This window comes from Phasianus colchicus, chromosome 32 (genome assembly GCF_987193195.1).
Source record: "Phasianus colchicus chromosome 32, bPhaCol1.hap1.1, whole genome shotgun sequence".
Lineage (NCBI taxonomy): Eukaryota > Metazoa > Chordata > Aves > Galliformes > Phasianidae > Phasianus > Phasianus colchicus.
In genome coordinates this window covers 809,395-912,740 of record NC_143467.1, presented here as the reverse complement: position 1 = coordinate 912,740, position 103,346 = coordinate 809,395, and the positions used below count along the sequence as shown (strand labels likewise).

The following is a 103,346-nucleotide window of genomic DNA, read 5'->3' as shown; positions in this document are numbered from 1 at the left end:
CCAATACCCATCCAAGCCCCAGCTTACCTTTCCTGCTCTTCACTGACTTCTTGACTCTCTTGGCTTTTGCTGCTACTCTCGCCTTGCTTTCCTTTGCAGTGCCATGCATTGCTCTCTCTCTATTTGTTGCCACCCATTCTTTTCTTCGGTGGTGTTCTTTACTTCTTACTTGACTTCTTTTTTCTTTTCGCTTTACCTTTTGTCTCTTTGCTTTATTTGGTTTTCCTTTTTGTCTTTTTTCATATATTATTTTTCTTTTTCTTCTTTTCTCTTTTTTCTCTTTTTCTTTTTTTTTTCTCATTTTTTTCCATTTTTTTTCTCATTTTTTTCCTGTTTTTTTTTTTTTTTTTTTAATCATAGGTTTTCCTTTAAGCCCCCCTTCATTTCCTCTTCTCCCATCCCCTCCCCTCTTTTCTCCCTTACCCTCACCTCCCTTGCTCCTCCCCTTCCCCCTGCCTTAGCCTACCATTACCTTCCCTGCCTTTCACTTACCTTCTCCTCACTTCCTCCTCCTTGATGCTCTTGGCTTTTGCTGCTACCTTGATGCCCAATCTCAACACTTGCCTGCTCTGCTCGCTGCTCTGCCAAATGGATTAAAGTTTACAATAGCAGTTTGAGAGCTGAGAGACTGTGAGAAAATAAATAGAAGCATTCATCTTCTATACGTCAAATAAGTACAAAAGTGATGAAGCTAAATGTAACACACATTATATTAATTGACTGATATTAATAAAGGGACATTCACTTTTGAAATACTCAACTACATTTCCATTAGTTGGTACTAGAGATCACGTCTGGACCACAGCTGCCCTAGGGATCTGAAAGGCACCTAAGATTTGTGCACTGTAGTTCTGAACTCTATTCAAGAGCCCAGCGAAGCTGAGATGATGGACAGCCGGGCTTAAAATGCTGCAGTATCGTACTGATACAAGAATTTCCTGCCTCTGTTTAATCAGGAGCAGGATTATTTCACAGTAGCATTTCAATTAGTTTACTTCTAGAGCTTTCTGACAGACGTGGGTTTTAGAGAGGGATTTGAAGGAGAGTACAGTACCTGGCAAACAGACACGGTACCTAACGACCATGGAATCTAACATGCAGGAGTTTGCCATCAGACACAAGTTCCTGAATCACGCAGCAAAATCCAGAAGCAGTGCGAAGCTCTTCATTCACACTTAAGGTATGTAACTTCTGAAGAGTTGTTACGTGCCCTTAACACCTGGGCACAGAATTGTACTTCTGTGCCTACTCACCATGAAATGCCTCCACTGCTGCTTCTGGTCAGCTTAAGGCCTCTTTGGTTAGAGACTGAATCCAACGTGCTGGCTCTGTTTTACTTATGCACAGCAGGTTCTGAAGGGCAACCAGAAACGTGAACAGAGGTTATGTTGGAAGCAAAAAAGCAGCAACAGAGCTTCCAGCGCACAGGCAAACCAAATGCACGCTTGGATTCCCTTTTTGCACAAATAGAAGCTAAGAAAATAAACTGAAATTATTCCCAGTATTTATTTCCTTCTCAATGAAAATTTGAGCTAGGTAACTTGACAGATTCCTTTACCTGTGTCTTCCACAGGTGTTTTTCTTTTCTTTCTTCTTTCTTTTTTTGTTTCTTTGTTGCATTTTTCTTCCTTCCCTTCCTCTCCCTGCAGACTCCCCAGGATATTTCAGCAGTCCGGAAAGAAAAGGGCTTCAGGTGCTTATCTTTGAAAGCTCGAGGATGAGTGAATTTGAAATTGTACAACTGGTTTCTAAAGAGCTGACCACATAGAGACACAAAGCTTTAAACACGGCTGTGAAAACCAACTCTGCCAACAAACATATGGGTTTTGGAGTACTCAATAAAAATAACTAAATCACAGAATGGTTGAGGTTGGAGACACCTCTGGATCCTTGTGCTCAGCAGACTCAGGGCAGGGTTCCTGGGACCACGTCTAGACTGCTTTTGGAGATCCCCACGGATCCACCCCACAACCTCTCCAGGCAGCCTTTGCCACTGCTCTGACATCTGCACAGCACAGAAGTGCTTCCTGCTGGTCAGACAGAACCTGTGTTCCAGGTTGTGCCTACTGCCTCTTGTCCTGGCACTGGGCACCACCCAAATGAGCCTGTCTCTGACCTCTCTGCACGCTCTCTTCAGGCCTCTATAGACATTCCACACGGAGACATCCCAACTCTCTCAGCCTTGCCTCCTACAAGGGGCGCTCCAGGGCTTTCATCACCTTGGTAGCCCTGTTTTGGAGTCTTTCTTCTTCGTTCACGTGTCTTTTATACTGGGGAGTCAGAATTGGACCCAGTGCTTCAGGTGCAGACTCACCAACACTGAGCATAGGGGAAGAATCACCTCCCAGCACTCACAGGCAATATTCTGCCTAATGCAGCCAGGAAGCCATCAGCCTTCTTAGCGGCAAGGACACAGTGCTAGCTCACGTTCCACTTGGTGTCCACCAGGAGCCCCAGGCTCTTTCCTGCAGAGCTGCTCTCCAGCCGAGTGCCACCAGCATACACTGGTGCCTGGGCTGGTTTCGCCCCAGATGCAGGACTCTGCACTTCTCAAGGAACTCCATGAGACTCTCTATAATGAAGTTACCCCTGGAGGGATCCTGTTTTAGCAGGGGGGTTGGACTAGGCGATCTCCAGAGGTTCTTTCCAGCCCCTACAGTTCTACGATTCCGTGATCCTGTGTCAGCCACCTCACAGCCTGCTGAGTGCACTCTGGATGGCTGCATGGCCTCTGCTCAGTCAGTCACTGCCCCCACTTTTGGGACAGCTGGCACCTCCGGAGGGTTCACTCTGCCCTGCTATCCAGATCCTGAGGGAAGATATTAGAACAGGACCCACTACTGACCTCTCAGGAACTCCTGTCATTCATGGCCTCCAGCATGACTTACATCACTGAAATCCTCTTAAATAACCTTTTCTTTTTAAACATTCCCCGCTTATACTTTCTTAGAGGTATATGACTTCGTTTACTTCAAAGTCAGACTCCCTCATTGGTTCACAGCAGCTCCAAGCAAGAGGGATCATGACAGTGCAGGGCCCAGCAGTACACAGTCCTTTCTACTTGGCTCCTTGTGTGAATTCGCTCTCCAACAACAGCCAGCAAGCTAAACACAACAACAAACTATTCCACCCAGAGGTTCCCAGACTCTTCAGGTTATTACCAACTCCAACAACATAAAATTAAGAACAATAATAAAACATACCCTCTTCATTTATGGCATCTTTAGGCAGAATCAGCAATGCATTTATTTACTCACATAGTCATTAAACAGCACGGAGCTGCCTGCTGCACTTCCAGCCCCAGTTTGCTTTAACTATTTTAGCCTACACAACAACACAGGCAGTCATCAGCACAACGATCTTCAGGTAAGAGTAGAAGAGGGAAAGAGACAAAAGTCCCACGAAAGAACAAACAGAAAGCCTAGGCAGACAGACAGTGCTACAGCACTGCAGCTCACAACACCTCCTTACCCACAGAGGCTCTCCCCTCCCCCCTTCCTCAACACGATTCAATCAAATCCCAGGCTCCTCCCCTAAAATGAGCTACAATTAATCCATGTCACAGAAAACAGTTGCCAATACAAGGCTTGTGCTGTCAGCTCATGGCACCAACAGTCCCTCCAACACAGCATTTCCACTGCCAAACCTAACTGATTTCTCAACTGCAGTGCCCTTTCAGAAGGTATTACCCCCAAAAGGAAAAGAACTCAATCCAGAACACAAAGACAACACTGCTGAACCCATTCTGAAGACCAGGCACACACAACACAACAAAGAACACACCTCCATGCAGAGAGCCCTTACAGGGGGCAGCCAGCCCTGAAATGAGGTTAGGGAGGGGTGGCACCAGGCTCCACCCCTTTGCCAGACAGGTGAATTGCTTCCACCTGTCCTCCCCAGCAGAACAAGGGCTCATGAAGATGAAAGAGCAGTTGGCTGGGGAGGGGGACCTACATTGGCAGCTTGGGCTGGGCTGATGTGATCTTTTCTTCTTAGTCCTCTGCCTGAGGAGTTTGAGTGATCCACAAGGCAGATGTGGCAGCCCTGGCTGGTCTGCCTTGGGGCTGCGTGGAGCGGCTGCACTCAGCCCTTGAGGGAGATCCGGAATCTTTGGTAAAGCTGGCTGACTGGCTGGGGAACCCTTCCGAGGCCTGAAGCCTCCTGGCCGGCCAGTTGGGCCAGGCCGAAAGCCAGAAGTGGGAGCCTGGATGGTCGGCCTTGAGGCTCCGTAGACAGGCAGGACTCAGCCCTTGAGGAAGATCTTCTTGACTCATTTATGAAAGCTGTTGTCTGCCTCAAGGTGATGTGATGGTGTGAGGCCTTGGCTTTCTGCAATTTGGGCACAGCACCCTCACAGTGGGATTTTTCTGCTCCCTGGTCTTCACCAGGGAAGCTCACACGTTTTGCAGCCCTGGGAGCCCCGGCCAGGCCAATAGCTGGCCAACCGTGGAGACACTACCAGGAAAAAAGACGGCTGGCCAGCCAGACACCCTGCCAGGCCAATAGCTGGCTGGCCAGCCGGCCGAGGAAGCCGTGCCAGGCCAAAAGCTGGCAAGCCAACTGACCCAGGTAGCCCTGCTAGGCCCTGAGCATGCCAGCCAACCTGGGGGTACCTGCCAGGTTAAACGCCTGCTGGCCGGGCGGGGGGGGCCAGCAGGGTTAAAAGACAGTTGATCGGCTGGCCTGGGTAATCCTGCCTGGCCAGAAGCATCCTGGCAGCCCGGGTGTGCCCTACCAGGCCAATAGCTGGTTGGCCAGCCAAAATGGGGTAAGACCCACCTGGCCAAAAGCCGTCCTGCCAACTGACCCAGGTAGCATTGCCAGGCCAGAAGACTTCCAGCTGACCAGGATGCCCTGCCAGGCCAGAACCCACCAGGCTGGCCTGTGGGGCCCTGCCAGGCCGAATCCCCTTAGCCCTCTGCCTGAAAAGCTTCAGTGATTCGGAAGCCGGAAGATTCAGCCTGCATGGTCTGCCCTGGGATTCCGTGTACAGGGTGGACTCGGCCCTGGGGAAGATCCGGAATCCTTGTTATAAACTGGCTAGGTGGTCGGAAGGGCCCGACCAGACCAAAGGCCAGCTGGCTGGCCCAGATGGCCCTGCCAGGTTAAAAGCTGGCAGGCCAGTCGGGGGGCCAGAAGACTCCCAGCCGGCCTGGGGGGCCCTGCCGGGTCAAAAGCCGATAAGCTTGTGGCCCAGATAGGACAAAAGAGACGCTGGATTTCCTTTGGCATCAAGTAAAGCACCGTGAGACGCTCTGATGCCCTCTCACAATTCCTTCTCCCTCCACCAGCACAAGAGCTGGCGTCAAAAGACGCAATGACACTGTCACAGGCGTTCTGGAGATTTTTAAGGGATAGGCCATGGTAAGGCTTTATTGACAGTTTTGCCCCTCTACATTTCACCCTAGATCTCCTTGTTTGGCCTGGGGAAGGGAAGGCAGCGGGGTGACCTCATTGCAGCCTTCCGTTACGTAAAGGGAGCCTACAAACAGGAGGGGAGTCAACTCTGTGATAGTGTAGCTACTGTCAGGCCAAGGGGAAGCGGTTTTGAGTTGAGGATGTCAGATTGGCTTGTTCTTTCCAGAGAGAGTGGAGAGATGCTGGAAGCGGATGCCCAGAGATGTCAGTTGTGGATGCCCCGTCCCTGGAGGTGTTCAAGGCCAGGTTGGATGGGGCCCTGGGCAGCCTGGTTTAGGAGTAGATATGATGCAGATGGGATTGATGCATCTGTGTTGCAGCCTCCATTGTTGCTCTGTCTGTCCTGGGCACCCCATGCTCGCATCAGCGTGGGTAGGGTGTGTGTGCCCTTCCTGCGGAGTGGGGCTTTGGTCTTTGGAGGCTGACACGTGGGAGACCCCGTTTCTTCTCTTATCGGTGGCAGCAATCCAGAGCGGTTGATGCAAGACTCCTCAGGCAGGCTGGTTTCCCCACGAAGTGGTGATGCTGCCATCTGCTTCAGTGCGTCCAGCACTGGCCTGATCTTTCTTGCCCTCTGCCTGAGAAGTTTCGCTGAGTCACATGCCAGAAGTGGGAGCCGGGATGGTCTGCCTTGAGGCTCCATAGACTCAGCCCTCGAGGAAGATCTTCTCGACTCACTTCTGAAAGGTGTTGTTGGCCTGAAGGTGATGTGATGGGGTGAGGCCTTGGCTGTCTGCAGTTTTCGCACCGCACGCTCACGATGGGCTTTTCCTGCTTCCTGCACTTCATCAAGGAAGCGCACGTGTTTGGTTCCCGGTGCTCGGCGCAGGTCTTGTTGGCTTGATGTGCCTGCTTCCCCCTGCAGGTCAGAACGCTGAGGGGAGGCAGCCATTTCTCTGCCTCTCTTTATCCCTTCCCTACAAGTCGCCCAGCTGCAGTGTTTTGCTCCTAAGCTATGCCAGCACCTCCCCAAAAGCCCTTGTCTTCCCACCAGGGATCTAAAGGAGCAGCGAGCTGGAAGGAAAGAGTCTCCTCTCTGGCCTCACACTTAGCTACACCTTTGAGCTGCTGCAAAACCGTGGGCTTTGCTATGCTCTGCGTGTCACCGGAAGAGAGCACCGCATTGGAAAATGAGGAACTCGGGGTCCCAGGGCTCCAAGGAACGTAGCCACCCCATCTGTCAGAGCCAAGGGGTCTTGGAAGAGTCCCCATCGTCCCTCTGCTTCTCTTCAAGGAGATGGCACTGTCTCGCTGCTATTATCAGAGCGAGAGGAGCTGCTAATCTACGTATACCTGACGGTGAGATTAATACACAAAGGGTAGATGTTAGCCCGTCCAGTTTATTGCAAATGCTGGTCATCTGGGGAGATGGGGAAGGGAAGACGGGCGATAGAAAAGATGGTTCAGATGTTGATCTCCAGATGTTGATCTTCAGTGGTGGGTCTTGAAGGGTTGCTGTTTGGTTGACGACTGCACAAACTTATTTCTAAGTCCAAAAGTGGTTGAGTCAGCCTTCCTTGGAGTGGCAGCTTCTGGCCTTAGGATCTCAGCAGAAACTCCTTTGTTCCCACCTCCCGGGCCTTGCCAGCAGATCAGATGGAGCAGGGAGGTGCCCACCTGCATCCTGTTTTTCATGAGATACGATGGTGTCCTTCCCCACTTCTCCCATACCAAGCTGGAGTTTCTGGTCACAGGCCAGATACTCTGCCAGTAAACACTCCTGAGCCCTCTTCTGAAGGCAAACAGCTCCCAAGAAATGCTTTGAAATGTAAAATTGTCCACAAATGGATGTTGGTTGCTGCCACATGGACACTTCTCACCTGCTGCAGAAGTCAGCGTCTTACTGCAAGAAGTGCCTGAGAAAGCAAACTTTCAGCCACCAACAAAGAAGGGTTCAGGCAGGCACCCAGGAATGGCACAGACAGGAATTGCAAACCTGTCTGTCAGCCTCAGGTGGGGCTCTGCTCCTCCTGGGCACCCCACGCCCTGCTCAGCGTGGGCAGGACTGGACAGGACATCCCCCGCCTGGGGAGCTCCACTTTGATTGGTGGCAGAGTCTGCAGAGATCCAGTCCTCTTGTGCATCTTTGCTCCTCTTCTTACGGTGGAGCACGTTCCCTTCTCTTCCTGGGGCTCCTCTTGGGCAGAAGATGCCCCCGGGATCGCTGGCAGCTGACTGAAAGGACAGAGTGGGAGAGGTCTGCCTGAGTGGGGGACGGCTTTGGGGCCGTATCCTGCAACCCCGAGGCAGGACCCCTGGCTGCAACGCAGCCTTGCCTACACATAGCTCTCGGGTTGCACTGGTGCTTTCCTGAGGGCTGGAGAGGGGCCAGCCCTGTGAGCTGGGGGCTCCCAGCAGCCCCATCCCACCCCTCCACTGCTGCATTCACGTGCCCTGAACAGTGCCTGCCTGGCATTGGGGAATGGGCTCTTGTTGGGGTGGGGAAACACAGCGTGCAGATCTGTACCCTGAGCCTGCAGTCTCACCTTGCCTTCCTCTTGTCCTCGCTTGTTCCCTCCTCAGACTCCACTACAGAGGTGACGTGGATCCAGCTGGGGAGGGGATGCAGTTCAGGAAATTTCCCTGCAATTGAGAAGGACAGATCTCGTCAGAGGAGACTGACTGTGGACCTGCTGGCCCGGTGACACGCAGGGGTGCTCAGGTCTCCCAGAGCACCCAAGAGGGCTGCTCTGCCCCCCTTGCAGATGCAGTCTCCCTCTGTGCCCTCCGTGCCTCATGCCCAGCTCCTCCTCCCCAGGCTGCAGCTCTGCATTAATGGCTTTGCTTTGGGAAAGAGGAGCTGGGTGGCGCCTGTGCGGTGACAGTGTCTTTTGGGGGCTCATTTCCTGGGGGAAAGGACAGGGACGAGGACCCCCCCTGCTCTTGCCATCCCCTGGGATGGGAGCACTTGTGGGAACGTGGCAGCCAGCATCTCAGATTTGATGAGGAAGACGTGTGGTTGGGAGGAGAGGCAGTGCTGAGCTGGTGCGAATGGTTTCACAAGTCAGAGCCATTGGGTGATGGTGGGATGGGGATTTTGCCATCACGTGTTGGTTGCGTGTGGTATGGAGAGGGACTGGCAGCTGCTTTACCTTTCTTCCCCCGGCCAAGACGTAGCAAAGGGACTTTTGAGGCCTTGCAGGGTTTCCCGGGCGGTGGTTTGGGCGCAAACTCCCGTTTAAACCTGTACAAAAGGAGAAGACGCGGTGTGAGCCAGGGCTCCGGCTGCCCTTTCTGCTGGCTGGGATCACCCTGCTCACAGGCAGATTCTCACATCGCCTGAAGGCCATCCTTCCCCAGGATCGACTGAGCCCCAGTACCAAGGACTGTCCTGGGAAACGGAGTCACCCGGCCACGATGGGATGAAAATGTCACCTACATCCCTTCATCTCTTCCCCCAGATCTACCTCTCGAGAGAAGGTCAGCCTTCCCTGAGTTCCCTAAGCACCGTGACCTGTGACCTGAGGTGTTAGCGAGCACCAGGGGAGCCTGGCACGCTGCCTCTAAGAAAGCATGGAGTGTGGAGCAGGGTGGATTTGCGTGGCCACATTCCATGACCGCCCTGCAAGGATGGGGACTTGATGACACTATTGGAGCAGATAAGCTACCCTGTTTTCCTGGCCCACCCTGAGCCAAGGCTTTCCACCTTACATGTTTTCAAGTACACTCTGCAGGACAAAGGTATATTTGACTTGGGAGACTCAAGCTCTACCCGAAAGTAAGAAGTGGTATAAAACGGCATGAGAGAGAAGGAACAAGGGGGGGTGGAAGGATGCCGTAGGCAAGTGGGGAAGCAGGGGCTGCAGCCACAAACATCCTCACCTGGGAAAGACGATGACTCGGCCTGAGGAGGTCAGCGAGGCTACAGCTGCCATCCGAGACTCCAGCATGTTCAGCAGCCAGGGGACCTGCAGGGGAGGAGCAGGGAGGATGCGGGACGTCCTCGTCACGGCTGAGGCACTGGGGACACGAGGAGCTGACGGCAGCACAGCTCTCGCACGGCCCAAGCAGCCGGCCAGCGCCTGGTGAGCCATGTGCAGGCAGCTCTGGGCTCGTGGGACTGCCCAGGCCACGGAGAAACCTACAGCTCACCTTGAAAACAACTTTCTCTAGGTTCTCCTTCCCGCTGATCCTCTCCAGGAAGTCGTAGTAGAACTTGACGTGGACTCTCGTTCCCTCGATGAGGAGCACTCCGATGTCCTTCAGGACAAAGGCGATGTTCTCCCCCTTCTTCAGGCAGTGGGAGACGAGGGACGTGGTGCCGAATATGCAGGCCTTCGCAGTCTGCCGGCTCACAGATGCGGCCGCGGCCACCTGAGAGTATTTGAGGGCCTCCACCTCCTTATGGCCTGGAAAATCACACGGCAGAGTTTGTCATGCGGCGGCTCTTCCACGGCTGCTTCCCAAGTGCTGCTTCTTGCAGTCACCACCCAGGACAGCCCCATATTTGCACGGACTCCATGCAGGGAGGGTGAGGTTTGCTTTTGCAATGGATGGCTCCATTCGTCCTGTCTGTGCAGCAAGAAGGGGTTTAAGCCTCCTCGTACCTGGCAGGTAATCCTTGTTATCCGCGAGGTTACGGATGCCCGCAAGGTTCCTGGCCAGGTGAAACGCAGGCCACTGAAGAGTCATGGTTCCATCCTCAGCCTCGATCCGCTCGGAGGCAATGCTGAAGGAACCGAGGGTGGGAATTCGGACTCCCTGCACGTGGAAGAGAAGGGAAGGGCTGAAGTGTGAAGGCTGGAGGAAGAGCTGAAGGTTGCCCCGTCCACGGACGGTGCTTTGGGTCCTGCTGTGCCCTCTCCCACTGTTCGGAAGCTCAGGCAGGGCGGTGGGAGAGCTTTGGGAAGGAGCTGCCCGCTCCTCCCCCTCCCTTCGCCCTCCAAAAACGCGGCACAGCAGTCAGGGCAGAAGCAGCCTTGTGGAATCCAGAAGCTTGCAGAGCTTGTGATCAGCCCCAGCACACTTGGTGCAGTCATACCACGCATGCGGGAGGCCCACTGGTACCCGAGAGGCATTTTGGGGGTGAATAGCCTGCTTTCCGTGGAGGGGAAGAGTCATTGCGTTCTGTGGCCCAAGGCGAGGGGACTCCCCACCCCTGCAAGCAGACAAGTGGGAAGAAGGCGCCGACCCACCTTGCGCAGCAGGAGCTGCTCTTGGACATAGACGGCCACCGCATCCCAGACAGCAACTTGCTCTGCAGGGCAAAGGAAAAGCAGGTCACGCTCTGCTTCTGCCGCTTCTCCTGCTGGCTCAGGGCAGGAGGGAGGTGGCAGATGGAAAATGTCGTCCCTGTCCCCAGCCCCACACGGAGGCAGCCCTGAGACGGTCCCCGTGCCGGCTGTGGGCCCGCGTACCTTTGGCGGTGACCTCTGGCATTCTGTAGCCCCGCTGTGTGGCGGGGCCATCCTCCCAGAATTTCATCTCGGTCTGCTTCACACCAGCGCGATGCTCCCTGTTGGCAACAGCCATGCCGGAGCCCAGCCAGTTCATGAGCCCCGTTCTACTGTTCAGCCTGGTGCCATGTGGTGTGGAATATTGCTTTGGCCCTTCTGGGTCGGCAGTCCTGGTTCTGTCCCCTCCCAGCTCCTCGTGCCTCCCCAGCTCCTCACTGGCAAGGCAGTCTGAAGAGCTGAAGACGCCTTGGCTGAGTGGAAGAACTGCCCAGCAACAGCCAAAGCATCGACATTATTCTCATACAGAATCCAAAGGACAGGAAGCACACACAAAGAAACAGGGTTGGTTGGGTTTATGCCAAGGTTTTGGTAGCAGGAGGCTGAAGGTATGGCTTCTGGGAGAAGAGACCAGGACCAACCGTTCCTGCAGACTCCTCCAAAACCCCTTGGCCATTGGCACGTGTGATGGATGTATTTCACAGAATCATCACAGAACCATAGAATGGCCTGGGTTGAAAAGGACCTCAAAGATCATCTCGTTTCCACCCTTGCAGGGTCGCCAACCACCAGACCAGGCTGCCCAGAGCCACATCCACAATTTGCTGGCAGTTCTTTGTGTGCACAATGGCCACAAATCCAATCAGGTCCCTTTAGTGCTACTGATCAAAGGGTCCATCCCATTCATCAGCCAGTTTATGAGCTTGAAAGTATGTGGTGGTGAGAGGTCCGAAAGGACGTCCTGCCACATTGCAGTTCCAGCCATGACCAGTATCACTCTCATTCCTGCTCCACTTTCACCTCCAAGCTCCCTGGAGGCGTCAGGCCTCCAGGAGCATCTCATACCTCCAGCTTCAGTCAACAGGGTGTTGTTGGCGGAGGACTAGGAGTGAGAGAACCCTTGTCCCAGTCCCAACTGATTGTATGTACCACCCCCATTGATGCACAGTGGGGCTTCCTGCTCGAGGTCCCTTTTCAACACCCATTTTACGATAAACCCAAGTGCAATTGCTTGTCCCAACGTAGATACCACCTGGCTGAGTACGATTCAGACAAAAAAACCCCACAGTGGGATTTTGCATTGGCCATGGAGATGGATTCTTCCCAGCGGGTAGCGCGGTTGATTCTGCTGTAGCTGCTTGCCAGCCATTTAGGGGCGATAGGAGTTGAAACCCAGGGTCAGGTTTCAAGTCCCATGGGTCCTCCGCAGACCCAACAGTTACTCAGCCTATAGACATTTGCTATTTGCTCAGCCAGTTGCAAGAAAAAGGGTTTTTTATATCCCACCCCTTCCCATCCCTGAAGTTTTGGGGAAGATGACCAACTGTGACAGGAGTTGCAACACATACTATCCAGCAAAATAACAAAAATGACATTTTGGTCAAACGTTGCAAGACTAATCACCAAAGCACCAATGATTAAAGTCAGCTGTCGGCCTCCCTGTGTTCAGTCACGGTCCCTCAGGAGTCTTCTGTAAAATAAAACAGACATCGGCTTGCCCTTTTGAGCTTTGTTAATACGGTTAAAATGAGGGAATAATCCAGCGAGTGTTAATTTTATATTCCTGTTCCTGGACATCGTTAGCCTTGCAAGCATATTTATTATTCCGTTAGGGTCAGGGGGACTGGCCCCACACTAGGCAAGTCAACCAACACAGGCTGGCCAGGGAGATAAGAGGGCTTCCCTGGCTTATCTGCATCTGGATCGAGAGTGACGGGCAAGAGTGGTGGGGCCTTGGGACAGAAGGCATTAAATCGAGGACAGCCATTAATTCCCCAGCAATCGTTAATTCTTCTGACTGCCTCAGAGGTGCTGGTGGTCCAATGGGGTTCTTCCAGTCTCAGGAATTTCTGAAGGAGGACGTTGGATCATTCCACAATGCCACTAGCTTGGCTGTAGCAGGGGATGTGAAAGATCCAACGAATGCCTTCCTCTCTGGCCCATTCTCCTACACCTCTGCGGTGAAATGGGAGCCATTGTCTGATTGGAAGGCAGCCGCTGCCTTCTGACGCTCCTCCTCTCGGTCCTTCAGCTGCAGCTTCTGCATCATCTCCACAAGGCTTTTCGTTGCACAGGACTGGAAAGAAACAAGGCGAGTGTAGGAAGAGGACACCACTTCCCTCGGGAAATCTCTTCCGTGTCCGACAGACGGAGGCCCTGGGAACAACAGGAGCCGTGTCTGTGCTCACCAAGGACTCACCTCTGCTCGTGCAGCAGCAGCTCTCTGAGAAGCCTTCTTCAGTTCCACGCTCCTCTCTTTTCGTCGCTGTCTTCTTGCTGTAAGGCAAGAGAAAAGATGAATTTGTTTTGTCGACAGCAAAACTGCAGAAACATGGGTACCGTAAAAGCAGATGGCAGAAAAAAGACAAAGGGAGTTGGACTAGGAAGCCTCTCAGTGAATGACATTTCCATGGGACGTGCAGACCACCACCATGGAGCTAACGGAAAGAGGCGGGCTTGCGCATTCTGGCACCTCACTGCCCTTGGACTTTGTAGCCTTCAACCCATTGCCCCTGTACAGAGAAGGAAAAAGCAAAGCAAACCCTAAGCAAACTCGGGGTGCTTGAAAAGGGAAGCAGCTCAGCACGGCGGTACCACAGCACCTGCTCACCTCTTCGCCTGGAGCTCCGCGCTGCGGCAGGCCCAGGCTGTGCTGCTGGAGCCGGCACGCTGTCTCCGCTCTGACCCCTCGCTCTCTTTTTGGCAGGCAGCTGCGCTGCTGTTGGTCTCCCTTCTTCCAAGCCCTTGCGTTTACATCCAGCCTGGGCCTTGGAGACGGAGCGGGGGCACACAGCAGGGGAAGGTCTTCCCCCTGTGCTGGACCTGCTCTTCTAGGAAGCCCTCCAGCCCGGAGAGGAGCTTCAGCTGCTGTTTGGTGACAAGCTCTCTCAGAACGCACCTGCTGCACCACTTTCACAGAGATATTGCCATTTGGCTCAGCACCAATCTCTGTTAAGAAAGGAGAAGCAACAAGATTTAGCAAGAGCCCAACGCTACTTTCAGTCTGCAAAATGGGCCACAATGCTAGGACATCTCATCTGGAGTGTTCACGGTCATGGATCTTAGGATCTCGGGTGAACCGTGGTTCACATTTCTAATCAGTACAGGAATGCTAATGTGATTATGACCACAGCCAACACACGACAAAAACAGTCCCAGCAAGGGACAGACAGAAAGCCTAATTAGAAAGACGGTGCACCAAACCCCGATGCCTGTTGTGTGCCTGGACCTCTCTTGGGTGCCATGTCACACTCGGTGCTCCCCCTCTGCCTTTCCGCATGGCTGCGCTTCAGAGGAAGGCCACTGGCATCAGCTTCTGACAGAAAGAAAACAAGGAAGACATGAAGAGCATCTCCTTGGAGGAAGAGTTCAGCACAGTCAGCCACAAACTTCTGGTCCTCAAGCGTAGTTTCTTCAATTGGCCTTTCCGCTGCTACAGCGTTGTGCCACTTCTGCAGTCAGCACAGAACTGCACAGAACTGCCCTTTCTTCTCTCCTCCATCACACACTGCCCTTCATGCTGCCCTATTTAGAGGCAGGTACCCACACCACAGCTCACAAGAGCTTCTTACCTGCGGAGGCTTTCCGTTTCCCCCCATGCCCAGCACCATTCCACGGACACGCAGGCTCCGTCCCTACAACAACAGATCGTGTGTCGATTTCACAGACACCAGGAGCAGCATTGTCCTGTGAGCCCACGTCCACCCCGCAAAAACCAAAGGACACTGTTCTACAGCCAAAACAGAAACTGATGTTTAAACTGCAGTGCGCTCACACAAAGCATTACTGCTCTCATTCCTGCTCAGAGGGCAGCAGAGGAACCCCGGTCTGCCTGGCAGCTCTGCATTCTGCAGAGCAAAGGGGCACCAGCAAACAGAAGGTGCAGAAGCTGAGGAAGGTATTTTTTGGCCCTAAAAGGAATTCACCCAGCTCTGAGCACCACGGTTTATGCACAAACATCTGTCTCACTACTGCCATCCACTGCCACTGTTGGCGTCTCTAATGTAAAGTAACAATGGTCACTTGACATCCCCTACAGCACTGCACCTGCCCAGAAGTAATACTCAACATTCATTCCTACATACTCCATGACACAGGACTGAAGAAACTCACTTTTGCATGGCAGTAAGGACGGCCCGTCCCCATCGCGTCCCTCTGTGCCCAGCAGTGGATTTCCAAGGCAGTAATGACATTTCATCGCCCTCATCGCATGGTGGGATGGAATCTCAGCAAGAACCCATTTCCCCTGGAAACAGCCGTGCTGAGGGGCACCGCTGGAGCTGGGAACTCCTCCCCAGCCCAGCTTTTCTGCTGAGACACCTCCCGGCAACCAGCCAGCAGCAAACCCAGCTCACCTGCTCACTGCTCAGCCCGAGCTGTGCCCAGCTCACACACACGCCGCAGCGCTGCTTCCGACGGGCTCTCGCAGGGTGATCTCTCTCAAGGAAGGCTCAATAACAGCTCAGTCTCTGCGTGCAGCACGCTCACCAGAGCACCAGCTCTGCTCACCAGCTGTGGCACAAACGCTCCCAGCCCAGCAGCCACTGTGACCTCAGCGAGTGCCCGCATCGCTTCTGTGCCTTCATCGTAAGTGAAGGAGATGGACGCCTCCCAGATCCAAATTCTAGGAAACCAACACCCTGGTCACCCAGTGGGGCTATGGGACGTAAAATAACGGAGAAGTGAGGATGACTTCTGCGCAGCCCAATAAAAACCGGGAAAGGCCAGTACGGCCTCCCGTGGTCGATGGAGTCCCAGGGGAACTAGCAGGAAGCAACAGGAACGCACATCTGGATGCCCCAGGGCCGGTGCTGGCCTCTGACTGTGGCTTTAGGCCCAGGGCTGGTGCTGTCTGGCTGGCTGTGGTTGGAGCTTTAAGCCCAGGGCTGGTGCCGGCCTCTCTGTGGCTTTAGGCCCCGGGACCCTTCCAGCCTCTCAGGCTGTGGCTGTGTCTCTTCACCCCAGGGCCTGTGCCGGCCTCACTGGCTGTGGCTGTGCCTTCAGGTCCTGGGGCCAGTGCCAGTCTCTCAGGCCCCACGACTGGTGTTGGCCTCTCAAGCTCTGGCTTTAGGCACTAAAGCTTGTGCCAGCCTATAACAACGTGCATTTCAAAATAGTTCATGTCAGTAAATGAAAGCAGGAGAGCACTGAGCTCTTCTGGGTATTTCTAGAACTGGGACAGAGACAGGAGAGCGTGCTTGGTTGAATACAGCAATCTCTACAAAAAGAAAAAGTACAAGGTAATAGTCGTGTTTTTTTCTTCTAGTCAGCATGCCATAACTAAACCTTCCATACTAAGGCTTATACCTTGATAGGGATGTTCCCTTCACCTCACACCTTTAGCACAACACCTTCTGTTGAGATTCCCACCAGTGAAGAAGTATTAGTGCCACTCCTTGCTCCTTGCTGCTAGGATGGGCTGTTTGAAGACTGATGCACGTGCTGTGATCAAATCTCTCTTGCGGGAATAAAGTGCTGAGCAAAAAGAATGTCTGGGCCAGGTGACCTCAGAAGTCTGGCTTTTCTGGATGATGGCAGCTGATGGCAACAGGTATTCTTGTGACTGTTCAGCTTTTAACACGAGTCAGGTGTGCTGCAGCAAGAACCATCAGGCTCTGAAATGCCTTTAAACACGCACACTACCTGTTTCTGTCCTGCCGTGCCATCTTTGTTTCTTATTGTGCAGGTATCTTTACCAGCATGTATTGGGCTTGTTTGCTTGTGGAAGGAACAACGTTATGTGTAGTTTTCACAGTGAACTTCTGTTATGATTTCTGTGTACATTTAATCCTAAGTATCACGAGTGCTGCAAGAAAGGGCCCTGCCAGTGCCAGTGAGGTCCTCTGCGTGACGGACCCCATGTGGAGGGAAGCGTAAAGGATGGCAGCTCAGAGTCCTCTCTTGCCAGCTTGACGTGTTGGATTTTGAGCTTTTGAAGCGTGCTCTGTCTTTCTGAGGTGTTCCCTTCTGTTTCAGAGGAGAAGGGCTGCAGGGTGATATTTCTCTTGTGGCTTGCAGATGCGCTCCTTGGCACAGACCCCTCTCGGCCTGCAGCATTGTTTCCTTGGGCAAACCATTTTGCAGACTGTGGCTGTCCCAGATTCAGCCTTCTATTTCTCTGGTCTGACAAATACTTTACTCGGAGGAGGAAAGAGAGAATGTAGTTTAATGAGAACAACATTTGAGTGCTAACGCAGCGAGGTGAATGAGGTGTTGCCACAGGGGCAACTTGGTGCTGTTGAAGCACTGCCCAGTGACAAGGTCGGAGGTAACACCTGCTGGCAGAGGAGGAAAATGCTTTGGGACCGAGGTGAGGAGAGAATAAAACACGATGACTGAGCTGCCTGCAAAGGGCTGCTGGGAGAAGCTTGGTGCCAACGCTGAATTCATCTGATAACCTCCTGTGCACGTTCTACGTTTATTCCACCCTCCATCTTTCCCACAGCCATCCACGGGGCTCTGGGCAGCGGGCGTTTCTGTTGCTGGGGGTCCTGCTGCCACCTCGAGGTGCTGAGCCAAACTGCCACCTTCCGTGTGAAACTTGAGTTAAAAACGCAATTCTGAACCCGCAGCACCTCCAAGTCCCTTCAGGAGCCCCCAGCTACTGCCCTGAGCCCTCCGGTGTTCCCTGCTGCCCCTTAAAAACCTCGGGAGTGCCAGCAGCACCTCGTGCCTTAGGATGCCCGCTGGATTTCACGAGGATGCACTCATCTCCTGCGCCGTGATCATCGGCAGAAATATCCAACGGCGCTGACCCGAGCTGGGGGCTCAGCGGTGACATACAGGGAAACCTGAGCTGGACGAGCTGCAGCTCTCGGCTTGTAGGAAATATCCAAATAATTTTCTAGGACGGTATCTCTGATAAAGCAGGTTTTATTCGCAATTGCAATGGCGGGCCTCCTGCAAGCAGGAGAGCCCCGAGAAAACAGGGTTACATCTTTTTATCCCCTACTGCCCGACACTTACCTCCTTCTGCCCTGGTTCCTCATTGGCTGAGTACTGTAGGTTCACGCTCTTCGCGACGCTCCACTAGTTATACAAATACCGAGTAAATACAAATCTCCTGACGCCTAAACATATATCTTAATTGTTTAATTACCTTCTAACAGTTGTTTTCTCAACAGACATTTGGTCACGGTTTTTGGATATCTGTTTTATAACATAAACATAGCCCCTTGATTGTTTTATGACCCCCCCTTTAACATTTGTACCCCTTTACACTAAGTCATTGTTCTGGTCATTCATCTGTCCTTCCATAGAGATAAGCTCGGAAGGAGGATAGAAGGGAGTATCCTGGAGCCTGCTTATGGCATCCTGACATTCCCACAGAGTGTGACAGTTTTGCTTTGTGTAAAGGCCCTGACTCTTTGTAAGTTTGTTAAATGTATTTCACTTCTGCCGGTCTAATGAACAACGTTACAATATATTCTCTAGTTCCAAACACTATACACACATTGTTTAGAACATTCAAAATCTGCTGTGAGAACGAATTTGTTAGGTAATTCAGTAATTAAGTTTCTAAAAATGTTACCAATATGTGTATATTATTCTTACTTTTCGTACTAATTATTTCTAAGAATATGCTACAACTTAATTCTTTAGATCAATTGCCCTTCTCCATTGTTCACTGCAGAAACAACACTTTCACTTTCCACAGGCTCGCAGCAACCACCCCAACGTCCCCCAGCTGCCGGACGTGCTGCACGGGACGGGCGCCTCTGGGTGCGCACCGTCTGCACGGGCTGCGCAGCCTGCCTAGCGCAAGCAGGGGGAAGCGGCGCGGCGGTGGCAGCACTGCGGGGAAACCCGCTGTGCCGCAGCGCGAGCCTCCGGTCCTCTGCTGGGCACCGCCGGGCGCAGCCCGGCTCCGTCCTCGCCGCACCTCCGTGCGGGGACCGATGGCCGCGCCCGGGATCCCCCCGAGCCTCTTCTGCAGGCCGAGCCGCCCCAGCTCTCCCGGAATCCCACCCAACATTTCCCACGCGGTGCTGAGGAGGGCAGGGGACGCGGGGGGAGGAACGGCGCCGGCGGTCGCAGTCCTACGACACGGCCGTTTGTGCTGCCCGTCCTTCCCCAGCGGTGGGCACGGGGACGGGGCGGGCTGCTGGAGCTGCGGAAACGACCGCGGGCAGAAGCGCCGAGAAACGAACGCTAAGCGTGTCATCAACGAGCGCGCGGAGCAACGAACGGGGAAACGAGCGCGTTCCCAACCGGCTCCCGGCCGAACGGCGACTCCGGAGGACGGCTCGGCGCCGACGGGGGACGGACGGGCCGCCGCGCCGCCTTCCCCTGACCGCCCGGCGTCCCCGAGGCACGGGGCGGGCGGCGGCGGGGACGCGGGGCGGCGGAGCGCCGCTCGCCCCGCACGGAGCCCCGCGGCCGCGGCCGCCATCGGCGGAGAGCCCGCGCTCGGCCCCGCCTCCGCCGCGCTGCCATTGGTCGGCCGGCGGAACGGGGCGGGCGCTGCGGGGCGGGGGGTCCTTTCCGCCCGCGGTCGCGCCGTCGTTGCGTCATCGCCGCGCGCGGCCCTCGTGGCCCCGGCCCGGCTGCCCGCGCCGATGCCTGTCGCCGTGCGCCCGCTCCGCCATCCGGCAGCACGGGAGCTGCGGTTCTGGCTGCAGCAGCAGGAGCTCAGCGCAGCCCTGCACGGAGCGGTCCGGCAGCACTGTGTCCGGGTCTGCAGCCCCCAGAAGAAGAAAGACAGAGAGCTGCTGGAGAGGGTCCAGAGGAGAGCCACGAAGATGATCGGCGGACTGCAGCGCCTCCCCTACGAAGACAGGCTGAGGGAGCTGGGCTCGTTCCGCCTGGAGAAAAGAAGGCTGCGGGGTGAGCTCATTGCAGCCTTCAGTACCTGAAGGGAGCCTGCAAGCAGCAGGGGAATCAACTCTTTGAAAGGGGAGATAACAGCAGGACGAGGGGAAATGGTTTGACGTTGAGGGCGGGGAGATTTAGGTTGGATGTCAGGGGAAATTCTTTACAGAGAGAGCGGTGAGGTGCTGGAACAGCTGCCCAGAGAGGCTGTGGATCCCCGTCCATCCCTGGAGGTGCTCGAGGCCAGGCTGGATGGGGCCCTGGGCTGCTGGTCTGGTATGAAATGGGGAGGTTGGTGGCCCTGCGTGTGGCAGGGGGTTGGAGATCCGTGATCCTTGAGGGCCCTTCCAACCCTGGCCATTCTGTGATTCGGTTGTTAGAGTTAGGGTATGCTTAGGTCGTGGGTGGACTCGATGATCTTGAAGGTCTTTTCCTACCTGAGTGACTCTGTGGTTCTGCGGGGACGCTGTGTGTTGGATTGCTGTTCTTTGCAGAGCACCAGCACAGGGCAGGACTGGGGACTGGGATGATGGGGGTGGTGAGGGCAGTGTGCGGCCGTGGGCTCCTCAGGTGGTACCAGGAAACATCTCCACGTGTTTGTAGCTGCGTGGAGGTGTGCGTGTCTCCTGCTGTAGCAGAGATGGAGGGGATGGCGCTGACTGAGGGGCAGTGACTGGAGGCAGCACGAAGGCGCCGTGAGGCGGCCGCAGTCAGTCCGGCCGCAGCACAGACAGATGGCCCTGCGTTTGGTTTTCTTTCTGCCGGCTCCTTTGCACTCAGAACACTTCTGCCTCCCTCTCCCTTTTGCACTGACCTTTCTTTTGTGCTGCGATCTGCTTGTTTAATAGCCCTGCTTCCTGCTTCTCGTCGTGCTTTACAGTCCCAATCTCTTCACCAGCACCGTGAAATGGCAGGGGTGGTACGTTCTCAGAACTGTTTGCTAGAAAACCAATGCTCTCTCTGTTTTTTATTGCAGTTGCCAGCTGCTGGTGGACCTGAACGATAAGAGAGTGACTAGAAAGATGGATTGCAGGAGGCAGTGTGATCCCACAGAGATGCGCCGAGCAGGAGGCAGGAGAAACCCGTTTGTGAATGGCCGTTTTGAGCCAAACACAGCACGTCGCGGTGCGCTGTGGAAGCACAGGATGGCTGATGATGGAAGGGACCTCTGGGTCCATCTGGTCCAGCCCTGCTCCAACAGGACCACCAGAGCTGGTGCCGGGACACATCCAGATGGGTTTGGAGATCTCCAGGAGGAGACACCGCAACCTCTCTGGTCCCTGTGGCAGTGCTGCGGCGCTTACAGTGCAGGAGTGCTCCTGATGTTTGGTGGCAACCTCTGGTCCTGGCACTGGGCTCCACTGGATGCAGCCTGGCCCCGTCCTCTCTGCCCCTCCCTGCAGGGCTTGATGGCCGTGGGTGGGATCCCCCTGAGCTGCCCTTCTCCAGGCTGAGCAGCTCCCTCTCTCTCAGCCTCCTGTCATGGCAGAGGTGTTCAGTCCCTTCACCACCTTGGTAGCCCTCCATTGGACTCTTTCCAGTACGTCCAGCTGTCTCTTGTACTGGGAGCCCAGACCTGGACGCTGTTCTCCAGGTGCAGCCTCACCAGTGCCAAGCAGAGCAAAAGTAATGGTGCAGAATAATGGTCCTTACCTGCTACAAGTCAGGACTGGGGCTATGATGGGAGCACACTGCTTTATGATTGACATGGAGAACTGCTAGGAAGAGGGCCTGGTGGGACTGAACACAGATGGCAGGTGGTCCAGCTTTTGTTTCACTGGAAACCAGATACTCCATGGGCAGCAATGTGGAGATATGTTCTCCTTGCAGTTGTTCCCCTGTGGCTTCTTTCTGATCTGCGTGGAAACTCCCACTAGAATAGGCTGCTGCATGAGACAGAGGCCTGATACAACATCACTTGTGTGGGTGGAGTTTTACTATCTCCTTGTTCATCTTTTATGTTTGTTTGTTTAATTTCAACTCTATCTGTGCATCTGTGTGAGTCTGCCTTTGCTCAATCCTTTTCTTGTGGCCTTAGGCAACAATCAAGGGGGTCTCAAGTTTTAGTGCTGAACAAGAAGCGCAGGCACTCAGGAAAGCCATGAAGGGCTTTGCTAAGTTGATCTCCCTCCCTCCTCAGGTCAACTTTTATTTTTTCCCCAGCACTGGGAAGGGCTGCTCTGGTGGTTTGTTAGAGGGAAGCGTAGCTGCTTGCATTGCTCTGCTGCACAACTGCCCTAAAAATCGTTGGAAAGTGGAAACAGAACTGCCCTTCATGTCCCGAAATGCAGCTGCTCTGGTGGTGTGGGTCGTGGCACTTTGTGTGCATAGCTGTAGTCCTGGGGCTGTTGAGAGCTGGCTGTGTAGGGGACTGGAGGTGGCCCAAGAGCAGAGGGCACTTGTGATTCTTGTGCAAGCAGCCTGACTAGCTTCCATTTGTTTCTTGCAGGCACGGATGAAGATGTTCCTTCTGTCCTCGAAGGCCGTACCTTCTGCCAACTCCTTTCTCCTCTCTTGGCCTTCTAGGATTTGATTGATGACTTGAAGTCGGAGCTGAGTGGGAGTTTTGAGAGGGTGATCATTGGGGTGATGACTCCCACCACCACGTATGATGTGCACGAACTAAGGAGGGCTGTGAAGGTTTGGAAGTCTTCCTTTCGTGTTGCTTAAGTTCCGGCCAGGGACTTACTGCTTTGTTATGTATGTCTTCTTATTTTATATGAACTCTTAAAGAAACCTGGTTGCACGTCACGAGCAGTTGTTGGTATCTTAAGTCTAGCCTTGGCGATTCCCTAGGGAGCAGGAACAGATGAAGGCTGCCTGATTGAAATTGTGGCTTCTCACACCAAGGAAGAGATTCGTCGCATTGATGAGAACTACAAGCTTTGTAAGTAGAGCAAAAGGCCAGGCCTTGTCCTGCTGTCTGACAGTCAGTCTGTGTGTGTGCAGGCAGACGTGAAGAGGAAGGAGTCTGGGGAGCTTTTAGGTGTGATGCACTGGCCAGCCTGGGTGTTGCTGTTTGTCCAGAGAGAAGCTAGACTAGAATTTCACCAGCATCTGAGCTGGTGTAAATAAAATGGGGAAGAGCATTCTGTCTGTCAGCAGGACGTGTGGCTCTCTTGCCAGTTTCTTACTGTCTACGCTTCTTAATTGGAGGCTGTAGCACTACTGATGACGGCTGCAGTGCTGCAGTGATGCTGAGAGCCCTGGGCTCAGTTCTGTACTTAGCAGGTTATGGCTGGCAAATGCTGTGGGCAGCACCCAGGTGGTGGCCCTGCTCCTAGCAGATGTTGTGTGTGTGTTCTTGCTAGAATGTGGCTGCTCCCTTGAGGATAACATTGTATCTGACACATTGTCCATGTTTCGAAGGGTCCTCGTGTCCCTCGCAGCAGTGAGCCACGCTGAGGGGAGAAGGGGGTGAATCTTCAGAGCTGTGGGCACAGCTCTGCACTCAGTGGTGAGGATCTCCAGGCTGGCTTTTTCACATGGGACCCTGTGTGTCCCATGGCCTGCTCCTCACATGCAGATTCTGCAGGGAGGAGACTCTGACTCTGGGTGTGCATGAGTGGTGTGGGCCCTTCTTTAAACATCCCAGTAAAGTGGGTTGCTGCTTGTTTCAGAAGGAAGCCCGAAGCACACCTGAGCTGTGTTTCGCTGTGTTTGTAAGCTGGTATTCCCTTTGACAGACTCCATTATCCATCTCCAGCAGCTGGTCCTGAATGGGGAGTTCTCAGGAGTTGTTTCCAGTAGATGCTCTGGTGAACTGAGTCTTCTATCCTTGTGTCTTTGCAGGGAAGCTGAGTTGAGGGAATGTATGTGGATGATGGCCTTGCTCAGCAGGATGCTCAGGTGTGTAGTAACATGCTTACTTCCAACCTGTTTGTGTCTGCGTGATGCGTGGTGAAGAGAAGACAACGTGTGAAATGGGAATAATGGTTCTAGTCTTGTTTCCAAGTCTCTAATGAGAGGTCTCTAGCCAGGCTGGTTACTTGGCAGGGGCAATGACTTTTGGTTGTGGGTTGCTGTGCCTGGTTGGTGCTTGTTGGAAAATACCCATGATCTAGACAAGTACGGGCCAGCAGTGCTCTAGCTCCGAGGAATTAAAGATCTCCTGTACGCCCAGTCTTCTCCACGAGCCTTACTTTGCCATCCATGATGTCTGTAAGTGCCTGTACGAAGCGGGGGAGAAGAAGTGGGGAACAGATGAGGTGCCGTTAGGTCCATCCTCTGTACACGGAACAGGGATCACCTACTGAGAGGTAGGACCCCTCTGCCGTGTCCTGGGTTTTTCTTTCCTTCCTCGTGTATGCGTGGTGCTTTTGTAGGAGCTCCGTAGGTGTTCAGTAGATGGGAACTCCTCTGAGGCAGCAGGTGTCCTGGAGAGAGCCCCATTGCACCCATTCCATTCGGGCTGTTTTATTCCCTCCTGAGACTGAAAGGGACTTCAGAAACCTAAGTACACCTGGCTGCAGCTCCAGCATGGAAAGCAGAGATCACCAAGTGATCTCCACGTCCTTGCAAAGCTCCAGCTTGTCATAATTTTCCAGGACGGTATCTCTGATAAAGCAGATTTTATTTACAATGGCAGTGTTGGGCCTCCTGCAAGCAGGAGCGCGCAGAAAACAGTGTTCCACCTTTTATCCCCTACTGCCCAACGCTGATCTCTTTCTGCCCTGGTTCCTCATTGGCTGAGTACTGCAGGTTCACACTGTTTCGTGATGCTTCACTAATCACACATATGCCAAATGAACACAAATCTTTGCCATCCAAACACAGATACCTTAATTGGTTAATTGCCTTCTAACCATTGCTTTCTGAACAAACATCTGGTCAGGTCAAGAGGCAGATGTGTCACCTCTCAGAAACGACTTGATTTCAGTGGCCTTAAACGGTCCCTGTGTGATGGTTATCTTCTTACTGACTCGCTGTCAAACACAGCCAGTGGATCTCTGTACGTGCAGTTTGGAGCTCCTAGCTAAAACAGACTGCACAAATGCAGATTACGGATATTCTTATCTCAGCACTCTTCTGAGATGGAGCATTCCAATTACAAGACCTTCAGTCTACTGTTTAATCTGACCAGCAGGAAGACTTCACTACAGTTATTTTCCTTGATTCCTGTGCAATTTTATTTTAGAATTCAAGCTCGACCTAATTTAAACCATTTTTTGCAAAGTCTGTAAGGAAAGTTGCATTTTTGCTTATATCTTGCTGCTTTGATCCACGGTGAGTGGAAGTCATAAAACAGAGTATAAAGGGAGTTTCTAAACTGCCTGTTGTTGAGTGCATTGAAGGCAACAGGAGAGCCCAGAATGTGACCTGTGAGAGTAGATGTGCCTCTGCTTCTTACTGAGTTTTGTATTGCACTTTTCTGGGTGTGCATTTCTTCTGACTCAGAAATACGAGTTACAATGAAGGTGAGGTACTTCCCAGTACATTAGAGATCTTCAACAAAAATGCATTTGGAAAACACATCATAAGCCTAAACACTGCAGAAGGACACTGACTAGGAGTCTATTTAAGAGCAATAGATTCTATCTTTGCACACAGCTGGAAAATGCTCTTTCTGCATTTCATTGATCACCACGTCAGCACCTCTAGGGATCAGACCATCGGTTCACTGGAATAGCAGTACACTGCCAAAGTGCTGCTGTAATCCTGGAAACCACGGAATGCTCATGGATTTTGTCAGCCAATTTACAGCCTGGTTTCAACACTGCTGAATAGGCATTTGTTCTCCAGCAAAACATCTCAGAATCTGCAGAACGTTGCTAGTAACAGCAGTGGAACAGGGAGGAATGGTGAGAACAGATTTCTGCTTAGAATGCTTTCCAGTTTAATACTTAATGCATCTTATTGTCACTTTCATAGGATTATCATGAACTCTAGATATGCAGTTGAAAAAGCTAAATGAGACAGCAGAACTGAATCACAAGCACAGGAAACAGATTCTGCGTTCATTTTCTTGCATGTCTGTCCTGCTGGCATGTTTGTTGTACTTTCTACCATTTCAGAACCACAGGAGCTCAAACAGCCTGAAAAACAAGAGTGCAAACCCTTGTCTTTGGAAGGCCCACCCAGTTACCCAACTCCCAAGCAAAGAAAAAGAAGAACCAAGGCCTCACTCACCACACACACTCAAGTCAGTCAGCCCTGAACTAAAAGCTACCTTTTTCATGCACCTCCACAGATGTGTGGGAGAAAAGCACTCTGGGCATTCAGCAGATTGCTTCCTTCCTTTTGATCACTCGGGCTGTCTGGTGAGAAGCCTGATAATCGTTTACACCAAGAATTGTAGGAAATTCACAGTCCATGCACACAGTCCTCTTCTGTTGCTGTGGCATCCACAAACTGCAGTAAGGTTCCACCCTGGGATGGAGGCACCCAAGTCTCAGGCTCACGAGTTGACCAGTTCTCACAGATCACTGGGCTGTTCTCACAGCCCTGGCTAACACTGTCCAGGTTAACTGGCTCTTTTCTCCCCGTATTGGGGTTCTCCTCTTCCAAGGCAAATGGTTTTAGGTTGCATTTGGTCAAAGCAGGCAAAAATAAAATAATAAAAAGGCATCCTTCAAATCCAGAAGGGAAACTCCACCTCCTCATTCATAAGTTGGTTAATGAAGTGTATGGATTTGCTACCGCTGGGTGCATACATTCAGCAGTCCTATCACTTGCCCTCAAGTCTTGTACCAAACTGCAGCTCTTGCCGTCCAGTTTTTCATCAGAAGATTGGGGTGCTGTGTTTGGACTCACATTCACTTAGCAATCGAAACTCCAAAAGTTATTTATGATTTCTGTCCTTCTACAGTCTCGTATCCTCAGAGGGCACTGCTTTACGCTGACTGGGCTGGCTCCTGCTTTTAACTTTACTTCCTTTGGGGCTGCATTTTGGCTCTGCCAGGCATCCCTGATAGCCACACTCCTAAGTAATTTAGGATTTAAGATCTCGGTAAGTTCTGGGGGTACAACCTTGTTTTTCCCAGTTTGTGTTAAAGCCAGAGGAGGAGGAGATGGCGGGGAGGGAATGGGGGGCAATGGGCGATGGGGAGATGGAAGGGTTGGAGTGGGGCATGTAGGGGTTGGAGGTGGGAGGATGGGGGGGAGGAGAGTGGGATGGAGAAGAGGGGTGAAAGGATGGACGGAGAAGAGGATGGACGGAGAACGTGGAAGGAGGGGTGGACAGAAGTGAAGGGATGGATAAGGGGAGGGATGGAGAGCAAGGAAGGAGGGAGGGACACGCACCAGGCCACGTGCTTGGCTCACGTGCTTGGACAGAGAAGGACCACGGCATCCCTGCTGCAAAGGGCACTTTTCCTCTCTCCTGCTTTGGTTCTCACCTGGCTCTGCAGGGTTTTTTCCACTCCATACCCACTCATCCGAAGTGGAAAACCTGCTTGCAAAACAAGTCTTGGCACCAACAAGATGAACTGCCAAGCTCAGCTCTCACTACAGAACCAGTTACTTGTGACTACAGCTACAACTATCAGCCCCCATCAAACTGGCTAAACTGCTTCTTCCATCCCAGGATCACTCATCAGTCAGGGGCCTCAGGTAACTGCTACACAGTAAGCTTTCATATTTGCCTGCCCTGAATTTGTTGCAATCCACTGTTTTTAATTGTTATTATTCAGCTCATTTCTTTCTTCACTTAACTCATTTTCATTATTATGTATTTATTTATTTTTAACAACCCTTCCCACCCAATACCCATCCAAGCCCCAGCTTACCTTTCCTGCTCTTCACTGACTTCTTGACTCTCTTGGCTTTTGCTGCTACTCGCCATGAAATGCCTCCACTGCTGCTTCTGGTCAGCTTAAGGCCTCTTTGGTTAGAGACTGAATCCAACGTGCTGGCTCTGTTTTACTTATGCACAGCAGGTTCTGAAGGGCAACCAGAAACGTGAACAGAGGTTATGTTGGAAGCAAAAAAGCAGCAACAGAGCTTCCAGCGCACAGGCAAACCAAATGCACGCTTGGATTCCCTTTTTGCACAAATAGAAGCTAAGAAAATAAACTGAAATTATTCCCAGTATTTATTTCCTTCTCAATGAAAATTTGAGCTAGGTAACTTGACAGATTCCTTTACCTGTGTCTTCCATAGGCGTTTTTCTTTTCTTTCTTCTTTCTTTTTTTGTTTCTTTGTTGTATTTTTCTTCCTTCCCTTCCTCTCCCTGCAGACTCCCCAGGATATTTCAGCAGTCCGGAAAGAAAAGGGCTTCAGGTGCTTATCTTTGAAAGCTCGAGGATGAGTGAATTTGAAATTGTACAACTGGTTTCTAAAGAGCTGACCACATAGAGACACAAAGCTTTAAACACGGCTGTGAAAACCAACACTGCCAACAAACATATGGGTTTTTGAGTACTCAATAAAAATAAGTGAATCACAGAATGGTTGAGGTTGGAGACACCTCTGGATCCATGTGCTCAGCAGACTCAGGGCAGGGTTCCTGGGACCACGTCCAGACTGCTTTTGGAGATCCCCACGGATCCACCCCACAACCTCTCCAGGCAGCCTTTGCCACTGCTCTGACATCTGCACAGCACAGAAGTGCTTCCTGCTGGTCAGACAGAACCTGTGTTCCAGGTTGTGCCTACTGCCTCTTGTCCTGGCACTGGGCACCACCCAAATGAGCCTGTCTCTGACCTCTCTGCACGCTCTCTTCAGGCCTCTATAGACATTCCACACGGAGACATCCCAGCTCTCTCAGCCTTGCCTCCTACAAGGGGTGCTCCAGGGCTTTCATCACCTTGGTAGCCCTGTTTTGGAGTCTTTCTTCTTCGTTCACTTGTCTGTTATATGGGGGAGTCAGAATTGGACCCAGTGCTTCAGGTGCAGACTCACCAACACTGAGCATAGGGGAAGAATCACTTCCCAGCACTCACAGGCAATATTCTGCCTAATGCAGCCAGGAAGCCATCAGCCTTCTTAGCGGCAAGGACACAGTGCTAGCTCACGTTCCACTTGGTGTCCACCAGGAGCCCCAGGCTCTTTCCTGCAGAGCTGCTCTCCAGCCGAGTGCCACCAGCATACACTGTTGCCTGGGCTGGTTTCGCCCCAGATGCAGGACTCTGCACTTCTCAAGGAACTCCATGAGACTCTCTATAATGAAGTTACCCCTGGAGGGATCCTGTTTTAGCAGGGGGGTTGGACTAGGCGGTCTCCAGAGGTTCTTTCCAGCCCCTACAGTTCTATGATTCCGTGATCAGCCACCTCACAGCCTGCTGAGTGCACTCTGGATGGCTGCATGGCCCTCTGCTCAGTCAGTCACTGCCCCCACTTTTGGGACAGCTGGCACCTCCTGAGGGTTCACTCTGCCCCGCTATCCAGATCCTGAGGGAAGGTATTAGAACAGGACCCACTACTGACCTCTCAGGAACTCCTGTCATTCATGGCCTCCAGCATGACTTACATCACTGAAATCCTCTTAAATAACCTTTTCTTTTTAAACATTCCCCGCTTATACTTTCTTAGAGGTATATGACTTCGTTTACTTCAAAGTCAGACTCCCTCATTGGTTCACAGCAGCTCCAAGCAAGAGAGATCATGACAGTGCAGGGCCCAGCAGTACACAGTCCTTTCTACTTGGCTCCTTGTGTGAATTCGCTCTCCAACAACAGCCAGCAAGCTAAACACAACAACAAACTATTCCACCCAGAGGTTCCCAGACTCTTCAGGTTATTACCAACTCCAACAACATAAAATTAAGAACAATAATAAAACATACCCTCTTCATTTATGGCATCTTTAGGCAGAATCAGCAATGCATTTATTTACTCACATAGTCATTAAACAGCACGGAGCTGCCTGCTGCACTTCCAGCCCCAGTTTGCTTTAACTATTTTAGCCTACACAACAACACAGGCAGTCATCAGCACAACGATCTTCAGGTAAGAGTAGAAGAGGGAAAGAGACAAAAGTCCCACGAAAGAACAAACAGAAAGCCTAGGCAGACAGACAGTGCTACAGCACTGCAGCTCACAACACGTCCTTACCCACAGAGGCTCTCCCCTCCCCCCCTTCCTCAACACGATTCAATCAAATCCCAGGCTCCTCCCCTAAAATGAGCTACAATTAATCCATGTCACAGAAAACAGTTGCCAATACAAGGCTTGTGCTGTCAGCTCATGGCACCAACAGTCCCTCCAACACAGCATTTCCACTGCCAAACCTAACTGATTTCTCAACTGCAGTGCCCTTTCAGAAGGTATTACCCCCAAAAGGAAAAGAACTCAATCCAGAACACAAAGACAACACTGCTGAACCCATTCTGAAGACCAGGCACACACAACACAACAAAGAACACACCTCCATGCAGAGAGCCCTTACAGGGGGCAGCCAGCCCTGAAATGAGGTTAGGGAGGGGTGGCACCAGGCTCCACCCCTTTGCCAGACAGGTGAATTGCTTCCACCTGTCCTCCCCAGCAGAACAAGGGCTCATGAAGATGAAAGAGCAGTTGGCTGGGGAGGGGGACCTACATTGGCAGCTTGGGCTGGGCTGATGTGATCTTTTCTTCTTAGTCCTCTGCCTGAGGAGTTTGAGTGATCCACAAGGCAGATGTGGCAGCCCTGGCTGGTCTGCCTTGGGGCTGCGTGGAGCGGCTGCACTCAGCCCTTGAGGGAGATCCGGAATCTTTGGTAAAGCTGGCTGACTGGCTGGGGAACCCTTCCGAGGCCTGAAGCCTCCTGGCCGGCCAGTTGGGCCAGGCCGAAAGCCGGCTGGCCGGTCAGAAAGGCACTGACAGGCCAAAAGCTGGCAGACCAGCTGGCCTGGGAGGCCTGGCCAGGCCAATAGCCAACCGACCAGGGGGACCCTGCCAGGAAAAGAGCCGGCTGGTCGGCCTGAGACCCTGCCAGGCCAATAGCTCGCTGGCCCGCCAAAATGGGGAACCCTGCCAGGCCAAAACCTGGCAAGCTGACTGACTCGGGTTGCCCTGCCAGGCCATAAGACTCCCGGCCGGCCGGGGGGCCCTGCCAAGCCGAAAGCCGGCTGGCCTGTCAGGCCCTGCTTGCAAAAAGCTGGCAGGTCGGCCAGGGGGGCTCAGCCAGGCCAAAAGATGTCAGGCCGACTGACCCAGGTAGTCCTGCCACGCTATCCCGGCCGGCTGGGGGAACGTACCAGGCCAAAAGCTGGCCAGCCAGGGTCCCAGCCAGGCCAAAAGCAGGCCAGCGGCTTGAGAGGGCCGTGCCGGGCCAAAGGCTGGCCAGCCAGCCCAGCAGATGCTGCCAGGCCCAAAGCCGGCCAACCGGCTGGCCGGGGGGGCCCTGTGAGGTTTAAAACGGGCTGGCCCTTGAGGCCCTGCCAGGCCAAAAGCTGGCCGGCCAGGTCAAAAGCTGGACCAAGGCGTGGGTAGGATGTGTCCTTCCTGTGGTCAGGGGCTTTGGTCTTCAGAGGCTGACACTTGGCAGACCCCGTTTCTTCTCTTATCGGTGGCAGCAATCCAGAGCGGGTGATGCAAGTCTCCTCAGGCAGGCTGGTTTCCCCACGAAGTGGTGATGCTGCCATCTGCTTCAGTGCATCCAGCACTGGCCTGATCTTCCTTACCCTCTGCCTGAGAAGTTTCACTGAGTCGCAAGCCAGTGGGAGCCTGGATGGTCGGCCTTGAGGCTCCATAGACTCAGCCCTCGAGGAAGATCTTCTCGACTCGCTTCTGAAAGGTGTTGTTGGCCTGAAGGTGAACCAAACACGTGCGCTTCCTTGATGAAGTGCAGGAAGCAGGAAAAGCCCATCGTGAGCGTGCAGTGCGAAAACTGCAGACAGCCAAGGCCTCACCCCATCACATCACACCCTACCCACGCTGATGCGGGCATGGGGTGCCCAGGACAGACAGAGCAACAATGGAGGCTGCAACACAGATGCATCAATCCCATCTGCATCATATCTACTCCTAAACCAGGCTGCCCAGGGCCCCATCCAACCTGGCCTTGAACACCTCCAGGGACGGGGCATCCACAACTGACATCTCTGGGCATCCGCTTCCAGCATCTCTCCACTCTCTCTGGAAAGAACAAGCCAATCTGACATCCTCAACTCAAAACCGCTTCCCCTTGGCCTGACAGTAGCTACACTATCACAGAGTTGACTCCCCTCCTGTTTGTAGGCTCCCTTTACGTAACGGAAGGCTGCAATGAGGTCACCCCGCTGCCTTCCCTTCCCCAGGCCAAACAAGGAGATCTAGGGTGAAATGTAGAGGGGCAAAACTGTCAATAAAGCCTTACCATGGCCTATCCCTTAAAAATCTCCAGAACGCCTGTGACAGTGTCATTGCGTCTTTTGACGCCAGCTCTTGTGCTGGTGGAGGGAGAAGGAATTGTGAGAGGGCATCAGAGCGTCTCACGGTGCTTTACTTGATGCCAAAGGAAATCCAGCGTCTCTTTTGTCCTATCTGGGCCACAAGCTTATCGGCTTTTGACCCGGCAGGGCCCCCCAGGCCGGCTGGGAGTCTTCTGGCCCCCCGACTGGCCTGCCAGCTTTTAACCTGGCAGGGCCATCTGGGCCAGCCAGCTGGCCTTTGGTCTGGTCGGGCCCTTCCGACCACCTAGCCAGTTTATAACAAGGATTCCGGATCTTCCCCAGGGCCGAGTCCACCCTGTACACGGAATCCCAGGGCAGACCATGCAGGCTGAATCTTCCGGCTTCCGAATCACTGAAGCTTTTCAGGCAGAGGGCTAAGGGGATTCGGCCTGGCAGGGCCCACCCAGCCAGCTGGCTTTAGGCCTGGCAGGGCCCCACAGGCCAGCCTGGTGGGTTCTGGCCTGGCAGGGCATCCTGGTCAGCTGGAAGTCTTCTGGCCTGGCAATGCTACCTGGGTCAGTTGGCAGGACGGCTTTTGGCCAGGTGGGTCTTACCCCATTTTGGCTGGCCAACCAGCTATTGGCCTGGTAGGGCACACCCGGGCTGCCAGGATGCTTCTGGCCAGGCAGGATTACCCAGGCCAGCCGATCAACTGTCTTTTAACCCTGCTGGCCCCCCCCGCCCGGCCAGCAGGCGTTTAACCTGGCAGGTACCCCCAGGTTGGCTGGCATGCTCAGGGCCTAGCAGGGCTACCTGGGTCAGTTGGCTTGCCAGCTTTTGGCCTGGCACGGCTTCCTCGGCCAGCTGGCCAGCCAGCTATTGGCCTGGCAGGGTGTCTGGCTGGCCAGCCGTCTTTTCTCCTGGTAGTGTCTCCACGGTTGGCCACCTATCGGCCTGGCCGGGGCTCCCAGGGCTGCAAAACGTGTGAGCTTCCCTGGTGAAGACCAGGGAGCAGAAAAATCCCACTGTGAGGGTGCTGTGCCCAAATTGCAGAAAGCCAAGGCCTCACACCATCACATCACCTTGAGGCAGACAACAGCTTTCATAAATGAGTCAAGAAGATCTTCCTCAAGGGCTGAGTCCTGCCTGTCTACGGAGCCTCAAGGCAGACCATCCCGGCTCCCACTTCTGGCATGCGACTCAGTGAAACTTCTCAGGCAAAGGGTAAGGAAGATCAGGCCAGTGCTGGATGCACTGAAGCAGATGGCAGCATCACCACTTCGTGGGGAAACCAGCCTGCCTGAGGAGACTTGCATCACCCGCTCTGGATTGCTGCCACCGATAAGAGAAGAAACGGGGTCTGCCAAGTGTCAGCCTCTGAAGACCAAAGCCCCAGACCACAGGAAGGACACATCCTACCCACGCCTTGGTCCAGCTTTTGACCTGGCCGGCCAGCTTTTGGCCTGGCAGGGCCTCAAGGGCCAGCCCGTTTTAAACCTCACAGGGCCCCCCCGGCCAGCCGGTTGGCCGGCTTTGGGCCTGGCAGCATCCGCTGGGCTGGCTGGCCAGCCTTTGGCTCAGCACGGCCCTCTCAAGCCGCTGGCCTGCTTTTGGCCTGGCTGGGACCCTGGCTGGCCAGCTTTTGGCCTGGTACGTTCCCCCAGCCGGCCGGGATACCACGGCCAACCTGCCAGCTTTCTGCAAGCAGGGCCTGACAGGCCAGCTGGCTTTTGGCTTGGCAGGGCCCCCTGGCCGGCCAGGAGTCTTATGGCCTGGCAGGGCAACCCGAGTCAGTCAGCTTGCCAGGTTTTGGCCTGGCAGGGTTCCCCATTTTGGCTGGCCAGCCAGCTTTTGGCCTGGCAGTGCCCCTTTGGCTGGCTTGGAGAGGTCTGGAAGTGCAGAGCTCCATGGGCCAGCCGGCCGGCCACCTTTCGCCTGGCAGTGCTCCCCTGAACGGCCAGCCGGCTTTCGGCCTGGCCCAACTGGCCGGCCAGGAGGCTTCAGGCCTCGGAAGGGTTCCCCAGCCAGTCAGCCAGCTTTACCAAAGATTCCGGATCTCCCTCAAGGGCTGAGTGCAGCCGCTCCACGCAGCCCCAAGGCAGACCAGCCAGGGCTGCCACATCTGCCTTGTGGATCACTCAAACTCCTCAGGCAGAGGACTAAGAAGAAAAGATCACATCAGCCCAGCCCAAGCTGCCAATGTAGGTCCCCCTCCCCAGCCAACTGCTCTTTCATCTTCATGAGCCCTTGTTCTGCTGGGGAGGACAGGTGGAAGCAATTCACCTGTCTGGCAAAGGGGTGGAGCCTGGTGCCACCCCTCCCTAACCTCATTTCAGGGCTGGCTGCCCCCTGTAAGGGCTCTCTGCATGGAGGTGTGTTCTTTGTTGTGTTGTGTGTGCCTGGTCTTCAGAATGGGTTCAGCAGTGTTGTCTTTGTGTTCTGGATTGAGTTCTTTTCCTTTTGGGGGTAATACCTTCTGAAAGGGCACTGCAGTTGAGAAATCAGTTAGGTTTGGCAGTGGAAATGCTGTGTTGGAGGGACTGTTGGTGCCATGAGCTGACAGCACAAGCCTTGTATTGGCAACTGTTTTCTGTGACATGGATTAATTGTAGCTCATTTTAGGGGAGGAGCCTGGGATTTGATTGAATCGTGTTGAGGAAGGGGGGGAAGGGAGAGCCTCTGTGGGTAAGGACGTGTTGTGAGCTGCAGTGCTGTAGCACTGTCTGTCTGCCTAGGCTTTCTGTTTGTTCTTTCGTGGGACTTTTGTCTCTTTCCCTCTTCTACTCTTACCTGAAGATCGTTGTGCTGATGACTGCCTGTGTTGTTGTGTAGGCTAAAATAGTTAAAGCAAACTGGGGCTGGAAGTGCAGCAGGCAGCTCCGTGCTGTTTAATGACTATGTGAGTAAATAAATGCATTGCTGATTCTGCCTAAAGATGCCATAAATGAAGAGGGTATGTTTTATTATTGTTCTTAATTTTATGTTGTTGGAGTTGGTAATAACCTGAAGAGTCTGGGAACCTCTGGGTGGAATAGTTTGTTGTTGTGTTTAGCTTGCTGGCTGTTGTTGGAGAGCGAATTCACACAAGGAGCCAAGTAGAAAGGACTGTGTACTGCTGGGCCCTGCACTGTCATGATCTCTCTTGCTTGGAGCTGCTGTGAACCAATGAGGGAGTCTGACTTTGAAGTAAACGAAGTCATATACCTCTAAGAAAGTATAAGCGGGGAATGTTTAAAAAGAAAAGGTTATTTAAGAGGATTTCAGTGATGTAAGTCATGCTGGAGGCCATGAATGACAGGAGTTCCTGAGAGGTCAGTAGTGGGTCCTGTTCTAATACCTTCCCTCAGGATCTGGATAGCGGGGCAGAGTGAACCCTCAGGAGGTGCCAGCTGTCCCAAAAGTGGGGGCAGTGACTGACTGAGCAGAGGGCCATGCAGCCATCCAGAGTGCACTCAGCAGGCTGTGAGGTGGCTGATCACGGAATCATAGAACTGTAGGGGCTGGAAAGAACCTCTGGAGACCGCCTAGTCCAACCCCCCTGCTAAAACAGGATCCCTCCAGGGGTAACTTCATTATAGAGAGTCTCATGGAGTTCCTTGAGAAGTGCAGAGTCCTGCATCTGGGGCGAAACCAGCCCAGGCAACAGTGTATGCTGGTGGCACTCGGCTGGAGAGCAGCTCTGCAGGAAAGAGCCTGGGGCTCCTGGTGGACACCAAGTGGAACGTGAGCTAGCACTGTGTCCTTGCCGCTAAGAAGGCTGATGGCTTCCTGGCTGCATTAGGCAGAATATTGCCTGTGAGTGCTGGGAGGTGATTCTTCCCCTATGCTCAGTGTTGGTGAGTCTGCACCTGAAGCACTGGGTCCAATTCTGACTCCCCCATATAACAGACAAGTGAACGAAGAAGAAAGACTCCAGAACAGGGCTACCAAGGTGATGAAAGCCCTGGAGCACCCCTTGTAGGAGGCAAGGCTGAGAGAGCTGGGATGTCTCCGTGTGGAATGTCTATAGAGGCCTGAAGAGAGCGTGCAGAGAGGTCAGAGACAGGCTCATTTGGGTGGTGCCCAGTGCCAGGACAAGAGGCAGTAGGCACAACCTGGAACACAGGTTCTGTCTGACCAGCAGGAAGCACTTCTGTGCTGTGCAGATGTCAGAGCAGTGGCAAAGGCTGCCTGGAGAGGTTGTGGGGTGGATCCGTGGGGATCTCCAAAAGCAGTCTGGACGTGGTCCCAGGAACCCTGCCCTGAGTCTGCTGAGCACATGGATCCAGAGGTGTCTCCAACCTCAACCATTCTGTGATTCACTTATTTTTATTGAGTACTCAAAAACCCATATGTTTGTTGGCAGTGTTGGTTTTCACAGCCGTGTTTAAAGCTTTGTGTCTCTATGTGGTCAGCTCTTTAGAAACCAGTTGTACAATTTCAAATTCACTCATCCTCGAGCTTTCAAAGATAAGCACCTGAAGCCCTTTTCTTTCCGGACTGCTGAAATATCCTGGGGAGTCTGCAGGGAGAGGAAGGGAAGGAAGAAAAATACAACAAAGAAACAAAAAAAGAAAGAAGAAAGAAAAGAAAAACGCCTATGGAAGACACAGGTAAAGGAATCTGTCAAGTTACCTAGCTCAAATTTTCATTGAGAAGGAAATAAATACTGGGAATAATTTCAGTTTATTTTCTTAGCTTCTATTTGTGCAAAAAGGGAATCCAAGCGTGCATTTGGTTTGCCTGTGCGCTGGAAGCTCTGTTGCTGCTTTTTTGCTTCCAACATAACCTCTGTTCACGTTTCTGGTTGCCCTTCAGAACCTGCTGTGCATAAGTAAAACAGAGCCAGCACGTTGGATTCAGTCTCTAACCAAAGAGGCCTTAAGCTGACCAGAAGCAGCAGTGGAGGCATTTCATGGCGAGTAGCAGCAAAAGCCAAGAGAGTCAAGAAGTCAGTGAAGAGCAGGAAAGGTAAGCTGGGGCTTGGATGGGTATTGGGTGGGAAGGGTTGTTAAAAATAAATAAATACATAATAATGAAAATGAGTTAAGTGAAGAAAGAAATGAGCTGAATAATAACAATTAAAAACAGTGGATTGCAACAAATTCAGGGCAGGCAAATATGAAAGCTTACTGTGTAGCAGTTACCTGAGGCCCCTGACTGATGAGTGATCCTGGGATGGAAGAAGCAGTTTAGCCAGTTTGATGGGGGCTGATAGTTGTAGCTGTAGTCACAAGTAACTGGTTCTGTAGTGAGAGCTGAGCTTGGCAGTTCATCTTGTTGGTGCCAAGACTTGTTTTGCAAGCAGGTTTTCCACTTCGGATGAGTGGGTATGGAGTGGAAAAAACCCTTCAGAGCCAGGTGAGAACCAAAGCAGGAGAGAGGAAAAGTGCCCTTTGCAGCAGGGATGCCGTGGTCCTTCTCTGTCCAAGCACGTGAGCCAAGCACGTGGCCTGGTGCGTGTCCCTCCCTCCTTCCTTGCTCTCCATCCCTCCCCTTATCCATCCCTTCACTTCTGTCCACCCCTCCTTCCACGTTCTCCGTCCATCCTCTTCTCCGTCCATCCTTTCACCCCTCTTCTCCATCCCACTCTCCTCCCCCCCATCCTCCCACCTCCAACCCCTACATGCCCCACTCCAACCCTTCCATCTCCCCATCGCCCATTGCCCCCCATTCCCTCCCCGCCATCTCCTCCTCCTCTGGCTTTAACACAAACTGGGAAAAACAAGGTTGTACCCCCAGAACTTACCGAGATCTTAAATCCTAAATTACTTAGGAGTGTGGCTATCAGGGATGCCTGGCAGAGCCAAAATGCAGCCCCAAAGGAAGTAAAGTTAAAAGCAGGAGCCAGCCCAGTCAGCGTAAAGCAGTGCCCTCTGAGGATACGAGACTGTAGAAGGACAGAAATCATAAATAACTTTTGGAGTTTCGATTGCTAAGTGAATGTGAGTCCAAACACAGCACCCCAATCTTCTGATGAAAAACTGGACGGCAAGAGCTGCAGTTTGGTACAAGACTTGAGGGCAAGTGATAGGACTGCTGAATGTATGCACCCAGCGGTAGCAAATCCATACACTTCATTAACCAACTTATGAATGAGGAGGTGGAGTTTCCCTTCTGGATTTGAAGGATGCCTTTTTATTATTTTATTTTTGCCTGCTTTGACCAAATGCAACCTAAAACCATTTGCCTTGGAAGAGGAGAACCCCAATACGGGGAGAAAAGAGCCAGTTAACCTGGACAGTGTTAGCCAGGGCTGTGAGAACAGCCCAGTGATCTGTGAGAACTGGTCAACTCGTGAGCCTGAGACTTGGGTGCCTCCATCCCAGGGTGGAACCTTACTGCAGTTTGTGGATGCCACAGCAACAGAAGAGGACTGTGTGCATGGACTGTGAATTTCCTCCAATTCTTGGTGTAAACGATTATCAGGCTTCTCACCAGACAGCCCGAGTGATCAAAAGGAAGGAAGCAATCTGCTGAATGCCCAGAGTGCTTTTCTCCCACACATCTGTGGAGGTGCATGAAAAAGGTAGCTTTTAGTTCAGGGCTGACTGACTTGAGTGTGTGTGGTGAGTGAGGCCTTGGTTCTTCTTTTTCTTTGCTTGGGAGTTGGGTAACTGGGTGGGCCTTCCAAAGACAAGGGTTTGCACTCTTGTTTTTCAGGCTGTTTGAGCTCCTGTGGTTCTGAAATGGTAGAAAGTACAACAAACATGCCAGCAGGACAGACATGCAAGAAAATGAACGCAGAATCTGTTTCCTGTGCTTGTGATTCAGTTCTGCTGTCTCATTTAGCTTTTTCAACTGCATATCTAGAGTTCATGATAATCCTATGAAAGTGACAATAAGATGCATTAAGTATTAAACTGGAAAGCATTCTAAGCAGAAATCTGTTCTCACCATTCCTCCCTGTTCCACTGCTGTTACTAGCAACGTTCTGCAGATTCTGAGATGTTTTGCTGGAGAACAAATGCCTATTCAGCAGTGTTGAAACCAGGCTGTAAATTGGCTGACAAAATCCATGAGCATTCCGTGGTTTCCAGGATTACAGCAGCACTTTGGCAGTGTACTGCTATTCCAGTGAACCGATGGTCTGATCCCTAGAGGTGCTGACGTGGTGATCAATGAAATGCAGAAAGAGCATTTTCCAGCTGTGTGCAAAGATAGAATCTATTGCTCTTAAATAGACTCCTAGTCAGTGTCCTTCTGCAGTGTTTAGGCTTATGATGTGTTTTCCAAATGCATTTTTGTTGAAGATCTCTAATGTACTGGGAAGTACCTCACCTTCATTGTAACTCGTATTTCTGAGTCAGAAGAAATGCACACCCAGAAAAGTGCAATACAAAACTCAGTAAGAAGCAGAGGCACATCTACTCTCACAGGTCACATTCTGGGCTCTCCTGTTGCCTTCAATGCACTCAACAACAGGCAGTTTAGAAACTCCCTTTATACTCTGTTTTATGACTTCCACTCACCGTGGATCAAAGCAGCAAGATATAAGCAAAAATGCAACTTTCCTTACAGACTTTGCAAAAAATGGTTTAAATTAGGTCGAGCTTGAATTCTAAAATAAAATTGCACAGGAATCAAGGAAAATAACTGTAGTGAAGTCTTCCTGCTGGTCAGATTAAACAGTAGACTGAAGGTCTTGTAATTGGAATGCTCCATCTCAGAAGAGTGCTGAGATAAGAATATCCGTAATCTGCATTTGTGCAGTCTGTTTTAGCTAGGAGCTCCAAACTGCACGTACAGAGATCCACTGGCTGTGTTTGACAGCGAGTCAGTAAGAAGATAACCATCACACAGGGACCGTTTAAGGCCACTGAAATCAAGTCGTTTCTGAGAGGTGACACATCTGCCTCTTGACCTGACCAGATGTTTGTTCAGAAAGCAATGGTTAGAAGGCAATTAACCAATTAAGGTATCTGTGTTTGGATGGCAAAGATTTGTGTTCATTTGGCATATGTGTGATTAGTGAAGCATCACGAAACAGTGTGAACCTGCAGTACTCAGCCAATGAGGAACCAGGGCAGAAAGAGATCAGCGTTGGGCAGTAGGGGATAAAAGGTGGAACACTGTTTTCTGCGCGCTCCTGCTTGCAGGAGGCCCAACACTGCCATTGTAAATAAAATCTGCTTTATCAGAGATACCGTCCTGGAAAATTATGACAAGCTGGAGCTTTGCAAGGACGTGGAGATCACTTGGTGATCTCTGCTTTCCATGCTGGAGCTGCAGCCAGGTGTACTTAGGTTTCTGAAGTCCCTTTCAGTCTCAGGAGGGAATAAAACAGCCCGAATGGAATGGGTGCAATGGGGCTCTCTCCAGGACACCTGCTGCCTCAGAGGAGTTCCCATCTACTGAACACCTACGGAGCTCCTACAAAAGCACCACGCACAAACGAGGAAGGAAAGAAAAACCCAGGACACGGCAGAGGGGTCCTACCTCTCAGTAGGTGATCCCTGTTCCGTGTACAGAGGATGGACCTAACGGCACCTCATCTGTTCCCCACTTCTTCTCCCCCGCTTCGTACAGGCACTTACAGACATCATGGATGGCAAAGTAAGGCTCGTGGAGAAGACTGGGCGTACAGGAGATCTTTAATTCCTCGGAGCTAGAGCACTGCTGGCCCGTACTTGTCTAGATCATGGGTATTTTCCAACAAGCACCAACCAGGCACAGCAACCCACAACCAAAAGTCATTGCCCCTGCCAAGTAACCAGCCTGGCTAGAGACCTCTCATTAGAGACTTGGAAACAAGACTAGAACCATTATTCCCATTTCACACGTTGTCTTCTCTTCACTATGCATCACGCAGACACAAACAGGTTGGAAGTAAGCATGTTACTACACACCTGAGCATCCTGCTGAGCAAGGCCATCATCCACATACATTCCCTCAACTCAGCTTCCCTGCAAAGACACAAGGATAGAAGACTCAGTTCACCAGAGCATCTACTGGAAACAACTCCTGAGAACTCCCCATTCAGGACCAGCTGCTGGAGATGGATAATGGAGTCTGTCAAAGGGAATACCAGCTTACAAACACAGCGAAACACAGCTCAGGTGTGCTTCGGGCTTCCTTCTGAAACAAGCAGCAACCCACTTTACTGGGATGTTTAAAGAAGGGCCCACACCACTCATGCACACCCAGAGTCAGAGTCTCCTCCCTGCAGAATCTGCATGTGAGGAGCAGGCCATGGGACACACAGGGTCCCATGTGAAAAAGCCAGCCTGGAGATCCTCACCACTGAGTGCAGAGCTGTGCCCACAGCTCTGAAGATTCACCCCCTTCTCCCCTCAGCGTGGCTCACTGCTGCGAGGGACACGAGGACCCTTCGAAACATGGACAATGTGTCAGATACAATGTTATCCTCAAGGGAGCAGCCACATTCTAGCAAGAACACACACACAGCATCTACTAGGAACAGGGCCACCACCTGGGTGCTGCCCACAGCATTTGCCAGCCATAACCTGCTAAGTACAGAACTGGGCCCAGGGCTCTCAGCATCACTGCAGCACTGCAGCCGTCATCAGTAGTGCTACAGCCTCCAATTAAGAAGCGCAGACAGTAAGAAACTGGCAAGAGAGCCACACGTCCTGCTGACAGACAGAATGCTCCTCCCCATTTTATTTACACCAGCTCAGATGCTGGTGAAATGCTAGTCTAGCTTCTCTCTGGACAAACAGCAACACCGAGGCTGGCCAGTGCATCACACCTAAAAGCTCCCCAGACTCCTTCCTCTTCACGTCTGCCTGCACACACACAGACTGACTGTCAGACAGCAGGACAAGGCCTGGCCTTTTGCTCTACTTACAAAGCTTGTAGTTCTCATCAATGCGACGAATCTCTTCCTTGGTGTGAGAAGCCACAATTTCAATCAGGCAACCTTCATCTGTTCCTGCTCCCTAGGGAATCGCCAAGGCAAGATTTAAGGTACCAACAACTGCTTGTGACGTGCAACCAGGTTTCTTTAAGAGTTCATATAAAATAAGAAGACATACATAACAAAGCAGTAAGTCCTTGGCCAGAACTTAAGCAACACAAAAGGAAGACTTCCAAACCTTCACAGCCCTCCTTAGTTCGTGCACATCATACGTGGTGGTGGGAGTCATCACCCCAATGATCACCCTCTCAAAACTCCCGCTCAGCTCCGACTTCAAGTCATCAATCAAATCCTAGAAGGCCAAGAGAGGAGAAAGGAGTTGGCAGAAGGTACGGCCTTCGAGGACAGAAGGAACTGAGCTGTTCACCACTTCCCTTCAGGCTCCAACCCTCCTTGCATCAACAACTGCTCTGAACTGAACAAGAACCAAACAGCCTTGGTCAGGCAAAGTCTCTGCTGACCTTTCTCTTATGGAGATGGCGTCGTTTTTCGCTTTTCACCCAAGTGACACAACCACGTTCACACATCTCTGCAGACCACCTACCCTGCCACTGGTGCTCTTATAGGTGATCAGAACTTGCTGACCTTGGGAAACAGTTAGTTTGGTCAAGACATCAATGCTGGCATCTTCATCCGTGCCTGCAAGAAACAAATGGAATCTAGTCAGGCTGCTTGCACAAGAATCACAAGTGCCCTCTGCTCTTGGGCCACCTCCAGTCCCCTACACAGCCAGCTCTCAACAGCCCCAGGACTACAGCTATGCACACAAAGTGCCACGACCCACACCACCAGAGCAGCTGCATTTCGGGACATGAAGGGCAGTTCTGTTTCCACTTTCCAACGATTTTTAGGGCAGTTGTGCAGCAGAGCAATGCAAGCAGCTACGCTTCCCTCTAACAAACCACCAGAGCAGCCCTTCCCAGTGCTGGGGAAAAAATAAAAGTTGAACTGAGGAGGGAGGGAGATCAACTTGGCAAAGCCCTTCATGGCTTTCCTGAGTGCCTGCGCTTCTTGTTCAGCACTAAAACTTGAGACCCCCTTGATTGTTGCCTAAGGCCACGAGAAAAGGATTTAGCAAAGGCAGACTTGCACCAGTGCACACATACATAGAGTTGAAATAAAACAAACAAACAAAAGATGAACAAGGAGATAGTAAAACTCCACCCACACAAGTGATGTTATATCAGGCCTCTGTCTCATGCAGCAGCCTATTCCAGTGGGAGTTTCCACACACATCAGAAAGAAGCCACAGGGGAACAACTGCAAGGAGAACATATCTCCACATTGCTGCCCATGGAGTATCTGGTTTCCAGTGAAACAAAAGCTGGACCACCTGCCATCTGTGTTCAGTCCCACCAGGCCCTCTTCCTAGCAGTTCTCCATGTCAATCATAAAGCAGTGTGCTCCCATCATAGCCCCAGTCCTGACTTGTAGCAGGTAAGGACCATTATTCTGCACCATTACTTTTGCTCTGCTTGGCACTGGTGAGGCTGCACCTGGAGAACAGCGTCCAGGTCTGGGCTCCCAGTACAAGAGACAGCTGGACGTACTGGAAAGAGTCCAATGGAGGGCTACCAAGGTGGTGAAGGGACTGAACACCTCTGCCATGACAAGAGGCTGAGAGAGAGGGGGCTGCTCAGCCTGGAGAAGGGCAGCTCAGGGGGATCCCACCCACGGCCATCAAGCCCTGCAGGGAGGGGCAGAGAGGACGGGGCCAGGCTGCATCCAGTGGAGCCCAGTGCCAGAACCAGAGGTTGCCACCAAACATCAGGAGCACTCCTGCACTGTAAGCGCCGCAGCACTGCCACAGGGACCAGAGAGGTTGCGGTGTCTCCTCCTGGAGATCTCCAAACCCATCTGGATGTGTCCCGGCACCAGCTCTGGTGGTCCTGTTGGAGCAGGGCTGGACCAGATGGACCCAGAGGTCCCTTCCATCATCAGCCATCCTGTGCTTCCACAGCGCACCGCGACGCGCTGTGTTTGGCTCAAAACGGCCATTCACAAACGGGTTTCTCCTGCCTCCTGCTCGGCGCATCTCTGTGGGATCGCACTGCCTCCTACGATCCACAGCTGTTCCAACAAAGATAACAGCGAAACAGTGCTGCCTTCACGGCGCCGGGGCTTTGGAAAACAGGCACAGGAATAACCACTGCATGGGCGGAACCCTGTGGGCTGAACCAGGAGGGAGCAGTTCGCCCAGAGAGCTTACCTGGAAAAATCCTTTTTCCAGAGAAGCTGCGCCGAGTTCCTGCAACACGACGACCGCAGGCATCGCCGCGGGCAGCCGCGCCGGGGCCGTCCGGGGCGCGCGGTGATGACGCAATGACGGCGCGGCCGCGGACGGAAAGGACCCCGCGCGCAGCACACGCCCCGCTCGGCACGCCGACCAATGGCAGAGCGGAGGAGGCGGGGCCGAGCGCGGGCTCTCCGCCAATGGCGGCCGCGGCCGCGGGCACCGCCACCGCCCCCGTCCGTCCCCAGCTGTTCTCGGAGGGGGAACCGCGCCGCCCTCCGTCGTGGCGGCGAGGCGCTGCCGGGCTGCGAGAAGCGGCGGCTGACCGCGAGCGGCGGGACCCGCCCGGTGCCCGGGAGCGGCTCCCGGCTGAGCCGGGCGGCCCCGAAAGAGAGGGAGCGATCCCACGGATCGACTCGCGTTCGAGCCCGGCACGGAGTCCGGCGGGCGCCTTCGCTTCTCGCTCGGCTCCGATCGTCGGCAGCGCCGTGCTGAGCTGCTGCCCCGCAGCTGCCGTCTCCAAGCGCCGCTTTCCGTCTGTCCGTCTGTCCCCGCGCGGAGCTCCCGGAGCTGCGTGAAGCCGACGTGGAGCCGCTTCGTGTTGGCCCCGAGGAGGGAAGCTGTGAGGGGGCAACGATCGTTCGGATGGGAGCCGGTTGGGAATGCGGTCATTTCTCTGTTGGTTGCTCTGTGTGTTAAGCGATTCAATGTTTACCGTTCGTTTTGCTACGTTTCTGCCCGCGGTCGTTCCTGCAGCTCCAATTAACCCCCCCGTCCCCGTGCCCACCGCTGGGGAAGGACGGGCAGCACAAACGGCCGTGTCGTAGGACTGCGACCGCCGGCGCCGTTCCTCCCCCCGCGTCCCCTGCCCTCCTCAGCACCGCGTGGGAAATGTTGGGTGGGATTCCGGGAGAGCTGGGGCGGCTCGGCCTGCAGAAGAGGCTCGGGGGGATCCCGGGCGCGGCCATCGGTCCCCGCACGGAGGTGCGGCGAGGACGGAGCCGGGCTGCGCCCGGCGGTGCCCAGCAGAGGACCGGAGGCTCGCGCTGCGGCACAGCGGGTTTCCCCGCAGTGCTGCCACCGCCGCGCCGCTTCCCCCTGCTTGCGCTACGCATGCTGCAGAGCCCGTGCAGACGGTGCATGCCACAATCCCGCAGTTTCCCTGTTCCACCCTTTCTCCAACTCCAGACCCTCTTTCCACCTGATAGAAGCCCCACTCACACCTTTCCCCCCGTAGATTCCCCACAACCCCCCTGTCCAGCCACAGACTTTCTTTCCACCCATAGAAGCCTCACTAACTCATTTCTCCCTCCCACAACCTCCCCTGTCCAACCCTGGAGTCATGCAGAAGAATCTGGAGATGTCCTAGAATGATCTGGAGCATGCGGCGGGCCCCCAGGTGGGTCCAGGGAGTGCTTGGATTCATCCAGAAGGGTCTGGAGATGTCCAGGTAGGGTCTTGAGGGCGTCCAGAGGGTCTCCAGGACAGTCCCGGGGATCCCTTGAAGGATCTGGAAGCACCGAGGATGGGCCAGGAGTTCCAAGGAGCCACTGGGATGATCTGGAGATGTCCCACCAGTAGAGTCTGGTAGGGTCCAGAGAATCGTCGTGTGGGGCTGAGTGGTCCTGGAGTCATCCAGAAGGGTCTGGGGATGTCCCAGAGGGGTCTCGGGGTGTCTAGGGGGGTCCTGAACTCATCCAGAAGGGTCTGGAGATGGCCCAGAGTGGTGTCAGGGTGACCAGAGTGTCCCTAGTGGTTCCTGGTGTGCTCCAGAGTTCTCGAGTGGGGATTTTCAGGACAACCTCACATAGTGACACGTTCTCGGGCTGCTCTGTCCCCATGAGATCGCCCCCAAAAACGTCTGTTTCCATTAAAATAAATACTATGTCAATTTTGTTGTATTTTATTGTATTTTGATGTGGAACAGCGTCACGGCTGTTCCACATCGAGGTCACCCTGTGTCACGGTGTCACCTGAAGACAGTGATAGTGACACCCAGTGCCATCCAGTGAATGTGACGCCACCAACCCCATGTCACACCCCACGTGTCCCCCAACTGCCCCCAGCTCCCCTCCCTGAACCCCTCCTCGTCACCTCTTCAATGAGGATGTCACCGCGCTGCAGTTGTGCCACCATGGCAGGGGAGACAGCTGGGGACAGTCATGGACAGCCAGGGTGACAGTGTCACCCAGCTCCAGGAGCTGCAGGATGCTGATGGGGCTCTCGAGGTACGTTGGTACGCCCCGGGTTCCACGGTTACAGTGACAGGGAGAACTTTGGGGACAGGCGGTTGTCCCACTGCTGGCACTGCCAGTGGTTGTGCTGGTGTCACCCGATGGCCTGGGGAGAGTTGTTTCCGCGGTGCCTAGCACGGGGGATTGGCAAGAAACATCCATTTCTGAAAGGAAGTGGGGAAAAAAATACAACAAAATTAGCACAGAATTTATTTTAATGGAAACAGACATTTTTGGGGGCGATCTCATGGGGACAAAGCAGCCCGAGAACGTGTCACTACATGAGGCTATCCTAAAATTCCCCACTCGAGAACTCTGGAGCACATCAGGAACCACTAGGGACACTCTGGTCACCCCGACACCCCTCTGGGACATGGCCAGACCCTTCTGGATGAATCCAAGCACTCCCTGGACCCTCCTGGGGACACCCCGCATGCCCCAAACCCCTCTAGGACATCTCCAGATTCTTCTGCATGACTCCAGGGCTGGATAGGGGAGGTTGTGTGGGGGTGAAAGGGGTTAGTGAGGCTTCTATGGGTGGAAAGAAAGTCTGTGGGTGGACGGGGGGGTGTAGGGAATCTACGGGGGAAAAGGTGTGAGTGAGGCTTCTACCAGGTGAAAAGAGGGTCTGGAGTTGGAGAAAGGGTGGAACAGGGAAACTGGGGGATTGTAGTGAGCCAGAAGCCCTGTGATGTGGAAAGGGGGCCTGAGGGGTAGAGAGAGGGGATTTTGAGGGGGAAAAGGGGAGAAAGAGGCTTCTGTGAGTGGAAAGGGGGCCTGGGGGTGGAAAGGTACATTGTGGTGGGGAATACTATGGAGGGGAACTTGAGGGGTTGAAAGGGGAAAAGGGGGCTTTTGTAGGGCAGAAAGGGGGGTCTGGGAGCGGATGGGGGATTGTGAGGGGGAAAAAAAGGTGAGTGGGGTCTCTACTGGGAGGAAAGGGGGTCTAGGAGTGGAGAGGGGGTGGCAGGAGAAATCTGGGGGGTTGTGGGGGGCTTCTACGGGTTGGAAGGCGAGTCTGGGGTAGACCTCAGGGGAGTATTTGGGGGAAGAAGAGGGGAGTGGGCTGCCTTATGGGGTTGAAAAAGAGTTGGAGGGGGACTTAGTGGGCTGTGGAAGGGAAAGGGGTGAACAGAGCCTCTACAAGGCAGAAAGCGCATCTGAGGCTGGAGGGAGGGGTGGGAGGAGAGAGACAGGGGTTGTGGGGGGCTTCTATTGGGCAGAAAAGGAGTCCGGCTGGGGGGGACTGGAGGTCAAAGTGGGGGAAACAGACTCCAGGGGTCAGGGAGGAGTACACGGGGGGGTACAGGGGACTCTAGGGGTCAGAAAAAGGGGTCAGGAGGTGGGGCGACAACGGAGGACGCGGGACCCTGGGGGTCAAAGAGAGGGGAATAGGGGGTGGTAGGAGACTCTGCGGATCAGAATGGGGGAATTGGAGTGGGAGCACCTGGGGGGAGGAGAGGGGATTCTGGGGGTCAGATAGAGGGGACTGGGAAAGTGGGGGGACTCTAGGGGACAGAATGGGGAGACTCGTGAGGGGCTGGGGGGACACTAGGGACCAGAACGGGGGGCTGGGGAGGGAAGGGGGGGGGGGGAGTGCAGACAGGTGGACCCTGGGGGTCAGAATGGGGGGGGCTCGGAGGGGAGGGGTGGAAGAGGACTACAGTGATCAGAATGGGGAACTGGAAGGGGGGCAAACGGGGGGGGGAGAGGCGCAACCCCGGGGGTCACACAGAGGGACGGGGGGGTTGTGGGCGACCAGCGGCTGGGGGAGGGGAGGAGGGCAGTGAAACACGCGGGGTGGGGGAGGCGGGGAGGCACAGGGCAGCCGCCCCCGCCGAGCGGAAGCCCCGAGCACCACGGAGACCCCACGGGGCCAACGCGGAGCGGCACGCGGCCCCCAACCCCCTTCACCCCGGCCCCGGTGCCCCCCCCGAACACCCACCCGTCGAAGCCGAGGCGGCGCTCGGAGCCCCGCGGTGCCCCGCCCCGCTTCCGCACGGCCGCCTCCGGCTCGGGTCGCGGCGCTGATGACGTCACTCGGCGCGGCGCCACGGCAACGGAGTGGCGCAGGCGCGCTGAGGCGCCGTCGCTATGGCGACGCCGCCGCGCATGCGCTGTCGCTTCGCGCGCTGCAACGAGGGAGGGCGCGCCGTCGCCACTGCAACGCGGCGTGAAGCCTGAGTGGGGCTCGAGGGACGGCGGGGGGCGGAGATGAGTGGGGGGGAACGGAGAGCCCTCAGGGATCTCCTGCGGAGCTGGGGGAGGGGAAGGGAGAGGGCGGAGCTCCGCGGATGGCGGCCCGGAGGGAGTGGGGCTGTGGGGTGGGAGATCCGCAGGGAGACGCAGTGGAACGCCGGGATCCGGGCAGAACGTGGAGATATGGGAAAAGGAGCACCGGGATCTGGACAACACGGTGAGAGCTAGGCTGAAAGGGAGCAGGGAAAGGAAGGAAAGAAAGTAAAAAGAGAAGCAAGAAGGGCAAAGAAAGACAAGAAAGGGAGGAAAGAAGGGAATGGGGGGGGGAGGGGAGGGGAAGGGGAGGGAAGGGGAGGGGAGGGGAAGGGGAGGGAAGGGGAGGGGAGGGGAAGGGAGGGGAAGGGAAGGGAAGGGAAGGGAAGGGAAGGGAAGGGAAGGGAAGGGAAGGGAAGGGAAGGGAAGGGAAGGGAAGGGAAGGGAAGGGAAGGGAAGGGAAGGGAAGGGAAGGGAAGGGAGGGGAGGGGAAGGGAGGGGATGGGAAGGGGAAGGGGAAGGGGAAGGGGAGGGGAAGGGGAGGGGAGGGGAGGGGAAGGGGAGGGGAAGGGGAAGGGGAAGGGGAAGGGGAAGGGGAAGGGAAGGAAGTCGAAGAAAGAAAGGAAGAAAGAAAGAGAGAAAGAAGGAGAAGACAGAAGGAAAGGAAGAAAGGAGAATCTCCATCCCCTGTTGGACGCAGGGGGAACGCAGTGAGCAAGGATCAGGATCAGGCTGAGGTACTCAGTGCCTTCTTTGCCTCAGTCTTTCCTAGTAAGGCGGGTTGTTCCCTGGGCACACAGCCCTTTGTGCTGGTAGATGGGGATGCGGAACAGAACAGGCATAACCCACGGTGAGATGGCTTAGGACCTGCTCCGAAAGCTGCACACCCACAAGTCCATGGGGCCGGATGGATTGCACCCTGGGGTGCTGAGGGCGTTGGCAGATGTGGCTGCAAAGCCGCTCTCCATCGTCCTTCAGCAGCCCTGGCTAAGCGGGGATGTGTCCCTGACCGTCCCTGAATGCGTCCAAAAGACGTCTGGCTGTGGTGCTCAGGGACATGATTTAGTGGTGGGTTGTTAGAGGGGGGGAGTATGGTCAGCTTGCGGTTGGACTCGGTGATCTTTAATGTCTTTTCCAACCTGAGCAATTCTATGATTCTGTGCGATTTAACACCACCGCTCTTGTGGGAGCTGCGTTGAGACTTGCAGTGTCTCTGGCTTCCCCAGAATTACTTTCTCCAGGCTGATTCCTGGGTCCTGGCACTTCTCTAAAGCCAAGTACACATCTGCGTCCAGTTTTCTCACCAGCTCCTGCAGTGACATCTCTGACAGCTTTCTCCTCCAGGGAAGAACCAAGCAGTAGCCCGGCTGGGCTTGGTGGATGGGAAGTGAGAAGAGCACAGTCTGAACCAGGACTTGAATAACGAGCTCAACCAAAGGCTGGCACTTGTTCTGTAGTCCCCCAGGTCCTGCAGAGCGGCGCTGGATGCACTGAGCAGCACGGCGTGGTGCAGGGGATGTACCGCCTGTCCGGCGTCGCGTCCAGCATCCACAACCTGCAGTAAGAGGGCTGCGACTGGCACAGCTGTCAGCAGGGCTGGAATGGGGCACGTGCCATGTGCTGTGCGTTCAGAGGCCTGCGCTGTGGGGCAGCTCTGTGCAGGCAGTGTGCACTCAGCGGTGCTGTGCCCGGCTTGCCGCTGTTCCATAGAACACAGGGTGCTCAGTAGACTTGCTGGTGCAGGAAGTCCTCCTTCGGGATGGAGCATTGGAAGGCTGTGGGACTGCGGCGTCACCTCTGTCAGCTCTCGTTCCAGTTCCCTCCTGTTTGCAGAGTCCTTCTGAGCAGCCCCTGATTCTCCTTGCTGCTTTGGGATCCGGGGGTGCGATTGTAGACGAGGCGGCCAGTTGTCAGGGTAACTGGAAATGCCTTAGCAAAAAGAAAAGGTCTCCTTTTGGAAACACCTCATCTGGCACGGCTCATGTGGTGTTGGTGCCTAAGTGTTTGTTTTTTCCTGTAAGTCAGGAACCCCTTCCTTTTCTTGACTGTATTTTGTATTTGCTTTTCACTTGTAGTTTTCCTATTTTTCACCCCCTCTGCCCATTGCTGTGTCCTTCTCTCCAGCCCTGGATTCGACTCCGAGCAGATTCCTGACCTAACCCAGCACAGCTCTGTCTTTGACATTTGCAGCGTGAGCTCCCTCTGCAAAATGTACTTCAGGGAGCTCCCAAACCCCCTGCTGACCGTAAGAGAAGTTCTCAGTAAGCACAAGGCAATGAAAGCACTTACGTCTTCCCTGGGCCTCTTGGCACAGCCTGTCACGTACACATACATCTGCACAGCTTTTCTGGTCTTCTTTCTGTTTAAATTGGGTTTTTTAGAGAGTTCCAAAGGGTGAATCTGTAAAACAGAATGGTTATTTTGACATCATCTTCCAGTGGCTAGGGTAGCCAAGACTTGGAAAAATACAGCACCTCCCCCACATCTGCCATGGCTGTGCTGCTGCTTGCTGATCCTCCCTCTTATCTGTGGTTTTCCTTTACAGGACACAGTTCTTTATTACGGCCAAGTCCCTGTCTTCTCCTTCCACAAAGCTGCTCACACCGGAGGAGGCACAGGCATGGACACGAGGCCACAGCAGCTCTCCCGTTGTGTCAGACAGCAGAGACATTGAAGTGGAAGAAGGCCCCAACGGTTTTACAGGAGAAATTGCACGCAGTTGTTGACTTTCTATCTGAAAGGTGAAGAGGAGTTTCTGTTGCAGCACCTATCATAATTGTTTGGGTGTTGTTTTTTTTTTCCATTATTGGAAACACAAAACTTGCTGGAACTAAGTTACCCTAATTGTGCCTGGAGTGTTGTAGTGAATTTCCACTCGCTTTGGACTCCGAGGACTCAACTAACAGACATTTGCCCGATGGGCTCAGTTTAGCCACACAGTGGTGCTGTTCCTTCCTGGTTAGGCAGGCAGCCATCTGACTCTATCCTTGCCTGCACTGCCTGCACTGGAACCATCGGGGTTTTCCAGCATTTCAGGACACGTGCCTGAAACAAATTTTGGTTCTCCTCTGAGCAGAGCTGTTGGACAGACCTGTTGGCTCTAGAAGTTAAACATGGCAGTGAGATGAGGCCAATGATGTAAGAGTAAGAGATGCTTTGGAATGCCTTTTATGGCTTTACAGCTCCTCAGGAAGCAGTTACACCTGCCAGCTAAATAAAAGCTGTCCCTTAGATGCTGTGCTGTACCGCTGTGGAGCCACAGTGCTCCACACCAGGTATAATGTGTCCTGATTAAAACATAATGATAATAAAATAAAAATTTGGAAATTGGTACAAAACACAGCAGCGTCACTTTAAAATGCAATTTGTGTTTTCATTGTCAGGGGTATTGCAGCCCAAAGGTTATAATAAAGTTCATATAAAGGAGGGAAAACACGGATGTTCCATACACAAAAGCAAAGAGGAAAGGTTGTGAGGGGTTTCCCAATGAGAAGTAAGATTCCAGAAAGGGACACGTACAGTGAACCCAGAGGGATACTGAGGCAAAGGTAACAGTGACTGCTACAGAACCAGTGGTACAGAGAGAGAATTCCCTGCCAGGAGTAGCTCACAGTCCAGTGATAAAGATTCACAGCACTGGCTGCAAGGTTGTGTTTTAATTAAAAACGCCTATTAAAAACAACCTGGATTTCTGAGCTATCTGTACTTTTAGTAGGGGGGGATGGCTAAACTGTGCTGCAAAAGAGGGGTGCAACAAGGGGCACAGCGATGGCAGGTTGTGCACAAAGGAAGCGATGCAAAGCCTCGCGCAAACCGGAGGGCTGCGGGGGGTGGCAGGCTATTGGGGCCACAGCAACGAAGCGGGGGGGCACGGGAAGGGAAGCAGGAATGGGAACTGGTGGGGGGAGGAGGAGGAAGGCAACATGGCTGAAGCGTGCAAGATGGGACGGTGTGTTTGCACAGCGGGTGGAAGGGTGGTGGGCTGCACACGTGTGTGTGGCACAGGGGGTGGAGCAGAGCGCAGTGGCCGAGTCCTCCCTGGGCAACATCAGGTGTCAGCAACAGCAGGAGAACTTGGAGCACTGCCTCCAACAAGAGCAGTGCCAGGATGGCAGCTTGGTGGTCCAAAGCTGCGTAGTTTCTACTCCGGACCAGCAGTAGTGCAGCAGCTCACGGAATGCCACTGGACAAATCAGGCCGTGCGCTCTCTGTCAATCTCTAATTGTGGCTGTTTTTTATTGACTACAGCCAAAGTTGGAGTGCCAAGCTGGGCAGCACTCAGAACGCTGCCCTGTAACGCCGCGCACTGCGGCCGCTGCCTTCTGACGCTCTTCCTCTCAGTCCTTCAGCTGCAGCTTCTGCTTCATCTCCACAAGGCTGTTCACTGCGGAGGACTGGAAAGAAACAAGGCGAGTGTAGAGAAATGACAGAAACAACCTAGGCAGATCTCATTAAGAAAGGCTGATCAGTAAACCTTCCAGAACGGCCCCGTGCGGAACAGCCCGTTCTGCCATTCAGGTCACGGACATTCCTTCCCACAACACGCTGCCTATGGTAAGATCCATGCTCTGCTGGGGGGGCGAGGTTCCAAAGGTCGCAGTGCCCGACACGGCAAGGCTCTTTCTCACAGCAAAACCCTCCAGCCGTTGCCAGCAGTGTCCTTCTCAAGCCGGAGGAAGGCATCCAAGCTCCCCTAGGCAGCTCTCACTGACAGCGTGATTTCCTCAACCACACAGCTGGGTGTTTTTCTGTTACACTGCTTCCCTCAGGACATTACAGTATCTTCCATGTCTGACAGACGGAGGCCCTGGGAACAACAGGAGCCGTGTCTGTGCTCACCAAGGACTCACCTCTGCACGTGCAGCAGCAGCTCTCTGAGAAGCCTTCTTCAGTTCCACGCTCCTGGGATGGGCTCTGGATGCGCTCTGGACATGGGACGGATTTGGAATGGATATGGGATCATAGAACCGTACAATCACTCAGGTTGGAAAAGAGCTTCAAGATCATCGAATCCAACCCTACAATCGATCGGGTCTATCCAGGTCCCTCTGCAGTGCCTTTCCCTCCGGCAGATCAGCGCTCCCTCCCAGCCTGGTGCTGTCTGTGAACGCACTGAGGGTGCCCTCAATCCCCTCATCAAGATCATTGGTAAAGGTGCTCAATAGGAGCAGCCCCAGTGCTGAGCCCTGGGGGGCAGCACTCGTGAGCGGCAGCCAGATGGCAAATCCTGCTGTGTGTGTACGGAGTTGGTTGGGTCCCTGTCTGAAGACAAAACTGGCAGGACCCAAACAAGGTGGGGGCAGAAGAGCCATGGCATGGGAGCTATCTTTGTGCCTATCTGCACATCAGGCCCAGCTGCCCCTGCTTCACCCCTCCATGGGAAATGCCCCTGCCGGAGTCTCTTCTGGCACAGTGAGCCAGGGCAATTCCCCTCCATCCGCCCGTGCCTGCTGCCCATCCCCACAGCAATGCATGGTACTGGGCAGCACAGGCGAGCTGTGTGAAACACCCTCTGCATCCTGCTGCACAAAGGAGTGCAGGGAGAGAGGAACGCTGGGGCTGGTGGTGGCAGCTGAGGGACACGGCCATCTGTGGTGCCCCATCCTGCCCCAGAGGCGGGTATGGGGAGCAGGGGGGCTGTGACACAGCACAAATGACTGCAGGCAGAGGGACACAGCAAAGGGAGCACAAAGCTTTTAATAACGTAACATAGAAAACAAGGAGTAACAGTAAGGACGATAACCCTAAAATTCCCATCCCACAAGAGTTCATTGCCAGATGACGTCCCATCCCACTGCCACGATGACTCCGGAGGACAGCTTGGTTCTGGAAAGGAGGGATGGGGCCGCTGGCGGTGCCTCTGGAATGCTGCCACTGCTGCCTGGTGCTGTGGGGCCAGCGAGGAGCGCAGGGTTACGGGTAGCCATACTGGTCAGCTATGGCCATGTCTATCTCCCGCTGCACCAGGAACTGCACGGGGCCGATCTTCATCTGCTGGGCCGCCCGCTGCCGCTCCTCCTGGGCCAGCTTCTTCATGCGCTCCCGCTCGGGCCGCTGCTCGGCTGTGATGGGCAGCGACTCCTCCATCACTATGGGTACCGCACCGCCGCCCGCCCGTGGCCCCACGCAGGGCACAAAGTCCCCGGGGCGCTGCGGCCGAGGCTGCTGCTGGTGCAGCACTGCTGGTGGTGGTGGTGGTGGTGGTGGTGATGGTGGGTCCCTCCGCAGCGGTGAGCTCCTCTGCGGGGACGGGCGCAGGCAGCTCGGCGCCGTCTTCTCGGCAGTGCCCCCCTCTTGCCCCGTGCTGCCTGGAGATGCCGGCGCTGCCTGGTCTGTGCCGCTGTGCTGGGGCCGGAGGGCAGCAGGGCCGGTGCTGGCTGAGGGTTGGGGCTGCACGGAGGGTGGCTGGCGCGCCGGGCCCACCACAGTCACCCTCTGCCCCAGCGGGTGCACGACCTGGATGGATTTACACAAGTGCACGCGCAGCTCGCTGGCAGTGCCCGCTTGCCCGCTGCTGCTGGCTCCTGCGCTGGCTCCAGACAGCTCCGCTTGGCACGGGCCTTTGCGGCCTTTTCTCTCTGTTCTTTCCCTGCGCGGCGGCAGCTTCCTTTTCTTGGCTGGAGCGCTGGTGGTGGGCTGCTCCTGCTGGGAGCTCTCCCGTTTCTGGGGGGTGCCGGCAGGCGCAGGGCGCTTGGCCCGCTTGGTGCTGCCCCTCTTCTTCTTTTCTGCCACCCGGCTGGGGACAGAGCCCGGTGACGGGGGCGAGTGAGCCTCACCCACCTGCGGCTCCCTTTGCTGCACCTCCTCGGTGGGCTGTGCGCTTTGGGCTGAGGGAGGCGTGGTGACAGCCAAGGCGGTCGGCTGTGGACTGAGCCGGGCACTCGCAGGTGCCGTGATGGGGCGCAGCTGCGACAACCCACAGTGCAGCTCAGGCAGGAACCCGGGGGATGGTGGGAGCCCCCAGAAGGGGTCGGCGGGCGTCCCGGAGGCAGCCTGTGTGCTGAGCTCTCTGCTGTCCCTGGGGTTGTCAGGGAGCTCAGCCATGAAGCATCCTGGGGCAGGGCTGCTGGGGTTCTCATGGGGAACCTCAACAGCTCTTGCCACGTCTGAAAATGCAAGAACATCCCCAACAATGGCGATGATAGCCTTCCCACACCCGCTCTGCGCAAACACGCACCTGCAGCTCTGCAGCCCCCAAACTCACCATCGATCCAAGACAGCAAACCCTGGATGTCCGTGATGTCCTCCGGCACATCTGAGCTGGTCGCCACTGCAGGGAAAAGCAAAAAAATCCCAAAGAGTGAATGCCAGCTCTCCCGGACCATGTTCACAGAACGGGATCTAGGACGAACATCGGCTTCCCATTATAAATCAGGACAGGAAAGGTAACTGTAAATCCCAGGGATTAAGACCCCAAGCAACACGCAATGAGAACAGTCCCAGGAAAGAACAGGCAGAAAGCCTAACGAGAAAGACAGTGCACCAAACCCCGATGCCTGCTGTGTGTCCGCACCTCTCTTGGGTGCTGTGCCACACTCCGTGCTCCTGCCCTGGCTTTCCACCTGGCTGCGCTTCAGAGGAAGGCCACTTGCATCAGCTTCTGACAGCAAAGAGACAAGACAGACATGAAGAGCATCTCTTTGGAGGAAGATTGGAGCACTGCCAACCACAAACTTCTGGTCTTCAAGAGCAGTTTTGTCAGTTGGCCATTCTGCTGCTGCAGCCTTGTGCCACTTCTGCAGTCAGCACAGAACTGCAGTGTCCTTTCCTCTCTCCTCCATCACACACAGCCCTGCACGCAGCCCTGTTTAGAGGCAGGTACCCACACCGCAGCTCACAAGAGCTTCTTCCCTGCGGAGGCTTTCCGTTTCCCCCCTTGCCCCGCACCATTCCACAGATGCACTGGTTTTGTCCCTACAACAACAGACCGTATGTTGATTTCACAGACACCAGCAGGCAGAGAAGTATTGTCCAGTAAGCCCACGTCTCCCCCAAAAACAGAAAGATGCTACTTTGATAGCCCAAACACAAACTGACACAAACTCTTCTCACTGCCCCTTCCTGCACTCCAAACGGATGCTTACTTGACATCGCCTACAGCACTGCAACTGCAGTCTTCAGCTGCCTTGATTCCTGAGTTCTCCTTTTGGACAGGAACCCTACACAAAGTATGAACAAGTGAAAAATCATGAGGAAGAAGCGTTTTCCCAGCTTTCTTCTGCCATGCAATGTAGCCTCTGGAGGAGGGCAATGCTTGGACATCAGCTGGCTGCAACAGCTGCCCATCACTAGCTCCAGCTTGTGTCTGACTGCCATGGCTTCTGTCAGCAAGTGCCCCCAGGTCCCCTTTTCCCCCACAGCTGTGCTGATCGTCCACGGCCACAGCTGAGCAGCTGGCTCTCTGCCGTGACTGCAGCGCGGTTTGGGGAAACACCTGCTGGGTATGGCACACCAAGCAATCCATGGAGCAGTGAGCCACAAGTTGCACTCTATGGAGCCTGCGCTCTGCTTCCTTGGAAAGGTCTGACACGAAGGTGGGGGCTCGGCAGCAGTTTTCCAGGGGAGGAATGACGTTTCATCATCCTCACCGAATCGTGGGATGGAATCTCAACAAGAGCCCATTTCCTGTGGGTACAGCCAGAAGGGCACTGTGTGAGCTGGGAAATCCTCCCCAGCCCAGCTTTTCTGCTGAGACACCTCCCGGCAACCAGCCAGCACCCAACCCAGCTCACCTGGTCAGCCTGCTCAGCCTGAGCTGTGCCCAGCTCACACACACGCCGCAGCGGTGCTTCCAGTGGGCTCTCACAGGGTGATCTCTCTCAAGAAAAGCACAGAGCTCAGTCTCCGCGTGCAGCACGCTCACGAGAGCACCAGCTCTGCTCACCAGCTGTGGCACAAACGCTCCCAGCCTGGCAACGACTGTGACCTCAGCGAGTGCCCGCATCACTTCTGTGCTTTCATCACAGGCAAAGGGAGTGGTCACCTCCTAGACCCACATTTTAGGAAACCAACACCAGGGCCGCCCAGTGGGCTGAATGGGGGTAATTGAAGGGGGGTTAATTGAAGTAAAGCAACAGAGAAGTGAAGATGACTCTTGTGCCGCCCAGTAAAAACTCAGTATGGCCTCGTAGTGGTCAGTGGAGTCCCAGAGGAACTAGTGGGAACTGGGAGGAGTGCACAGCAGTATGGACCAGAAAAGTCCAGTATGGCTAAGTAAAAACCAGCGAGGACCAGTATGGCCTCAGAGTGGTCAGTGGAGTCCTATAGCAATCAGTAGAAACCAACAGGAAGGCACATCTGTGTGCCCCAGGGCCGGTGCCGGCCTCTGCCTCTGGCTTTGGGCCCCAGGGCTGGTGCTGGGCTCTCTGGCTGGAGCTTCAGACTTCAGGGCCGGCACCAGCCTCTCAGGCTGTGGCTTCAGGCCTGAAGCTGGTGCTGGCTTCTTGTGTTGTGGCTTCAGGTTTAGGCCCAGGACTCGTGCCAGCCTCTCAGGCTGGGGCTGGGCTTTAAGGGAGGGAATGGCCTCAAGTTGCACCAGGGCAGATTCAGGCTGGACGTTAGGAAATATTACTGCTGCAACAGAGTGGTCGGGTGCTGGAATGGGCTGCACTGGGAGTGGTGGAGTCACCAACCCTGGAGGTGTTCAAGGAACATTGAGACGTTGTGTTGAGGGACGCGGATTAGTGAGAGCTATTGGTGATTTCAACCTGGTGATTGTGTGATTGTGTGATTCTGGATGGGGGATTCAGGGAGTACGCTGGGGGGGAGAGGGAGGAAGGAGGGGAGGAGGAGCATCAGAATGGGAGAATAGGAGGGGTGGGTCGGGGGAAGGGGAGGAGGAAAGGCACCCTGGGGGTCAGAATGGGGAATGGGGAGGGAACTGAGAAGGGGGCAGTGAGGTGGGGGGTGGAGGAGGACTGCAGGGATGAGAATGGGGGAACTGGAGTTGGGAGGGTGCTCCAGTAGTCAGATGGGAAGGGGACCACAGAGGAGGGTGTGACCCTGGAGGTCAGAAAGAGGGACTGCGGGGGTTGCGGGCGAACCATTGGGGGGGACACAGAGCACCTCCTGCCACCGAGCTGAGGCCCTGAGGGACACAGAAGCCCCACGGGGCCAAAGCAGAGCAGCACGTGGCCCCTGGCTCCCTTAGCCCCGGTCCCCATCTCGGTGCATCCTCCCCCAGACACCCACATGTAGAAGCTGAGGCAGCATGTACTCCCCCTCTGGAGTACTGTGTCCAGGTCTAGGGCCCTCAATACAAGGAAGGCAGAGAGATGTTGAGAAGGTGCAGAGGAGTGCCACAAAGATGATCAGAATGCTGCAGCACCTCCCCTACAAAGACAGGCTAAGGGAGCTGGGCTTGTTCCACTTGGAGAAAAGAAGGCTGTGGGGTGAGCGAATGGCAGCCTTTCGGGACCTAAAGGGAGCCTACAAACAGGAGGGAAGTCAACTCTTTGAAAGGGTAAAGAACAGCAGGACAAGGGGAAATGGTTTGAAGCTGAGGCAGGGAAGATTTAGCTTGGATGTCAGGGAGAAATTCTTTACTATGAGAGTGGTGAGGTGCTGGAACAGCTGCCCAGAGAGGCTGTGGATGCCCCATCCATCCCTGGAGGTGTTCAAGGCCAGGTTGGATGGGGCCCTGGGCAGCCTGGTCTGGTATGAAATGGGGAGGTTGGTGGCCCTGCCTGTGGTGGGAGGGTGTTAAAGATGATGCTTAGAGTCCATTCCAACCTGGGCCATTCTGTGTGATTCTGTGATTCTATCCTGCTCCTATCAGCGCTCCAGGCCATCCTGCAGGCTGTTGTGCAGAGCGCAGAGCTGCAGAGCTCTGCTTCCTGGCCCTGTGCTCTCCAGCACTCTCCTGTGAGTTCCGCCTCTTCCAGGAACCTCCACTGCTCCCCTGCACACACATCTGTGTGCACATTCGTGTGCAGAACCACACACCCATGTGCAAAGACTTCCCCGCACACATACTTGTGCATTCACACGCACGTGTAAGCACATCCTTGCACAGCCCTGTGTGCACACTCCATCCACGTGCATGCAAATGTGTGCAAAACCACACGGTCTTGTGCAAAGACCTGGATGCACACAACTGTGTTCATGCACACGTGTGCAAATTCACCCCTTTGCACATCAACATGCATGAAGACACGAGCGCAGCGGCAGCCTTGCACACAGCCATGCACGCACACACACATGGAAAAGTAAAAACCCTGGCCATTCTAGGATTCTACAATCTCTGCACACCCTGTATGCACACATACCTGCACTCACTGCTCTGTAACCAAACGCCACTCACATGGCACAGCCAACGTGCAGAGGATGGGAAATGTCAGGAGGAAAGATGCCCCGTTACGCTCCTTCATTCTCCTCTCTTTAATGAAGGCACTGGGGCACAGCTGCAGCCCATCCTGAGATGCGGGTTGCTGCGGGATTCCTCGTTTGGACGCTGCAGGGTTAACCCGGAGACGCAGCCTGAGGGACGCTCCTCATGTGCTCTGCAGATGGAAGTTGTGCCAGGAGCCAAGACAAGACTTTCACAGACAGCGCAGGGATGGCGCTCCTGGGCCGGGCGGTGACTGCAGAGCAGTGCCCACTGCCCTGGGATCTGCAGCACTGCACAAGGGCTCAGGGTGCAGCACTGCAGCACCGCTCACTGAGGACGCTGGGCTCAGCACCAGAGCCCTGGGTGAGCTATGGGGGTCCTGGGACGGTGATGGGGGTCCTGTCAGGGACTGTGGGAGTCTGTGAGATCCCAAGGGTGAGCTGAGGGGGTAAGGGAGGACAGCAGGAAAAAATAGCTGGGTTCTGGGGGAGCCCAGAGCAGGGACAGGGGGTGTTGATGGAGACTGTGGGTCTCTGTGAGGTCCTCGGCTGGCTGTGGGGGAGATGCACCAGGTCTGAGGAGGTCCTTGAGGAGCTATGGGGCTCTGTGGGGGGGGGGTGGGGGGGATACAGGCACCTGGGATGGATATGGCAACACAACCTGCAGGAGCAGGATGCTGCTCTGGTGAAAACAAGATGACGGCTGCAGGTGGGACACTGGGATATGGGGAGGTCTGGGGACAGTGGGGGTGCAGGAGAATGCGGGGAGTGGTTGGAGTTAGAAGGGGGTTGGGGGGGGTGTGGGGTGCTGTTGGAGTGGTTTTATTTCTTCCTGAGAGGGAACCGGGGGTCCCTGTGGCCCAAAGGTGAGGCCCTGAGCCATGACCCCACAGGAGCCATAACCCAAGATGACCACATAACCCTGTATGTGCGCGATCCCATGGCTGCACGTGAGCCACAGCCCTGTGTGAACCATACCCCCACACGACCCTGGGACTCCCTGACCCTGCCTGCCCCCATCATGCTGTGACCTGACACTGAATGACCTCATCTGGAGAAACAGCAAAGCGGATGCGTGGCATAGACTGTGAGCCTGCAGTCCCCAGCCAAGAGGGAACAGGAGAGCAGGGACTGCCACGGGAGGAGAGCAACAGGAGCAGAAGGAGCTCAGTGAGCAGCTGCGCCTTTTGTCCCTCACCACGAGGAGGGAGAGTGCAGTCATGCCATAGCAACAACAGATGAGCTTTGCTGCTGCACCGAGCTGTGCCAGGTGGAACAGCAGTGATGAGAGCGTTCCTCGCACTCCCCATGGGCACTGGGGGGATCTGCTGGGATGGGGAGAAGCCCTACAAACTTGTGGGACGGCTAAAGGACACCTATGGGAGGACCCCAAAGGAGCACTTTGGAGCAGCTATGGAGCAGAGCCACACCTGGGAGCTGCCTTTAGCCAACACACCGCTGGGGGTGGAACTGCTGCTGGCCACAGGCCGTGGGCAGCGATGGGGCTGTTCTGGGCTGCTCTAGGATGGCTCTGGGGCTGCTATGGGGCAGCTATGAAACACAGCCACAGCTCAGTGGGGTTGATGTTCCCCCACACGGAGCTGGCGGTGAATCCGCTCTGATCATGGAACCTCTCCCATAGCCCCCCATCGCCCCCTGGACGCCCATCTTGCCCAGCAAGATGGGGGAGAGCTGGGGGTCAGCAGATGTTATAGGCAGCTGATCTACAGCGACCCCAGAGCCACCCTAGAGTGTCCCCTGAACGACACAAGAACAGACCCATCACTGTCCACAGCCCCATCTGGGATTATGATGCCCATAGGGTTATGGGTCATGTGGAGCCTTGGGGTCACGCCAAGTTATGTGGGGTTATGGGGTCATATGGGGTTTTGGATCAGGACCCCACCTTTGGGCCACAGGGAACCCCAATCCCCTCTCAGGAAGGAATCAATAAATACATTCCAACACCTCCCCACATCCCCCATTCTCACCCAAACCCCTCCCCACGTGCCCCCAGACCCCCTACATCCCCATGCCAACCCACGTCCCCACAGCCACAAGTCCCACCTTTACCTCACATGTTGCCTTCTCCTGCACAGCACTCTGCTCCCACTGCCTGTGGCCCACATCCCCAGTGCCCCCACATCACTTTCACCCACATCTGTGTTGTGTAGGTGCTGCTCCAGCTCCACATTCCTCTCCTGCTGCAGCCACCCCTGCCCCAGTACTATTCGGTTGTTTGGGTGCTGGAGGGAGAAGGGGGTGAGGAGGGGCCCCAAGTGGGCTACTGGGGTCCTGGAATAGTGACGGGGCTCCTGTCAGGGACCTGTGGGTTCTCTGAGGTTGCTAAGGAGCCCTGGAGGTGGTAAGGGAGATCTGAGGGAGGAAATAGTGGTGTTCAGTTGGGGTCTAGTGGGGGATATGGGGTGCTGCTGGGGACTACGGAGGTCTGTGAGGTTTTGGGCCAGCTATGGTAGAGAAGTACCAGGTCTGAGGAGGTCATTAAGGGGCAATGGGGTTCTGTGGTGGGCTGTAGGGTGGCTACTGGGGTCTTGCAGGGAAGGTATTGAGGGAGGTATCGGTGCTCTGAGGGAATTATGGGTGGGCTGTAATGGAAAGGTAATGGGTTACCTTGGGGAAAGCAAGGGGCAGCCAGGGGGATGGAAGGGACACGCACTGGATTGCAAGGGAATCCAGCTGAGGCAAGGGGACAGCTAGGGGAAGAACTGGGGAACGTCCCAGGAACTGAGTTCTTTCCAATCCACATCTTCTGCTTCCTGACGTAGCTGCAAAACTGCCAGAGGAGCTGCAGTACCGCTGCCCGTCTCCTGCCTGTGTCAGAAAGAGCTGCACGTTAGCGGGCTGCAATTGCCATTAAAAAGCCAACTCCATAATATATATATATATATATATATATTAAGCATGATGTAGTGATGTGGAATATTGAAAATCAAATAAGCAAAAACCAAAACCATGACATTCCACCCCTTATTCTACATCACTACATCACGCTTTATATATATATATATATATATATATATATATATATATATATATACACACACACATATATATATATACACATATACAAACAAACAAAATGATTACAAATGCATCACACGCACACGTCTATATACATATACATGGAATTACTGTCTGCACTCCCCCAGCATCAAATTTCCTTGTGGTACACATTGAACATCCCCATTTTCCTGCATTACCCACCAAGTGGATCCAGGTCCCTGGGCAAAAACAGTACCGCGGAGAGGTTTGCCCTTTCCAGAAGCTGGAAGAACCCAAACTGCTTTTCCCAACATGCTCTTTACATGTACAACAGGGACCTTATCTCCCTCTACGGTATGTAGAGAGCTGGATTGGGTAGGACCATCACGATTGATAGATCCTCTGGTATTGACTAACCAGGTGGCTTCTGCCAAATGCTTCTCCCAGTGCTTAAATGTTCCGCCACCCATTGCTTTCAGCATTGTTTTTAACAACCCATTGTATCGTTCGATTTTACCAGAGGCTGGTGCATGGTAGGGAATATGGTAAATCCACTCAATGCCATGATCTTTGGCCCAAGTATTTACAAGAGAATTTTTGAAATGAGTCCCATTATCTGACTCAATTCTTTCTGGGGTGCCATGTCGCCAAAGGACTTGTTTCTCAAGACCTAATATGGTATTTCGGGCGGTAGCATGGGGTATGAAACCTATGTTTCAAGCCACCCAGTAGTCGCCTCTACCATGGTAAGCACATAACACTTACCACTGCGGGATCGTGGCAAGGTGATAGAATCAACCTGCCATGCCTCCCCATATTTATTCATTTGCCATCGCCCTTCCTCCCAGAGTGGTTTCATCTTCTTGGCTTGTTTGATTATAGCACATGTTTCACAGTCATGAATAACCTGTGCAATAGCATCCACAGTTAAGTCCACCCCTCGGTCTCTAGCCCACTTATATGTTGCATCTCTCCCCTGATGGCCCGAGGTCTCATGAGCCCACTGAGCTAGAAAAAATTCACCCTTGTTCTGCCAGTCCAGGTCTATCTGAGCCACCTCAATTTTGGCAGCTCGGTCCACCTGGTGGTTATTTTGCTGTTCTTCAGTAGCCCGTCTCTTGGGCACATGAGCATCTACATGGCGCACCTTCACGGCCATATTCTTTATTTGGGCAGCAATATCTTTCCACAGTTCAGCAGCCCAAATAGGTTTACCCCTTCTTTGCCAGTTATTTTGCTCCCACTGCTGTAACCACCCCCACAAAGCATTTGCCACCATCCACGAGTCAGTGTAAAGATAAAGCATTGGCCACCTCTCCCCTTCAGCCACATCCAAGGCCAGTTGGACAGCCTTTACCTCTGCAAATTGGCTTGATTCTCCTTTCCCTTCAGTGGCCTCTGCAACTTGTCGTGTGGGGCTCCACACAGCAGATTTCCATCTGCGATGCTTTCCCACAATACGACACGATCCATCAGTGAACAGGGCATACTTTCTTTCATTTTCTGGTAATTCGTTGTATGGTGGGGCCTCTTTAGCTCGTGATACTTCTTCTGCTGGTGTTCCAAACTTTTTACCTTCAGGCCAGTCCATGATGACCTCTAGGATTCCTGGACAGCTGAGGTTCCCCATCCGCGCTTGTTGCGTAATCAACGCAATCCACTTACTCCAAGTGGCATCAGTTGCGTGATGGGTAGGGGGAACCTTTCCTTTAAACATTCAGTTCAGCACTGGTAGTCGAGGTGCCAGAAGGAGCTGTGTTTCAGTACCGACCACTTCAGAAGCAGCCCGAACCCCCTCATACGCGGCTAAGATCTCCTTTTCAGTTGGCGTGTAGCCCTCTTCCGACCCCCTGTAGGCCCGACTCCAGAATCCCAGGGGTCGGCCTCGGGTCTCTCCTGAGGCTCTCTGCCACAAACTCCAAGTGGGACCTTTCTCTCCAGCAGCAGTGTAGAGGATGTTCTTTGTATCCTGCCCTGTCCGTACTGGCCCTAAGGCCACGGCACGGGCTATCTCCTGTTTAATCTGTTCAAAAGCCTGCTGCTGCTCAGGGCCCCATGTAAACTCATTCTTCATTCGCGTCACATGATAAAGGGGGCTTACAATGAAGCTATAGTTTGGAACATGCATTCTCCAAAAGCCCACTACACCCAAAAAAGATTGTGTCTCTTTCTTACTAGTGGGTGGAGACATAGTGGTGATTTTGTTGATCACATCTGTTGGGATGTGACGACGGCCATCTTGCCACTTTATACCTAGGAACTGAATCTCCTGAGCAGGTCCTTTCACTCTGCTCCGCTTAACAGCAAAACCAGCACGCAGAAGAATCTGGATTATTCGCTCTCCTTTTGTGAAGACTTCTTCTGCTGTATCGCCCCACACAACGACATCATCAATGTACTGCAAGTGCTCAGGGGCACTGCCCTGTTCTAATGCAGTTTGGATCAACCCGTGGCAAATGGTTGGGCTGTGTTTCCACCCCTGGGGCAAACCCCTGGAGGGGGAACCAAGACGCATGGAGGTCTGACATCTTTGTACAGAACCACGGCCACAAACTCTGAGAACTACAAACACAGGGAAATTCTGCATGCACGCAGATCAAACGGCATTACAGATCAACACCGCTTTACCTCCTCCGCACCAACAGGCTCTGCAGTGCCCCAAACGTCTGTCAGTGGCAGTCTGTGAGGAACGGCCCTGCAGAACACGCAGAGTCACACAGGCTCTCCTCCTCCTGCCCAGCTGCTGCTGCTGCAGGCAGTGCTTTCCTTGCCTCCCCAGCCTAAAGCCAGCAGACAACGTCAGCGGATGCCTGGTGCTCACATACAAGCACATGTGCTGGTGGAAAACCACCGCAAAGCACAGACCGAGTCGCTGGTACCTTGCAGTGAGGAAAGGCTGAGATGCACAACGTCCTCACCTGCTTGCTTGGTGCAAGTGGAGGTTCAGCAGCAGCTCCACTCGTGATTAAGGCCTCCAGAAACCTTCTTCTTTCTTCTTGATCAGGAGACTAAATAGCGAAACCTTCTCCAAAGTCATTATTAAACAATATCTCTACCTGAAGCCCAAGGAGAAAACACGTTTCATATTTAAGACCACAGAACATATTCTATTCCAATACAACTTCAATTGGAATTTAAATTTCATGACTAGCATTTCACCCACCCTGCTACGGAAGGGGGAAAGGGAGGGAGCAAAGGAAGGGAGCAAAGGAAGGGAGAGCCTTTTAGCCCCACATCTGCTTATAGCCCACCCTATAGCCCCGTATCACCCTATGACCCCCACAGTCCCTTATAGATCCAGATTTCCCATACACACTCTATAGCCCCATTTCTCCCTATATCCACCAATAGCTTCCCACAGCCACCCTATATCTGCCCACAGCCCCCCTCACAACACAACCCTTATAGCACAACATCCCTCTCTGTAGCCCCCCCACCCCCTATTGTCCCAGACCCTCCCACAGCCCACCACAACCCCTCATAACTCTATAACCCCCTATAACACCCCCCGATTGCCCCATATCTCCCTATATCCCTCCACAACCCCCTATAGCTCCCCAATAGAATTGTATAGCTCCCTACAGCCCCCATATCCCCCCAGATCCCAAAAGCCCCACAGCCTCCGATTGCCCCCTACAGCCCTAAAACCTTCCCTACAGCCCCCCCAGCCCCACATCGGCCCTATACCTCCACAGCCCCCCACAATCCCCTGTATTACCCCCACAGCCCCCTCTTCTTCCATATCCTCTTATTCCCCTTCTATAGTCCCCCACAGCTTTCTATAGCCCCATATCCCCCCAGAGCCCCCGACAGCCCCCATCATCCCCTCTATTCCCCTCACAACTACCTGTTTCCTCATAGCCCCCACTATCCCCCCAGAGCCCACTGTTACCCCGTATCCTCCAATATCCACCCCTACAGACCCCCCACAGCCCCCCATAGCCCCACATCACCCTATACCCCCCCTGTAGCCCCACATCCCCCCATTTCCCCCCATATCCCCCACCTCCCCTAACCTCCCACATCCCCAAGTTTCTCCCCCCCGCCCCCCGGACCCACAGCCCACCTCAGCCCCGGGGGCACCGGGAGCAGCGCTGGAGGGCTCGGGGGGGCACGGCCCGGACGCGGGCAGCAGCGCTGCGGCGGTGGGGGCCCCGAGTCCTTCAGCCGTCCCAAATCCCCGCATCCCGCGGCGGACGGGAGGGGAGCGGAGGGGAGCGGAGGGCGGGGCGGCTCGGGCCGCGCACGGTTCCTCTCCCCGGCCCCGGCCCGGAGCCGTTCTCCCGCACACCTCCGGCGCCGCTGTCCTCAGCACCGCTCCCGTCGTGCCGCGGTTCCGGCTCGGTGCTGCCCGGAAAGCTCCGGCGCGCAGCGGCTGCAGCGGCGGTGCCGCGCGGGGCTGCCCAGGCTGCGGGACCGGCGTCGTCTGAGGGGAGAGCCGGCTGCCAACGGCCGCTCCCGCGCGCTGCGCCTCGGCCAATCGGAGCCGGCGGCGCTGCCGCTGACCAATGAGAGGCGCGAAAGGGCCGGAACTGCCGCTCACCGATCGGAGACCGGAGGCGGGCCGGAGCCGCCGCTGACCAATGAGAGGACGAGGGGCCGGAAGTGCCCGTGACCAATGAGAGGCCGGGGGCGGGCCGGAGCGGCGCTGGGGGAAGAGGGGGCTGGGGGTGCGCCCTGTTGCTCTAGGGATGGGATTTGGGATCGGGATCGGGGTTAGGGATGTGGGATTGGGATGAGGGATTGGGATGAGGGATTGGGAATGAGATTTGGAACTGGGGTTGGGATGTGGGATATAGGGTGTGGGGTTGGGACGTGGGGTTGGGGTGTCGGATGTGGGATTGGAATTGAGATGTGGGATTGGGATGTGGGGTGTGGGGATATGGATGTGGGATGGATACGGAATGGGATATCGGGAAATGGGGCATAGATGGGATGGGCTCTGGATATGGGATGGACCTGGAATGGATATGGGATCGTAGAATCGTAGAATCATAGAATGGCTCAGGTTGGAAAGGAGCTTCAAGATCATCGAGTCCAACCACAGCCTGACCATCCTACCCTAACTAACAGCCCTGCGCTAAATCACGTCCCTGAGCACCGCATCCATGAGGTTTTGAAACACAGCCGGGGATGCTGACTCAACCACCTCCCTGGGCAGCCCATTCCAGTGCCTGACAGCCTTTTCTGTAAAGCAGTTTTCCAACCTGGGTATCCGACCTTTACGTCCTCTTTCACAACTCGAGGCCATTTCCCCTCGTCCCGTCATCTGTCACCAGTGAGAAGAGACCAACCCCGCTCTGCTGCAATCACCTTTCAGCTGCTGAAAGAGAGAATAAGGTCTCCCCTCGGCCTCCTCTTCCCCAGACTCTCTGCTCCAAGCAGAGATGAGGGTCCAGTTTCCCTTGTACTGCCTGTCACTGTGGTCTGTCACTGCAGGCTTGGACGCCAGCTCAGCTTCTTCCCCTTGCGGGGACGTCAGACAGAGCAGTCGGTCTGCTGATGTCAGTGTACAGCACCAGGCATTCATCTCTTGCTCAGACTCCTCAGCACTGTGCTGCCTGCTGATTTTCTCTTGCAACCTTAACATTTACTCAAACATGTCACGGAGCTGAGCACACTCGCTCTCACAACAACCAGCTCTGCCCTCAGGCCCCAGCAGGGCTGCCAGATTCCGGAGTTCCTCACAGCCGAAGGTCTGAGCAGCACTTCCACTCCTCAGCAGGTCTGTGGAGGGAAGCTGGTGGCCCCTCTGGTCTCGCTTCCCACCTCAGTCCAGCCCTCGTGGCGAGTGGTCACCATATGTGTTTATTCCTGGAAAAGACAAGATGGGCCCCACTGCCCTCCCTGTGCACCTCTGCATGAACTATTGCAGACATTGGCCTGTGCCAGACCAGAGGCAAAGAGTAAGCCAGGGCATCTGAGGTCTTGGCCCCAAGCTGAACTGTCAGTTCAAGCGTGGAGGACAACCTGCTTCTGTACTTCCCATTTTACTTCTGTGCAAGTGCCCACTCTGCCTTGAGACAGAGCCCGAGGGAACAACACAGTCTGTGCAGAAATTGTGCTGCCCTGCTCAAACCCGTATCTCCTCCTCCATCCTTGCATCTTGAGGTGTTCTCTTCTTGGACTCATCTGTTGCACTTCTTTCTATGTCTGGCCATAAACTGAAAGGTAAAGGAGAAGAAGTCAGTCTTGACTGCTATGTTTTAGATCTGCTTCCTTCTCTGAAATGTTTATTTTGATTTTCAGAAGAGAGTAATTTACCAATGACACCAGAGACTTGAGACTTCAGTAATGAGTTTCATCTATTTCTCCGCAGTGCTTCTGAGAATTTGCTTTCCCCAAGCTCGCTCTCCAGTCAATGGAGACAAGAGAAAGAGCCAGCCTATAGATGCCCTGCAAAATAAAGCTTACCCATTTCTACTCTTCTCTCACTCTGCACTGACTGCATGGGAGGAAGTTAACTTGCTCAGCCTGAAGTGTCTGCACAGCAGTACCTTTTGTGAGCCTCCTCCTAGTTTTTCTAACACGGACCATCCTTAAGGACTTTAAGGTGAATTTTATTTCCCCTCAGAAATGTAAGGCGCTTAGATTGGGATGTTTGGTAGAAATAACAATTAGAAACTCTCTGGAAACTACTGCATTTCTGTGCAGAATAGCAGCAGGTGGGAGCGTGTGACAGATCCACTTCCGCAGTGTCTTTGTCTGTGATGTACAGGAGGCCTGCCAGCAAGGGAGAAGACGAGAAGGGAGGATAAAGTCTTCCATCCAGACTGTGAGATCACTGCACTTCTTTTTGCCGGGTTCCTCTCTCAGGAGGATGAACTGGAGTTGGCCACAGGACAAGGAAATGAAACTGCCGTTCCTGAATTCATCCTCGAGGGTTTCTCAGGGCTGAATCAAAGGCTACAGCTATTCCTCTCTCTGGTCCTTCTGCTCATATACCTGGCGACAGTGATGGGGAATACAGCCATCATTGTCCTCGTGTGTGTGGATAACCGCCTGCAAATCCCTATGTACTTTTTCACTGGCAATCTGGCATTCCTGGGAATCTGGTTTACCTCCTGCACAAGCATCAAATTGCTGGTGATTCCGAGCTCTGGCAGGAGAACAGTCTCTGTAAGCGGCGGCTTTGCCGTCCTATTTCTGTTTTGCCCTGGGTTGTATGGTGTTGATTCTCCTTGTGCTCATGTCCTTTGAGCACATTTGGAAGCTTCCCTGTTCTCTATTCACAGCCCTCAGAACATGTTTCTTTGGAGACTAACAAAACTGGCTTTACTGAGCACTGTCCTGTACCCGTTCTTAAACCCTTTCATCTATAGCCTTAGAAACAAGCTTGTGGCACTGGTCCTGAAGGATGCCATTGCCCATGCAAGAGCGCAGCTTTTCCCTCAGTCGTGATGCATTTCTGGACAGCAATTTGAATTACCTGCTGTTGTATATAATGCTGCTGGGGGTGTAGGACACACTAGGTAGAGGAGAAGCATTTTTGGATTGCAGAAGAAAACAAGGGGTTAGGAGATGGAAAGTGCTTGTCAAGTATGCATTTATCTGGTACTGCCCTGCACCTGATCTGCAGTTTGTCTTGTCTTCCATTTAACTCCATTCTTCTGTCTTCCATTAACCTCGATTTCTACCTCTTTCCTGAGTGAAGCTCTCTTCTGCATGACGTGTACATGGGAGTGCAGCCATCGGACAGAACAAGGTGGGGACGGAATGAATTTAGGTGTGTGTGTGCCTGGGGTGGTCTGTGCCCACAGCTGGACTGCAGCTATGGCCATGGAGGCTTATAGATCTAGGTGCCCACAACTGGGGCCCAGAGTGGAGCCCTGGGGCAGATCCTGGACAGACTGAGAGTCTGAGCCCAGCTGCTAAAGGTATGAACCCCAGATAGATAGATAGACAGACAAATAAACAGATAGATAGACAGACAGACAGACAACAAATGCCTGTAGCATATATGTATATTCTACATATCTCACTAGCTATTTCTCCATCCTGTTCATCTAGAGAGGAGACTGTGGTAAGGCTGCTGCTGCTGCTAATTCTGTTTGCCTACAGGAATTATTCCATGGTCCTACGGTAAATGGAGCACTGCCTGTTCTGACTTGTAGTTCCCCTCTCTTGAAAGTCTGCAAAAGAAGACAAAGACCTTTGCATAGAGGAAGGGAAGGGGGAGAGTCCGACATCACTGGTAGAGTTCCAGTCAGGAATATGTCCCTCATACCAGACTGCAATTTCGCTTCTTGCCCCTGATCTACCTGCTGACTGCATTTGCAGTGTCTTCACCACCGCATCTCAGATGGTTTCAGAGCAAGCAGATGTGAATGAGAATAAGAACTGAAGCCCTGCAAAAGTAAAATTGGCTTATGCTGCATTAGTCCATTTCAAAAATTCATCCGGAAGTCCCAGAGTGATCTCTGGCATCACTGTGACCAACTTCTGTCCCATGTCCTTCTTCGAGGCACTGGGCAGAGAAGACGGGCTGCCATGGACAGTAAAAGGACCACAATTCCAACAGGGGAATGTCCTGGTAAATTTGGGTGGGAAGCATCAAGATGCTTTGAAGGCAGGGAAAAGGACAGCCTCCTGCTATGAACAGCACTTCCATTCTCATTTTCCCGTGTGCCGGCACTTCAAGGCAGACCCCAGGGGGACAACCCTACACACTTCTGCTGTGGCCTGACCCAAGCCTGGTTCTCTGCATCCTTACCAGCAGAACTGACAAGGAAGCCCTGTTGGCAACACACTGACAGGTGGGAGTTCCTTTAGTTCCTGCCCGTCTATGCACCTCATATCCAGAAGGTACCCCTATCTCTGCTGGGGCTTATAAGCCCCCCACCAGTTTCATGGCAAAACCAAACACCGGGGTCACTTCCTGAGGCCAAACCTGAGGCCAAGCCCTGTTAAGGAAATCCAGGAGAGGCTGGGTCCTCTATTGTTTTACATTCACCAGTAACAGGGATGAAAGGATAGAGTGCCTGCTCTGTCCAGAAAAGCCCAGAAATTCATTGATTTATAAGGACAAGTGGAGTGTGAGAATGTTAATTTCAGGAGAGCTGTCTGATTGAAGTCTTCAGATTGGCAGATTGGATGAGGCCCTGGGCAGCCTGGTTAGCATTAAATGGGGAGGTTGGTGGCCCTGCATGTGGCAGGGGGTTGGAGATTTGTGATCCTTGGGGTCCCTTCCAACCCTGGCCACTCTGTGATTCTGTGATTCAGAAGTGGCACGATAAGGAAAAACCAGTAAGTAAATACGATGGAACGTCGATCTGAATTCATGAACACGAAGACAGCTCCATATCCTTTGGTCATTAGTGCAGGACATACACAAGAGTGTCTGTCAAACAGTCGGCATAATTCTTGCCAGTGATTAATGCCTTCTGGGTCTGGCTGGGATGGATATCCTCTTCCCCACTGCAGCCCACTGCAGCAGTGCTTTGTTTCCTATAGCATCCCTACAGCCCGCGAGCTCTCAGCATAAGCTGTGCCACATCACTGCCGTTACCCCATGGCCATGTGTCTCAGCGCCGTTGGCCGTTGTGGTCAGTGGGATGTCCCAGGGGTCAGGACCCTGCCCCGTGCCCGTGAGGCCGAAGGAGCAGCCCCGCAGCCCTGGCTGGTGCAGCCGTGGTGAAGGTGGCTCGGGGACACCGCAGTGACGTGCCTGGGCACAGAGCCAGGAGGAAACCACCGTCTTCCTGCCTGAGCGCTGTGACACGGGGCTGTGGTTTGTGCACCTGCAGCGGTGGGTGGGCTCCAACTCCCAGTCCTCTGTGAGGAATAACGGCCCCTGGTGACACGCTGAGTGCTGGGGACGCTTCTGAGCCCCTAGACTCAGTCTGCAGATCCTAGTCTGCTGCCAGGGCAGGACCTGTCCCAGCTCCAGCTCCTTCTGGGGACCCGACACGGGGCCCATCGTGGAAGAATGGCTGAGCCAGCACTTCCAATATGGGAGCCCAAGGACCTTTCCCAGCTGCTGCTCCTGGTACAGCAGGTCTGCAGCAGGCCCAGGGGCTGTTCCCCTGCCTTACGGACACAGCCCTGGTGCAGTCCCAACCCTGTGGTTCCTGCAGCGTGGGGCCAGCTGGACATTCCCATCTTGGTCTGTTGGGCATTCCCGGCACAAGAGATGCTCAGCGCTCCTGCAGAGTGCAAGTGGTGAGATGGTGATAGAGCCACGTCCTCCTACAGCCAACGCGGTGATTCCCATCACAGCGACATGACACCCACAGCGGAGCCGTCCCTCATATATGGTCATGAAGAGCTCTGGAGAAGTTCATTGGAGGGCTGGGCTGCCTTGGAGGGGAGACAACTTCTGAGAAGGTCTAAAAAGGAGACTGCTGCTTTGATTGGCTTCTTCTGCATCTGCGTCATCAGCTGCAGAGATATATTGCTCTCCTGCTGTCATTGTCCCCAAAGCCCCCGGGAGCTGCGGCAGGGAGTTGGGCGCTGCAGGGCTGTGCCAGCAGGACGGGAGGTTCAGGATGGGGACAGAAGGACTCCTATGCCCTCGGGTGCTGTGGCTCCTCCTCTGGCTGCAGCCGTGCAGAGGTAAGTGCCAGCTGCCTTGACCAGCAGTCCAAGCTGACCGAGGGCCAGTGAGCGTCACCGAGATCCCTCTGGGAAGGAGATTTCTTTCTAAGAACCACTGAAACAAGGGCAGTTTAAGTTCTTTACAGAGAGAGTGGTGAGATGCTGGAACAGATGCCCAGAGAGGCTGTGGATCCCCGTCCATCCCTGGAGGTGTTCGAGGCCAGGCTGGATGGGGCCCTGGGCAGCCTGGTCTGGTATGAAATGTGGAGGACGGTGGCCCTGCATGTGGCAGGGGGTTGGCGATTCGTGATCCTTGAGGTCCCTTCCAACCCTGGCCATTCTGTGATTCTGTGATTCTCTGATTCTGTGAATCTGTGGCAGAAGTTGCTGAAGTACATGGATCCTTTGCTTTGTTCTGTGTCTCTCCGGGTGGATGAGTGTATCATAATTTTCCAGGACTACTGAATTTATGGCAGCCCTGGTTATATGCCTGGTTATATTTCCAGACAATGAAGCATCCTTCTGTGACCCCTTGCTCACCAGCACAGTGCTCTTGCTGTGCTGGTGGCCCAGCTGGTAACGGTGGCACACAGAAATCCCCAGAGCACAGCCAGACTCCTCAGGGTCATCCCTGGGGACCCTGGTCAAGAAGGGTCTGATCCACTGGGTTGGGGTGATCCTCAGGATCAGCTCGGTGCTTCCTGGGAACATGGAAAGCCCTGAGGATGGTAGTGAGTCTGGAGATGTAGAGACAGGCAGTGGGAAGTCTCCCACCCCAAATCTTGTGACTGTGCCAGCCTGGGGGTCTAGGATCCCCCAGTTTGGGGCCTGGGCCTCTCCTGACAGATCCTGTGTTGATGTTTGAAGGGGCAGCAGAGGTCAGGCTGGCGGATGGCAGCGGGCACTGCGATGGGAGAGTGGAGGTGAAACACCAGGAGCAGTGGGGGACCGTGTGTGATTACAACTGGGACAAGGAAGATGCAGCAGTGGTTTGTAAGCAGCTGAGATGTGGGTCAGCAATCAGTGCTACACGGAATGAAAGATCTGTGCTAGGATCTGGCCCCATTTGGATGGCTGATGTCCAGTGTCAAGGCACCGAGTCTGCCCTGTCTGACTGCACACACGATGAAGAGATTGTTCAATACTGCGGACACAGTGAGGATGCTGGAGTTACATGTACAGGTGAGGAACTAGCCATTTGCAACCTCCATGGCCAGATTTGGGGGATCAGTAAATAGATATCATATGTGGCCAGTTGTGCTGCCATTGCTGGTCCCTGGGGAATTGCCATTGGGTCCTGCTTGGTCCCCAGCTGAGGAGGAGGTGAGGAGGGACATGGAATTGCCAGAGGGCTCTGGGACCCCACAGGTGCCTTTGTTCACTCCAGGATTTGTCCGTCTGGTCGGAGGGGACAGCCGCTGCTCAGGACGAGTGGAGATCCATGACGGGGATGGGTGGAAATCTGTCTGTGACTCACGCTTTGGTCCCAAAGCTGCTGATGTGGTCTGCAGAGATCTTCAGTGTGGCGCAGCCCTGCCCGTCCCCAGAGCAAGTCCCTTTGGAGAAGGGACCGGTGCCATCTGGGACAGAGAGCTGCGGTGTGTGGGGAACGAATCCAGCCTCTCCTCCTGCCCCACGGGGACGCCTCAGGACCAGCCCTGCACCCAGACAAGCATTGCTGCTGTCACCTGCACACGTAAGGGCTCAGGGAGGGCTGCTGGACACTGACTGTGTGCCAGGGCCAGGGACGGGGCTGTGCCGGGTGTGAGGACAGGAGAGTGATGTGGTATTCTGCAGCCCTAAGGTAGAGCTGAAGGAAGTGGCGTTGTGTTGTCCCTTTGGCTTCTCCTCTCTGTCCTGAGGGAACCAGAGCACAAACCACCCCCCTCCATCCTCCTCTGTCCTCAATCCACAGGGTTCAGGCTGGTGAATGGCAGCACGGCGTGCGAGGGCAGGGTGGAAGTGGAGGTGCAGGGAACATGGGGCAGCCTTTGTGCCTCCCGCTGGGACCTCTTGGACGCCCACGTTCTCTGTCATCACCTGGGCTGCGGGTTTGCGGTGTCCGTTCCTGGAGGAGGGCATTTTGGGAGAGGAAGTGGCCCGGTGTGGAATGACTGGTTCCACTGTGCAGGGACTGAGAGCAGCCCGGATCAGTGCCCGGTGAGCGCCCTGGGGGCCTCTCCGTGCTCCCATGAGAACGACGCTGCCGTCATTTGCTCAGGTGTGCGTCAGGATAACGCTGCAGGAATTGCGCCTCGTGTGCCACACGGCCACCTCCAAGTCCCCTGGGGATCCCACGGCATCACCAGGCTGAACCCGTCCCCGGAGCAGTCCTGCAGCGTGCAGGACTTCTGGCATTTCTGCTCTCCCCAGGCCCGCCTCACAGCGCATCTCTAAGGCTGGTGGGTGGAGGGAGCCGGTGCGACGGGCGCGTGGAGATGTTGCAGCGCGGGACGTGGGGCAGAGTCCTGGATGATCAGTGGGACATGGAGGACGCGAGCGTGGTGTGCTGGCAGCTGCGCTGCGAGGAGGCAGAGGCAGCCTACACTGTGCCGAGGGCCGAGCGAGGGACGGGCCCCGTGGGGCTGCGCGGGGTGCGGTGTGCAGGCCACGAGGCCGGCCTGAGCCTCTGCAACACCTCCCTGCCTGAGGCCGCGGGCATCATGGAGGACGTGGGGGCCGTGTGCCGGGGTGAGCAGCGCGTCCTCTGGATGCGGGATCGGGTGCGCGGCCGGCCTCTGACAGCCCGGGCTTCCCCCCACTGCAGGGAGCCGCCAGGTCCGGCTGGTGGACGGGGCTGGGCGATGTGCAGGGAGAGTGGAGATCTACTACCGGGGGCAGTGGGGCACGGTCTGCGACGATGCCTGGGACACGGCCGACGCCAACGTGGTTTGCCGCCAGCTGAGCTGCGGATGGGCCGTGGAGGCGGCCGGCTCGGCTCACTTTGGGGAGGGCTCCGGGCACATCTGGCTGGATGGCGTCAACTGCTCTGGGGCCGAATCTGCTCTCTGGAACTGCTCTGCTGAGGCCTGGGGACAGCACGACTGCGGGCACAAGGAGGATGCGGGAGTCGTCTGCTCAGGTCTGTGCTGGGAGCCCAGGACAGGGAGGCGGCCGGGGGGCTGAGGCCACCAAAGGCCGCTTCCCGAGCCCGGCCTGGGGACACCCCATCCACCGGTGCGGCTGGGGGCAGTGGGGAGCACGGCCAGCCTAACACTGAGCAGGGAGCACAGGGGGCTTCCTCTCTCCAGCCCCCAACCAGCGACTTCCCCCTGGGGCCTTTCCTCCTGCCAGAATTCATGGCCCTGAGGCTGGAGAACAGCGATGGCTGCTCCGGGCGCCTGCAAGTTTCCTACAATGGCATGTGGGGGAGCGTTTGCTCCAACTCGATGACTCCCTACACGGCGCCACTGGTGTGCAAGGAGCTGGGCTGCGGGGACACAGGGACCCTGGAAACCAGCATCTACTACAGCAGGGTGAATGGCACCGCGTGGCTGGATCGCGTGCAGTGTGGGGAGAGCAACAGCTCCTTCTGGCAGTGTCCCTCTGATCCCTGGCAGCTGCAGTCCTACGATGATGTGCGAGACGAGGCCAGCATCACCTGCAATGGTAAGTGAGCCACCTGGGCACCAGATCCTGCCCCCCTCACCACGACCAAGGTGTCACGGCGAGGTGCAAGCAGAGGCCCGCCCTGCACAGCTTCCTTCACTGCTACGTTTCCCTCCGCAGGGAGAAAGCCGGAAAGGACGCCGGCAGCTGCGTGCCCCAATTCCACGAGCTGCACAGGTGGGAGCTCCTTCTCCGTGTGACTCCTCACCCAGTCGTGCCGGTGCCATGGGAGGTCACTGCCTCTGCAGACAGGGAGAAGATCCGTGCTGTGGGAGGCAAGGACGGGTGCTCGGGCAGAGTGGAGGTGTGGCACCGTGGCTCCTGGGGAACTGTGTGCGACGACTCGTGGGACATGCAGGACGCCCAGGTGGCATGCAGGCAGCTGGGCTGTGGCCCTGCGCTGTCTGCCCTGGCCGAGGCTGCCTTTGGGGAGGGGACAGGACCCATCTGGCTGGAGCAGGTGGAGTGCAGGGGCACGGAGCCATCTCTGCAGGATTGCTGGGCCCGGACTGCGGGTGGCGGTGCCTGCCAGCATAAGGAAGATGCAGCTGTGAACTGCTCGGGTGAGTAGCTGGGGTTACTCAGGCTCTGCTCACAGCCCAGAGCTAAGCAGAGCTCTGGGCTGTGTTCCAGCCTGGAGGAAAGGATAATCTGGGTGGGACGTGTTGGCTGCATCAGCCACTGGTCTGCCTGGTACCGCAAACCCACCTCTCAGCTCAGCTTTTCTCTGCAGCTGCACCCAGGATGACAGCTTCCCCCCCACAAAGAGGTAACATCTCCTCCCACTGGAGCTGGGTCTCCCCCCGACACAGAACTGGGGCTTCTTACTGGGCATTTCATACCCCAGGAAAAAGCACCAGGCTGGGGGATATATGGGGAGGGCCATCATGTACCCAGTAGGGTGGGAGGTTTCCCATCATCCACCCCCTGCCCCTCTACCCCTTACTGCCCCCAACTCTCACGCACGTGCCTGGTGCTGCTCCTGCCACATTTGTTCCCTGCAGACCCCATCCTGGGCTATGCGACCGTCAGCAGGAGAGTCTCGGTGCCTGTCATCATCTGCATCATCCTGGGGCTCCTTATTTGCCTGCTCCTGGCCCTCCTGGCAAGGCAGATGCAAAGCGCCAGAGCTCGGCGCAGAGGTAGGTCCTGACTCAGCGGTGCGTGGGATGTGCCGTGTCACTCCATTGGCATCCAGCAACAAGCAATAGAGAGAGCCCAGTGGTGGGGGAGTTCATGGTGGAGCGAGGGGAGAAGTGGCAGAAGGAGGCTGGGGAAGCACAGCAGGGTCTCGTCTCTGTCCCCAGACTCCAGGAGATCTGGGGAGCCCTTCTCTGAAGCCGTCTATGAGGAGATCGAGTACAGCCCAGTCAGGGAGAAGAAAATGAGATACAGTTTCTCAGGTGGGTGCAGGTCCCTGCAGGAACACATTTGACAACACTTTTTTCCAGCCCCAGCCCACAGCTCACACCACAGCACGTGCTGCGCCTCTTTCCAGGCTCCTATTTGGAGTGCTCCCTGACCAAACTGCAGCCCTACCTCGGGAAATGTGAGGAGGAGGATCTTATCACTGTTATCTGCTCCCCTCTCTCTTACAGACATCCCTGTTGTGCCCGGTGATTCCCCAGTAGAGGGCTATGATGATGCTGGGGAGGTTTCTGACCCTGGAGAGCATCCTGTCCCAGGGCAGGGAGACTGGCAAGAGCCTGGGGCACAGGAGGAGGGAGAGGGACCCAGGGATGCTGCCAGAGGTGAGAAGGAAATGCAGTGCTGCAGCTTGCTGGGTGCCATCCCTGGTGCAGTAATGAGAGCCACACCTCGTGGGTTGAGGAACTTTCCTCGGGAGGTTTCATGGGGAGAAAGGGACTGGGAGAACGGGCTGAATGTCCCACCGAGGAGACAAGTGATGGACCACCCAGGAGGAGCACCCCGTGGGGCAAACAGTTGTCTTTGCTGCTGGCAGGAGAGAGTCTGCACTCCTGGAGAAGTGCCGGAGCCCCTGAAGCTGATGGAGACACCTCACCTCTGTCCCTTGCGAGCACGGGCTATGATGATGCTGATGAGATGTCTCTCTCATAACCCCACTGGACACAAAGGCTGTGACACCAGAGCACTGGGATGCCTGAGCTCTGGGACAAGAGACTCTGTCCCTGCCATGAAGTTGGGTGTAGACACAAAGGAGAGGTCAGTGCCGCTGGGAGAGCCGTGAGTGCCAGGAGCTCTTTTCACAGGGGCATCAGAAACAGCCAAGCAATTCCTCGAAGTTTTATCCCTCTGCTTTTATGCTGTGCATCCGTATTGGTTCCTATTAAAAGCCCGTGAGAACTTTGACCCAGAGCTTTTGCTTCCCTGCCCATATTTTGGGACATCTCTCTGAGGCTGACTGGATAAGCAGAGCACAAGGGCACAGTGTTGGGCTGGGGCACTTCTTGGGGACAGTGGGCTTGGGCTCAGGGCCATGGTGCCTGGGAAGTATTCCTGCTGAATCTACTCCAACCAGGGCAGCCAATGTGACCCTCTGCAAAGTCCCACGATGCTCCCCAGTAGGAGGGACTGACTGCTGCTGCCTTGGAGCCTGTGGACTCCAAGCACTTCAAGAATGGGAAGATCTTTCCTTCTAGATTGTTGGAAGCAGAGGACAGAGGGACGGAAATCATCCCCACAAGATGTGGGCTGCGGCCCTAGGTCATGGCAAAGCCCCTGGCCAGCAGAAGGGCCCCACTCCAGTTCTTCTACCAGGTATGCCAGACAGTGGGGTGAATAAAAAAACAAATCACCCAAATGGAAAAAAATGAGCTATAGATATAGGAAGGTCTAAAAACAGTATAGCTTTATGTAAGGTAGAGTACTCCATTTTATGCTGATGAACCAGAAGAAGTAATCCATGGAAGGCTAGATGACTAACTACTTCATACCACAGGCCTCTCTCAAGAAGTCTATCATGAGGGTGGGTTCATTCATCTAAGCAGGTGTCAGCGGTTTACGGGCTGGTTCGGCCCGGTTCCATGACCAGCGGGGCAGAGGGATCCGCAGATCTGCGCCTCCAGAAAAAGGGAACAGGGGACCCCAAAATAATTAAAAACAGCGGCAACAATCTGAGGAGAAACAAAGTAATTTACTAAATATAGTATCGGAATGCAAGATAACACACTATAATACAGTATAATTAAAATTGAAGCTAATAAATCAAATATAATGAGAGAGAGAATGTCCGAAAGGTGGGTAGGCTTCACCACAACGCGGAGAGCTGAGGTGAGATGCGCAGTCCAGTTGAGCAGCAGGGAGAAAAGGGAGGAGAGCTGATGAAAAGCAGGCAAAGAAGAGCGCATCAGGTGACCTTGCCAGGAGTTGTATCTCGAGACTCTCTGTGACCGCAAAGTCCCCTGGGGAATGCAGTTCTTCTTCTCTTCCAGGCAGGTACCCAGAGCTTGAGCACCAACAGTTAAACTCCCAGTGCCCCACATGATGTTATGATGTGGAATACCGAAAACCAAAAATCACAAAACCATGATATTCCACCCCTTATTCTACATCACTACATCATGCTTAACATACACAAACAAAATATAATTACCAAACACTAAACACGCACACACAAACCTATATATCTACATGGAATTACTGACTGCACTCCCCCAGCATCAAATTCCCTTGTGGTACACATTGAACATCCCCGTTTTTCTGCATCACCCACCAAGTGGATCCAGGTCCCTGGGCAAAAACAGTTCCACAAAGAGGTTTGCCCTTCCCAGAAGCTGGAAAGACCCAAACTGCTTTTCCCAACATGTTCTTTACATGTACTACAGGGACCTTATCTCCCTTGACAGTATGTAGGGAGCTAGCAGGACCATCACGATTGATAGATCCTCTGGTATTGACTAACCAGGGGGCTTCTGCCAAATGTTTCTCCCAATGCTTAAATGTTCCGCCACCCATTGCTTTCAGCATTGTTTTTAACAACCCATTGTATCGTTCGATTTTACCAGAGGCTGGTGCATGGTAGGGAATATGGTAAATCCACTCAATGCCATGATCTTTGGCCCAAGTATTTACAAGAGAATTTTTGAAATGAGTCCCATTATCTGACTCAATTCTTTCTGGGGTGCCATGTCGCCACAGGACTTGTTTCTCAAGACCTAATATGGTGTTTCGGGCGGCAGCATGGGGTACTGCATATGTTTCAAGCCACCCAGTGGTCGCCTCTACCATGGTAAGCACATAACACTTACCACTGCGGGATCGTGGCAAGGTGATAGAATCAACCTGCCATGCCTCCCCATAGTTATTCATTTGCCATCGCCCTTCCTCCCAGAGTGGTTTCATCTTCTTGGCTTGTTTGATTATAGCACATGTTTCACAGTCATGAATAACCTGTGCAATAGCATCCACAGTTAAGTCCACCCCTCGGTCTCTAGCCCACTTATATGTTGCATCTCTCCCCTGATGGCCCGAGGTCTCATGAGCCCACTGAGCTAGAAAAAATTCACCCTTGTTCTGCCAGTCCAGGTCTATCTGAGCCACCTCAATTTTGGCAGCTCGGTCCACCTGGTGGTTATTTTGCTGTTCTTCAGTAGCCCGTCTCTTGGGCACATGAGCATCTACATGGCGCACCTTCACGGCCATATTCTTTATTTGGGCAGCAATATCTTTCCACAGTTCAGCAGCCCAAATAGGTTTACCCCTTCTTTGCCAGTTATTTTGCTCCCACTGCTGTAACCACCCCCACAAAGCATTTGCCACCAGTTTTGAGCTCCTCTCCTGCCCTGCATACCTCAGCAATTTCTAATTCTGCCTATCTTTCCTCCCCCCATGCTTTCTTAGGGGCCCTTTCCTGCTGAGTGGAGAAGGCTCTTGTTTCACTGGAAACCAGATACTCCATGAGCAGCAATGTGGAGATATGTTCTCCTTGCAGTTGTTCCCCTGTGGCTTCTTTCTGATGTGCGTGGAAACTCCCACTAGAATAGGCTGCTGCATGAGACAGAGGCCTGATACAGCATCACTTGTGTGGGTGGAGTTTTACTATCTCCTTGTTCATCTTTTATGTTTGTTTGTTTTATTTCAACTCTATGTATGTGTGCATTGGTGCAAGTCTGCCTTTGCTAACTCCTTTTCTTGTGGCCTTAGGCAACAATCAAGGGGGTCTCAAGTTTTAGTGCTGAACAAGAAGCGCAGGCACTCAGGAAAGCCATGAAGGGCTTTGCTAAGTTGATCTCCCTCCCTCCACAGGTCAACTTTTATTTTTTCCCCAGCACTGGCAAGGGCTGCTCTGGTGGTTTGTTAGAGGGAAGCGTAGCTGCTTGCATTGCTCTGCTGCACAACTGCCCTAAAAATCGTTGGAGAGTGGAAACAGAACTGCCCTTCATGTCCCGAAATGCAGCTGCTCTGGTGGTGTGGGTCGTGGCACTTTGTGTGCATAGCTGTAGTCCTGGGGCTGTTGAGAGCTGGCTGTGTAGGGGACTGGAGGTGGCCCAAGAGCAGAGGGCACTTCTGATTCTTGTGCAAGCAGCCTGACTAGCTTCCATTTGTTTCTTGCAGGCACGGATGAAGATGCCAGCATTGATGTCTTGACCAAACTAAATGTTTCCCAACATCAGTGAGTTCTGATCACCTATAAGAGCACCAGTGGCAGGGTAGGTGGTCTGCAGAGATGTGTGAACGTGGTTGTGTCACTTGGGTGAAAAGCGAAAAACGACGCCATCTCCATAAGAGAAAGGTCAGCAGAGACTTTGCCTGACCAAGGCTGTTTGGTTCTTGTTCAGTTCAGAGCAGTTGTTGATGCAAGGAGGGTTGGAGCCTGAAGGGAAGTGGTGAACAGCTCAGTTCCTTCTGTCCTCGAAGGCCGTACCTTCTGCCAACTCCTTTCTCCTCTCTTGGCCTTCTAGGATTTGACTGATGACTTGAAGTCGGAGCTGAGTGGGAGTTTTGAGAGGGTGATCATTGGGGTGATGACTCCCACCACCACGTATGATGTGCACGAACTAAGGAGGGCTGTGAAGGTTTGGAAGTCTTCCTTTCGTGTTGCTTAAGTTCTGGCCAAGGACTTACTGCTTTGTTATGTATGTCTTCTTATTTTACATTAACTCTTAAAGAAACCTGGTTGCACGTCACGAGCAGTTGTTGGTATCTTAAGTCTTGCCTTGGCGATTCCCTTGGGAGCAGGAACAGATGAAGGCTGCCTGATTGAAATTGTGGCTTCTCACACCAAGGAAGAGATTCGTCGCATTGATGAGAACTACAAGCTTTGTAAGTAGAGCAAAAGGCCAGGCCTTGTCCTGCTGTCTGACAGTCAGTCTGTGTGTGTGCAGGCAGATGTGAAGAGGAAGGAGTCTGGGGAGCTTTTAGGTGTGATGCACTGGCCAACCTGGGTGTTGCTGTTTGTCCAGAGAGAAGCTAGACTAGAATTTCACCAGCATCTGAGCTGGTGTAAATAAAATGGGGAGGAGCATTCTGTCTGTCAGCAGGACGTGTGGCTCTCTTGCCAGTTTCTTACTGTCTGCGCTTCTTAATTGGAGGCTGTAGCACTACTGATGATGGCTGCAGTGCTGCAGTGATGCTGAGAGCCCTGGGCCCAGTTCTGTACTTAGCAGGTTATGGCTGGCAAATGCTGTGGGCAGCACCCAGGTGGTGGCCCTGCTCCTAGCAGATGTTGTGTGTGTGTTCTTGCTAGAATGTGGCTGCTCCCTTGAGGATAACATTGTATCTGACACATCTTCCATGTTTCGAAGGGTCCTCGTGTCCCTCGCAGCAGTGAGCCACGTTGAGGGGAGAAGGGGGTGAATCTTCAGAGCTGTGGGCACAGCTCTGCACTCAGTGGTGAGGATCTCCAGGCTGGCTTTTTCACATGGGACCCTGTGTGTCCCATGGCCTGCTCCTCACATGCAGATTCTGCAGGGAGGAGACTCTGACTCTGGGTGTGCATGAGTGGTGTGGGCCCTTCTTTAAACATCCCAGTAAAGTGGGTTGCTGCTTGTTTCAGAAGGAAGCCCGAAGCACACCTGAGCTGTGTTTCGCTGTGTTTGTAAGCTGGTATTCCCTTTGACAGACTCCATTATCCATCTCCAGCAGCTGGTCCTGAATGGGGAGTTCTCAGGAGTTGTTTCCAGTAGATGCTCTGGTGAACTGAGTCTTCTATCCTTGTGTCTTTGCAGGGAAACTGAGTTGAGGGAATGTATGTGGATGATGGCCTTGCTCAGCAGGATGCTCAGGTGTGTAGTAACGTGCTTCCTTTTGCAACCTGTTTGTGTCTGCGTGATGCGTGGTGAAGAGAAGACAACGTGTGAAATGGGAATAATGGTTCTAGTCTTGTTTCCAAGTCTCTAATGAGAGGTCTTTAGCCAGGCTGGTTCCTTGGCAGGGGCAATGACTTTTGGTTGTGGGTTGCTGTGCCTGGTTGGTGCTTGTTGGAAAATATCCATGATCTAGACAAGTACGGGCCAGCAGTGCTCTAGCTCCGAGGAATTAAAGATCTCCTGTACGCCCAGTCTTCTCCACGAGCCTTACTTTGCCATCCATGATGTCTGTAAGTGCCTGTACGAAGCGGGGGAGAAGAAGTGGGGAACAGATGAGGTGCAGTTAGGTCCATCCTCTGTACACGGAACAGGGATCACCTACTGAGAGGTAGGACCCCTCTGCCGTGTCCTGGGTTTTTCTTTCCTTCCTCGTTTGTGCGTGGTGCTTTTGTAGGAGCTCCGTAGGTGTTCAGTAGATGGGAACTCCTCTGAGGCAGCAGGTGTCCTGGAGAGAGCCCCATTGCACCCATTCCATTCGGGCTGTTTTATTCCCTCCTGAGACTGAAAGGGACTTCAGAAACCTAAGTACACCTGGCTGCAGCTCCAGCATGGAAAGCAGAGATCACCAAGTGATCTCCACGTCCTTGCAAAGCTCCAGCTTGTCATAATTTTCCAGGACGGTATCTCTGATAAAGCAGATTTTCTTTACAATGGCAGTGTTGGGCCTCCTGCAAGCAGGAGCGCGCAGAAAACAGTGTTCCACCTTTTATCCCCTACTGCCCAACGCTGATCTCCTTCTGCCCTGGTTCCTCATTGGCTGAGTACTGCAGGTTCACACTGTTTCGTGATGCTTCACTAATCACACATATGCCAAGTGAACACAAATCTTTGCCATCCAAACACAGATACCTTAATTGGTTAATTGCCTTCTAACCATTGCTTTCTGAACAAACATCTGGTCAGGTCAAGAGGCAGATGTGTCACCTCTCAGAAACGACTTGATTTCAGTGGCCTTAAACGGTCCCTGTGTGATGGTTATCTTCTTACTGACTCGCTGTCAAACACAGCCAGTGGATCTCTGTACGTGCAGTTTGGAGCTCCTAGCTAAAACAGACTGCACAAATGCAGATTACGGATATTCTTATCTCAGCACTCTTCTGAGATGAGCATTCCAATTACAAGACCTTCAGTCTACTGTTTAATCTGACCAGCAGGAAGACGTCACTACAGTTATTTTCCTTGATTCCTGTGCAATTTTATTTGAGAATTGGAGCTCGACCTAATTTAAACCATTTTTTGCAAAGTCTGTAAGGAGAGTTGCATTTTTGCTTATATCTAGCCGCTTTGATCCACGGTGAGTGGAAATCACAAAACAGAGTCTAAAGGGAGTTTCTAAACTGCCTGTTGTTGAGTGCATTGAAGGCAACAGGAGAGCCCAGAATGTGACCTGTGAGAGTAGATGTGCCTCTGCTTCTTACTGAGTTTTGTGCCTCTGCTTCTTACTGAGTTTTGTGCCTCTGCTTCTTACTGAGTTTTGTATTGCACTTCTCTGGGTGTGCATTTCTTCTGACTCAGAAATACGAGTTACAATGAAGGTGAGGTACTTCCCAGTACATTAGAGATCTTCAACAAAAATGCATTTGGAAAACACATTATAAGCCTAAACACTGCAGAAGGACACAGACTAAGAATATATTGCCCTTAAATAGAATCCATCTTTGCACACAGCCAGAAAATGCTCTTTCTGCATTTCATTGATCACCACGTCAGCACCTCTAGGGATCAGCCCATCAGTTCACTGGAATAGCAGTACACTGCCAAAGTGCTGCTGTAATCCTGGAAACCACGGAATGCTCATGGATTTTGTCAGCCAATTTACAGCCTGGTTTCAACACTGCTGAATAGGCATTTGTTCTCCAGCAAAACATCTCAGAATCTGCAGAACGTTGCTAGTAACAGCAGTGGAACAGGGAGGAATGGTGAGAACAGATTTCTGCTTAGAATGCTTTCCAGTTTAATACTTAATGCATCTTATTGTCACTTTCATAGGATTATCATGAACTCTAGATATGCAGTTGAAAAAGCTAAATGAGACAGCAGAACTGAATCACAAGCACAGGAAACAGATTCTGCGTTCATTTTCTTGCATGTCTGTCCTGCTGGCATGTTTGTTGTACTTTCTACCATTTCAGAACCACAGGAGCTCAAACAGCCTGAAAAACAAGAGTGCAAACCCTTGTCTTTGGAAGGCCCACCCAGTTACCCAACCCCCAAGCAAAGAAAAAGAAGAACCAAGGCCTCACTCACCACACACACTCAAGTCAGTCAGCCCTGAACTAAAAGCTACCTTTTTCATGCACCTCCACATGTGTGTGGGAGAAAAGCACTCTGGGCATTCAGCAGATTGCTTCCTTCCTTTTGATCACTCGGGCTGTCTGGTGAGAAGCCTGATAATCGTTTACACCAAGAATTGTAGCAAATTCACAGTCCATGCACACAGTCCTCTTCTGTTGCTGTGTCATCCACAAACTGCAGTAAGGTTCCACCCTGGGATGGAGGCACCCAAGTCTCAGGCTCACGAGTTGACCAGTTCTCACAGATCACTGGGCTGTTCTCACAGCCCTGGCTAACACTGTCCAGGGTAACTGGCTCTTTTCTCCCCGTATTGGGGTTCTCCTCTTCCAAGGCAAATGGTTTTAGGTTGCATTTGGTCAAAGCAGGCAAAAATAAAATAATAAAAAGGCATCCTTCAAATCCAGAAGGGAAACTCCACCTCCTCATTCATAAGTTGGTTAATGAAGTGTATGGATTTGCTACCGCTGGGTGCATACATTCAGCAGTCCTATCACTTGCCCTCAAGTCTTGTACCAAACTGCAGCTCTTGCCGTCCAGTTTTTCATCGGCAGGATTGGGGTGCTGTGTTTGGACTCACATTCAGTTAGCAATCCAAACTCCAAAAGTTATTTATGATTTCTATCCTTCTACAGTCTCGTATCCTCAGAGGGCACTGCTTTACGCTGACTGGGCTGGCTCCTGCTTTTAACTTCACTTCCTTTGGGGCTGCATTTTGGCTCTGCCAGGCATCCCTGATAGCCACACTCCTAAGTAATTTAGCATTTAAGATCTCGGTAACTTCTGGGGGTACAACCTTGTTTTTCCCAGTTTGTGTTAAAGCCAGAGGAGGAGGAGATGGCGGGGAGGGAATGGGGGGCAATGGGCGATGGGGAGATGGAAGGGTTGGAGTGGGGCATGTAGGGGTTGGAGGTGGGAGGATGGGGGGGAGGAGAGTGGGATGGAGAAGAGAGGTGAAAGGATGGACAGAGAAGAGGATGGATGGAGAACGTGGAAGGAGAGGTGGACAGAAGTGAAAGGATGGATAAGGGGAGGGATGGAGAGCAAGGAAGGAGGGAGGGACACGCACCAGGCCACGTGCTTGGCTCACGTGCTTGGACAGAGAAGGACCACGGTGGCACTGGAAGCGATGGGCAGAGCCAGCACGGCGTCCCTGCTGCAAAGGGCACTTGTCCTCTCTCCTGCTTTGGTTCTCACCTGGCTCTGCAGAGTTACTTCCACTCCATACCCGCTCATCCAAAGCGTCATGCAGAGCCAATGTGGAAAACCTGCTTGCAAAACAAGTCTTGGCACCAACAAGATGAACTGCCAGGCTCAGCTCTCACTACAGAACCAGTTATTTGTGACTACAGCTACAACTATCAGCCCCCATCAAACTGGCAAAACTCCTTCTTCCATCCCAGGATCACTCATCAGTCAGGGGCCTCAGGTAACTGCTACACAGTAAGCTTTCATATTTGCCTGCCCTGTAGTTGAGCTAAATAATTAAAAACAATGGATTGCAACATTTCTTTCCTCACTTCGTGCTTCTTTCATTATTTTTTCTGTTTTTCTAACAACCTTTCCCACCCAATACCCTTCCAAGCCCCAACTTACCTTTCCTGCTCTTCACTGACTTCTTGACTCTCTTGGCTTTTGCTGCTACTCACCATGAAATGCCTCCACTGCTGCTTCTGGTCAGCTTAAGGCCTCTTTGGTTAGAGACTGAATCCAACGTGCTGGCTCTGTTTTACTTATGCACAGCAGGTTCTGAAGGGCAACCAGAAACGTGAACAGAGGTTATGTTGGAAGCAAAAAAGCAGCAACAGAGCTTCCAGCGCACAGGCAAACCAAATGCACGCTTGGATTCCCTTTTTGCACAAATAGAAGCTAAGAAAATAAACTGAAATTATTCCCAGTATTTATTTCCTTCTCAATGAAAATTTGAGCTAGGTAACTTGACAGATTCCTTTACCTGTGTCTTCCATAGGCGTTTTTCTTTTCTTTCTTCTTTCTTTTTTTGTTTCTTTGTTGTATTTTTCTTCCTTCCCTTCCTCTCCCTGCAGACTCCCCAGGATATTTCAGCAATCCAGAAAGAAAAGGGCTTCAGGTGCTTATCTTTGAAAGCTCGAGGATGAGTGAATTTGAAATTGTACAACTGGTTTCTAAAGAGCTGACCACATAGAGACACAAAGCTTTAAACACGGCTGTGAAAACCAACTCTGCCAACAAACATATGGGTTTTTGAGTACTCAATAAAAATAACTAAATCACAGAATGGTTGAGGTTGGAGACACCTCTGGATCCGTGTGCTCAGCAGACTCAGGGCAGGGTTCCTGGGACCACGTCCAGACTGCTTTTGGAGATCCCCACGGATCCACCCCACAACCTCTCCAGGCAGCCTTTGCCACTGCTCTGACATCTGCACAGCACAGAAGTGCTTCCTGCTGGTCAGACAGAACCTGTGTTCCAGGTTGTGCCTACTGCCTCTTGTCCTGGCACTGGGCACCACCCAAATGAGCCTGTCTCTGACCTCTCTGCACGCTCTCTTCAGGCCTCTATAGACATTCCACACGGAGACATCCCAACTCTCTCAGCCTTGCCTCCTACAAGGGGCGCTCCAGGGCTTTCATCACCTTGGTAGCCCTGTTTTGGAGTCTTTCTTCTTCGTTCACGTGTCTTTTATACTGGGGAGTCAGAATTGGACCCAGTGCTTCAGGTGCAGACTCACCAACACTGAGCATAGGGGAAGAATCACCTCCCAGCACTCACAGGCAATATTCTGCCTAATGCAGCCAGGAAGCCATCAGCCTTCTTAGCGGCAAGGACACAGTGCTAGCTCACGTTCCACTTGGTGTCCACCAGGAGCCCCAGGCTCTTTCCTGCAGAGCTGCTCTCCAGCCGAGTGCCACCAGCATACACTGGTGCCTGGGCTGGTTTCGCCCCAGATGCAGGACTCTGCACTTCTCAAGGAACTCCATGAGACTCTCTATAATGAAGTTACCCCTGGAGGGATCCTGTTTTAGCAGGGGGGTTGGACTAGGCGATCTCCAGAGGTTCTTTCCAGCCCCTACAGTTCTACGATTCCGTGATCCTGTGTCAGCCACCTCACAGCCTGCTGAGTGCACTCTGGATGGCTGCATGGCCTCTGCTCAGTCAGTCACTGCCCCCACTTTTGGGACAGCTGGCACCTCCTGAGGGTTCACTCTGCCCCGCTATCCAGATCCTGAGGGAAGATATTAGAACAGGACCCACTACTGACCTCTCAGGAACTCCTGTCATTCATGGCCTCCAGCATGACTTACATCACTGAAATCCTCTTAAATAACCTTTTCTTTTTAAACATTCCCCGCTTATACTTTCTTAGAGGTATATGACTTCGTTTACTTCAAAGTCAGACTCCCTCATTGGTTCACAGCAGCTCCAAGCAAGAGGGATCATGACAGTGCAGGGACCAGCAGTACACAGTCCTTTCTACTTGGCTCCTTGTGTGAATTCACTCTCCAACAACAGCCAGCAAGCTAAACACAACAACAAACTATTCCACCCAGAGGTTCCCAGACTCTTCAGGCTATTACCAACTCCAACAGCATAAAATCAAGAACAATAATAAAACATACGCTCTACATTTATGGCATCTTTAGGCAGAATCAGCAATGCATTTATTTACTCACATAGTCATTAAACAGCACGGAGCTGCCTGCTGCACTTCCAGCCCCAGTTTGCTTTAACTATTTTAGCCTACACAACAACACAGGCAGTCATCAGCACAACGATCTTCAGGTAAGAGTAGAAGAGGGAAAGAGACAAAAGTCCCACGAAAGAACAAACAGAAAGCCTAGGCAGACAGACAGTGCTACAGCACTGCAGCTCACAACACGTCCTTACCCACAGAGGCTCTCCCCTCCCCCCCTTCCTCAACACGATTCAATCAAATCCCAGGCTCCTCCCCTAAAATGAGCTACAATTAATCCATGTCACAGAAAACAGTTGCCAATACAAGGCTTGTGCTGTCAGCTCATGGCACCAACAGTCCCTCCAACACAGCATTTCCACTGCCAAACCTAACTGATTTCTCAACTGCAGTGCCCTTTCAGAAGGTATTACCCCCAAAAGGAAAAGAACTCAATCCAGAACACAAAGACAACACTGCTGAACCCATTCTGAAGACCAGGCACACACAACACAACAAAGAACACACCTCCATGCAGAGAGCCCTTACAGGGGGCAGCCAGCCCTGAAATGAGGTTAGGGAGGGGTGGCACCAGGCTCCACCCCTTTGCCAGACAGGTGAATTGCTTCCACCTGTCCTCCCCAGCAGAACAAGGGCTCATGAAGATGAAAGAGCAGTTGGCTGGGGAGGGGGACCTACATTGGCAGCTTGGGCTGGGCTGATGTGATCTTTTCTTCTTAGTCCTCTGCCTGAGGAGTTTGAGTGATCCACAAGGCAGATGTGGCAGCCCTGGCTGGTCTGCCTTGGGGCTGCGTGGAGCGGCTGCACTCAGCCCTTGAGGGAGATCCGGAATCTTTGGTAAAGCTGGCTGACTGGCTGGGGAACCCTTCCGAGGCCTGAAGCCTCCTGGCCGGCCAGTTGGGCCAGGCCGAAAGCCGGCTGGCCGTTCAGGGGAGCACTGCCAGGCAAAAGGTGGCCGGCCGGCTGGCCCATGGAGCTCTGCATTTCCAGACCTCTCCAAGCCAGCCAAAGGGGCCCTGCCAGGCCAAAAGCTGGCTGGCCAGCCAAAATGGGGAACCCTGGCAGGCCAAAAGCTGGCAAGCTGACTGACTCGGGTTGCCCTGCCAGGCCATAAGACTCCTGGCCGGCCAGGGGGCCCTGCCAAGCCAAAAGCCAGCTGGCCTGTCAGGCCCTGCTTGCAGAAAGCTGGCAGGTTGGCCGTGGTATCCCGGCCGGCTGGGGGAACGTACTAGGCCAAAAGCTGGCCAGCCAGGGTCCCAGCCAGGCCAAAAGCAGGCCAGCGGCTTGAGAGGGCCGTGCCGGGCCAAAGGCTGGCCAGCCAGCCCAGCGGATGCTGCCAGGCCCAAAGCCGGCCAACCGGCTGGCCGGGGGGGCCCTGTGAGGTTTAAAACGGGCTGGCCCTTGAGGCCCTGCCAGGCCAAAAGCTGGCCGGCCAGGTCAAAAGCTGGACCAAGGCGTGGGTAGGATGTGTCCTTCCTGTGGTCTGGGGCTTTGGTCTTCAGAGGCTGACACTTGGCAGACCCCGTTTCTTCTCTTATCAGTGGCAGCAATCCAGAGCGGGTGATGCAAGTCTCCTCAGGCAGGCTGGTTTCCCCACGAAGTGGTGATGCTGCCATCTGCTTCAGTGCATCCAGCACTGGCCTGATCTTCCTTACCCTTTGCCTGAGAAGTTTCGCTGAGTCGCATGCCAGAAGTGGGAGCCGGGATGGTCTGCCTTGAGGCTCCATAGACAGGCAGGACTCAGCCCTTGAGGAAGATCTTCTTGACTCATTTATGAAAGCTGTTGTCTGCCTCAAGGTGATGTGATGGTGTGAGGCCTTGGCTATCTGCAATTTGGGCACAGCACCCTCACAGTGGGATTTTTCTGCTCCCTGGTCTTCACCAGGGAAGCTCACACGTTTTGCAGCCCTGGGAGCCCCGGCCAGGCCAATAGCTGGCCAACCGTGGGGACAATAACGGGAAAAAAGACGGCTGGCCAGCCAGACACCCTGCCAGGCCAATAGCTGGCTGGCCAGCTGGCCGAGGAAGCCGTGCCAGGCCAAAAGCTGGCAAGCCAACTGACCCAGGTAGCCCTGCTAGGCCCTGAGCATGCCAGCCAACCTGGGGGTACCTGCCAGGTTAAACGCCTGCTGGCCGGGCGGGGGGGGCCAGCAGGGTTAAAAGACAGTTGATCGGCTGGCCTGGGTAATCCTGCCTGGCCAGAAGCATCCTGGCAGCCCGGGTGTGCCCTACCAGGCCAATAGCTGGTTGGCCAGCCAAAATGGGGTAAGACCCACCTGGCCAAAAGCCGTCCTGCCAACTGACCCAGGTAGCATTGCCAGGCCAGAAGACTTCCAGCTGACCAGGATGCCCTGCCAGGCCAGAACCCACCAGGCTGGCCTGTGGGGCCCTGCCAGGCCTAAAGCCAGCTGGCTGGGTGGGCCCTGCCAGGCCGAATCCCCTTAGCCCTCTGCCTGAAAAGCTTCAGTGATTCGGAAGCCGGAAGATTCAGCCTGCATGGTCTGCCCTGGGATTCCGTGTACAGGGTGGACTCGGCCCTGGGGAAGATCCGGAATCCTTGTTATAAACTGGCTAGGTGGTCGGAAGGGCCCGACCAGACCAAAGGCCAGCTGGCTGGCCCAGATGGCCCTGCCAGGTTAAAAGCTGGCAGGCCAGTCGGGGGGCCAGAAGACTCCCAGCCGGCCTGGGGGGCCCTGCCGGGTCAAAAGCCGATAAGCTTGTGGCCCAGATAGGACAAAAGAGACGCTGGATTTCCTTTGGCATCAAGTAAAGCACCGTGAGACGCTCTGATGCCCTCTCACAATTCCTTCTCCCTCCACCAGCACAAGAGCTGGCGTCAAAAGACGCAATGACACTGTCACAGGCGTTCTGGAGATTTTTAAGGGATAGGCCATGGTAAGGCTTTATTGACAGTTTTGCCCCTCTACATTTCACCCTAGATCTCCTTGTTTGGCCTGGGGAAGGGAAGGCAGCGGGGTGACCTCATTGCAGCCTTCCGTTACGTAAAGGGAGCCTACAAACAGGAGGGGAGTCAACTCTGTGATAGTGTAGCTACTGTCAGGCCAAGGGGAAGCGGTTTTGAGTTGAGGATGTCAGATTGGCTTGTTCTTTCCAGAGAGAGTGGAGAGATGCTGGAAGCGGATGCCCAGAGATGTCAGTTGTGGATGCCCCGTCCCTGGAGGTGTTCAAGGCCAGGTTGGATGGGGCCCTGGGCAGCCTGGTTTAGGAGTAGATATGATGCAGATGGGATTGATGCATCTGTGTTGCAGCCTCCATTGTTGCTCTGTCTGTCCTGGGCACCCCATGCCCGCATCAGCGTGGGTAGGGTGTGTGTGCCCTTCCTGCGGAGTGGGGCTTTGGTCTTCAGAGGCTGACACGTGGGAGACCCCGTTTCTTCTCTTATGGGTGGCAGCAATCCAGAGCGGTTGAGGGAAGACTCCTCAGGCAGGCTGGTTTCCCCACGAAGTGGTGATGCTGCCATCTGCTTCAGTGCGTCCAGCACTGGCCTGATCTTTCTTGCCCTCTGCCTGAGAAGTTTCGCTGAGTCCCAAGCCAGTGGGAGCCTGGATGGTCGGCCTTGAGGCTCCATAGACTCAGCCCTCGAGGAAGATCTTCTCGACTCGCTTCTGAAAGGCGTGGTTGGCCTGAAGGTGATGTGATGGGGTGAGGCCTTGGCTGTCTGCAGTTTTTGCACCGCACGCTCACGATGGGCTTTTCCTGCTTCCTGCACTTCATCAAGGAAGCGCACGTGTTTGGTTCCCAGTGCTCGGCGCAGGTCTTGTTGGCTTGATGTGCCTGCTTCCCCCTGCAGCTCGCAGGTCACCGGCTGCTCTTGGGCTTCAGACGCCCTCCGGATGGGTGGCAGCGGACTGAAAGGACAGAGCGGGAGTGGTCCGCGGGAGTGGCTGATGGCTTTGGGGCCACATGCTGCAAGCCTGAGCCAGGAGCCTTGGCTGCAACGCAGCCCTGCCCACAGACAGCTCAGCGGCTGACCCGTGGCTCTCCTGAGATGCGGAGAGGGGCCAGCCCTGTGAGACGGGGGGCTCCTGGCATCCCCATCCCAGCACGGTGGGTGCTGCGTTCAGCACTGTTGGGCGGCCACCAACAGTGACCCTTTGGGGCTAGGGAACGGGCTCTCGTTGGGTCACCCCCATGCACATCCCAGCCCAGAGCCTCCAGCCTCATCTGGCCTTGGAGCTCTCCTTCAGCAGCAAGCTCCTTATCCTTCTGAGTTGTCCTCCATCAATGCTGTCTGTGCTCAAGCGTTTGATGAAGGTTGGACGGTCAGCAAAGCTCACTGGAATGGAGAAGGCAGAGGAGATTCACTGTAAACCCTTTGGCTCACTCACAAGGGGCTCTCAGGCCTGTTCCCAGAACATCCGAGAGGGCCACTCTGCTCCCGCCACTGCTGACATCTGCACCGCCCTCGGACCCTCCCTGACACCATCCCTGGCCCCACTCCTCCTCTCTGCAATTCAGCCCTGTTTTGGGACTGCATTAGTGACGTTGGCTTTGGGAAAGAGGAGCTGGGTGGTGATGATGAGGTGGCAGGGTGGCTTTTGGGGACCATATCCTTCTGCTGGGGGTGGGCAGGGCCAAAGATCTGCACATCCTCCTGCCATAGCCAGGGATGAGGGCACGTCACACCCAGCGCCGTAGTTTGGGAGAGGCCAACAATTCCTCATGGGAAGAGGCCGTGCTGAGCTGGCGTGAAGCTTTGACACAAGTCAGAGCCCTTGGCTGATGCTCAGCAGGAGATTTCCCATCTCAAGTATGTTGCCCATGCCACAGAAAGAAGCTGGCAGCTGCTTTACCTTTCTTGCCCTGGACAAGAGGTGGCAAAGTGTCTTCTTTCTTTGGTTTCTCCTGACCAGGGATGCTTCCCGAGGACCTGCGTTTTATTGCGGGCGGTGGTTTGGGTACAAACTCCATTTGAAACCTGTACGAGAGGAGAGGACAGCAACCGGTGTGACGCAGCGCTCCAGCAATCCTTGTTGCTGTCTCTGATTGTCTGCTCCCAGGCATTGTCATGCTGCATGAAGCACACTACTTTCTACAGTCTTTAGCAGGGTCAGTCGAGATAGGTGAGGGGGAAAGAGTTTCAAACAGCAGGAGGGAAGATTTAGATTGGAGATAAGCTTTTGACAGAAGGGTGGCAGGCACCGGAACATCTTGCCTAGACAGGTGGTGGGTGCCCGGACGGGCATTCAAGGTCGGGCTGGACCAGGCTCAGAGCAACCTCATCTGGCTGTAGGTGTCCCTGTTCCCTGCAGGGGAGTGGGACGAGGTGCCCTTTCAGGGTTCCTTCCAGCTCAAAGCATTCTCTGATTCTGTGACATATGCTGATGGGCAGGACAGTCATGGACACAAGGAAGAAGCGCTCCAGAACGAGAGCTGAGCAGCTGCATCAAGCAGCAGCTGCAGCCGCCAACATACTCACCTGGGAAAGACGACAACGCAGCCAGAGAGCACCAGGGAGGCCACCGGTGCCACCTGGGACACCACCATGTCCAGCAGCCAGGGGGCCTGCAGGGGAGAAACGGGGAGGATGTGGGACGTCCTCTCACGGCTGAGGCACTGGGGACATGATTACAGGGAGACAAAGGCACTGTGCTGGTGGCTGTGATGCTGAGAACAGCATCTTTCTGCCTCTTATGAGGCAGAAAGGCCAAGCCCTGATGCCTGGGCCTTTGGAAGGGAGATCCTGTCCCCTATGCAGGATCGAGCCTTTGCACGGGGCACAAGGAGGCCACGAGAGCCCAGTGCCACGAGGACAGCGTGTCCCCTCACAGTTCTCTGTAGCACGGACACCACCCACAGCCTGCTGGACAAAGACCTTGGCTCTGTCAGGGCCTTCAGCGTTGCCAGCCCCTCAGCCATCTCCACCACGTGCTGTCCTACACTGTCCCATGCAGTCTGCACCTGTTTCCCTGCAGGACATAGGCACCAAGCCTGCTTCCCACCGTAGTGTCGTGGGCTACAATTGCACTCATGTGAGCTTCTGCTTCACCAGGCCTAAGCCCAGGCCTCTCTGCTTGCTTACCCCTGGCCCCAAACAATCCTGTTGTAAACCTCTGTTGGATCTGCCCCAGGTCCTTCCCACTCTTCCAAGGCGAAGAGCCCCACGCTGGCTCTCACTCTGACAAATGTTGCCATGCTGGTCCTGAAGCAAGGGCTCTATCAAACACTGTTACTGGGCTCTGTTGTAGTTTCCACGGGAATAAGTAGGAGGCCTTACTTCCTCCAACGGGGAACCTTCCTATACAGAAAAAGTCCTCTGGACATCTGTGAGTCTCTTCGTCACTTCCTTTTCCAACCCATTTTCCTATGATTGTTCTTCTAGAAAAGCTTCCTGCCAGTTGACATCCTGAAGGCATGACCTGTACCAGCAGGAAAGACAGGATAGGGTCATGCACCTCACTCGGCGCCTGCTGTGTTGCGTGCTCTGCATGCAGTTTGTACACTGGTCCCATCAATTCTGTTTGTTAGCATCCCAACGCCAGGAGAACCTTACAATCAGAATCATGGGATCACAGAATGGCCAGGGTTAGAAGGGACCTCAAGGATCACGAATCTCAACCCCCCTGCCACACGCAGGGCCACCAGCCTCCCCATTTCATACCAGACCAGGCTGCCCAGGGCCCCATCCAGCCTGGCCTTGAACACCTCCAGGGATGGATGGGGATCCACAGCCTCTCTGGGCAGCTGTTCCAGCACCTCATCACCCTCTCACTGATAAATTTCTCTCTGATACCTAACTTAAATCTCCGCTCCTTTTGTTTAAAACTCTTCCCCTTCGCTCTGTTGCTCTCTCCCCGTGTTAAGAGCTGACTTCCCTCCTGCTCATAAGTTCCCACTTAATTACTGGAAGGTCACATCAGGTGTCCCCAGACTATTCTCTTCTCCAGACTGAACAAGCCCAGCTCTCACTGCTGGCTCAGGTGAGGTTTTATGTCCGCCAGCACGCCTAAGTTCTTCTCAGCAGGGCGGCCCTCAATGAATTCTTCTCCCATTCTGGACATATACCTAGGATTGCCCCGACCCAGGTGCAACACCCTACACTTGACCTTATGAAATCTCCTTAGGTTCACGTGCTCCCTCCCAGATGAAGATTTTGAAACAGCTTTGTGAAGAAATGCAAGAACCTTGAAAGCAACGAGAGTTCTTGCATGCTGGACGTTAGGAAAAACTCCTGCAAAAGAGTGGTTGGGCAGTGGGACAGACTGACAGAGTGCCCAGGGAGGGACTGGAGTCAGGTTCCCTGGAGGTGTTCAGGAAACGTTTAGGTGTGGGACTGAGGATGACGAGTGATGTGGAACAGGTTTCTTTGGAATTGTTTCAGAACGGCATTTCACTTAATTATGAACAAGGCACGAGGGTGTAGAATGAACAGAGGAAAACAGAGGAAAACAGGGAGGGATGTCGAGGGGGGGTGAGCTGAGGAATGCAGCCTTGTCTCTCTCTGGCACCAGGCACTCATGCACATGTATTGGTTCAGACTGCGACTTAGGAATTCCACTGCAAGTCACAGTAACTCAGCAATAGGGGCGGATGATATGATAATAACTTCTTGGAAACAGTTGTGATATCCCCTCCCATTCTAATTGTAATATCAGAATACTCTACGCCTAGTTGTTGGAACCAATGTAATTATCCCCTCCTCTTCTTGCGTATGTATAACTTGTCTCCAAAAATATCCTTAAGCTGCCACTTTGTGGTGTGCAAGCTAGGAGGGGCTACCCCCTCTGCACCCAGCGTGTGTGTGTGCAGCACTGTAATAAAAATATGCACCTGCTTTGGAACTACTTTGTGGGTTTTTGGCTTCTCTTTTGCTTTGTAAATGAGGAATTGAAATTGTTTCACTTGGAGCCTGCGTTTCAGGGAGAAGAGCATCCCTGTAAGGCTGATGGATCTTGTTCAGTGCACCGATGATGGGAACGGAGCAAAGGACCGTTTTCTGCAAGACCTTTCTCGCATTTTCTTCCATCTCTTTCCGTGTGGTCCAACAGCCAATGGGTTTCCGTACAAGAAGAGAAACTCTTCTCAAAAAATAGGGCGGTTCTTCTCCCGGATGCAGACCCTGGGGATGGTTTGAGGTCAGAACGCTGAGGGGAGGCAGCCATTTCTCGGCCTCTCTTTATCCCTTCCCTACAAGTCGCCCAGCTGCAGTGTTTTGCTCCTAAGCTATGCCAGCACCTCCCCAAAAGCCCTTGTCTTCCCACCAGGGATCTAAAGGAGCAGCGAGCTGGAAGGAAAGAGTCTCCTCTCTGGCCTCACACTTAGCTACACCTTTGAGCTGCTGCAAAACCGTGGGCTTTGCTATGCTCTGCGTGTCACCGGAAGAGAGCACCGCATTGGAAAATGAGGAACTCGGGGTCCCAGGGCTCCAAGGAACGTAGCCACCCCATCTGTCAGAGCCAAGGGGTCTTGGAAGAGTCCCCATCGTCCCTCTGCTTCTCTTCAAGGAGATGGCACTGTCTCGCTGCTATTATCAGAGCGAGAGGAGCTGCTAATCTATGTATACCTGACGGCGAGATTAATACACAAAGGGTAGATGTTAGCCCGTCCAGTTTATTGCAAATGCTGGTCATCTGGGGAGATGGGGAAGGGAAGACGGGCGATAGAAAAGATGGTTCAGATGTTGATCTCCAGATGTTGATCTTCAGTGGTGGGTCTTGAAGGGTTGCTGTTTGGTTGACGACTGCACAAACTTATTTCTAAGTCCAAAAGTGGTTGAGTCAGCCTTCCTTGGAGTGGCAGCTTCTGGCCTTAGGATCTCAGCAGAAACTCCTTTGTTCCCACCTCCCGGGCCTTGCCAGCAGATCAGATGGAGCAGGGAGGTGCCCACCTGCATCCCGGTCTTCATGAGATACGATGGTGTCCTTCCCCACTTCTCCCATACCAAGCTGGAGTTTCTGGTCACAGGCCAGATATTCTGCCAGTAAACACTCCTGAGCCCTCTTCTGAAGGCAAACAGCTCCCAAGAAATGCTTTGAAAGGTAAAATTGTCCACAAATGGATGTTGGTTGCTGCCACACAGACACTTCTCACCTGCTGCAGAAGTCAGCGTCTTACTGCAAGAAGTGCCTGAGAAAGCAAACTTTCAGCCACCAACAAAGAAGGGTTCAGGCAGGCACCCAGGAATAGCACAGACAGGAATTGCAAACCTGTCTGTCAGCCTCAGGTGGGGCTCTGCTCCTCCTGGGCACCCCACGCCCTGCTCAGCGTGGGCAGGACTGGACAGGACATCCCCCGCCTGGGGAGCTCCACTTTGATTGGTGGCAGAGTCTGCAGAGATCCAGTCCTCTTGTGCATCTTTGCTCCTCTTCTTACGGTGGAGCACGTTCCCTTCTCTTCCTGGGGCTCCTCTTGGGCAGAAGATGCCCCCGGGATCGCTGGCAGCTGACTGAAAGGACAGAGTGGGAGAGGTCTGCCTGAGTGGGGGACGGCTTTGGGGCCGTATCCTGCAACCCCGAGGCAGGACCCCTGGCTGCAACGCAGCCTTGCCTACACATAGCTCTCGGGTTGCACTGGTGCTTTCCTGAGGGCTGGAGAGGGGCCAGCCCTGTGAGCTGGGGGCTCCCAGCAGCCCCATCCCACCCCTCCACTGCTGCATTCACGTGCCCTGAACAGTGCCTGCCTGGCATTGGGGAATGGGCTCTTGTTGGGGTGGGGAAACACAGCGTGCAGATCTGTACCCTGAGCCTGCAGTCTCACCTTGCCTTCCTCTTGTCCTCGCTTGTTCCCTCCTCAGACTCCACTACAGAGGTGATGTGGATCCAGCTGGGGAGGGGATGCAGTTCAGGAAATTTCCCTGCAATTGAGAAGGACAGATCTCGTCAGAGGAGACTGACTGTGGACCTGCTGGCCCGGTGACACGCAGGGGTGCTCAGTGTCCCAAAGCACCCAAGAGGGCTGCTCTGCCCCCCTTGCAGATGCAGTCTCCCTCTGTGCCCTCCGTGCCTCGTGCCCAGCTCCTCCTCCCCAGGCTGCAGCTCTGTTTTGGGACTGCATTAAGGGCTTTGCTTTGGGAAAGAGGAGCTGGGTGGCGCCTGTGCGGTGACAGTGTCTTTTGGGGGCTCATTTCCTGGGGGAAAGGACAGGGCCGAGGACCCCCCGTGCTCTTGCCATCCCCTGGGATGGGAGCACTTGTGGGAACGTGGCAGCCAGCATCTCAGATTTGATGAGGACGACGTGTGGTCGGGAGGAGAGGCAGTGCTGAGCTGGTGCGAATGGTTTCACAAGTCAGAGCCTTTGGGTGATGGTGGGATGGGGATTTTGCCATCACGTGTTGGTTGCGTGTGGTATAGAGAGGGACTGGCAGCTGCTTTACCTTCCTTCCCCCGGCCAAGACGTAGCAAAGGGACTTTTGAGGCCTTGCTGGGTTTCCCGGGCGGTGGTTTGGGCGCAAACTCCCGTTTAAACCTGTACAAAAGGAGAAGACGCGGTGTGAGCCAGGGCTCCGGCGGCCCTTTCTGCTGGCTGGGATCACCCTGCTCACAGGCAGATTCTCACATCGCCTGAAGGCCATCCTTCCCCAGGATCGACTGAGCCCCAGAACCAAGGACTGTCCTGGGAAACGGAGTCACCCGGCCACGATGGGATGAAAATGTCACCTACATCCCTTCATCTCTTCCCCCAGATCTACCTCTCGAGAGAAGGTCAGCCTTCCCTGAGTTCCCTAAGCACCGTGACCTGTGACCTGAGGTGTTAGCGAGCACCAGGGGAGCCTGGCACGCTGCCTCTAAGAAAGCGTGGAGTGTGGAGCAGGGTGGATTTGCGTGGCCACATTCCATGACCGCCCTGCAAGGATGGGGACTTGATGACGCTATTGGAGCAGATAAGCTACCCTGTTTTCCTGGCCCACCCTGAGCCAAGGCTTTCCACCTTACATGTTTTCAAGTACACTCTGCAGGACAAAGGTATATTTGACTTGGGAGACTCAAGCTCTACCCGAAAGTAAGAAGTGGTATAAAACGGCATGAGAGAGAAGGAACAAGGGGGGGTGGAAGGATGCCGTAGGCAAGTGGGGAAGCAGGGGCTGCAGCCACAAACATCCTCACCTGGGAAAGACGATGACTCGGCCTGAGGAGGTCAGCGAGGCTACAGCTGCCATCCGGGACACCAGCATGTTCAGCAGCCAGGGGACCTGCAGGGGAGGAGCAGGGAGGATGCGGGACGTCCTCATCAGGGCTGAGGCACTGGGGACACGAGGAGCTGACGGCAGCACAGCTCTCGCACGGCCCAAGCAGCTGGCCAGCGCCTGGTGAGCCATGTGCAGGCAGCTCTGGGCTCGTGGGACTGCCCAGGCCACGGAGAAACCTACAGCTCACCTTGAAAACAACTTTCTCTAGGTTCTCCTTCCCGCTGATCCTCTCCAGGAAGTCGTAGTAGAACTTGACGTGGACTCTCGTTCCCTCGATGAGGAGCACTCCGATGTCCTTCAGGACAAAGGCGATGTTCTCCCCCTTCTTCAGGCAGTGGGAGACGAGGGACGTGGTGCCGAATATGCAGGCCTTCGCAGTCTGCCGGCTCACAGATGCGGCCGCGGCCACCTGAGAGTATTTGAGGGCCTCCACCTCCTTATGGCCTGGAAAATCACACGGCAGAGTTTGTCATGCGGCGGCTCTTCCACGGCTGCTTCCCAAGTGCTGCTTCTTGCAGTCACCACCCAGGACAGCCCCATATTTGCACGGACTCCATGCAGGGAGGGTGAGGTTTGCTTTTGCAATGGATGGCTCCATTCGTCCTGTCTGTGCAGCAAGAAGGGGTTTAAGCCTCCTCGTACCTGGCAGGTAATCCTTGTTATCCGCGAGGTTACGGATGCCCGCAAGGTTCCTGGCCAGGTGAAACGCAGGCCACTGAAGAGTCATGGTTCCATCCTCAGCCTCGATCCGCTCGGAGGCAATGCTGAAGGAACCGAGGGTGGGAATTCGGACTCCCTGCACGTGGAAGAGAAGGGAAGGGCTGAAGTGTGAAGGCTGGAGGAAGAGCTGAAGGTTGCCCCGTCCACGGACGGTGCTTTGGGTCCTGCTGTGCCCTCTCCCACTGTTCGGAAGCTCAGGCAGGGCGGTGGGAGAGCTTTGGGAAGGAGCTGCCCGCTCCTCCCCCTCCCTTCGCCCTCCAAAAACGCGGCACAGCAGTCAGGGCAGAAGCAGCCTCGTGGAATCCAGAAGCTTGCAGAGCTTGTGAGCAGCCCCAGCACACTTGGTGCAGCCATACCACGCATGTGGGAGGCCCACTGGTACCCGAGAGGCATTTTGGGGGTGAATAGCCTGCTTTCCGTGGAGGGGAAGAGTCATTGCGTTCTGTGGCCCAAGGCGAGGGGACTCCCCACCCCTGCAAGCAGACAAGTGGGAAGAAGGCGCCGACCCACCTTGCGCAGCAGGAGCTGCTCTTGGACATAGACGGCCACCGCATCCCAGACAGCAACTTGCTCTGCAGGGCAAAGGAAAAGCAGGTCACGCTCTGCTTCTGCCGCTTCTCCTGCTGGCTCAGGGCAGGAGGGAGGTGGCAGATGGAAAATGTCGTCCCTGTCCCCAGCCCCACATGGAGGCAGTCCTGAGACGGTCCCCGTGTCGGCTGTGGGCCTGCGTACCTTTGGCGGTGACCTCTGGCATTCTGTAGCCCCGCTGTGTGGCGGGGCCATCCTCCCAGAATTTCATCTCGGTCTGCTTCACACCAGCGCGATGCTCCCTGTTGGCAACAGCCATGCCGGAGCTCATCCTTCAGATGCGTCTGCTCTCTGCCAGATGCTCCTTCAGGATGCAGGACCCACCTCCGTGCTCCGCCTTCATACTCCTCCCAGGCGGCCGTGTCACAAACGTCGCCGTGGTGACACGGTGACAGCGTGGCCGGTGCTGCCTGCTGCCCATTATGACGCTGGCACAGCAGCCTGCTGCCCGCCCTGCCGCGGCAGGAGCCCAGCTCTGCGCCTTGGTGGCTGGCAATGCCCAGACCCGGAGCCCTGGTGTGCCAGCAGCACCACACCAGAGGTGTTGCCGGCGGCCCCTCGGGCAGGCTGGCCTCACAGTCAGATGCTGAGTCTGCAATCTTCGAAGGTTCTCCCTGTGCTGGCCTGAACTCCTTCGCCCTAAACTTCAGGCATTTGGCTGAGCTGGAGCTCGGTGGCTGCAGCGCTCGCTTGCTCCCTCTGGGCACCGAGGGCAGGCTGGCCTTCGAGCTCCATAAAGACCACGGGGTG

General features: G+C 54.2%; 6 protein-coding genes and 2 long non-coding RNA genes across 21 annotated transcripts; 3 read left to right on the top strand and 5 right to left on the bottom strand.

The window, feature by feature from the left end:
- Positions 1-7,228: 7,228 nt before the first annotated feature.
- Positions 7,229-10,321, bottom strand: LOC149913985 (coiled-coil domain-containing protein 81-like). Its single transcript, XM_090128004.1, has 6 exons — positions 9,966-10,321; positions 9,511-9,767; positions 9,241-9,326; positions 8,511-8,602; positions 7,905-8,001; positions 7,229-7,593 (listed from the first exon to the last, which is right to left on the bottom strand). The coding sequence occupies exons 1-6, from the start codon at positions 10,048-10,050 to the stop codon at positions 7,368-7,370; spliced, it is 843 nt and encodes a 280-aa protein (XP_089984130.1). The 5' UTR covers positions 10,051-10,321; the 3' UTR covers positions 7,229-7,367.
- Positions 10,322-36,790: 26,469 nt separating this feature from the next.
- On the bottom strand, positions 36,791-45,088 carry LOC149913984 (uncharacterized). The gene is made up of 7 exons (XM_090128059.1): positions 44,662-45,088; positions 43,923-44,516; positions 42,258-42,352; positions 41,892-42,005; positions 41,645-41,735; positions 40,683-40,739; positions 36,791-38,517 (listed from the first exon to the last, which is right to left on the bottom strand). The coding sequence occupies exons 1-6, from the start codon at positions 45,086-45,088 to the stop codon at positions 40,726-40,728; spliced, it is 1,335 nt and encodes a 444-aa protein (XP_089984185.1). The 3' UTR covers positions 36,791-38,517; positions 40,683-40,725.
- Positions 45,089-48,350: 3,262 nt separating this feature from the next.
- Positions 48,351-51,750, top strand: LOC149913983 (uncharacterized). Of its 11 annotated transcripts, none has more exons than XR_016460704.1 (5): positions 48,351-48,596; positions 49,870-49,972; positions 50,537-50,657; positions 50,958-51,153; positions 51,489-51,750. XR_016460704.1 is itself a non-coding variant. In XM_090128006.1 (5 exons), exons 1-5 carry the CDS (start codon positions 48,395-48,397, stop codon positions 51,514-51,516), a joined length of 666 nt encoding a protein of 221 aa, XP_089984132.1. In that variant the 5' UTR covers positions 48,351-48,394; the 3' UTR covers positions 51,517-51,750. The 11 variants fall into 11 exon arrangements, 4 of the variants coding, with proteins under 4 accessions (XP_089984132.1, XP_089984135.1, XP_089984133.1 ...); XM_090128006.1 differs by having other exon boundaries at positions 50,537-50,673; XM_090128009.1 differs by lacking the exon at positions 50,537-50,657.
- A 2,575-nt stretch (positions 51,751-54,325) lies between these two features.
- On the bottom strand, positions 54,326-60,770 carry LOC149913982 (uncharacterized). 4 transcript variants are annotated; one of them, XM_090127997.1, is made up of 5 exons: positions 59,680-60,770; positions 56,497-56,571; positions 55,926-56,012; positions 55,617-55,682; positions 54,326-55,518 (listed from the first exon to the last, which is right to left on the bottom strand). In XM_090127997.1, the coding sequence occupies exons 2-5, from the start codon at positions 56,501-56,503 to the stop codon at positions 54,326-54,328; spliced, it is 1,353 nt and encodes a 450-aa protein (XP_089984123.1). In that variant the 5' UTR covers positions 56,504-56,571; positions 59,680-60,770. The 4 variants fall into 4 exon arrangements, 3 of the variants coding, with proteins under 3 accessions (XP_089984123.1, XP_089984122.1, XP_089984124.1); XM_090127996.1 differs by lacking the exon at positions 59,680-60,770 and adding an exon at positions 57,145-59,092; XM_090127998.1 differs by lacking the exons at positions 55,926-56,012; positions 59,680-60,770 and adding an exon at positions 57,145-59,092.
- A 20-nt stretch (positions 60,771-60,790) lies between these two features.
- On the bottom strand, positions 60,791-67,239 carry LOC149913981 (uncharacterized). Its single transcript, XR_016460743.1, has 3 exons — positions 66,810-67,239; positions 65,662-65,799; positions 60,791-62,572 (listed from the first exon to the last, which is right to left on the bottom strand). It is a non-coding gene; the product is annotated as an uncharacterized LOC149913981 (long non-coding RNA).
- A 5,589-nt stretch (positions 67,240-72,828) lies between these two features.
- Positions 72,829-79,668, top strand: LOC149913980 (antigen WC1.1-like). The gene is made up of 14 exons (XM_090127970.1): positions 72,829-73,297; positions 74,147-74,461; positions 74,667-74,975; positions 75,195-75,500; positions 75,653-75,970; positions 76,047-76,361; positions 76,574-76,888; positions 77,009-77,065; positions 77,137-77,451; positions 77,622-77,657; positions 77,893-78,030; positions 78,196-78,291; positions 78,487-78,639; positions 78,852-79,668. Exons 1-14 carry the CDS (start codon positions 73,231-73,233, stop codon positions 78,965-78,967), a joined length of 2,856 nt encoding a protein of 951 aa, XP_089984096.1. The 5' UTR covers positions 72,829-73,230; the 3' UTR covers positions 78,968-79,668.
- Positions 79,669-81,683: 2,015 nt separating this feature from the next.
- On the top strand, positions 81,684-85,589 carry LOC149913979 (uncharacterized). The gene is made up of 3 exons (XR_016460736.1): positions 81,684-82,518; positions 82,771-83,131; positions 84,037-85,589. It is a non-coding gene; the product is annotated as an uncharacterized LOC149913979 (long non-coding RNA).
- Positions 85,590-94,323: 8,734 nt separating this feature from the next.
- On the bottom strand, positions 94,324-102,855 carry LOC149913978 (uncharacterized). Its single transcript, XM_090128058.1, is given in 10 exon segments — positions 94,324-94,439; positions 94,957-95,081; positions 95,583-95,725; positions 99,476-99,548; positions 99,860-99,956; positions 100,476-100,567; positions 101,206-101,291; positions 101,476-102,279; positions 102,519-102,580; positions 102,741-102,855. Coding segments are annotated over 10 exon segments (1,713 nt in total).
- Between the last annotated feature and the right edge of the window lie 491 nt (positions 102,856-103,346).

Excerpts from the sequence above, each read along its gene's own strand:
- LOC149913985 (XM_090128004.1), bottom strand. The coding sequence starts at position 10,050 with ATGACTCTTCAGTGGCCTGCGTTTCACCTGGCCAGGAACCTTGCGGGC. Across the intron at positions 9,327-9,510 it reads TAGAGAAAGTTGTTTTCAAG|GTCCCCTGGCTGCTGAACAT; the intron begins GTGAGCTGTAGG and ends CCTCCCCTGCAG. Across the intron at positions 8,603-9,240 it reads CGAGTCATCGTCTTTCCCAG|GTTTAAACGGGAGTTTGCGC; the intron begins GTGAGGATGTTT and ends CCTTTTGTACAG.
- LOC149913984 (XM_090128059.1), bottom strand. The coding sequence starts at position 45,088 with ATGCACCGTCTGCACGGGCTCTGCAGCATGCGTAGCGCAAGCAGGGGG. Across the intron at positions 42,353-43,922 it reads TGGAAAAAGGATTTTTCCAG|GCACGGATGAAGATGCCAGC; the intron begins GTAAGCTCTCTG and ends TGTTTCTTGCAG. Across the intron at positions 41,736-41,891 it reads AACTAAGGAGGGCTGTGAAG|GGAGCAGGAACAGATGAAGG; the intron begins GTTTGGAAGTCT and ends GCGATTCCCTAG.
- LOC149913983 (XM_090128006.1), top strand. The coding sequence starts at position 48,395 with ATGAGTGGGGGGGAACGGAGAGCCCTCAGGGATCTCCTGCGGAGCTGG. Across the intron at positions 50,674-50,957 it reads GACCGTAAGAGAAGTTCTCA|GACACAGTTCTTTATTACGG; the intron begins GTAAGCACAAGG and ends TTTCCTTTACAG. Across the intron at positions 51,154-51,488 it reads GTTGACTTTCTATCTGAAAG|AGCTGTTGGACAGACCTGTT; the intron begins GTGAAGAGGAGT and ends TCCTCTGAGCAG.
- LOC149913982 (XM_090127997.1), bottom strand. Across the intron at positions 55,683-55,925 it reads TGGCACAGCACCCAAGAGAG|TGGCGACCAGCTCAGATGTG; the intron begins GTGCGGACACAC and ends TTTTCCCTGCAG. Across the intron at positions 55,519-55,616 it reads TTTGCTGTCTTGGATCGATG|ACGTGGCAAGAGCTGTTGAG; the intron begins GTGAGTTTGGGG and ends TTGCATTTTCAG.
- LOC149913980 (XM_090127970.1), top strand. The coding sequence starts at position 73,231 with ATGGGGACAGAAGGACTCCTATGCCCTCGGGTGCTGTGGCTCCTCCTC. Across the intron at positions 74,976-75,194 it reads TGCTGCTGTCACCTGCACAC|GGTTCAGGCTGGTGAATGGC; the intron begins GTAAGGGCTCAG and ends CTCAATCCACAG. Across the intron at positions 77,452-77,621 it reads TGCAGCTGTGAACTGCTCGG|CTGCACCCAGGATGACAGCT; the intron begins GTGAGTAGCTGG and ends TTTTCTCTGCAG.